At 43.4% G+C, this 143,402-nt stretch overlaps 5 protein-coding genes across 18 annotated transcripts in view; 4 read left to right on the top strand and 1 right to left on the bottom strand.

Moving 5' to 3' along the window:
* Nucleotides 1-12,823: 12,823 nt before the first annotated feature.
* Nucleotides 12,824-21,041, top strand: ripk4 (receptor-interacting serine-threonine kinase 4). Its single transcript, XM_026182616.2, has 8 exons — nt 12,824-13,119; nt 15,355-15,646; nt 16,386-16,534; nt 16,865-16,914; nt 18,030-18,188; nt 18,390-18,505; nt 19,000-19,240; nt 19,333-21,041. Exons 1-8 carry the CDS (start codon nt 12,932-12,934, stop codon nt 20,580-20,582), a joined length of 2,445 nt encoding a protein of 814 aa, XP_026038401.1. The 5' UTR covers nt 12,824-12,931; the 3' UTR covers nt 20,583-21,041.
* A 19,487-nt stretch (nt 21,042-40,528) lies between these two features.
* Nucleotides 40,529-59,326, top strand: c10h21orf91 (chromosome 10 C21orf91 homolog). The gene is made up of 5 exons (XM_026181797.2): nt 40,529-40,666; nt 43,662-43,795; nt 56,983-57,480; nt 58,151-58,213; nt 59,014-59,326. The coding sequence occupies exons 2-5, from the start codon at nt 43,669-43,671 to the stop codon at nt 59,181-59,183; spliced, it is 858 nt and encodes a 285-aa protein (XP_026037582.1). The 5' UTR covers nt 40,529-40,666; nt 43,662-43,668; the 3' UTR covers nt 59,184-59,326.
* Nucleotides 59,327-62,715: 3,389 nt separating this feature from the next.
* Nucleotides 62,716-65,772, top strand: btg3 (B-cell translocation gene 3). Its single transcript, XM_026181799.2, has 5 exons — nt 62,716-62,828; nt 63,556-63,762; nt 63,858-63,995; nt 64,485-64,677; nt 65,208-65,772. Exons 2-5 carry the CDS (start codon nt 63,590-63,592, stop codon nt 65,409-65,411), a joined length of 708 nt encoding a protein of 235 aa, XP_026037584.1. The 5' UTR covers nt 62,716-62,828; nt 63,556-63,589; the 3' UTR covers nt 65,412-65,772.
* Nucleotides 65,773-69,879: 4,107 nt separating this feature from the next.
* Nucleotides 69,880-106,099, top strand: cxadr (CXADR Ig-like cell adhesion molecule). Its single transcript, XM_026181672.2, has 7 exons — nt 69,880-70,120; nt 95,801-95,973; nt 99,242-99,446; nt 102,585-102,740; nt 102,831-102,953; nt 104,373-104,511; nt 105,510-106,099. Exons 1-7 carry the CDS (start codon nt 70,069-70,071, stop codon nt 105,790-105,792), a joined length of 1,131 nt encoding a protein of 376 aa, XP_026037457.1. The 5' UTR covers nt 69,880-70,068; the 3' UTR covers nt 105,793-106,099.
* A 14,395-nt stretch (nt 106,100-120,494) lies between these two features.
* The window catches only part of auts2a (activator of transcription and developmental regulator AUTS2 a), a 356,706-nt gene continuing 333,798 nt past the window's right edge, over nt 120,495-143,402 (bottom strand). For 5 of the 14 annotated variants that reach the window (XM_026183217.2, XM_026183216.2, XM_026183219.2 and 2 more), the window contains 13 exons: nt 138,402-138,966; nt 136,905-137,197; nt 135,565-135,797; nt 134,548-134,592; nt 133,365-133,460; nt 133,202-133,273; nt 132,748-132,777; nt 132,307-132,378; nt 130,551-130,692; nt 128,417-128,497; nt 128,248-128,331; nt 127,775-128,027; nt 120,495-123,062 (listed from right to left, as the gene is read on the bottom strand). In XM_026183217.2, coding sequence (XP_026039002.1) covers nt 121,814-123,062; nt 127,775-128,027; nt 128,248-128,331; nt 128,417-128,497; nt 130,551-130,692; nt 132,307-132,378; nt 132,748-132,777; nt 133,202-133,273; nt 133,365-133,460; nt 134,548-134,592; nt 135,565-135,797; nt 136,905-137,197; nt 138,402-138,966 — 3,215 coding nt within the window. In that variant the 3' untranslated portion in view covers nt 120,495-121,813. The remainder of the gene's footprint in view (nt 123,063-127,774; nt 128,028-128,247; nt 128,332-128,416; nt 128,498-130,550; nt 130,693-132,306; nt 132,379-132,747; nt 132,778-133,201; nt 133,274-133,364; nt 133,461-134,547; nt 134,593-135,564; nt 135,798-136,904; nt 137,198-138,401; nt 138,967-143,402) is intronic. The other 9 variants (XM_026183221.2, XM_026183222.2, XM_026183223.2 and 6 more) reach the window with 7 other exon arrangements.

The raw sequence follows: 143,402 nt of genomic DNA, 5'->3' as shown, positions 1-143,402 counted from the left end.
AAACATCCAAACAAGAGTTCATCCCAATTAAAGGGAAGTTGCATACTAAGAATAGTCTGTAACTCAGAATGAATCGAAACCCAAAAAGTGTTTATCAATGGACAGGACCAAAACAAGTGGAGGTGCTTTACTCCTTGGGCCCCACAGTTTCTCCTGCTGCTGGAGGAGTTGGAATAATGTTTACTTTGCGCAGGTGTAATAAAAGATCGGCAAAGACTCTTCCAGCCAAAACGTCTCCATATATTAGAGCTAGAGATTCTCCACTATAAAGCACATTGCTGATACCAAATGTCATTTGAGATTACCATATTTGTTTCCCTTTCCCATTTTTGTTTGATGTAAATTGTATTCAAATTCCTAACCTCCTGTAAACCCTTGCACAGTCTAGAAATCATTTTGAGACCAGGATCCACATGGTATGCCTTAACAAATATATTCAGAACAGGAAGAGAGAAAAGATCTGTTCTCTTGGGTATAAAGTTATGTAAATGATGCGGGATTTGGAGAAACCTGAAAAAAATCAGTCTTGCTTAACTGGTAAGGCAAGGCAAGGCAAGGCAAATTTATTTGTATAGCACAATTCAACAACAAGGTGATTCAAAGTGCTTTACAGAGACATTAGAAACAAAAACAAATAAAAAGCATGATTTAAAATGAATTAAAACAAGCAAGCAAACAAACTAACTAAACACACACATTTCACACCTGTTCGCGCGATCTGAACCCTTATCGTAAGGGGAGCTACCAGTCCTTCTGTGGACGAGCTACTTTCTATTTTAAATTCCCTGAATTTAAAATACTCTCTAGACCCAGTCTAGACCCAGCTGGGGAGCTACCCAGAGCTCTAAACCCACTTAACAAACAAACAAACAAACAAAACAGTATATAAAATCAAAACAGATAAAATCAGAACAGTAGATAAAATCAGTAGTTAATGTAAGTTTTGAAATTTAAGCTTAACAAACAAACAAAACAGTATATAAAACCAAAACAGATAAAATCAGAAATAGATAAGATCAGTAGTTAAATGTAAGTTTTGAAATTTAAGCTTAAAAGTGTGGATTTGGTGCTTTATTCAAATGCAGCTGAGAACAGGTGAGTCTTCAACCTGGATTTAAATAAACTGAGTGTTTCAGCTGATCTGAGGCTTTCTGGGAGTTTGTTCCAGATATAAGGAGCATAAAAGCTGAATGCAGCTTCTCCTTGTCTGGTTCTGACTCTGGGAACTGATAAAAGACCGGATCCAGATGACCTGAGGGATCTGGATGGTTCATACTGGGTCAGGAGGTCATTGATGTATTTTGGTCCTAAACCATTCAGAGCTTTATAGACCAGCATCAGAACTTTAAAGTCTATCCTCTGACGGACAGGCAGCCAGTGTAAGGACCTCAGAGCTGGACTGATGTGGTCCACTGTTTTGGTCTTAGTGAGGACTCGAGCAGCAGAGTTCTGAATGAGCTGTAGTTGTCTGACTGATTTTTTAGGTAGACCTGTAAAGATGCTGTTACAGTAATCAAGCCTACTAAAGATGAATGCATGGACTAGTTTTTCCAGGTCCTGTTGAGACATCAGATCTTTTATCCTTGATATATTCTTGAGGTGATAGTAAGCTGACTTTGTTATTGTCTTAATGTGTTTTTCTAAGTTTAGGTCTGCATCCATCACTACACCCAAATTTCTCGCCTGGTTTGTGGTTTTTAGATGTATAGATTGAAGTTCTCTGGTGACCTGTAATCGTTTTTCTTTGGCGCCAAAGACTATTACCTCAGTTTTGTTTTTGTTTAGCTGGAGAAAATTGTGGCACAACCAGTCATTAATTTCCTCAATGCATTTACCAAGAGCCTGTACAGGGCCTCGGTCTCCTGGTGACATTGTGATATATATTTGTGTGTCATCTGCATAGCTGTGGTAGTTCATTTTGTTGTTCTTTATAATCTGTGCCAGTGGGAGCATGTAGATGTTAAACAGAAGGGGTCCCAAGATGGAACCTTGGGGAACTCCACATGTGATACTTGTCTGCTCAGATGTGAAGTTACCTATTGATACAAAGTATTTCCTGTTTTCTACGTATGTTTTGAACCAGTTTAGTACAGTTCCTGAAAGACCTGTCCAGTTCTCCAGTCGTTTGAGTAATATGTTGTGGTCAACTGTATCAAATGCTGCACTGAGATCCAGTAAAACTAGGACTGACATTTTTCCACTGTCTGTATTCAGACATATGTCATTAAACACTTTGGTCAGAGCGGTTTCAGTGCTGTGGTTCTGTCTAAAACCTGACTGGAAGGCATCGTAGCAATTATTCTGTTTTAAGAAGTAACTGAGCTGTTGAGAAACTGCTTTTTCAATGATCCTTCTTAAAAACGGGAGATTTGAGATCGGCCTGTAGTTGTTCATTTGTGTCTTGTCAAGATTGTCCTTTTTCAGTATAGGTTTGATTACAGCAGTTTTTAGTGATTCTGGAAACACACCTGATAATAAAGAAAAGTTGACGATCTGTAACAGGTCTGACTCTAAAGTCTTTGAGACCTTTTTGAAAAAACTTGTTGGCAGGACATCTAAACAGCAGGAGGAGGAGTTCAGTTGACCTAAGATGTCCTCCAGGTCTTTGCTGTTAATAGGTTGAAACTGTTTCATGGTGTTTAAACAGTTTTTTGGTGGACACAGTACATATCCTGGATCTGCTGTTGATGTACCAATTGCTTGTCTAATTTTTTGGATTTTGTCTGTGAAGAATTTGGCAAAGTCATTGCAGGCCATGGTCGAATGAAGTTCAGCTGCCACTGACACAGGAGGGTTTGTTAGCCTGTCAACTGTAGAAAATAAGACCCGAGCATTATGGCTGTTTTTAGTGATGATGTCAGAGAAGTAGGACCTCCTTGCATTCCTCAGTTGTAAATTATAATTGTGAAGTTTCTCTTTATAGATGTCATAATGAACCTGGAGGTTTGTTTTTCTCCATCTGCGCTCAGCTTTCCTACACTCTCTTTTTTCATTTTTCACCAGTGTGGAGTTTCTCCATGGAGACTTTTTCCTTCCAGAGATAACCTTCACCTTAATGGGGGCAATAGTGTCCATTACATTTAACATTTTTGCATTAAAGCTATTGACGAGCTCATTGACTGAACCTTTGGACAGGTCAGGTGTTAATGGGAAGACCTGGTTAAAGATCTCACTACTGTGTTCAGTTATACACCGTTTTGTGATCACTGCTGTTGATATATTTGTGTGGGCTGAGATTTTACTTTCAAAGAAAACACAGTAATGATCAGATAAGCCCACATCAGACACAGTAATGTTTGAAATGCTGGTATTGATCTTTTATTGACTGGAAGTCCCTAAGAGTTCCCTTATCATAAAACATACAGTATGCTGTTAAGCCTTGTCCTGCCCAGTTCTTCTATCTCACATCTAACTTATTGGGTAAAAAAATCAAGATCATAAGCGCACCATCTTAAGATCCTGGCCTCTTCATTCCAATCATTCTTGTAAAGAAACTGTAACCAGAGTTTTAAAGCCAGGTTAATCCATTGGTTTCCTTGATTAATTTGTTTTTTAATAAGTGTCACGTCCCCTAAGCTTGCCTGAATTGGAAAATCTCTTGAGGCATCTCTTTTTTTTCTATCCATCTTGCTTGGTAATCTACATTACACCAGCACACTAGGGTCCTCGGTTGAGCTGAAACATAATAATCTTTCATACATGGTGTAACAGCAGTCTGGCGAGGAAGGAGTGGCTAGCAGGTCCAGCGTGCGTGTGGTGTGGGGGTTAGCCGAATAACCCGAAGCCAGTCGGTTAAATCCAATAACAGACCTTTACTCGCTGTCAGCAACATTACACCTTATGAGCCAGGTCTCCACAGCTGTACTCGTCCGTGCATACATGCGCGGAGATCGTTACAACAGTACGGTTTTCTTTGAGCATGGAATGGCTGCCGCTAACAACACACACCCACTAGGAGACTCCCACAGCAATAGTACAATAGCAGGGGGTGACTCAAAATTTAGGATTGGTATTAAGTTCCATCTTTTAATACATTAATAGCCATGCCATATGTTAAAACAAGAGCTAGAGTGTGATTAAAGTGGTGGGTTGGTTCTTTTACATTTTGAGAGAAGCCTGTTGAGTCTAATAACAGATTGTTGGGTTTATCTAGGCACAAACCCCGCTGGAACACAAGACACTCAATAACTGCACGACAAAACAAGACAAGGCAGAGCTTGTGGCTCGCAAGGGAAGTCAGCTCAGGCCTTCACCTGTCCTTAGCCAACTTCAACTGATTCCTTCGCTACAGCCCTTTTTACTGTCAGCAAGCAATCATTCATGAATATGCAATTACAAATACACGTGACATTCTTAGACAGGCATCAGTGTCTGTATTCTGTGTGCGTGTGTGTGTGTGTGTGTGTGTGTGCGTGTGTGTGTGTGTGTGTGTGTGTGTGTGTGTGTGTGTGTGTGTGTGTGTGTGTGTGTGTGTGCGCTTCCAGCCATACTTTACATAGACGTATGACCTTTCAATGAACTTAAACTGTATGCAGAAAAGCAGAAGTAAGCGTCTTGCTAAACTATAAAAACAGGTTCTTGCAATAGGTCATATCTCAAATGCACATTTGAAGGTATGAACTCTGGCACTTTTAAGAAAACAGAACAGGACAGTCTGGTTTCTAAAGCTATAATGGAAATTATAACATCGAGGCCACTTCCTCTCATCTCATGGTACACAAGTGCAAACAGATTTTTATCAGACCTAATAAGGATAAGATACTTTATCAACATACAAATGATTGTGTATTTCTAAGCACAAATGACTATATAAAAAATATCCAACAGATTAAATGCCGTGTTGAGGCTGCCATTTTTAGCATCTACATGGATGTTAAAATCACCCACAATAATTTTTTTATCTGAGCTGATAAAAAGTCTGAGTCCAGCTACCCAATTTTGCTGTGCAAGAAACTGCACAATGACAATAAAAGCTCTAAAGTGTAGTAAAGAACAAGTCAACAAAGTCGCCAATTTAATGTAGGTGTGCAAAAACATGTGCTTTACAGTTAATGGCACAAAGTGTGTTTGAATAGAATGAATGACAAAGTGATGTGTGTATTAAACACATTCAATATTAAACTGTAAATCTGTCCTCAGTAGTTTTCTTCTGTCATTGTTGCACAAACTTGTCAGCAGGTGGAATATTGAACCTGTTTGGAGGCGGAGCCGGGCCTTTATATGGACGTTTCTCTACACAACAAAACATACAAATACAAACATCCATCCATTTTCTTCCACTTATCCGGGGCAGGGTCATGGGGGCAGCAGCCCAAGCAGAGAAGCCCAGACCTCCCCAGCCACCTCCTCCAGCTTATCCGGGGGAACACCAAGGCATTCCCGGCTCTCGGCTGGCCTGGGTCTGCCCTGGGGCCTCCTCCCGGTGGTACATGCCCGGAACACCTCACCCAGGAGGCGCCCAGGAGGCATCTTTGTCAGATGCCCCAACCACCTCAGCTGGCTCCTTTCAATGTGGAGGAGCAGCGGCTCTACTCTGAGCCCCTCCCGCATGGCCTGTCTCACCCTGTCTCTATGGGAGAGGCCAGCCACCCTTCGGAGGAAGCTCATTTCCACAAATACAAACAGCAAAAGCCAAACTGCTGCTGTAGACTCTCATGGAGCTGAAAAGCTTCTTAGAATGATTTACCTGCTGAAATAAAATAGTCATAAATAAAACATAATGTTAAATACTTTGTGTTTTTGTGCCACGGTGCTTTGTTCGCCTGAGCATAGCAGCCATAGATCTTCTTTTCTTTCCTGTTCAACATGCCGTCAAGATCCTCATCGTCATGGTGACGTGCCCGTGGCTTCTGGGCTTGGCGCGCCGCGTCCTCAAGTTTCTGCTGATGCATCAGGCTCTGTGCTCACCTGAACCTGCACCTGTGGAGTTTTAGAACTCCATTAAAGGCTGAGCGACACGAGCTTGTTAACGCTCAGATTTTTAGTAAATACAGCTCAGCTGCAAGGATTAAACAATCTGCCCTGTGTGTGTGTGTGTGTGTGTGTGTGTGTGTGTGTGTGTGTGTGTGTGTGTGTGTGTGTGTGTGTGTGTGTGTGTGTGTGTGTGTGTTACACTGCTAAGGAACTGGTGGTTGCAGCAAAAGACTATCATTCAAATATTTTGTCTTTTATTAGCTGCAGAAAATGTTTCCATCAAAATCACTCCAACCCAGAGCCTTTGGTTGTTCACTGGTGCCTCACAGACGTGATTCTTTAGACTTGTGTGTGCGACTGTTTACTAAAATGAAAGAAGGCATGACAGCAGGGAAATGCAGCCTGTTCTCTTCCTTCTTCTTAATACTCAAAAGACATTTTAAGCAACAACTTAACTGACTTCAAACTTGGATTACTTTCTGTTCAAGGGCCAAAAGTCACGACTTTTTAAAAATGTCATCTAGAAACAAATATCTGCATCTGAATATGCATGAAGCTGCAGGCAATCGACACATTTGTGCTTACACCTAACTACACATGAAGTCAAGTTTGTCCTCGCTGCTCAAGTTGCTTTGGGTTTGTGAGGAGCCCTGTGAGAGCTGCGGTGTGAGGACAGGATACCAGAGCTCGGCTCCGGATCGGCAGCCTCCATCCCATCATCCGGAGCCGAGGCTGGGCTCTGTGCTGTCGCATGTCAACAATCACCAAGCAATATTTTTACCTTCACATAGTATTTTTTCTTATTTGCATTTAGTGTGACTTGATAATTAATTAAATGAATTAAATTCATTTCATTCGAAACATTTAATAAATTATTCATTTATTTAATTCATTTTGTCACTCCTGGCCCTCTGCAGGCCTGCACCGTTAATATTGCACTGACAATGGTTCATCGTTTATTTACCTTCTACATCCTCTGCAAAGGATTACGTTATTTGCTGCTAAGAGACCGTAAAACTTTTTCTTGAGTGAGAGATTAACAGTAAAACGGTTCAGCTTCAACATTTGTTTGAGGTTGATGTTTCTTTTCTTTAAATCACATTAAGCCAAATTCTTTGGGATTAAAATAAATTAGAGCAACATTCCCCTTCTCTTGAGGACAAAGCCTCCATGCAGCAGTGTAGCCTACTGTACTGGAAACACCAGGACATTTCTGGTAGTCTGAAAGTGGTTTTGGCCTGATGAGAACAGGCAGCTTGATCATGATAAGTACTTATTATCAAACCCAGGGATACACGAATGCTCCAGATCTGGTTCAAGGGGAACCAATAAAGCTCACTTCACACTAAACCGACTTCTGCCAGTTAAGGCAGTTTTTGAAGGTAAGACCATTTAAATCGATTGTTGTTGTTGTTGTTTTATCTTTGTGGCGCCAGCTTAAAGTTAGTGCGCAAAGGTTAGCTTACACTGTATGAAGTGATTACGAGTTACCATATCATGACAAAGATATTAGCTACCGTATTTTTGCAACTATAAGGCGCACATAAAAGCCTTAGATTTTCTTTAAAAAGTGCGGCGCGCCCTATAGCGCGGTGCGCCCTGTGTGTTGTAAGGAGGACGTAGTAGAGAACACCATGAGAACGCTAAAGGGTGAAGTGTGGGCGTTGATCGTATATACTGGACAATCGCACATACCTGTATAAAAGGTCAGGTTTGTGCGATTATGTGGAACATCGTTGTTTTAACAACCCTGAAAATGGCAAAGAGACACGCTTATGAAGCACAGTTTAAACTGAAGGCCATCAGCTACGCGGAGGAACATGGAAATCGAGCAGCCGCGCGAGAATTTAAGATTAATGAATCGATGGTTCGCAAGTGGAGGAAGCTGGAAAACAAGCTCCGACAGGTCAAGAAGACGCAGCTGAGTTTCCGCGGACATAAGGCGAGGTGGCCCGAGTTGGAGGAAAGACTCGAGCGGTGGATCATCGAGCAAAGAACGAGCGGGAGAAGCGTTTCGACGGTCACCATTCGACTAAAAGCAGTTTCGCTAGCAGAAGAAATGAAAATTGAACATTTCCGAGGAGGTCCGTCTTGGTGCTTTCGTTTTATGAAACGGTGCCATTTTTCCATCCGGACCAGGACTACGGTAGCGCAGCAACTTCCAGCGGATTATACCGGTAATGAAAAGCTGGCCATCTTCCGCTCCTACTGCAGCAAACACATCGCCGACAAAAACATCCAGCCCAGCCACATCACAAACATGGACGAGGTCCCGCTCACTTTTGACATCCCGGTGAGTCACACTGTGGAGAAGAAGGGGACCAGCACACTAGCGATACGCACAACGGGGCACGAAAAGTCTTCTTTTACTGTTGTGCTTGGCTGCCATGCTAATGGACAGAAACTGCCGCCTATGGTGATTTTTAAGAGAAAGACTTTGCCTAAAGAGAAGTTTCCAGCAGAAATCATCATTAAGGCAAATGAAAAGGGCTGGATGGATGAGGAAATGATGAAAGAGTGGCTGAGGGAGGTGTATGTAAGGAGACCAGGTGGTTTTTTCCACGCATCACCATCGCTGTTGATCTGTGACTCTATGCGTACCCATCTCACAGCCAATGTGAAAAAGCTAGTGAAACAAATGAACTGTGAGCTTGCTGTCATTCCGGGAGGCCTGACAAAGGAACTCCAGCCGCTGGACATCGGTGTGAACCGCCCGTTCAAAGTAAGGCTGCGAGCGGCGTGGGAGCGATGGATGACCGATGGAGACCACAGTTTCACCAAGAGTGGAAGGCAGCGCCGGGCGATTTACGCCACAATTTGCCAATGGATTGTAGATGCTTGGGCTAACATGTCTGCTGGCACTGTTGTTCGAGCTTTCGCAAAAGCCGGCATCATTTCCGAGGAGCCGCACGGCACGGAAAGTGACTCTGACGGTGAAGAAAGTGAACCTGGAATGTTTGATGGAGATTTAGCACAGCTGTTCAATTCAGACACAGAGGATGAGGACTTCGATGGGTTTGATTGATGACAATTACCGGTAATAAAAATGTGAGTACCTAACTCAGTTTTGCTCCCGCTTTATTTTTAAACACGCATACTTGTATGCGCCCTATAATCAGGTGCGCCTTATGTGTGTGTTAAATACAGTAATGGCACACATAACTGAGACTGCGCCTTTTAGTACGGTGAGTCTTATGGTCGTGAAAATACGGTAATTGGTAAATAAAGGTACTTATTGAGAATATTTGTGTTTTTAGTTTCAGGAGAGTCGAGGAGACAAGTACACAGAAAGTGAACGAGCATCTCTGAACCGAGGAGGGGACCTAAGGAGACATCGTTCATCCTCTTGCAATGCTGTGATTGCAGCCGTTGATCAATTGTCATGACAATTTGCATCAATTTACATCTTGTCATGAAACTGACCTCGAGGCCCATTGTTAGTCAGTGGTGCTAGTTTCAATCATTAGGCAAATGTACTGTTTTTAACACTGGAGAGGCTGAAGAAGTCCCTTGGATAAGTGATGAAACATTTCTCCTGCTGAATATTCAACAGAATCTTCCTGGGAACACCCGGTGAGATCCATGTTACTTATACGAGTTACAGAATTATGTGATACAGAACTATGTTAAGTTTAAATGTACTCGAGAGCCACCGGAACCAAATTCCTTGTATGTGTCTGCACATATACTTGGCCAATAAACACGATTCTGATTCTGAAATGTTCTTTTTAAAATAAATACCACACTCGGTCTTATGTTAAGGGTTAGTCAGGTTAGTTTTAGCTTTTCTGACTCTTGATTTACAGACTAACTCACTGTTATTTAGAAACTGAGAGTCAGTGGAATATGAATGTTTTGTCAGTAGTTAGTAGATCAATCAAGCACTCACTCATGTTACTGGCTCAGTGTTTACACACTTTCCAGCCTCTCAGTCTAAGCAACAATCTGAGGAGAGGCAGCCGCCTGGGACTGAAGGAGTGTAGAGACCTCAAACAGGACAAAACTACAGGAGACAAAGGCTAATGACATGCAGAGTGGCTTATGGAACCAGCCCTAACTACAAGCTTTATCAAAAGAAACGCTAAAAGCTTCATCTTAAAAGAGCATGTCTGTCAGCAGACTCTCCTTCCATTCTACTTCTCCGAATTGGGTGGCTGTGTCTCGGGAGGTGGAGCAGTCCAGTCAGAAAGTTGGCGGTTTGATCCTTGGCTCTTCCAGTCGGCACGTCGAAGTATCCTTGGGCAAGATACTGAACCGTGAATTGGCCCCGATTCCACTCGCACTCAAGAGTACGAGTTTCACGTGGTTGTAAGACAAGATGTTTAGATACAGAAGGAAGCACGTGTGTGTGTGATTAGTTGGATGAGGGTTAGAGGGGAAGGTTATAATTTACAGGCTATAGTATGTAAACTTTAATAAACCTGGATCACGAGCACATAGATGTTTAATGTTGTTTAAACATGGCTGACGTGGGTACAGGATTATTGACCTGCTTCTAGAAAAAAAACCCAGATTCTCCAGTATTTAGAAAGGTCGAATCAGCTTTGCTTTCTATTGTTTTGTTCTATTTACATGAGGTCTCATATCTCATCCCCAAGCTCAATGAGTTCATATGAAACTACCTCCAGTAGATGGCGATAAAGTTCCACTGACAACTACTTGATGTTGATTTCCTGCTCACGACTTTGAATTCCATTGTGTTCACTCATTAAAACATTCATAAACACGCCACCACCTTCTGCATCTATGGTAATATGTGTGCCCACGCACAGCCCGAGGGGACAAAGTGCATGATGGGAAGAACAAAGCATACTGGAAAGATGTCAGAAGCAAACACGATGCCAACACACACAGGCTGTCGCAGGCTGACACTTCCTCTGTGGCATTCTTAAACCATTAGACTGCAGTCATTTATATGTTTTAATATCAATTAGACAATCATTTATATTTCTACACCGTTGGCGCTACCTCGCGCTCCCTGTTGCAGATCGTTTAGGTTTAGTTGTGTTTGTGATTAACAGAAGACGGTCCTGATTGGTTTGGTTTTAATCAGATAAATAAAAGCAGGTAAAAAGACACGTTTAATACCATTTCATACATGTTTGTTTTTGATTCTAATGACCAAGAGAGAGTGCACACACACTCAAAAGGCCCTGCAGCTTTCCCCTTCTACAGTAACCGCTCCCCCGGTCTTTCTGCAGAGCCTCAGGGAGCTGAACACTGATAACTGCTGCAGTGATGGGAGCCAGCAGGCCGCCTGGCTCCTCACATACCACTAAGATCTGCTCATTGTCCCAGCATCCTCCCAGATAACATATTTATACCTCCTACCTGGTCATTCCAGTTTTCTCATTAACTCTGGGGTGCAGGGAGGTGATATCACATCTTAAGCAGAGGTAAACAGAGAGGTTGGTTTGTCAGACACTAGCAAACGGCAACACAGAACAAATTCACACGTTTGGAGAAATCATGCTTTTACAGTCGCGTACCGTTGCCCACACAAGCTGAAGAACACCAGAAGAGCACTGTTTTGGTAAAGTCCAAGAGAGGGAATTTTGGAATAGTTCAACTACAACAATCATTTTCATATTTAACTTAAAAGCTTAATCATGTTTATTATCTAATAGTTTAGGTAATAATTTGAGGAAGGGGCTCGTTATGTTTATTCTGTTTAGTTTTCCACAACAACAGTTGCCTCAAGGTGCTCTATATAGTAAAGTAAAGAAGCTACTATATCAGAGAGAGAGAGCAATCAGATGTCACCTATGAGGATGCACTTGGTGACAGCGGTGAGGAAGAACTCCCTTTAAACAGGAAGAGTCATTCTGCAGAATGAGGCTGAGGAACGACACTCGTCTGCTGTGAGAGGTGGGAGGGCAGAGAATGGGGACGAGGGCAAAAAGGTCTTAATCCGAGAGACGTTATAATCCGGTGTTTGGGATTCGAGGCAAAATGTCTCCCTGAACCAACCTCGCAGAAAATAATCCCATGATTTCAAAAACCCAAAGTCAGTCTAAGAACGTTTCTAAAACAGAGCAGTCGCAGATAACAGGCTAATCTTCTTTTTATGATAGCACAAAAATAAATAATTTACCAGCTGGTGCCTGCGTGCAGGAGGTGTCCTTGAATAGATATGCTGTAGCTCTATCAGCTCCACAGCTGATATTTTATTTCTGACCTTGACCTTAAAAAGTATCCAACACACACCTGTAGGACAGGTGCACACAGGAAAAAGTGTCACACTCATTAACTGGCAACCCAAATGAATACAATTTGAATTTAAGCACACAACAGATATGAAACAGAACTCCTGTGTGCGTGCGTCCTTAGATCGATGCGGTGTATCTGCAGAAGGCATTTAATGAACATATGAATTATTGAAAGCATATGTATGGAGTAGCAGAGAATGTGGAGATTAAAGGCCTGCATGGAAATGAAATATGTTAAATAACACAGATCTTTGTCACTGGTAGTAACTGTAACAGCTGTAACAGAAGACATTGTTCCCTCAGCTGAGCAAAAGATGAGTCCACACATTCTGTAACCGCTGGGTCAATATCACGTAACCCACCTCAGGCGGCTTTAGCAGTAAAATGGACCATGGTGGGACAAAGGTGTGTTTATGAAATAGCTTCCTGACTTCATGGCTTTGTTGCAGAGACCGTTCTCCTGCTTTCTCGGAGCATATATGAGACAGCGTGGGACTTCAGGACATTTGGAAAGCACATGTGTAAAGCCTTTCGGTGGCAGTGTGGTGTGGCTTGTCAAGTTCCTCCAGTGAACTTTTCCATCTCTGCTCTGTGTTTCAAAACCAGGGTATGATGTCACAGTGCAGCAACACAGGCCCAGCCCCTCCTTTTCACCTGAATAGAGGGAGGAGCTGTGCTGAGCTAGACGAGGGGAAAAACAAGGAAGAGCCCACAAGTAGGTAGGTGGTGTGTGAGTGTACACTTCCTCTGATTTTGTGGTTGGAGTCAAAGAAGAAAAAGGAGTTTACCCTGCTTGCGGGTTTCTCAACATGGATATGGATATCCCGGATTCTCCACACGGGAATATGGGGCTGTTAAGGACCTTTGATTCCTCTGAGTTTGGAAGCTGGGAGAAAATAGGCTCAGGTGGATTTGGACAAGTATACAAAGTCCGGCATGTACAGTGGAAAACATGGCTGGCTATCAAGTGCCCTCCCTGCCTTCATGTGGATGATAAGTAAGTCACAGCTGTTTAGTGTTCATCTTTTCCTGGTGTTGATGAAAAAAGTAGTATTGTCCTCTGGCATAGTTCAGATGCTTCCTGTGTTTTTGGTCTTTCTAAGTTCCGGATGTAGAAATCAGTCTGAACCAGGTCCTTTTATGTCAGCGTGATCGTTTGAAGAAATCTCTGGGCAAATGCTAGACGCAGGCATGAGAAAGTGAACACCAGATAATGTGTGACTCATCCTCTGCCAGCCTAGAAACACTGTGGGGGCTGTAAAGGTGCCTCAACGCTAAGCAAGAGGGCATGTTTGGATATTTCGACACTGCTGAGTTGTGTTGGAGGGAGCACTGACATGCAGGTTGATCTCTGGGGCAGCTCCACAGTGCTGAGAGCTGTTTGCTTTTCCTGCTATGAAAGCTTAACTGCTGATCTCCCCAATAAACAGTGTTGTGGACATTTCAATAGGTGGGCAGAATGGTCTACAAGTTACATCACCATCTAGAATTCTCTTTCATACTTCAGACTGATAAATCCCTCGTTTGCTCTGCCGGGATCTCACAAATGAAAGGAAAATTAGTGAGCTGTACATTTCTCGAGTGTCTTTGAGGCTGACCTGCCTCAAACCAGCTTTGGAAGAAGAGAAGTTTCCATTTCCATGTAACTCTGCGTACACAAACTGACTTCATCAGCCACACATTAGAAATATTAACTGACAAGATCCATTCATCCATTTTCTTCCCCTTATCCACTTCAGGGTCACAGGGGGGCTGGAGCCTAGCCCAGCTGCTGATTGGTGATAAGACCTCTTCATTTAAAAAAAAAAAAAAGTTGGTTTATTGATATAAATCATCACTGACATCAATCTTCAGCTACACTGATGCAACAAAGACAGTCCGATTTTCTTATCTAGTCACTGTGACCAAAACAGGAACTTTGACGACGTGACGACTTCCCCCCAAACCTGCGGTGCGACTTATAGCATCCGATGAGGCTGAACCAAAGATACTATCACCCTCAAACATCTGCAGAGCACATAAACAGTCATTTGACTGCGACCGTCGTTCAGCCACACATAACATCCAGGACTCAAAGCCACCTTTGTGTGCCTGTGTCGCAGGCTGCCACTGTGTGGCACAGACAATACGGGAAGCCGCAGAACCGGTCTTACCGGGCCTCTCTGTTAAAACAGGGACATTGTTTGGTTCAGCAGAGCCGCTGAGCAGCACTTTGGATTAGATGAAGTACTTCGCAAACAAGCGCTAGCCCGTTCTTCCATGACATGTTTGATTATTCCTACCAGGCAGATTCGGGGAGATCCGTACCTCCTTCACTTGTACTGCCACAAAGAACTATTATAACCAGACACACACTTCTTTATATATATTTTTTAATTAATGACAAACTATGTTTCGAACTTTCTTATGTTCGTCTAATTTCTTTTCGTTGATGATAGAAAAACAGAAGCCCTACTCCAGCTCTGCCTCTGGAGCACATTCCTACAAATAAACTCATGAACAGTGATTTATCTCTCTCTCATCAAGAGGCTCCATTTTAAAAGCAACCTTTGCTTAAGGCATGCAGTGAGGTCATGAATGGCCCACACAATTGTGTTTGAGGTATGTCAGCAGGCCCGGCAGACTGATAAGGGGCACTGTGCACAAAGGTTGAGCGGCAGAGAACAAGAGCTGGGTTTGAGCTCCACATGCTCTGCAGACCAAGGTGGACTGTCTTGAGCAGAACCACCAGCCGGGGAAGACCTGGATTATAGTTGTATACAGAGGTCACGCCTCTACACCCTTCAAGGTTAATGTTCATAAATATTTGGCATAGCTAAGAGCTCAGTAAGGATGATGTGTGATGTGCAGGAATTTTGGTTAGGACAAAAAGTTATACCAACTATTGCAGCTTAATGAGCAAAGCGTGACTTCAAAGTCATCATGTTAATGTTTTATGGGAGGGCAGGTTTGATAGATAAGCATGAGTCGAGGAATGTGTGAGCCTTTGTTTTAAAAAAGCGATCACCCAAATAACTTCAAAACAGATTTCAGCTGCGGCACCCCCACCCTCCCCCAAACCCCCAGGATGAGTGGATGAGTGGAAAAGCAGCAGTAAACTGGTGGATGTTTTTTTGCACTGTTAAGAACTGCTGGGTCACCCTCAGCGACAGAGCCTGGTTCAGGAAACGCAATAAAATGCAGTGTTGTGTAGTCCGTGATCTTTTATTTTTATTTTCCTCCTTGAACACAGGGATCGTTCCGAGCTGCTCGAGGAAGCTAAAAAGATGGAGGCAGCCAAGTTCCGATACATCCTGCCTGTGTACGGGATCTGTGAAGACCCCCAGGGGCTGGTCATGGAGTACATGGAGACCGGCTCACTGGAGACCCTGCTGGCCAATGAGCCACTGCCCTGGGAGCTCCGCTTTCGCATCATCCACGAGACTGCGGTGGGAATGAACTTCCTGCACTGCATGAACCCACCGCTGCTCCATCTGGACCTGAAGCCGGCCAACATCCTGCTGGATGCTCACTATCACGTCAAGGTAGAGAGTTTGTGATGAAGCTTAGAAGGGAGGAAACACACACACATAGTTTGTTGTGATCTGTAGTTTTGACCCAGGTGTGTGTTTGTTGTTGTTTGCACGATCCTTTTGCTTTCTGTAATTTGTAATGGAATAAGCAACTATGGAAATCTACAGTATGTTTATGGAAATGTGATGATGTCATGTTTTAATGCTAGAAGAAAGCTCAGACATGAAGTGAAACCACAGCCCTCTTTGTTTTAAAACTGTTTGTTTGGCACTTTCAGGAGAAATCCCAGTCATGAGGTGCTTTTCTGCTCCCCTTCATCATTCTTAAATTAGTCCTGCACATGTTTTTTGTCTACAGGTGTCTCCTAGCCTCTGTCCAACCAAAACAGCAAAGCTGTACTAAGAGTAATGGGTGGGAACCGTCATTTCTAGTGTTTAATACCTGGATGTAAACACCTCACCTGGGCTTGTCCCAACAGGATTAATTTAGCTCCTATTAAATCTCTTTGTCTGTGTGTGTGTATGTGTGTGTGGGTGTGCACTCCCCAACACAAATCTGAAGGGCCTCTCCTCTCCTGCAGGCTGGGACATGGCTGGGTTGCCCTCATCATACCGCTGAGTGCACATAATAAGAGCTTAGCAGCCTGTCATAGTCAGCGGGCAAAGTTAGTCATCACTGCCGTGGTGTTTCATGAGAAAGGCAGAGGGGTTGCTCTGTTGGAGGGTCTTATCTGATCTCTTTCTGTCTCAGATATCTGATTTTGGGCTGGCCCGCTGGAACGGCTTGTCACGGGCTGATGACATCAGTAGAGATGGCTTCTGCGGCACTATTGCCTACCTTCCTCCTGAGAGCATCATAGAGAAGGACAGAGTGTCGGACACCAAGCACGATGTTTACAGGTTGGGCTTTTTTTTCATGCACTTTGCATGCAAGCTTTTTGTGTGAACGCAGGGGTTTTTTGTTGTTGTTGGGACATTTTGTGTGTTCAGTTAAGCTCTGACTCACACTAAGATTAATCACATGGATTTGGTATGATACTTTGTCTGTTAAGGGAAATAAGTAACTTATTCCTACAGTGGAAATGGAAATTTCATTCCCTAAAGTAGAACTTGTAGAGTAGGGTAAATGTACTTTATTTACACAGTCTTCTGCTGCACAACCTGACATCTCAGACCTATTCCATGAAAGATTTATATATATTTATATGTATATTTTTGCCTGTTTTCCAGTTTCTCCATCGTGATCTGGGGGATTCTCACACAGAAGAAACCCTATCAAGGTGAGCCATCCAACAAGATGTCCATCCAACCGTGTCTTTTATGATCACCAATGTCAGTCTGATAGTTTAGCTAGAACAGCAGGTCTAGTAGTTCGTGTGGCATGCCTCCCCTACCTCTGTAACATCTGTAAACAATCAGTAACAAATAAAAGGTCCATGATGAGTTTGAGAAAACAGGTCAGCGTTGTTATCATCAGAAAACCTTTTTTTAAAATTTCCCCTCAACTTAGTGTCTCCCCATTTTCCACTGGAGTGGCTCTGCTTGACAGATGGACCATAAATGTACTCAATAGAAATACTTTTTTCTCTAGTTTGGCCACAAGAGATGGCTGAACTGGCTAAATAAGTTATTAACAAGTTTGCTTATTTATAACAGAAGCTCTAAACTCCAATTCTACACAATCTTCTACTTAATAAATCGACTTTCAATCTAGTTGTATCATTTTACTTGCTGGAATCGACTCTCTAAATTTCCAGTTAACACAAGGTAAAAATAGTTGCACCTTTCAAGGTGTGTGTGTGTGTGTGTGTGTGTGGCTCTGCACACAGAAGCTGTAGTTCGTGTTTACTCTGTAAATTCCAGAGGAGGCAGGTGGACAGGGCCAGACTGGCAAGCACGATGTTTTTTCCCAGGCGTATCAGGTAGCAGTTCACTTTCTGAAGCCCGGTGCCAAGGTGAGGTAGCTGGGTTGGCACTGGCACCGCCTCTGTTGATCCAGATATAATTAAAAAGTGATAAGTGGCCTGGTTACCATCCCTTCCCGTTTTCCTCCTCCACCTGCAAAGGGTATTACGGCTACAATAGGAGGTGAAGTAGCTGTAAAGCCTCCACCTGTTTGTTCTGAATCACTGACTTGGCTGATCCCACATTCAGATAGAATTGGCTAGACGAGGAGCTCGGAGTGCTTCCGTGGGAAACAACAGACCACGCACTTCTCTTTCTGAGGACGATGGCGACGATAAAGAAGCGATGATGGCATAACGATAGACGCTGGTTCTATGTGTCATTACCAGAAAAAGCATTATAGCAGACTCAGACCACGTGACCACGTGCTTTTTGAGTGAAACAAAAAGGACTTTTAGAAACTGAAGTACTGCATGATTTTGCCCCTCAGGAGAGAACAATATCCTGCAGATCATGGTGAAGGTGGTGAAAGGGGTGCGTCCAGACCTGGGAGCGGTGCCACGATGTCGACCTTCAGCCTGCACAGGCTTCCTGACCCTCATGCAGCGATGCTGGGCCACAAAGCCCGAAGCCAGACCCAGCTTCCAGGGTAGGTTGTGCCTCTACCTGCTAACAAACAGTGGTCAACCCTCGTTAGCACTATAGGAATGAGCTTGTCCCTTGAACTGCACACTCTGTTCCCTCACTGGCTGTGTGAAAGGCAGTGCTATGGCGCTCTTCTTCCTTTTTGTATTGCATAATCCCATCCCTGCTGTTAATGCAACCTGACCTTGAGACGTTGTTGTTCCAGAAATCACATCTGAAGCCGAGGAGCTCTGCTCTAAACCTCAGGAGGAACCCAAATCACCCAGGTTATCAACATCTGACCCAGAGCCCATGACCCCTAAAGCACTCACGGGTGACCAGGTACGATACGACGGCGAAGCTTTTACTGCTTTTACATGACGAAGCTACATGTCAATGTTCTTTTTGTTTTTTCTAAGACATAGCCATGTACTCTCTTACACATTTTAGCCTGAATTTAAAACGTGACCCCTCTCAGTGGTTCTATACTTCAGTCTCTCTCAGCTGATGTGTTCTGCCATTAATATTTAACTACTCATCCAGACAACGAGAGGCTTATCTTTACAGAGCTCCAGACATAATTCTTATGTTTGATCCTGACCAATCATTGCATCACATACGAGGAATGTAGACTGATGGCATTGTTAAAACTCTGTGTGCTGTTGTGTACGTGACTGGAAACAAACATCCTGTTCACAGGAACTGATGGCTCCTATCAGTAGTGTTTAGATAAATCAGCTGTGTGAACTTTCACACCCATTTCGTATGTGTTACACACTGTATACTGTAACATTGTGTCAAACCGCACTACCCTACCTGCCTTTTTTGCTCTACAGGTTAATGACAACAAGCCAGTGCGTCCGAAGTCAGCCATGTTACCCGAGAAGGATTACAGCCTGTCTGAGCTTCTGAGCCAGGTGGATTCTGGGATCTCTAGGAGCTTTGATCGCGTGAAAGAGGACAGCTGTCACAGCAAAGAGAGCACCTGCAAGAGACTGTCTGGGATTTCCTCTGCAGATTCTGCCTTCTCATCCCAAGACTCTATCACGCTGTCTTTTGAGAAAGAAGGCACATACGGTAAGCGTGCATCAAAGACCTCTCCTGTGAATTATATAAAGTAACACGAAAAGATTTATCATTATTTATCACTTTTCCTCCTTACTGCTCAGATTCTGCTGAGGTCCAGAAACGAAAACTGTGTGAGGCCATCAGGAACAAAGACACTGCCAAGCTGATGAAGATCCTCCAGCCTCAGGATGTCGACCTTCTCCTTGACGGAGGAGACAGTCTGCTCCACCATGCCATCAACTTGGGTAACGAGGAGGCTGTCAAATTCCTCCTCCTGAACAACGCAAATCCTAACCTCGCCAACGGCCGCGGCTCCACACCCCTTCACCTGGCCACAGAGAAGCACCTGAAGTCACTGGCAGAGCTTCTGCTCGGCCGGCGCAGCACCAATGTGAATGCCAAAGACGAGGACCAGTACACAGCTTTGCACTGGGCAGCCCAAAATGGCGACGAGGCTATCACGCGCCTGTTGCTCGACCGGGCGGCGGCCATCAACGAGACCGACGGACAGGGACGCACGCCAGCTCACGTGGCCTGCCAGCATGGCCAGGAAAATGTGTTCAGGGTGCTGCTGAGCCGTGGTGCTGATGTTCAGATCAAGGGCAAGGACAACTGGACGCCGCTCCACTATGCTGCCTGGCAAGGGCATCTGGGCATCGTCAAACTGCTGGTTAAGCAAGCCGGCGCCGACGTAGATGGTCAAACGACAGATGGGCGCACGCCGCTGCACCTGGCTTCTCAGAGGGGGCAGTATCGAGTGGCACGGATCCTGATTGAGCTGGGAGCCGACGTCCACATGACATCAGTTGGATCAAAGACGCCGCTACATGTGGCGGCTGAAACAGGTCACACCAGCACCTCTCGGCTCTTGATCAAACACCAGGCAGATATCAATGCTCAGAGCGCCCACGGACTCACTCCCCTCCACCTAGCCTCCCAGCGGGGCCACCTGCCCACAGTCAAGATGCTGATAGAAGAAGGGGCAGACCCCTACAAAGCTAACAGCGCCCTACGCACGCCCTGCCACATGGCGGCAGAGGGTGGACACTGTGAAGTCCTGAAAGAGCTGCTCAATCACTGTCCAGACGGTGGCAGCCTGTCAGATGAGCAGGGCCTCAGCCCTTTACACCTGGCGGTGCAGGGCGGACACTCGAACATCATTACTATGCTGCTGCCGCAGGACTGCCAGGACTTAGTTACAGAGAGCTCTGTGCAACCAGCAGCCGAAGAGCCCGCACCAGCAGAAGCTAGGCACCTCCAGAGGAAAGTTGTCATTCTCAAACTGACGGAGCACGGTGACAAAGACTGCCCACAATCCATCAGTGCACACTGTGCCTCCGCTCCCTGCTAACAGGAGCAAAAACACTGTACAGGACTGTTTTGGTTTGGTGTTTTTCCATGCTAATCCTCTGCTGCCTCACAAATAGGCATGGGATAGTATTCCAGTCTTTTAATTTTTTTAATTGTGCCCTACAAGCACTGTAATATTGTTGTAAATACATACTGTAAATAGAAAGTATTAATACCATTTTGTGTTTGAATTAAAAATGTTGTTTACTTTTTTTTTTTTTTTACCTAACAAACACATTTTGGTTTCTTTTGTTTTCTTTGTACGTAACAAGCATGTGTCCCGTGTCCTCTTGGAATCCTTTTACACGATCATTACTGCAGCTGGCATGCCTGTAAGTTATTTTTAATAGATTCACAAAAACTGACTCATCGAGCGTTTTAGGAAAAAAGCATTCAGTGTTCTTCAACTTGTTACATATCAGTGCAACATCCATTAAACATCTGAAAATCTTTTGTTGGACCCTGGTGTTTGTTTCCTTTTTGCATTTTGTAAGAAAGAAGATCAAATAAAAACGACATGCATGAAAAGTCAGACGTGGTAAGATCAAACTAACTATAGTTCCTCGTGCTTTAATGGTTAGCTAAATTGTGCATAATTTTCAAGGTAATGTTTGTGCAATAGCCCAATTTATCTCCATGTTCTTAAATCTTTTGCAGCGAGAGAAAGCACAGATTTAACTCGTTCACTCAAAATGGGAACGAAACTTTGATAGCATCAACACGAGTGTTTGTGCAACAAAGTCATTCCACTCTCCTCCACAACATATCTTTTGTGCAGTCTTGTTCCTCTAAAGCAAAATTCAAGAAGTGCTTTCTGAGAAGGTTCTCTCGACAGCTCGTGTCGTGTTTCGCAGTCGGCGGGTCTCTGCCGACTGCTCCAGCTGCACGTGTGCAGGCATTATAAGCCTTATGTCAGGCGCAGTTGGCGTGTCTGCATCTGCAGCCTCACCTGGAGTGTTATTATTATTTTTATGCCTCAGCTCTGCTGAGGAGCATATTCAGCTTGGCGCAGACCATGGGAACTGCCCCTGAGGGGGATCACAGGCTCCAAGATGATGAATGAGCGAGAAGGGGCGCTGATGTGCTACCTGCAATTCCAGCCTGTTGGCTAATTCCTCAGACCACTTTAACTTTTCATCGTACTCTAAAGCTAACATGCCACTGCTGATGCCTCAAGGGCTCAGCTTTTTGTAACCAGAGAAACATTGCGGCTGGCTGATATAATTGTTCTGGGTTTTTTTAAGCTCATGTTTGCAGAGACCCAGAAAATGAGCCTGTTAAATATCTGCAACGTGATGTCTCTGCTTTGTGTACATAGCACTCTGTCTTATGCGTTGCTTGGTGATGCGTCTCATCTTCAGATAATCTTCTCTTGTTGCCCAATCGCAGCATCCAGTTAAGTTTGTGTTGGACAATAACTTACAGTATTGCTTTTTCACCCACTCTGGAGTTTCAGAATAAAACACTCAAAATAACTATTAGCAATGACCGGATATTTTTAGCTGAGTTTGTTTTGTAGGTGTTCTCTGTTGGCCCATGTATTAAGCAGCGTGTGTAGTTATGTGAAGAATGCAACGCATATAACTCGCTGAGCTCAGCTTTGTGGCTGTCAGCGTGTTCAACTTGTTCAAACCAGAAGTGACCCCGAGTAGGTTTGCAGAAATTTCATAAGGGGATATCAAACGTGAGGAAAGCCAGCTTCAAATGTTTGGACGAGGAATAATATTACACTACCCAAAACTGTCTGACCTGTAAGCATCTACGGCACTAAAACATATGTTATTGTGTTCATTCAGAACAAATTCAGATTAGAGAAAGATGTCTAGCCATCCACTTTATTCTGCTCATCCAATTCAGGGTTGCAGGGGAGCTTAAGCCTATACCAGCTGCCAAAGGGCAAGAGGCAGGGGACGCCCTTCTGTGTGAAACCATTCACACCTATGTGACCTATCTACTTAGAATCACCAGTTAACCTAACCCCACTAACTGCATGTCATTGGACAGTGGGAAGAAGCCAGAGTACGTGGAGAGAACACACAAAACTCCTCACAGAAAGGCCCTGGTCAGACAGCAGATTCAAACTAGGACCTTCTTGCTATGAGGCAATGGCAGTAACCTTCATGCTGCCCAAGCAATGTGTGTTTAATCTAAATTAGTTCATCTTCAGTTACTTAACAGCAATAAGCTTTCTATTCTTGTTGGTGTTACTGAATGCTGACCAGGCAATTAGACCGTACGGACTGACTCCAGGTTAAAGAGCGAGCAATAAAGAAAGAAGCAGCATTCTGCAAATAACAACACCAACAAATTCCTAACATAAGGCAAGGCAAGGCAAGTTTATTTGTATAGCACAATTCAACAACAAGGTGATTCAAAGTGCTTTACAGAGACATTAGAAACAAGAACAAATAAAAAGCATGATTTAAAATTGATTAAAACAAGCAAATAAACTAACTAACTAATTAGCAAACAAACAAACAAACAACAGTATATAAAATCAAAACAGATAAAATCAGAAATAGATAAGATCAGTAGTTAAATGTAAGTTTTGAAATTTAAGCTTAAAGTGTGGATTTGGTGTTTTATTCAAATGCAGCTGAGAACAGGTGAGTCTTCAACCTGGATTTAAATAAACTGAGTGTTTCAGCTGATCTGAGGCTTTCTGGGAGTTTGTTCCAGATATAAGGAGCATAAAAGCTGAATGCAGCTTCTCCATGTCTGGTTCTGACTCTGGGAACTGATAAAAGACCGGATCCAGATGACCTGAGGGATCTGGAAGGTTCATACTGGGTCAGGAGGTCATTGATGTATTTTGGTCCTAAACCATTCAGAGCTTTATAGGCCAGCATCAGAACTTTAAAGTCTATCCTCTGACGGACAGGCAGCCAGTGTAAGGACCTCAGAGCTGGACTGATGTGGTCCACTTTTTTGGTCTTAGTGAGGACTCGAGCAGCAGAGTTCTGAATGAGCTGTAGTTGTCTGACTGATTTTTTAGGTAGACCTGTAAAGATGCTGTTACAGTAATCAAGCCTACTAAAGATGAATGCATGGACTAGTTTTTCCAGGTCCTGTTGAGACATCAGATCTTTTATCCTTGATATATTCTTGAGGTGATGGTAAGCTGACTTTGTTATTGTCTTAATGTGTTTTTCTAAGTTTAGGTCTGCATCCATCACTACACCCAAATTTCTCGCCTGGTTTGTGGTTTTTAGATGTATAGATTGAAGTTCTCTGGTGACCTGTAATCGTTTTTCTTTGGCGCCAAAGACTATTACCTCAGTTTTGTTTTTGTCTAGCTGGAGAAAATTGTGGCACAACCAGTCATTGATTTCCTCAATGCATTTACCAAGAGCCTGTACAGGGCCTCGGTCTCCTGGTGACATTGTGATATATATTTGTGTGTCATCTGCATAGCTGTGATAGTTTTTGTTGTTGTTTATAATCTGTGCCAGTGGGAGCATGTAGATGTTAAACAGAAGGGGTCCCAAGATGGAACCTTGGGGAACTCCACATGTGATACTTGTCTGCTCAGATGTGAAGTTACCTATTGATACAAAGTATTTCCTGTTTTCTACGTATGTTTTGAACCAGTTTAGTACAGTTCCTGAAAGACCTGTCCAGTTCTCCAGTCGTTTGAGTAATATGTTGTGGTCAACTGTATCAAATGCTGCACTGAGATCCAGTAAAACTAGGACTGACATTTTTCCACTGTCTGTATTCAGACATATGTCATTAAACACTTTGGTCAGAGCGGTTTCAGTGCTGTGGTTCTGTCTAAAACCTGACTGGAAGGCATCGTAGCAATTATTCTGTTTTAAGAAGTAACTGAGCTGTTGAGAAACTGCTTTTTCAATGATCTTACTTAAAAACGGGAGATTTGAGATCGGCCTGTAGTTGTTCATTTGTGTCTTGTCAAGATTGTCCTTTTTCAGCATAGGTTTGATTACAGCAGTTTTTAGTGATTCTGGGAACACACCTGATAATAAAGAAAAGTTGACGATCTGTAACAGGTCTGACTCTAAAGTCTTTGAGACCTTTTTGAAAAAACTTGCAATATATATATATATATATATATATATATATATATATATATGCAGATACACAGCGATCATTTACATTCAAAGGAGAGCCCTCGATTTGTTTTTATTTAACCTTAAATCTTGTTCCAGTGAACCCTCCAGTCTCAAGTCCTCAAAACGCTGGAGTCGAGCCCAGAGAAGAGGAACTAACGGCCTGACTGATTAAATGCCTCCCCTCAAATATCCCCTGACCAGTCTGACACACCCGTTTCCACACAATGCAAAGGACCCTATCTGAAATACTAGGAAAAAAAAGACACTAAAATCCAAAGATTAGAACGTTATCTGGCCCTAAACTGAGATTATGAACTGGCAGGATGCCGCTTAACTGTCAGAGACAGAGCGCCGAGATAGATCGTAACCAAATACAGTCTCAGTGATGACAAACTTGCAGTCAAACAAGGAAGACTGAGAGGAAGATTGATATGTATCCATCTTTGTGTTACTTTATTGTGATACTTGGCTGAACTGTGAATTTTGATTCTTCTGCATTATTGGTTTTTGGGAATTTTTTATGCCTCTGAATTTAAGTTGAATTGCTCAAACAGGAGACGATCAGAGCTCTGAGGAGAGTTGTGCTCAACCTCTTCCTGTTCACAGGCCTGGACAGGAAACTCACAGGCAAAGAGCTTTGACCGTGTTTTTTTAGAAGCAGTCTCTGAAGAAGAAGTCTGACTCATCGTTGTATTCTTTATGAACCGGTGGGACAGCCTTCACAGCACCAGTATAATATTACTGGGTACACCAGTTTAGATATCGCTAAATATAGATATGAGGTTTAATTATGAACATGTTAAAACACCAAAACCAAAGCAAAGCCTGTATTTACAGATATACACACAGGTAGTGTGTAAGTAGTGGGTCAAAGGTCATTCTACGTTGCAAAAAGAAAAATTTGTGCTGCTTTTAAACTGGGTCATGCTTGGACACGCTTCAGTTTATCACTCAATCCGGTCCACAGCTTCACTCCTCACACAGAGATGCAAAATCTTTTAGTGAAGTAAGGACACGCTTCCCCTCTCAAACTGTCATCTGCTTTAAAAGAGTTTAGAAAATGATGAGGAAATAGATAAAAATACACAATAATTCAAGCAGTCAAACCGGTAAACAGAAAACGTGAGTGATTTGTGCTCCAGAATGTGTTTAGCTTTAGTCAGTAACTTGATATTAAAATGCCTTTTGGAACTTTATGGATGTTTTATGAAACTTCAGGCTTATTTTATGCCACTGTTCCGGCGTCCCCGTCATCTATATGTATCTGAACTTGTGTTACAATTAGAGAATCGCATAATTGTAGTTTTACTTTGATTTAATGATTCTGATGATGAATGTAATGCATTTCTTTTCCCAACAAAGCAGAGTGGCTGGACAAGGTGGGAACTAATACTACCGCATAGAACAAACAGAACTTGTTTGTCAGTAGTGTAAAGCATGCACGGGTGTATGACGGAGCCTTAAAAACGTCTCCTTTTTCTTATGCATCCTGTAGCTAAGCGCTAATTCAGGAATCTGGTATATAAATCCGGGCAGTGAGCAAAAGATAACAGGTTTTAGCAGACAGGAGGAAGCTTTGATAACCCAGCTCACAGGCCCAGGTGTAGGTCATGCAGCCAATAGCTCCTTTAATCAGCTCCTGTAAAACAGAGCACAACCCGCAACACAAAAACCAAAACAGACACTTTGTCCTTACGGGTTGTGTGACAACCTGTAGGAACAAAGTGTCTGAGGCGGGATTCCCATCGGGAACCTGGACAGCACCTGAATCAAACATCCTTAACCTTGTCCCCCCTTATTTATACTAGTAAATTCAAAATATTTACTCGTTACAATTTTATCATACTCACCAAATTTACAGCAGCAACAACCCAGCCAGCATGTCCCACTCGGTGACTCAGCAACTCCAGTGCCTGGAGAAGCACTTTTAAAGTTAGTTTGCTGACGCAGAATACCACACATACTTCGTCTTAGCCTTTAAAAGTAAAGTCAGAGCAAACACAGATGAAACATTCTTACAAAATCTATAACTGCAGTGACCCATGGAGCCCAGAAGAAGCACAAACCTCTTCCTGGTTGCCAAAAATGGATTTTGTTCAGTAGCAGAGTCCCGCAGAATGCCGACAGGTAGAAACTTATACACAACCAGACCAGCAAATGAGGAAGGTTTCGCCCATCAGCACAGCTGAAACATGCAGTTGCACCATTTCCTGTGTTTCAAAGACCTGTGAAACCCTGGTGTAAAATAATTTACCCAGATTGAAATGACAGAAGTGCATTTCTCTCCAAACTCTGGAAATGGGTAATGCCTGGGGTAGGTCAGGTGCCTCACCCGTCTTAGTTGTAAGTGTTATGGAAATCCAAATACCAAAATACCCCATGTCACACATCACTTCTATAACTTCAGGGACATCAGGTATCTCTGCATCTGTGCTAAATGCCACAGTCTGAGTTGGTCTTCCAAGCTATCAGCTAAATGAGCATCAGACGGTTTGCTTTATGCTTACAGGGCGAATCCTACCCTGGGGCACTAAATGCAGATTACTCATGCAATGAGGAGAAAGCCAAGGCCCAGGAGAGACACAGGCCAGACCGTCAGCATTTATGTTACTCATACTGAGCCTAAACCTTTCCAGTTAATTTCAATGATATTTTAGTTTTTGTTTTTCAGTTTAATTTCTCATTGCTGCTCAGAAGCCAACCCAGCTGCAGGGTCAGATGATTCAGCGGTGCCCAATGAGCCTGCAGAATGCAGCTTTTTTTGATCAGTTTTTTGATCATGAATATGCAAATTCTCATGACCAACTGGCCTCCCAGCCCATTTTTCCTTCAGTGGGCTGGTTTCAGTCATTATGCAAATGTCCTGTTTATAAGATTGGCGAAACCTGCAGTCAGCTGAGACTGAAGACGTCACCTGGATGAGTGACGAAACGTTTCTCCCACTGAAAACGTCCGGATGAACAGAATCAACCTTTGGGGATTTCCTTACCTGGATGATTGAGCGTGCATCAAGACAGAACAATGGATGGAAAACAGCTGGAACCTCACACAACCAAACAGCAGCACTGACATTTTAACTGCCTAAAAGAGAATAAACGGCTCGTAGGCCTAACAGGGACAGAACAGTAGCAACCTCATACAAACAGGTGTAGGCACAACCAAGCTCCAAACACACAAAGCACAAGGCAAAGACAGCTCGGTGACCATAACTTCTTACAAAACGGTGTTTTACGAGTCACTACAGCTACTCCAATAAACTCATAACTCTCTGCTCACCACCTGTCAGGGTCTCCAGGAGAACCAGATTATACCCTTGTAAGTCCAAGCTGGTCAACAGCAGATTGCCAGACCACAGCGACACTATCACCAGCACTGTTAACCATTTCAAAACAAAAAGTCAGAGTTTGCCTGTTGAGCAAAGTAGATGTGAAGCCAATTGTTCCACAAAGCTAATTGTGTCACAGTACGGCAAAACAGAGGCAGACAGGATGATGTAGAACCGGGTGGAGAAAAATGTGTTTGTCAGTAGCAAACAGCAGGCACGACCTGCTACAACACAAACTTAGCTGAGTTGCTTTAACCAAGGAAACCAAATCAAAGCAGTGAGCAAAGAAGGGAGCCTTTATAACCAAGCTCACTGGCCCCAGGTGTAGCACATGCAGCCAATCAGCCCCGGCAGAACGACACAAACCACAACAGAGACGCGTAGTTTCTAGGCAGCTGTCACAGTTGTTAACATCACTTTTATGTCATCACATACTTTAGCAAACAATGTGAGATCTTTGTAAAAGACACTAAGGGTAATTCTACTAACAGGCATATATCAGTATTCTGACATATTACAAGCACTGTAACAGTGCATGGTTTGATATTTTAGATTTAATAGATGAACTTTGTACGGGGCAAGGCCGTGCATCATGATGTTTGTGGGAGCATGCCTCTTTGAACTGTCAAAAGTGAAGCAAAGAGATAGATGTAGTCTGTGCCCATCACTCATTCATGCTTATAGTCAAAATATTGGAGATAGGGATCTTTCTGGCATGCTGACATGCACAAGGCCCCAGCAAGGTCAAGGCTGTTTGCATATATCTCTGACCTTTGCGTCTCAGACTGCTGGGTCGTCTGTAAGAGAGCCTGTGCACTACTGAAAAGAGAAAAGGATCTCTTAAAGGATTTTGCCTGCTCTTGCCCGCAGTTTGAAGGAAGTCATCATGCCGGTAAAGCTAAAGCTGACCAACCAGTGCTAATCCCCAGAACTTTGATTAATGTGAGGGATTTGTATTGTTTGTCGTGGTTTAAGATGGACCTAAATTAGTTAACTTTACTGTCTTTGCACAGAGCACGTGTAAAAAGTCTCCTGTGACTCCTTTGAACAGGCACACCACACGCTAGTATTTATTAAACGTCTTATATACTGGTGATGTTAACTAATTCTAGGATTGCGGGAGCTGATTTGTACCTGCTTTGATTTGTATCCACCTTTTCCTTTTTTAAACAAAAGTTCTTCTGCAGCAGTTTTGAATCATGATCAAAACAAATGTTCGCTTCAGTGGCCACTGGAACATAAAACACTGCATGCATATAATCACCAGTTCAATCAGATTTTTTTTTTAACTATGAAAACGTTTGCTTTCTTTCTCCTTTTGCTTCCCTTGGAAATGATAAATCTCCCACCATCTTTGGTGTTGTGGAATTCTCCAGTAGCTTTCAGGACTGTTCCTGATTTACAAAATCACAAAAGTTATTTGTTTTTCTTCCTGTTGGTTTGTCATGTCTTCTGTTAAGCCTTGAGTCTGTTCTGGTACCTCACGCCCTGATGGATAAAGGATTAAGTCATTCTCTGCCATCACATTAGTCATGTAGCCCGGGGCAAAGGAAACCTCCCTAGGGCTCACACTCCATTATGCTAAGGTACAGCCAAACGGTTACAATAAAATGAAGGCATTAGTCGTCCTTTTTAGTGACAGGATGTTGCACAAGCTATTGTCCATAATATCTGCTAGGCCAAATTGTGTCCTTACGCCTGTATACAGCCTGCTTGCCAAAGTTCAGCCACAGCTGCAGAAAGCACACTTTAGCCATTTCCACAGGCAAAACTCAAAAATCAGGGATTCAAGTATACTGAGCAAAGAGGGAAAAGCTCGCTAGTTTCTCTGTGACATGGAGTTACAGCCCCGTAATATCGAGATGCTGAGTAGCAGGTGTAACGTAAATAAAACCAGAATGCAATGAAGTGCAAACCCCATAAAACTTTATTTTATTTACAACAGAACATAGAAGACATATCAAAAGTTTAAAGTGAGAAAATGTATGATTTTATTTTGAATTAAATAGAAGCAAAGTGTCTCAAAAAAGTTGGGACAGGTTTGTGTTAAACAGCGTGGAGCATCCCAAACAAAGGATTGCAGGAAGGCCAGTTCAGCACACAGTCTGCTGTAAAAGATGCAGCGAGCTTTTTAGCACTGTCCTCCTAAAATATGTACAAAAAATAAAAAATAAAAAAACATCACCTGGATGGGAGTATATGTTACACCTGTATAGACCTTAAAGTGCTGATGGCGGCTTTCCGGATGTGAAAACCGTTGATTCAATAAGCACAAATGCACCACCATGCAGTCAGAGATGCAGGCATTTGAACAAGGCTTTTTTTTTTTAGCACAAAAGACTTCAGTTTGAATGAGCTTTGAGTCAGAGTGGCATTTCTGCATCGTGTTCATATATGGCTTCTTCCTTACATGTCCTTGCAGGCTGGCTGTAGCCTGCATCTGTGAATGGCACTGCTTTGTTGAAATGTTCCTGAGCCCGTGCAGAGATTCCCACAGCAGTGCTACCTGAGGGCCGAACATCACGGGCATCCAGTATTGATTGTTGGCCTTTCCCTTGCACACAGACATTTCTCCAGACTCCCAGGACATTTTGATCATGTTATGTACTGCAGATGATCAGATATACATAATCTTTACAATTTTGCTTTAAGATACATTTTTCTGAAACGGTTCCACAATTTGTAAATGAAGTGGTGTTTTTTTCAGGCTTCTGCACATCTTTACTTTTGAGCAAACATCTGAGAGATTCAGTCATCCTACTGACCTGCTGCCAGTTCACTTAATTAGTTGCAAAATGTTCCTCCTACTGTGGCTTTTTAGGACCACTTACCTTTACAGCCACCTTTCTGTTTCTGATAATTCAAAATTGATAAACCTGCAGATTGTCATCCGTTCTGTTTTTGTTTGGGTTTTACTCAGCGTCCTTCTTGGAACTGGGGTTGTAAAAATGATGCCATCATGGGTGACAGGGTTATGTGTTAGGCTTTTATTATAAATGTATTAAGATTAAGAACATTGAAGTGATTAAATGACTTTGACAGATTTCCATAAACATACCAGATGCCACTAACGCAGCCCAGAAAGTCTACAGAATCACAGCTGCCCGCACAGACTAGTACGTTTGATCAGCGAGTGCCTGAAAGACTGCAAGACTTCCTTCTTGTCAGGTGTGTGGCTGCTCCTTTGTTTGACGATGACAGGGACTTTTTGGATTGGCTGAGTCACAGCTCATTGCACTGTCTGATCAACAGATCAGCAACAAAGCCCTCATAAAGCACAGAACATTTACTGTGATGCAAGTGATGCAAGCCCTTTATCCACACACTGGCAAATAAAAAGTGGACAAAGACTGTAAACACTACAAAGGGAACAGCATTTTTTTAAGCAGAATTATTCTGCTAGGTCTATTAAACTGTTGGCTGTTAGCAGGCAAACATCTGTTATTTGCTGCACGACTGGCTGCTGAGAGCATGACGCTCACACTGTGTGCTAAAGACTGTTTTCTCCCCCGCACTACTTTTTTTCTTCCATCTGTCCCCTTATTCTAACCTCACAGAACTCGCCGAACAAGCTCAGCCATCACGTCTCTTGAGAAGTGAGGCAAGCTGCAACATGTGGATGTAGCCTCTGGTAAATGTGGGCTCGCTCAGCACTGACGAATAAGATTTATGGTTAACCAGGCGATGAATGTACCACTAAAATGTCACGAAACCACTCAAAGATGCAGAGGAGACCATTTTTATATGTTTATTATATTACTTAGCTGAGTTGTAGTGAAATTATCTGTCTGATAAAAGCATACTGTCAGGGAAAAGCAGTTTCCTGGAAAACATGAGACTGAGGGCGCTGAATGCAGCAAGGTTAAAGTCCACACTGGGGGGGGGGGCATATGTGAAACAGAAAACATGCCCATGTCGCCACAGAGTAACCCACGTACTGCCACTGTGTCAACACATCTCCCTCCTGTTTGCTAATGGAGCAGCTTGGGGACATGTCAGGATTTGCTCCTTGATGACATCAGTCTTACTTGACTCTGCCTTTGCAATGCACTGACGTGTTTCATTACAAATGGAGTCTGAACTGCAGAAGCACCGCTGATGATCTTAGGTCTGGTGTGACTCGTGACTCCTGACAGAGCATGTGAACGCTGCACTACAGCAAGTGCAGCGTTCACATGCTCCCTCACACACAATTGCATATATAAAAGCTGTGAGTGACTTAACTAGACAGTAAAGTGGCTTCACAGATGACTGTGCTGAGGGGTGCCAGGCGCACTCAAACTTCAGCTGGACTGAATGTATACAGCGTTAAGACAGAGCGTGCTTGGTGGCTGTATATGTCTGCGCAGTCTGAGGAACACGTAGGAGCCACATTTGGTGTGCAACATAATATAGTATATGTGCTACTGTGTTTATTCTGTCCTTTAACTTCCTTGTTATTATATTATGTTAGACAGGCAGAGTTATTTCATTTTATACCTGCTTTACTGGCATTAATGCAAAAAAACAAGGAAGAGCAGTTTTGAGACGGTTGTAATACCGTCTCTTTGGCCAGGAGATGGTGCAAACTCTTTGTCAGAGGTGACTCTTGCAGGATTATTACAACATTCCAGCAGTCTCCAGCACTATCTGTCAAACTTCACTCAACTGTTTTCTTTTTGTTTGTTTTATAGCAGTATTGTGTAAAAGTCTTCAGCCAACTCTTATTTCTTAATGTTTTGCTTGGAGTGAGACAGACTTTGTTTTTCTCCAGGTTTTCTAACATCTTTCTTTGGAAGTTGGCTGTTTTTTTTAATAACAACAACAACAACAATAATAATAATGTATACTTTATGTTAACTTAAGCAAGTTAACACAGACCTGTGAATCATTCTAGCAAAAAGATGCACCTGACTGCACCATCTACTGTTTGCTGACACGTCATCAGAAATGCAAGTTTCAGTCTTAAAGAATCAAACAGCGAGAAAAAGCTGAGTTATGCAAGATTACAGAACTGGACTGAAAATCAGTGGCAAGAGGTCTGTTGTGGAAATTTTGGTCAGTATGTCCGGAGGAAGTCAGGAGAGAGTTTCAAGTTTATATAGCACTTTTAAAAACAACAGTTATTGACCAAAGTACTGTACAATAACACAGTCAAGGCAGAAGACGAAGAAGAAGATCAGCAAGATATATAGGGGCTTGGCCATGTAACGTCTTAAAAACAAGTGTTAAAATGTTTAAATCAATTGGAAAGCTGACTGGCAGCCAATGTAATGATGCAAGTATGGGAGATATGTGATCCCACTTGCACGTCCCAGTTAGGAGCCCCGCTGCAGCGTTTTGGAATAGCTGCAGTCGGCCAATTAATGTAGCGGTAATACCAGAATAGAGGCTATCACAGAAGTCGAGACGAGATGAGGGCAAGGATCGCTTTCTCAAAATCTCTGAAGCAGAGAAAAGGCTTAACTTTAAGATGAAACAAGCTAGTCTTGATTACGTTATTTATCTGTTTGTCAAATTGCTGTCAAAGATCACTCCTAAATTTGTTGCAGATGATTTTTTATAGATCTCTAGATGGCCAAGGTCAAGATGGTCACAAGCACCGAAAACAATGACCTCAGTTTTCTGCTCATTTAGGTTGAGAAAATGTAGCACCATCCATGCCTTAATGTCTTCCAGACAATCAAACAGACCCTTCAGAGGATTCACAGATTTTCGTCACAGGGGAACGTAAATCTGAGTCATCTGCGTAGCAATGGAACGAGATATCATATTTTTTTTAAATTGAGCCCATCGGAAGCATGTAGATTGAAAAACCGGCTGGGCCAAGGCTAGAGCCCACAAGAAAGCACGGTCTTTGGGTATAATGAGTCTCTGAGTTTAACAGAGAAGGTTCGATTAGATAGGTAGGATTTAAACCATTCCAAAACAATCCCTTTTATTCCAATATGTTGTTCCAGTCTAGAGATGAGAAGGCTGCGATCTACTGTATCAAAAGCAGCACTGAGATCTAATAATATTAGGATGGCAGGGTCTCCTGAGTCAGTAAAAGTTAAAAGCTCATTAAAACTCTGTAAAAGAGCAGTTTCAGTGCTGTGGTGAGTTTTAAAACCAGACTGGAACACTTCGCCAATGTTGTGTTGATCTAAAAAGGCCTGGAGCTGGATAAGGACGATTTTCTACAGAACTTTTGACAAAAAGGGCAATTTAGAAATTGGTCTGTAATTTGATAAAATTGTTGCGCCCAGATTCTGCATTTTAAGGATGGGTTCCACCACAGCATGTTTAAAATCAGAGGGGACGGACCCAGACTGCTATTAACAATAGAAAGCAAACATGTGTCAAAAACTTCTTTCAGTAAGCTAGGTGGAATAATATCCAAAATACATTTTGAGGGCTTCAGGTTCAGAATCAGAATCGTGTTTATTGGCCAAGTATATGTGCAGACACATACAAGGAATTTGGTTCCGGTATGGTGGCTCTCAAGCACAGCAATGTAACACACACACACACACACACACACACACACACACACACACACACACACGTGTCTATATACACATTACACATACATACACAAGCTGTGTAAACCAACTATAAATAACGAATCTAAACTTGTATACATGAAATACAGAAATCAATGAGGTGGAATGAATACTACACAATGTACATAAGGTGCAGCTGCAGTCTGGCAGTGGGAGCAGTGTGACAGGTCAACTGTTTAGGAGGGAGATGGCGAGGGGAAAGAAACTGTTCCTGTGTCGGGTGGTCCTGGTCTGCAGGCTTCTGTACCGTCTGCCAGAGGGCAGCAGATCAAAAAGTCTGTGTGCAGGGTGTGAGGGGTCTGTGATGATTTTCTCTGCCCGTTTCCTGGTTCTTGAGAGGTACAGATCCTGGATGGAGGGCAGGGGGGCGCCGATGATCCTTTCTGCTGCCCGTACAGTCCGCTGCAGGCTGCTCCTGTCCTGTTTAGTGGCTGCTCCATACCAGACTGTGATGGAGGAGCACAGGACAGACTCAATGACCGCAGTGTAGAACTGGATCAGCAGCTCCTGTGGGAGACTGTACTTCCACAGTTGTCTCAGGAAGTACATCCTCTGCTGGGTCTTTTTGAGGATGGAGTTGATGTTGGTCTCCCACTTCAGGTCCTGGGAGATGGTTGTACCCAGGAACTTGAAGATCTTCACAGTCGACACAGGGCTGTCTGATATGGTGAGGGGGAGCAGAGTTGAGGGATGTCTCCTGAAGTCCACTGTCATCTCTACAGTCTTAAGAGTGTTCAGCTCCAGATTGTGCTGACTGCACCAGAGTACCAGCCGCTCAACTTCCTGCCGGTATGCAGACTCATCACCATCCTGAATGAGGCCGATGACGGTGGGGTCATCTGCAAACTTTAGGAGTTTGACAGCCGAGTTCTTGGAGGTGCAGTCGTTAGTGTAGAGGGAGAACAGTAGGGGTGAGAGGACACATCCTTGAGGGACCGGGTTTCAGAGGTGATCTCCCCCAGCCTCACTTGTTGCTTTCTGTCTGTCAGGAAGCTGGTGATCCACTGACAGGTAGCTGGTGACACGCTGAGCTGGGAGAGTTTGGAGGAGAGAAGTTCAGGCACAATGGTGTTAAAAGCCGAACTAAAGTCCACAAACGGGACCCTGGCATAAGTTCCCGGGCGGTTGAGGGTCCAGCTGGTGGCCTGTAATGTCTTTCAGATGGGCTAACACCAGTCGTTCGAAGGATTTCATGACCACAGACGTCAAGGCGACAGGTCTGTAGTCATTCAGTCCTGTTATGGGGATCTGTTGAAGATGCGAGTAAAGATGGGAGCCAGCTGTTCAGCACAGGTTTTGAGGCAGGAGGGTGAGACAACGTCTGGTCCGGGGGCTTTCCTGGGCTTCTGTTTCTGGAATAGTCGGCTCACATCCTCAGTGTGTATTCTGAGTTTCAGTGAGGAGGAAAGGGGGGTGAGAGGTGTGGTGGAGGTCGTTGAGTGTTGATTGGGGAGGGCGGTGGTGGTCGTTGAGTCTGGATTGGGGAGGGTGGGGGTGGTCGTTGAGTCTGGATTGGGGAGGGTGGTCGTTGAGACTGGATTGGGGAGGGGGAGGGTGAAGGGGGGAGAGGTGGAAGGTGTGTTGGGGGTCAATGTCTGAAGCAATGTCCCTGGGGAGGGGAGGGTGGGGCGTGGGAGTCTGTCTGTCTCAAACCTGCAGTAGAAAGTGTTTAACTCGTTGGCCAGGTCTTTGTTTGCTTCAATAGTGGGTGGGGGCGTCTGTAGCTGGTGATTTCCTGCAGGCCCCTCCACACTGACGCAGGGTCGTTGGCTGGGAGCCGTTCTTCCAGCTTCTGGGAGTAGATGCTTTTAGCTGCTTTGATCTCCTGTGTGTTCCTGGCTTGCTTGTACAGGGCCCTGTCACCACTTCTGTAGGCGTCCTCCTTGGCCTTACGAAGATGTTGGAGTTTAGGAGTGAACCATGGGTCATTGTTGTTGTATGTGCAAAAGGTCTTTGTTGGTACACACACGTCTTCACAGAAACTGATGTATGATGTCACAGTGTCCGTCAGCTCATCCAGCATCTCAGATGCAGCATCAAAAACAGTCCAATCAGTGGAGTCAAAACAGTCCTGCAGTTCCTGCTTTGCTGCGTTAGTCCACTTCTTCACAGTTTTGACTACAGGCTTCGCACGTTTGAGTTTTTGCCTATAAACTGGAATAAGATGGACCATGCAGTGATCAGAATGTCCCAAAGCTGCCCGGGGCACAGAGCGATAGGCATCTTTTAGAGTGGTGTAACAGTGATCCAGTATGATGTTGTCCCTGGTGGGGCAGTCTATATGCTGTCTGTATTTAGGGAGTTCGTGGTTTAGGTTTGCTCTGTTAAAATCCCCAAGAATAATTATAAAGGAGTCCGGGAATTTCCTCTCCAGGGTAGTAATCTGGTCAGCCAGCTCGCACAGTGCGTTGTTTGCGTTGGCCTGTGGAGGGATGTAAACTCCAACCAGCATGAAGGAAGAAAACTCCTGCGGTGAATAAAACGGTTTACAATTGATGAAAAAACTTTCAAGTTGCTGACTACTTCATTAAGTAATGCAGGGGACACTGGCTCGAAGTAGACGGCTGAGGTCCAAAATGGGAGGGATGATGTGAGACGTAATGTCTACAATTTTATTAATAAAGAATCTCATTAGATTCTCAGATGTTATGTTCGCTGCTATATGAAAATCACTGGGAGGATTAAGAACAAAATTTATAATACCAAATAAAATACGAGGTTTATGATAGTTGTTGAGAGGTACAACAGTGAGTGTCTACAACAATTTGTAAAATATGGTGGAGGCTCTGTGATAGTCTGGGGCTGCATTTCAGCCAGTGGTGATGGGGGTCTCTTCAAAACTGATAGAACTGTGAACACGTAAAGGTAGCATCCAGTACTAACCAACCACACAAAACTATCCTGATTGGCAATGAAGAAGTACTTTACTGTGTATAGCAGCCAAAGAGAAAAAACAACTTCAGTCAAGAAAATAAATACATCACATAACAAAATAGAAAATGACACTAAAGAATGAGTTCAACGTAAACAGATTTTTTAAATTAATGATCTGCATGGTTGGGTTTTTTTTTTTATGGTAAAGGTCTTCCATTAGTTACCCTTCCTGATACAACCATCCAAATTTATCCAGGCTTGGTACTGACACTAGGAGCACACTGGCTTATCACTTCTACCTCTTCTTAAAGTCAATAAAGAGTTCTTTTACTGATGGCATGAAGTTGGCTTTAATGTTAGTTGTAAGATCTTGGGGTTGTTACAGCTTCACCTTGATCACAAACTACGCCACCATCGAACTAAAACATAACATAAAATCCAATGAGATAGTAAGACGAGTGAATTAAAGACATAAAATGATCTATATAACATACAAACATACCTCGCTGGCTGACCCATGCTTTGAGGCAGAAATGAGCACTTTACAGATACTTTTAAGAAACAACTTTCTCTGAATTAAATTGGCTTCTCTTGCTTCAACTTGCCATGCTCACACATCAACATGGGCGTGCATCTCCCTCAGGTGCACCAGTGGAACCAAAATGCAGTACAATAGTTCCTACATGAGAGTTTTCACAATAAATGACCTAATGGCATATAAAATATGCATAGTGCAAAACAAAATACATTAACTGAAAGTAAGGCAGTAAAACTCCCACCAAATCACAAAACTATTGTGATTTCTACATAAACATTATAATAGGAACATGTTTACAATTTAACATTCATTCTGCTTCTAGCAATAACACAGTTTTGTGTACTGGCCTATCAAGGTACACTGGTTTGACAGTCCTTTTCCTCTAGTTAAGTCCTTGATTTCTTTGCTGAATGTGTTTTCTTGTGCAAGTTTTATTATGAACAGTTCTGCCCTTTGTCTGTCTTCAACACTTGTGTTTTCACCTTTTGTTTGGGTGAGTCCTTTAAAATCCTTCACAAATTTCTGTAGACGAGCAATAGCTTTAACCGCTCTTCTCCAGTCTGAGAATTTGGTGAGACGGTCTAGTATTGTTCTCCTTTCTTCTACTTTGGTGTTGAACACATGTACTGTTTTTAGCTCTGGATCATTGGGCTTGACTTCCGTAAACTTGCCATTTTCAACAGGTAGCTCGCTCGTACAATAGTTCCTACATGAGAATTTTCACAATAAATGACCTAATGGCATATAAAATATGCATAGTGCAAAACAAAATACATTAACTGAAAGTAAGGCAGTAAAACTGGCTTGTGGCACCCATGGTTGAGAAAAGTCCCAAACATAAATCCACCGCCAGCAGCAGCCTGAACTGTTGATAGAGGGCAGGATGGATCCTTTCATGCTGTTTACACCAAATTCTAACCCTACCCTCTAAATGTCACATAAAAAATTAAGATTAATCAGAACAGGCGATGTTTTTCTTTTCTTCTATTGTCCAATTTTGGTGCAGTATATAGCCTCAATTTCCCATGCTTAGCTGCCAGGAGTGGCACACAGTGTGACCTTTCAAGATTTGATATGTTGTGCATTCAGAGATGCTCTTCTGCACACTTTAGTTGAAACGGGTGGTTTCTTTAGTTACTGTACTTTACTGACAAGGTATTTCTGCTCAGAGAACTGCTGCTTACTGGTTATTTTTCAGACCATTCCTGGTGAGCCACGAGATTGCTGCGCGGGAAAATCCCAGCAGTAGTTCCTTAAATACTCACACCCACCAGTCTAACACATAAATGCATAAACAACCATGCCACATTCAAAGTCTCATTAACCACCTTTCTTGCCCATTCTAAAGCCTGATTTGAACTTAGACAGCTAGTCTTGACCACACCAACATGCCCAAAAGCACTGCAATGAGACTGGTTGATTAGATATTTCTGTTAAAAGAGCAGCCTTATTTCATGTTATTATCAAAATGTCACGAAACAAAGTGAACAGGATGAGTGAAAACGTAATACCAGTGACATGTGAAGCCTACAGCAGCTTGCCATTATAGCAGTTTTTATAGTGATACAGTCACAGTTCCTTGAGAACATACAGAAGGGCTGAAAAGGGGATCACAGCCTTTCAATTAACAGTAACTGAAAAAACGAACCGAAAGCATCAGTGATGATACATAAATATATTCAGGGTCTAATCACACTGTCCTTTCATTTCTGCTTCAGAGAAAAGAAAAGTTATTTTTGTGGAGCAGGTAAATCAAAGCTCAAAACACTATTAAATGCTTTCATGTAGACCTGGAAGCAGAAACTCATTATGTTCTCATTGGATAAATGACATTACAAGGTCCTATGCTTTAACTTTGGCTAGGAGTTTATCTCCTACTGAAATGGGTTTGTTTTGGCATAATTATAGATGATCAGTGTTAGACTGACATGAACAGTTTCCATCAAAGGCATTGGGGTGTACAGTAAGGTTTATCGGCTGACATTACTGTGCCTATTAACTGTTTTTAAAACAAAGTACAAATACAGAGGCACAGACCCAGCGTTCTGCATGTCAAAGCCAAGACTGTTTTCTTTAGCGTTTCCATTTTCTGTCATATATTTTGGGGGAAGTGAGACCAGAGTTGCCCTCGCAGTGCTATAAATGGCTGTTCCACTAGGTCTTCACGCTGGAATTTCCCGCGTGTGACTTCACGTGAAGGAGAATAAAAACAGAAACTAGCAAACAACGCGAGAGTCGCCTAAAACAAAAGTATATAGACTCGGACAAACCGTTAAACGAAGACAAAATGCTTTTCTGTTCCCTTTTTATAGTTATCCCTGTGTTTATCTAGAAAAATCACGTCTTCTACCTAACGCTGAACTGTTTTGATGACGCAAGAAAGGCGTAGATATACTTTGATCATAGGGGTGCATGTATGATATTATTGCAATACGCCATTTGTGTAATAAGACTATTGTACTTATGGGCGTTAGTTATGTTTTTAATATTATAGAGTATCAGTATTTTTTTGTCTGTGTTAATACTAGAGCCAGAACACTTAATCCTTGAACTCTAAGTTATTCATTTCACCCCTCGTATAAACTAGTGGTTCGTTCCGCGGAGGGGGGGTTTAGAGGTTCCTGTAGCTTCTCTGGATTTGCCGTGACGCGCAGCCTCGTCCTGTGTTTGGGTGCTTTACTCGGGTATAGGAGAACCGTGGAGTACACATAAACTAGGACTAGCTGTCCGGAGCGGATCTCGAAGATCAAGGTGAGTTTCACAAAAGTGGAGTCCTAAAATAGTGGCGGTGTTGTCGTTAAAATGAGTCCATCGGTGTTTAACAACGCCAAATAACGGTCACGAATCAGCCAGACTGAAGTACTCGGAGGATGCCAGTGTGCTGCTAGCTTAACTTCTTGTTAGCAGGAATTTGTTAAACGGTACTTAAAAGGTCGCTCGGGTTACTTTGAGCTGCCAGCATTTGAGGTAGCATTCTGCAGGCCGTTTAAACTACCGACGGAAAGAAAAATGGGCATTGGTGAAGGTTAACTGTGCTTCCAACAGACTGGAAAGTTCAGGTAGAAAACCATTGGCTATTCTGTTGATTCACAGCTGAAGGTCTGCTAATGGTCTTAATCCTGTGTTAGCGTTAGAAATTTAACGTAGTGAACTGGGAGTGCTTGTAGATGTACGTATAATTTTTTGGTTATATGACATGTTAATTATAAAACTCAAAGTTTTAGATGTTTTTGTGTGTGTTGTCTACTGGGATTGGTGTTGTTAACGTTGCTTAGCTTGTTTTCTGTCCTTGATTAATATTTACGTCGTGTTACGACACACGGAGACAAATAGAACAAACAATAGGGTTTCTTTTAGGTTATTTACAAAACATTTTAAATGATTCCAGCTCTACTGGATGATCATATATGTTGTTGCATGTTCTCAGATCAGTTGTTGAGTGAATCCCGCTATCTCGTCCAGTTGTAAAAGGTATTTACTGTGTGGAGACAAACCCCATAATAACTAAAATATTCAGTGCAGAGATCCAAAGGCACAGTAATAATCATTCACTCTTTTTGTCTGATGTTGTGCCAAAAAGTAATTGCCAGTATTTAAACCGAGTATATCACCTACAACAACATAGGTTATTGAATAATGTCCTCGAACAACATTCCTGTCAGAAGGTAGAAGCTGCGATCAGTTTTTGGTGAAAGGACTTTTAACAGCTCTATAAATCAATTTTAAATGGCAAAAAAGGGGACTGGATTCATTGTCAAAGGAGCTTGCAAAGAAAAGCGTCTGGACTTCTTTAAGTTGCTTGAAAACGTTTCACCTCTAATCCGAGAAGCTTCTTCAGTTCTAAGGTCAAATGGTGGAGAGTCCCAGATATAAACCTAGTGGGAGTGACCCCCCACAGAGGGACAAAAGGACCCCCTGATGATCCTCTAATCGCCTGAGCCAAGGTGTGAAATTGGGTGTGGGACCCAATCACATCCTGGGCCATCTGACCTCAGGAATTCGCATGATAAGGTGGGGCCAGGTTTCACAATGAACATACCCGAAACTCTGGCTGATTGGGACCCACACCCAGTTTCACACCTTGGCTCAGGCGATTAGAGGATCATCAGGGGGTCCTTTTGTCCCTCTGTGGGGGGTCACTCCCACTAGGTTTATATCTGGGACTCTCCACCATTTGACCTTAGAACTGAAGAAGCTTCTCGGATTAGAGGTGAAACGTCTTCAAGCAACTTAAAGAAGTCCAGACGCTTTTCTTTGCAAGCTCCTTTGACTACGATGACCTGGATGACTGAGAACCTTCACAGAAAGACTGGATTCATTGTAATGTAGCGCACAGAGTAGGTACAACAATGCAGATCCAATACAGGTACGAAAGACACCCCCCCCCCCCCCCCCCCCCCACATGCATACATCATTATTAGCTTTTTTCACAGACTTATTGTAATGTTCGTTGAGCTATGCTTGTTATATCTTCAGACAGAGAATCCACAAATTCTTTGAATTCTGAAGCTGAAATTAGTGGCTACAACTCAGACAATAGAAGAAATATGAAAAAGAGCCTTTGTTTTTGTCTTGAGTTTTGTTGGATTTCTTATGAAATCAAACCTGCCAGTGGGAGAAGTTTTCTTCCACTCTGTCACTGTATTCATGATGTCCTGATTACATGATCCAGAACGTAATCATTGTTGTTATTACTTCTGTCCAGCAGAGGTTTTAAATAGAGCTTATAGTGCAGTCAGAAATCCTCTCCTTTAAAAGGAGCTGAGAAAGCTCAGCATAAGATTGCGCAGTCTTGGCAAAGGCCTTGACTTTCCATGCTCTGGCTAAATGTTACTAGGTGTGGAGGCCTTAGTCTTGGGGCATTGCAGAGCTGAAAGCTGAAAGCTCTCTGCCTGGAGTTTTCCCGTTGAGACCTACAGACAAGAAGGGGTGAAACACGTCTGGTGGCCAGAGCTCTGTCAGCATTGTTTGTTGGGGCTCTTTTTTTTTTTTTCAATCAAACCAAGTGAACTAATCTAAGAGAGCCAGGTCCCTCCTCTGGTAGCAGCTGACAAACGAGCGTACCAACAAGACCAAACAAACTGTGACCAATGAGACTAAAGTTAATTTAGATAATGTTACAAAATAACTGTGCAAAAAATGCCCGGTGGTGTTTCAAGATGGTTACTAATTGGCAAGTTTGTTGTTTTGCTTCTGTTCTTTGTTTTTTTCCCAAGAGGAAGTTTTCAGTCACCTAATGGAGTACTTGTAATTTTGAGTAAAGTTACTGAACATCAGTCTAAACAACTGCAAAGAAAGGATTGGGTAGTGTACATTACTTGCTTGTGTTCATTGTTATATGTGTTTCTAGAGTGTCCTGACATATTTCCCACTGAGACAACAGTTGTTTTAAGACCGGGCCATTAATGTTTGTATTGTTGGTTCAGTGTGGAGGGGTTGGAGCATGTTCACACAGTGTTAAGAGAGTGACTGGCATTTTTAATCTAGCACTTCAGTGATCACATGACCATTTTATCATTTTGGGTCATCATTTTTCTATCATCAACTAAAGATGTATTAAAAAGGACACTGTCCCTTTTACTGTATCTGCACCAAAAATAGTTTAGACCCCCAAAAAAACCGTTCCTCCCGACCAAAAAGTACATTTTTAATAAGTTTATATGAAAGTGTGACCTAATTACTAAGAAATACACTTAGAGGTTGTGCATGCTAACCGTGTTATCTGTCACTGATTGTTTGAACACAGGCACACTATGGATGAAGAGGAACAGTTTGTTAACATTGATCTGAATGATGACAATATCTGCAGCGTCTGTAAGCTAGAGACAGAAACGGGGACCTTGTCTTTCTGCCACGTCTGCTTTGAACTCAGCATTGAAGGTAAGGCTGTGGGCTGCTTGCGTGTTCACCAACAAAGTGCTATGGGGGGAAAAGAAAAGAGCTGCCTGCTTTTTTCAAAAAAACATTTTTAAGTGTGACCTTTTCTTAATTGCCACACACTGTCTGTCTGATGGGATTCTGAATTTGCCTTTGTCTTAATGTCCAGCAATTTCAGAGCTTTTATCAACAGGCATGAATATATCAGTGCTGCTCTTAGTTTCGGATTTGGATTATGTAGAATCATCCAGATTCTTCTGCGGTCATCACTTCCCATCATGGCAAATATGCCTGCACCAGTTGTTGCGATAAAGTCTGAGAGCCTTTCAGTTTTTCATCGGTTTGATGTCTTATAGGATTGCCTGTCACAGTCGCTTCTTTTATCCTCTCTAGAAACAATGTATAAGCTACATGTGCAGGGTAATGGGACTGCACGACCGAAGCCCTAAGTATGGCAGGCTGCCGTGATTCTCCCGTTTGATGTGCCACTCCAACTCAAGAGCATGTGTTTGAAGTTTTTTCATGTCTTAATTAATGAGTGGCCTATTTGAGGAAGAATAGGGAATCAAAAGGGATTGGACATGCCTCTCATTTGGCACTCGTCTCACAGATGCACAAAGGCTCTTGTTGAAGTGTGTGTATATTTTTTATCTACATATATTGTGATTGTGTATGATGTGTTAAACAGCTATAGAGGATTCTGGGAACTGCCCGAGTGCTTCTAGGATGGTATATCATTTTGAGATGGGCTGGATTGTTTTGCTCACTTAGGCTGTCTTTGCATATTCTATTTCAGGATGTTGAGTCCAAGTACTAAAAGTCTATCCCCAAATCTGAGGTGTCCTTTGGCACTGGATGTGTCAGAAAAAACCCCTCTCAGATTCAGTTTTTTGGGGTGCAAGTTTTGACATCAGCATGTGTAGCATTGAAATGGCTGTTATGTAACTGTCGGATATGCTGGGAGAAAAGGTAGAGTTTGCAGACAAGCACGTGTTTCTGGTGCAGCTAAGCATATCATTGGTCAGAGAAAAGCCTGCCAAGCTTCATGTGGCCACTTTCGGCATGGCTGATTGGAAACTAAAGCCTAGCCATGTGCTCGCTGACTGCTCATGTAGACTTAATAGCCATAGCTCCCATTCATCCTGCGCCACTGTTTGTTAAAAGAGAAGAAGCAAGGCTACAATTTACTCAACGGCAAATCTGTTAACTCTGATAAACATGAGTCTATATACACCTTCATAGTGGTGTTTATCTCTTTTATACACACACACACACACACACACGCACACACACACACACGCACACACACACCCCAGAGCCCTTGTGTCCCAGGTCACATCAGGTCACATCAGGTCACATCATGCTATCACCATCATTCATTGGCTCATTCATGTTGGCTCTGAATATTCAATAAACAGCAGAGTCAGAATTATTTGTTTTTGTTTGTTTATTTATTTACTTTTTTGTGTTAGATAGAGGCCACTTTGTATGTATTACTTTCTACATGAACAGAATATTAACAGAATTATCAAGTAAATTTATTGGTGTGGTTCAAGAAAATGCCATCACCCCAAAGAGCTTTTTTTTTAAATTTTTTTTATTTTATGAACAAAGATAAGTGTTTTCTACAGGCCACACAGCAGGCAGACTTGTAGCTGGCTGAAACTAAATGGTGACAAATGCTGGTTTCAGATGTAGATGGATAGAGATCAAGTCTTTCTGTGTCAAAAATGATATTTTTAGACCAGGTGATTGTGTGAAGATGAGCCACCACATGCACAGTCCAATTGCATCTAAGGAGAAGGGTTTATTTTTTACTTAAACGCACCACATTTGGAGAAGACTGATTTGGTACTGCACTTTTGCAAAGCTGAGTGACCATTAGGGTACACGTGACCCGAAGAATGCTGAAATTTTTCCACAATATTCTATTTTTTTTTTTTTTAACATTTTGACCACAGCTGAACATTTTTGTAAAATCAATCAAGTTGCCCTTTTTTTCTGCAGATGTTTTTATTTAAAAAAAAAAAATGTTTCACTGCACAGTGTGGTGGTGACACTCACCACAACTTGACACTGCCACATTGTAGCTAAGCAGTAGCAAAAGAATCCACTATGAGTTACACTCAAGTATTCTTTTCAGTCCACATCCTCCCACAGATGTGATTACAGATACGCATGAAGTGGTGTTGTTCAGACATGTCCGGCAGCTGCTGACATGCAGAGTATTCATGACTGTTGTTGGATAGTGTGCACCAACAAGTCAGTAATGTTGAAACTTTGTCATTTCCAGGTGTCAGTATATTGTGTTCCCTATTTAAAGGCACTTTTGTGCGGCGTTGTTTATCACCAAAATCGCCAACGGTAGCAGCGGGTGCAGATATAAATGTAAATCCTGTTTGTGGCTAAGACTTTGTTCACAGTTTAAAGTCAAATGAATGGACAGGAAGTGCAGTCTTTGTATCTCCAAGTAGCTGTTTCCTGAGGAAATCACTTTGGCCTGCATCTGCTTGTTCTATGAGAAAGCATCAAACAAAATTTTGTACGTATTTATATACTGCTCAACCTGTACTTAGGTTAACACGTCTTATTTACAGTGTTTCCTTTCCTTTTTCTTACTATACCATCTGAGCGGTATTCTAGCCCTGAGCGTCAACACGTTGCAGCAGAGAACAAGGGGGTGACTGCAGTCCCACACCCAGAGCCAGCCAATTACTACTTATGTTCTGTGGAAGAGCTGTTTCATGTTAAAAGAGTGTGCATATTTCAGAGGAAGTTTTATAATTAGGACATCTTTATAACCGCTCAGACTAACCTGTCAATAACCAAACCCAGAAATGCCAGTGATACCAAAGATTATAAGATGACTAAGAGAGCCAGAGGGAGGGCTGGGCCATATTATAGTGTTCACGATAATACCGGTACAATGTTAGGCAACGATAAGAAAATGAAATATCGGGATAAAATATGGGTAAAACGCACATGTGCAGTGCCTTTGTTTTCATACGCACATGGCCGATTGTTGAGTGAAACGGATGAACCAGAATTGGTTTGTAAAAATGGTGCAACTTCAGTGATGTGGAACTGGTTTGGTGTTTGTCCGTCAGATACACAACAAAGCACTTTTCTTTTTTTTTTTTTTTTATTTATTTATTTTTGTACAACATGCAAGCAGGCCATCGTTATTGCCGTATTTGTTGGACTAAGGTGCTCGTAAATCTGGGAGTAATCTGGGTCCTAAACTCCGTTCTCTTAGGGTCCCAAAGTCAAACGAGCATCACTGAGAGTTAAAAACTGTCTAAATCCAATTCATCTTTAATAAAACGATCAGCATTGCTGCTTTACCAGGTGAAACTATGAAGTTTAACATCCAGGCATCCATGAAAACAGAATTTATTACATTTAACGGAGTTAGAAGTTAGCAGGAAGCTAGCGGAAGTTAGCTCGCTAGTTTCGCTAGTTACCTAAGCATGATATAGCATGTTCTGAGAGATTTCTGAAAACATTCAAACGTACAGCTCTGCTATCCCTTCCAACATAAATGAAGACAGGAAACTAAACAGCAGTGGCGTTTGTAGGGTTACTGAAGTTGGGCTAGCTGGTATATAATGATGTTCTACGTGATCGCTAGCTACACAGCTATGTTAGCATAACATAAACAGTGAAGCTGCAGGATGAACGCCAACCTTTTTCCCCTCGAAAAAAGTTAACGTGAGGGTTCCTGGTGGTTAGGGACAAATGCAATCGCATGGCAGGATGCTGTAAACGGACCAAACTTCAGTCAGGAGAACAACTGAGATAATCCATCCACAATGCGAGGTTAGTCATTAATATACTGCAACAACATGGGAATAGAGCCGCTGCCAGAGAATTCAACATTAATGAATCAATGGTACAGAAGTGGAGGAAGCAAGAAGAATGAGTTGAGGAAAGTTTGATTTATCTGACTGTTTTGCTTAATGTGCCTTATAATCCTGTGCACCTTATGGTCCGAAAAATATATATTATCGTCAGTTATATGTTATCGCAAATTTTCAAATATATATTGTGATAAATATTTTTGGCCATATCGCCCTGCTCGAGCCAGAGGTCCCTTTCAGTTGTGGCATACTGGTATAAATGTTGGTTTGGTCGTCAGATGTCTATTCTAATTTTAATTACACAACTAATTATTATCACATGTGATCTCTAAAGGACCACATTAAAGGAGCAGAGTACCTTTGGCTGTTATGGTATCGCACACTTTCTATTAATATATTGTGCAAGCTGTGATCTGTAAATACCTGAGAGAACTGACAAAAGGTGGATAGGTGAATATTTTCTATCCAGCCCCCATCACAGACGGTTTCTTGTTATTGGACTCCTGTGGCTCCGTGTCAGACGATCAGTCTGCTGAACCGTCACGTTCAGCTGGAACCCAGAACCATTTCTTTATTTTTTCTTATATAATTCTGAGTGTATTCAAGTCGGGTGTTATTATTATACCAGACTTTATTAGGGCTTGGAATGAATAAAGATCAAATTCCTACACCGAAAGGCTGGAATATATTAGACGGTGCTGATTCTGACTGCAGCATGCTTCTATAAACGGCTCATTTATTGTGGGTGAACTCTTCACCCTGGGGTGTATTGAGAGGCCCAATTATGTTGCAGCCTGTGGTAGCTGTTTGATTGAACACAGCTGGGGTCCAGATATTTGCTGAACCCACGGCGTGGTCTACTAGTTTTGTACTAATACATGGGTTTGAATGAACAGGCTCTTTTTAAATCAGAATCAGAATGGGTTTTATTGCCAAATGTTGATCGGGTTTACAACATTAGGAAATTGCTGCGGTGCTTCAGTGCAAACATACTGTTATAAATACTGTTATAAATTAAGCTTAAATAGACATGAAAATAAAAATGAGAATAAGAATTAAAAGTGCTAAGTAGATAGATAGATAGATATATACATATCTATCTATCTGAGTGCAGGTGGTGATCAGTGCCAAACATGGAATGATGCAGTGAACACAGCGTAGGGTCATGTGTTAGTGGTGGGAACAGTCATACGGTTATTGTTCATGTGTCCAACAGCAGAGGGGAAGAAACTGTTCTTATGGCGAGAGGTTCTGGTGCGAATGGACCGGAGCCTCCTGCCTGAGGGGAGCAGGTCAAACAGACTGTGTCCAGGGTGAGAAGGGTCAGCTGAGATCCGAGCTGCACGCCGCAGTGTCCTGGAGGTGTACAGGTCCTGCAGAGATGGGAGTCTGCAGCCAATCACCTTCTCAGCAGAGCGCACAACACGCTGCAGTCTCTGTTTGTCCCTGATAGTGGCTCCAGCGTACCACACGGTGATGGAGGAGGTGAGGATGGACTCGATGATTGCAGTGTAGAACTGCATCATCGTCCGTGTTGGCAGGTTGAATTTCTTCAGCTGCCTCAGGAAGTACATCCTCTGCTGGGCTTTCTTAATGACGGAGGTGATGGTGGGCTCCCACTTCAGGTCCTGGGTGATGGTGGTACCCAGGAAGCGGAATGAGTCCACAGAGGTGATGGGGGTGTCAGTCAGGATGATGGGGGGGAGTGGGGCTGTGTGCTTCCTGAAGGCCACAATAATCTCCACTGTCTTCTGGGCATTCAGCACCAGGTTGTTGTGGCTGCACCAGGACACCAGACGTTCAACCTCTCTCCTGTAGGCAGACTCATCCCCGTCCGAGATGAGTCCGATAACGGTGGTGTCATCTGCAAACTTGATTAGCTTGACAGACTGGTGGGTGGAGGTGCAGCAGTTAGTATACAGGGAGAAGAGCAGGGGAGAAAGAACACAGCCCTGAGGGGAGCCGGTGCTGATGGTCCGGGAGTCCGAGACATTCTTTCCCAGCCTCACATGCTGCTTCCTGTCTGTCAGGAAGTCAGTGATCCACCGGCAGATGGGATCAGGCACATTCATCTGGGAAAGCTTGCCTCGGAGATGGTCTGGAAGGATGGTGTTGAAGGCAGAGCTGAAGTCCACAAACAGGATCCTGGCGTAGGTTCCTGGGGAGTCCAGATGCTGCAGGATGAAGTGTAGGGCCATGTTGATGGCGTCATCTACAGACCTGTTGGCTCTGTATGCAAACTGCAGGGGGTCCAGGAGGGGGGCCGTGAGGGTCTTGAGATAGGAGAGAACCAGGCGCTCAAAAGACTTCATGACCACAGATGTCAGAGCCACGGGTCTGTAGTCATTTAGTCCAGTGATCCTAGGTTTCTTGGGGACAGGGATTATGGTAGAGGACTTGAAGCAGGCAGGCACATGACATGCCTGCAGTGAGGAGTTGAAAATGCCAGAAAACACTGGGGCCAGCTCGTTTGCACAGTGTCTGAGGGTGGCAGGAGACACACCGTCTGGGCCGGGAGCTTTCCGAGCATTCAGACTCTTAAACTGCTTCCTCACACCTTCTTCATGAATATGAAGAGTTGTGGTGGGAGGAGGTGGTGTGAAATCCTCTTTTGTGTGGGGTGAGGAGGGGGGTGTTGTAGGTGAAGTGTTTGAAGGTGGTGATGGCTCTGTGGAGGGGGGAGAGGTGGGGGAATGAGTGTCCAAAGTGTCTCTATTGTTGGGGCCGTTGGAGGTGTGAAGGCTACTTGATGGCTCGTCAAAACGGCAGTAAAAGTCGTTAAGGGTGTTGGCCAAGAGCAAGTCATCAGTGGAGTGGGGGGTTTTAGGCTTGTAGTTTGTGATATTCCTAAAACCTTTCCACACAGAGGCCGAGTCATTCTCTGAGATCTGCTGCTGCATCTTCTCAGAGTGCTGATGTTTAGCAATGTCCACTTCTTTAGTGAACCTGTACTTGGCCTCTCTGTAGCAGTCCCTGTCTCCGCTTCTGAACGCCTTTCTCTTTTCCAGCCACAGCTTTTTGAGTTTAGGAGTAAACCAGGGTTTGTCATTGTTATAACTCACCCTGGTGCGTGATGGCACGATGCTGTCCTCACAGAAGTGGATATAGGAGGTGACAGTGTCCGTAAACTCGTCCAAGCTGTTAGAAGCAGCCTTCATTGTGTCCCAGTCTGTAGACTCCAAACACGTGCGAAGCTCCTCCACAGCCTCGTTGCTCCACAGTTTTTTGGTCCTCACGACAGGTTTGGAGAGCTTCAGCCTCTGTCTGTACGCAGGGATTAGGTGGCCTTAAGTCTCCTTTAGCCTGACATAAATTGCCTCATGGTGTTTAAACCAGCACATTTCTGTAGTATGAATAAGTAACTCTGATCTTTCTCCACCTTGTGTGGTGTGCATGTAAGGTATAATCCTCGTTTCAGCCACAGTTAACAGACAGTGCTTTAAAAATGATAGAAAATAGTGTACATGGGCCATTATTAGGGCTGCCACAAACGATTATTTTGATAGTCGACTAGTCACCGATTATTTTTGCGATTAGTCGACTAATCAGATCATCATCCATTGGACGTAAAACGTACAGCTTATTGCACCAGCAGCATCTGCTCTTATATAACTATCATTAGCTTACAGCTTTAAGTGTTTAAGGTCTGTGCTAACTAAAAATAAAGACAAGATGAGAGTTTATTAAATTTTAATGAAATTTGCAGATTGTTTCGGTGAAGTTTAATAAACTCCTTGCTATCTAAAATATAACAGGACACCGGAGTAAATTCTCGAGCATCTCACACTTCTGATGATCAGCTGTCTGCTTGACGTTTATTCAGCTGTGTAAAAACTATAACTTTAATCTCAGCCAAACCGATTTACTCAGGAACAAATAAAATACAAAAAAAGCCAAACAATAACATTTTTAAGTTATCTAAGTGACTCATATATATTTAACCTGAGTAGCGAAAGACGGCGGTGGGTTTGAAAACGATTTGCCGGGAGTCCGGTGTTCTCACGGCTCTAGTGAGCGTTAAACCCCGGCTAGCTATCGAGCTAGTGGGTAACAGACGTCTCCGAAAATGTCGGAGCGCTTTTGAAAATATGCGGTGTCTTGATAAACTGAGCAGATATTTGAGGTTTACACAGCTACATTCTCGCCTAAAAATATGTTAGCCATTATGCTTATGTTGTTAAACAAATTAATCAGCATTTGTCATGCATCAATATCCTTTTCCATGAACAGTTTGTTCTTTATTTTCTGGAATCCGAGTACTTGTTAAACGTGGAGTTTGTGTTTGAATGTATGATTGTTAGTTCACAACAGTGTCTGCATAAACATAGTTTAGGCATAAGAAATGTTGCTCTCCCTGCCACTCACTGTACTGTGTGCACAGTGTGACTGTAAGCCTCAGGGTAAAAGAGACACGCCTTGAACAGAAGCATTCCTGATCTATATTTAGTTGATTTATATTAATAATAATAATAATAATAACGGTAATGAACAAGGTCACATTGTGCTGTAGTCTGTTTTTCAACGTTGGCAACAAAACACACACAAAATAAATAAGTATTTTAAACATGTTTGGATCATGTGCATCTTCCTTACTGTTTTGTTTTTCTGAGCAAATTCTAAGTTTGTTTGTTGTTGGTTTTTTTTGGGTTTTTTTAATGGCCGCCATACTTGTGGAAATAGAGTTGTGCGCATGAGTGCTTGTAGGTTTCTGTAATTGTATCTGTGTCTTCCAGGCTGAAACAGTTGCTGTTGTTTCGGTTAGATGGGGTTTCCTGCACCTGTGATGGCAGCTAGTCTGTAGGAAGCACTGCAGGACATCTGTAGTGGTTAACATGTAGTCTGAGTTCACGAGTCATTGAGTTCGTTGTTGTTGCCGTGTGCAGCTGCTGACAACACGTTCTCCTAAGCAGTGGCATGCAGCTCTTATTGACACCTCACCATCAGTGACCTGTGTGCCGCTGTCTCCATGCCAACTCCCAACACGTTATTAAAGTGTGTCAAGGATTGAGTGGGCAGGCGGCTCAGAAGTTTGATGAAACAGACATTACTAATATATCACATACTATCCGTATAATGTTCTGCAAACATGTATCATTGAGTTTTCTTTCCCTGATGGAAACCACAAGAACAAATCTGTAAGTGCAGGTCAGAGTTCAGTTTGGCCAAAACGTTTGCCGCTAAAAGAAGCTGGCCTGTCAAACAGAGGAGGTAATATCTCTGTGGTTTTGTCTTGTTCCCCAACTTTTCTGAATGCTTGTTTTCCTTGTGACTAAAACCTTGTGATTTAGTTGTAAAGTGTTTGAGTTCTACTGAAACGTAATCCTTGTCTTAAAGGAAACTCTTTCCCACCTGCCTGAAGTCTGATTATTTGATTTTAATGAAACAAGCTACCTGAGTTCTGATTCGGGTGTGGGTCTGAATTGCCTGATTCTACTTTTGTATAATTATTTGTAGGCAGGGATTACTGATTACAGGCCTGGATTTGTTCATTAAACTTCAGCTTGCGTTTGTGCTTTTGTCTACGACAGTTTAACTTCACCCCTTCCCAGACGAGCAGACCAAAACAAGTCCATTGGTCATCAGTGTGACTAATGTCTCTGGATGTCACAGCCTAACAATGTTGAATCACCTCCAGTGAATAGTCTGTGTGTGCCTGTGGCTGTGTGTGCAGCCATGAAAGACAGTAGCGCTAAGCTGCTTAGCTGGTGTGAGGTCTTTTGCTGGTGGTGCACGGCCCTGGTTGTGTGCCAATGATTTTTCTGCTGGCAAGTGGTAGTCACTGTTTTTGTGGACATCCAAAGGCTAAGACTGATCAGATAAATCCATGGCTGTGTGACTGGCACAAAGTTCTGTGTCTGAAGAGTCATTGACTATTTGTTAGACAATTATTCACGCACTCGCACGACTCAAAACTCTGATAATATTTGGTTCCCTCATAAGACTAATCCATTGCAAACATCTGACTTTTTAGGCACTCGGTGTCAAAACCGAACTACGCTGAAGCTAAGAATAGATTTGTGCCACACAGTTGTGTAATGGTCTAAAACCTTCCTATGTGCTAAGGCATTTAAGGTCTATTAATGCAGTCTGTCCCAAATTAGGGATGAACTATTTGATGCGATTCCACAAGGTTACAAAACAGAAGCTTTCAAAAGATACCAAAAGCACTGCCTACAAACAAATTTGTGCAGAAAAATATTTTTGTCTTCCTTTTCATGTGAGCTGCTTCTATTTTATATAACTCTAGGCAGAAAACTGACTTTTACAATTCATACAACATGCAGCCTCAAACCACTAAAACCAAAATTCTCTTGGTAAATTTTCAGCCAGCATGCTTTATGTCTGTCTTTGCACAACTTTGCTTACTGTCTCTGCTTTTATACATAAAGTTTCCTTTTCTCATGTTAGTTTTGCTAGTTGTTGTTGTTGTTGTTCTCAAAGCCAGTTTTTACAATGACAATTAACTCAACTCTCTGTGTTGACTTCATTAATATTTTCTCTCCATTTCAGTCATTAACATCAGTATGGGTTCTCTTCTTACTTAGACTAAGTGGAATTTGTTGAACCAGCATCTCCGTGTGTGTGTGTGTGTTGCCTTACGTTGTTTTGCATGTGTGTAACTTTAGAGCAGCCCTGCACTACAAACGCCAAACATGAGGCTTATGAGTGAGTGTGTCTGCTGTGGTCGTGTCGTGTAGTGAAAACAGTGACCTGGCTGCTGGTAAAGTGCAGAGAGGCGCTTGTGAGGTAAATGTCTCTGTGTGAGCTTCTAAATCGAGATGAACAACAGTGACTAATCTCCTCACCTCAGACTCCAGCACATATGCCTGTCTACTGAGAAATAGAGGCTGTAAGAAGAAGGTCACCTCTCCATCTCTCTAAAACACACACACACACACACACACACACACACACACACACACACACACACACACACACACACACTGTGTTAACGCTTTCTCTTTCACCGTCAGCCTCCCATTGTTTATAAAGCCACACTCAGAGGTTATTACAGTTGTGTTCTACTTACCGTAATTGTCGGGCTATAAGCCGCTACTTTTTGCACAAGCTTTGAACCCTGCGGCTTTTAGTCAGGTGCGGCTTTTCTATGGATTGTCCGTGATTTTTGTCATATCGTAAGACGATTTGTTTTGTGTGTTCCGCTGTTGTACGGCACTACGTTGCCTGGCGGAAGGATCGGGGTTCAAGAGTGGTATGTTAGTCACATGTCCGTCCGCCAGGCAACGTAGTGCCGTACGAAGTAGCGCGAAAAACAAACTTCAAAGTAGCGCTACGCATTCAGCGGGAGGCGTGGATGATCAGCGGCGATAAACTTGCAAGTTATGCCCAACTCCACCGGTGGATTCTGACAGCGTGGAAAAGTGTGAAAACATCCACGATCACCAACGGATTTTGAAGGGCTGGACTGTTGCATGATGGAGAGGAGGACACCGCCACGGCCCTTCTGAGGGTGTTCGACTCTGACACTGACAATGAGGATTTCTTTGGTTTTGTAAGTGACAACGAAGGAGAGAAGAAGAGTGGATGACGAAGCCATCCTGAGCCTGTTTGTGTCCGACACTGGAGAAGAGGACTTTGGTGGTTTTAGTGCGCAGGAAGAAGAGAAAGATGGTGGTGAATGACTGACTTTTCTTCTTGTTAAAGCTGTGTCACTGCACCTCAGCCTAAAAGGTAGTCCGAATCTATTTTTCTGGTGTGCTGTAGGCTACTGTTATGTACTACATGTGCAAATATGTACCCATAACTTGTTTTTCAAAATATTAATAAAAGGGGTGTTTCTCCAAACAGCCATCTCTTTCCTGACAATTCCCTTTGTGCATATTCTCTTACATATGATAAGTCAACATTGAAACACCTGCGGCTTTTGGTCAGGTGCGGCTAATGTATGTACAAAACAGGATTTTCCCCTGACTTTAGCTTGTGCGGCTAATATTCAGGTGCGCTTTGTAGTCCGGGAAATACGGTATTTGGAGTAATTTCCTGTTACACGCAAAACTGAGCACAGTGTGACCCTCTTTTAATTTTTGGATCCATGAAACATTACATTTTATGTGTAAAGGTAACCACAAGGAATGCAGAATTAATTATTTTACACCAGGGAATGCATCTTTTTAGTCTCTTTTTCAACAAGTGCTGTATTGTGCAGTTTTTCAAGCTAAAATGGGTTAAAGAAGCTAAAATGTAGTCACTGCTGGGTAGTGAAGTCATAAAAATATTGTTTGACAGAAGCAGGCACAGGTAAGTCTCATGAATTAATGTAAATGAAGTGCTGCTTCATATGGACAGAGAGACCAATTTCCTCTCATGAATCCTCCGGCTTTAAAAAAAATGCTTTATATTTGCATTGAGACTGAGTTAATCTATTATCCCTCCCATCTCGAGCTCTACTGGCTAATCCACTGAGCACTAAGCAGCTTTTACTGAGAGATTGTGGCAGGTCAGTCTGTCAGTTTTAGCTTGCTTTCATACTAGTTTACTTCTTACTTTTATTTGCTGTGGCAAGTTCAGTAGGTTATTAATCCAACAGAATATGGTATACATGCAACATGATTTAAGGCATAAGCTAAAATAGCAGTTACTCTGTCTTCTTGCATTAGCAGGAGGCAGAAAGAGCTTTCTGACAGTATTGTTTCTACTGCATGTGGTAGATTTGGTGTGTGTGTCTGTGTGTCTGTAAGCTTTTGAAGCAGTATGCGGTGGCTGCAATGAAGAAAAGCTGGCATGCTAACATTCTCAGAACTGAGGTTTTCACTGCAGCGTTTCCTGCTGCAGACAACGGACACTCTGCAGATGTTACTTATTAATGTTAATAATTTAGCGTCCAGCCTAGCAGCCCCAGATCAGTGGCGTTTTACTGGCCTTCAGGGGGAAAAAGTCTCTTTATCTTTATAATTATTTTATATCTATAATAGTCTAAATCTGCAAAATAATGTGACTGAAGCCTTGAAATAAACACGATTCAGTACACATGCATGGGGTGGTTGGCTCACAGCAATAGAAAGTGGGACGGCTGCTGCAACACATTATATCAGACTAGTTAACAGTTCATGTTTCTTTTTTTCTTTTTTCTGTAGCTCTACTGTAAGTTTATTTAAGGGCAGCTTTTTCCCACTAAAGGTTTTTATGGTGGTTACAAGAACAAGCACTGCTGTTTCACATGCTAGGAAAACAGGTTTGTCTCCACTTCACCTGAGCTCACTCAATAACGGCTCTTCTTACAATAGAAGCTTTAGCTGACTGTCGTTTTGCACTGTGTCATTGCGTTTGTCGTCGTCTTATTGACTCCCTGCTTTGTCCGTGTGAATGCAGGTGTCTCCTCTGCTACCTTGTTGCACTCCAAGTCCCTGCGAGGCCACAGAGACTGCTTTGAGAAATGTCATCTCATCGCCAACCAGAAGCTGTCACGATCCAAGGTCTCCCGGAGTGCCTACGAGGGCATGAAGCTGGCCCTCAGCCAGAAACTGAACCGCATCATTCAGTACGCCCAGAACAAAGACTCTGTCTCCTCCAGTGGCCCGAACAGACGGGGGGCTAAGCTTCTGTGTTACGGCCAGCAAAATGACCGCAAGCTGCTCCCCCAGTCAGACGCCCAGGTGCCCCGCTACACGCCCTGCTGGGACACGGGCAAATCAACAGGGCCGGCTGACTACACGATGGGTATGCTGGAGCGCCACACAGCCGAGGAGCTAGGACTGCTGCAGGAGTCGCATTCTGACGTTTGGTCCAACGACAGCAGGAGAGGTCTTCACAGCCGGAAGCCATCAGGAGGACAGCAGCGCGCGCACCAGGGTCACAGCAGAGAAGAGTGTAAGCACATTTCTTCTTTTCACAAACAAACTTTAGCAGACTTTGGTTTTATCAAATTGGAGTTGAAGCAGTGGAACGTTTATGCTTTTCTTCTTCTTCTTCTTCTTCTTTTAAAAAAGAAAAATACATCTGTCAGCAGACAAGTAAAGCTGCTCTCGCCTCTCACATTATTCAGTTTTATCTTCAAAAACCTCAGCGTGTACAACAGCAGAACGTTTTTACTGTCCTTCATCTTCCTCTTAGCTGTGATCTCTCCAGAGAGAGGTTAATTTTCCTCTAACCTCGAGATAGGCTGTGTCCTTGGCTGCTTCACGTCTCATCTCCAGTAAAGCTGTTTATAACTACAGATCCTGCAGGATGTGACTGAGCCTGTTAGAGGCCAGCAGTTTTCAAATTCTCTGCTTATAAGTGAAAGATGACAGGCAGTTCACAGGTACACTGTTTAAACTGTGGATATTTCCACAGGAGAACAGCATCACCCTCTGACACTTGAGATGGCACAGACCTTTGCAGTTATTTAAACAGAGCAAATGAAGTTTTAGTGCGTATTATTTACAATTTCTGACATCGACAAGTAGCACAAGTGTTGCAGCATGTTTAAAGTCTATTCTTATTCTAAATGACATCCACTGTGCTCACACACCATTAAACGTGATCTCTTTTCTTTTAGTGACTGAAATGAGTGTGGATGAGCTCCATCAGCTAAATGCCCAGCTACTCCTGCAGATTCAGAGTAAGTGGTTTTTACTGATATCCTGATTGAACAGCTCCTTTCACAGAAGGCTCAGCAGTCATAGTCATCTATATTTTAAGCATTTTTAAAAACCTTTGCTTCAGTGTGAAATCCTCCTCTCTGATAAATCCCCACATGAGATTTTTGGTGCCCTCAGGAAAAAAGCTGCTCTAGTGAAAGGGTCTTTTTAATTCCCAGTCTGACTTTTAGCTCCCCGATTCAGAACATAATACTCAATAAATTAGTGCCTGAAATAGACTAAAAGGCTTCTGGTCAACACATCATCTCCTTGAATCCACTGCCGGCTCTGTTAGAGCCATTGTTTGCTGCTTATCTCAGCTTTCTTATCTCAAGAGGTCCAGCGCACCATGTGACCTCTGAGTGACCTATCACACAGCTGCTTAAATGAGCAGCTTAATCATTATTAAACTGTCATGTTATTTTTTTTCTTGATTCTTTTGGATGAGTAAAATTATCATTCTTCTTGCTGCCAAGAGGCAAATTACCTGAGCTAATGTGAGATATTGTCCTCCCAACGTCCTAGTGGGAGCGTGTCCTGCACATTTTTGTTCACCCTTTAAGAGCAGTCACTTCCACAAATGTACCCACAGCAGATGGGGATGTTAATTGCTCATGTTTAATAATTTGAAAGACTACATAAGCCCGCCCGCGACTTAATGATCTGCAGTGTGTGTGTGTGTGTGTGTGTGTGTGTGTGTGTGTGTGTGTGTGTGCGTGCGTGCGCCTTGTGAATAAAAATGCTGATCCCCTCTATCCACCCCTCCTCTCTCTCTTCACAGAGGTCTTTGAGGAGTTGACAGTTGCCGTGCAGGAGAAAGACTCGCTGGCATCTGAGCTGCACGTGCGTCACATTGCCATCGAACAGCTCTTTAAAAATTGCGCCAAGCTGCCCTGGCTGCACATTAGCAGGGCCGGGGTCAAGGCCAGCAGCAGCAGCACTGTGGAGTGAGGTGCTGGGAGGTGGCTTTTGATTGGCTGCTGGGAGGAAACAGACGAACACTTCAGACTGCAGAATGCAGAACGTGTAACCTGGAGGACACTAGAGCAACATTAAGGGCTGGACTGACATGGTGTTTGTTTTCATGGTTGGAGTGATGATGCGAGGTTTAAAGGTGATTTTCTGCTCTGAATTCCAGCCGAACCGAGTTCACATGAGATGTTAGCAGCAGGTAAAAAGCAGCACAGAGGTTCCTGGGACTGGATGAGGCTGTTTTTAATGGACAAGATCACGTTTTTAATTTCAAATATGTTATTCTTTTCAAAGACTGAAAAACAGTTTTAAAATGTTCCAAACACATTTGTTATCATCGTACTTTTGTTTTAGTTTTCTGACACATTTCAGTTTTACAGTGGATTTTCCTTTCTTTTGTTTTGGATTCTGAGAGTTTGATTCTGTTTTTTGTTTGTTTGTATTTTTGGATGATTTCAAATGAACAGTGACCGTCCCAATCATACTATAAGCCACTGCCAGCAGTTTGATTATTAATGTCATGGAAAGCCCCAACAAGTTAGCATCTACTGACAGTATTATGGGTTGAAATGTCTATTGTAAAGTTGACTACAGACTACGACCGTAACTGGCAAAGTTTCAAATAGTTATACGTGTCACTACAAGCAGTGGCAAGTACTTATATGTGTCTGCTTGCCACACTTATTCCAAATAAGACATTATGAAAAATGGCTACGGGTCATTTCTCATCTGGAAATGTGCACGATGACACCAAGAGCATCAGTTTGTAAAAGACAAATCAGAGTATCTGAAATCCTAAAAGTGAAAACTTTTGATTTAATTCAGCTTCTGGGTTTATTGGAACTATTCTTGCTGACAGGATTTGCTCACTGTATAATACAAAGCTGTGTTTTTTGTTTTTTAACCATTGTGTATGAGAGGCTATGCACTGAATGGAAGTGAACAGGCTGCCAAACCAAAGTTTCTATTTGTTCTGTTTTGTGTGTGAATTACAAACGTTTGATTTTTGAACAGCTTTTGAAACAATTCGTTCCTGTGTGTATTCAGCGTATGTGTTCTTATTTATCTTCACTGTTACGTTGGCTTGCCCTCTCATGTGTTAAAGAGCTAAGTTGATGTCATAGCAACACATATGGGATAGTCTGCTGTACCCTGTGTCTCTGCAGGTCCCTAAACAAGTCAACGAGAGATGTAGAGACAGTTTTTGATTTAGTATGTTCTTCAGGACCCTATGCAAAGAAGGAGACAAATAAATGAGAAGCCTTATAAATATGAAATATATATTGATTATAGGTGTTTCAGGGCTCACAGAGCTACTCAAAATATAATAAGCTGGGAAAGGACAAGGTTAGAGTGATGTTTAGAAAAACTCAGCATTGTAAGTGTTGTGCGTTCTCTTTGTAAGAGATTAAATGTTTTTAGCCCATTTTGGGGTTTAAAAGACTTTATCTCCATTTTAAATTGTAGTCTTGGTTTTAGTTGGATACCTGTGTTCAGTGCTTGAGAGAGTGAATATTTAGATTCCTGGTCCTAAAGCTCAGTCCTTAAGTCTTTGGTTTTTGGGGTTTTTGTTATGTGTGTTTTGCTTGTGAATGCTGTGTTTTTGCGTGCTACAGAAACATGCCTGGGCTCGTGCCCCTGCTCAGCAGGAAACTCTAGCTGCCTGATTTTGATCTCTTGTTCTTTTTTTTTGGTGGTTTTATGATCTTCTACTGTTACCATACCTGAAATACTTCCACTCTCTTTATTTAGACTGGACTGTTGATTTGTTCTCTGATTTTGAAAATCTCTGCATTTGTGGTATTTTTGTGATTTTTCTCTTTTATTTATTGTGTGCATTTTATGGATCTTACACAGATTAAGTGGTTTGTGCTTAAGTGACCATTTGTATATTTTGTTTTTGCAAAATAAAATAAAAACTATTTTTATTACATGCTAGAACATGGTATTGTTTTCTTCATTGTAGCCACTGCAGCATGGACAAAGAAAAGTTACGGCTGGGTTAATGATGGCTAGAGACTAATATATACACATAAGCTCTTAATGGCATTGAGTGAGAGATGAAGATGGATTTCCTCCGTTACTTAAAATGTAAATGATTCAGTCAAATAAGGAATGCTAACTTCTTTTTTCATTTATTTCACTAGATCGTTTATTTTGAGCATATGCATACAGATTTATACAGGAAGGAAAATAGTGTCCCGTAGTACAACAGGTGCTCAAAAAGTCGTGGGAAGAAGTAACACTTGTGTAGTCCCTTCGCTCAGTCATATGGTTGTGCAGCTGCTTCCTGAGTATATTTAATACATGGTTTAACAATAACTTGTCACATTGGAAATATCTATATTGAAAATGCATCTTGTATACAGGAATATAGGATATAAATGCATTGAGAGAACTGGAAACCATTGTTCCCACTGAACAGTGACCACAAGACATTCTAGGTGATATTGATTCAGACAGCAGCTTTTTCAATCATCAAGACTATTTTTATTTGTTACCAGGATAAGCAACTAAATGAAATTACAAATACAGATCAGATGTTAATAAGTCATACTAATAGCAGAAATCTTTATGCCATTTTTAAAACACAATGCATCACAAAACCCACAAGAATAACTTCTTACTGTGCAACATTTTATTTTATTTTACATAACCAATTCAGTTGTCTTATTTCAAATTTTAGTGAGCTGAGCAAAAATTATAAATACTCCTGTGTGAAGCAGTCAGGGCAAATGTGGCTGTCCTGTATATATGAACATGCTGGAGGACAGTTAATAACATGGGCGTGCACACGTCTGCATGCGATGTACAGTTTGAGAATATTGAAGTGAAATGTTCATTTATTTTATTTTGTGTTATTTTATAACATTCTGGGAATCTAATTTTCATAAACAGCCATGCCACCAAAAGCACCTTTGGATTTGAAGCTGATGAATGCATAGACAACGTGAGACAAAGTGCTGGTTCCAGTCTGGGGTTCTGTAGAGGTCTAGCGCACTCAAGTGGGCGAATGGGCGTATTACGTCAAGCAATGCCGCTAAAAAGGGTTATTTCCAGGAAATGGATGCGACAATCCCTGACTCAGCGTTGTGTTAAAAAGTAAATTTACAAACAAACAAACCCCAGAACTTTAAACTTTTAAAGTCTTTAAAAATAAAAACTATCAAATTGTTATTGTTACTCATTATCACACGTTGTATCATACATAGTTGGTGTATCATAAACTGCAGCTTTTACTAACTTTAATAGCTTCCCATGGCAACCCGCAGTTAAACTATAAATTAATCTTTTGCTTCTGAGCCACACGAAGAACTACTTTCTCTTTCTTCAGTGTTAAGATGAAATTACATCAGAGGATGTAACCACAGTAATAATAAGCAACAAACACATACCTCACCATGAGTCATAACAATCACGTGAATGACTCATTATGTAAGACGGGCATACACTCGACCAATGAACGCGCTATATTGAGTTGGATGGAACCAATAAAAATTATCCGTGGGCGGGGATTGGGTTGTAAAGGGCGGAGTTAATAACAAAAACTGACGGGTTCTTCTGTTGCTTCCTCCTGTTAAGCATCCGTTTTAGTCCGCATGTCGGTGTAGACCACAAGGAGAGGTTAGTGAAACGTTTTACATATTTAGTCTATATTCGAACCTATTAATATAAGCGTTTTTAGGATACAAATATATTTTTTGTAGGATACAAATATATTTTTTGAGTTTGTAGATTTCATCGCCAAATTTATAATGCTGTTGTTAGCAGCATGACCACGTTAGCAGTGTTGCTAATGCTAACAGGTCCACAACGTCTTGAAGGAATAATATCCTTACGCTTTTATTAACAGGCTGTAATTACCAGTGGGGATATAGTTATCATAACGATAACTTAAACCTCAGCTGAAGTTAACTTAAACGCTACTTGGGCCTTATCGTGTTCCGTTTCCGTAAATAGCGCATTTAGAGCAGTAGCTCGTGTTATGGAACGAGGCAAGTGCGTGGCTAAATGGAACCTGTGCGTCTCAGCCCGCCTTTCTCTGGTTCGAACCGTTAACCGAAGGCAGCAGGGCATAAACAAAAGGATGTCCACATTTTAAACTAAAGATGTTTCCTACAACAGCAGGTGTTGCCACGTGAACACAGGCGTATTGTTGATACCGAGGGAGTTTTGGCATTGGATATACAGAATAGTTAAAACGGTCAAACCACCTAAAATAGTGCAGTGATAGACTGTAAAGTGGAATTAGTTTTTTCCAATTTGGGCATCAGAAAACATTTTGTAGGTAGGATCTACACCTGTATATCTATTTTGTTTTACATGATCTGTCACATGCCTTTCATTACAGAAGCTGTCCATACGTGATGAAACACTTGTAAAATATGAGGAGAGAGATTGCAGCTGTGGTGTTCTTTCTGAAGAGGCTTGTGAAAAAGGGGGAGAAGTTGGAAGCGGAGATGGTCGAGCTGTTTGTTGAGAGGCTGGCTGTGGCACTGCAGGAGAAGTTTAAGGGGCACTGGTATCCTGAAAACCCCAGCAAGGGACAAGCATACAGGTGGGGCTGCTCTGGGATGCAAATGAGTAAAATTCGGATTGTTCTGGTGGCACGTTTAAGCTGAAGGCAGTTTATGTTGTGTGTGTGCTTTGAAGGTGCATCCGAGTGAACAGATTTCACAAGCAGGATCCAGAGCTCCTTCGGGCCTGTCGTGAGAGTGGTATCCAGTACAGTGACCTGGGACTTCCTCGTGAACTCACATTGTGGGCGGACCCTGGGGAGGTTTGTTGCAGGTGAGATTAAGAGTTTGTAAATCTTGTACGCTTAAATGTGCTTCGGTTGATTGCTTTCTCATTAATCTAAACCTGGTATCACTCAATAATTAAGGCAAACTGGTTTTTAATGTGAGATGACCCATTCACGTTAATCTTCCTCACATGCTTCATGCGCAGTGGTGAAAGAGGCTGTAAATACAGTTTCATTAACCCCAAGGCTTTCCTGTGATTTCAAACGAGACTACTGGCAACAAGAAAACACTATCTTTATGAAACAGCAGTTAAACATTTTGTTGAAACTTGGATATAAACTGGTGGCTTTGTTTAATTTAAAAAAAAATCTTTTACCTGCATTTATCGTTATTAGATGCTTGTGAACAAAGACGGCGCTTCTTGTTTTGTAATATGCTTTCCCTAAACTCTTCTAAAGAAAACCGTTCTTAAACAAATTTCCTACTAAGTGTTTAATTAAAGGTAATAATTATTGATGTCTCTCCTAATTATTAGGTATGGTGAGCAAAATCCTTGCTTCTCGGTTGCCACTTTCTCAAGTGACGATGAGGATGGCAAAGATGTTTCAAAGAAGGTGACCAGTGCACTGGAGAGGGTGACATCAGACTACCACTCTGGTTCCTCTTCAGATGAGGAGAGTGCCCGCACTTCTCCCCTCACTATCCCCAGCAGATGCTCTGCTTCCCAGGTATTCTGTCATGAAATGAGGGCTGCCTACATTCACATATATTCTGTCTTTTATGAGAGGAAACATTTTGCTGCTGTCAATGAATATTTGAGTGCACACACAAAGCAAGACTCCTGATAACACAGGCTAATGATTCTGAACAGGAGACACTGCAGTAAGCACTCTGGCTAAATGGTTAGCCAAGGCCTGGATGAATTGTTTTAAAGAATATTTCATGCATGAAGTTGGTGAATGATGGTGTATGTTTGCATGCCAAATTTGCACCTATGCTTCTTGGGTTCAGCTTCAGCCCATAAATGATCAAAATTATACTTGATCAACTGAGTGAAGGAGCCAGGTGATAATGATAAATGATAACCATTTCAACAATGAAAACTTGGTCAACTAATAGTCCTCTTACACTAGTACCTACTTGACTTGGTCAAGCTTGATCTAGCTACAGTATTATGACTGTTTTTTGGTTTGTCCACTATAATTGGCAGCTTATATATATGTAACTTATTTATTTTTCCTCTTTTTATTCGTTTAAGAAAATGAATCCATGTGCTCCTATATGGCATCCCAAAAAGATGGTACCAGGAAAAGGTCATATCCCTCCACAGCCCCACTACAGCTACAGGCCTCGGAATAGAGCCCCACACAGTTTGAGGAACAACCTGTGGGTCCCTCCTGTGTACAGGAGAGGGCCTGGATATTGGGAAACACACAAAAATCTGGCACATTGTTACAGTTAGGAATCATGGTGCTTATTGTTCACACTGGACATTAAACCTGAAGGCAACTTTAATATGACTGACCATTTGTTGTTGTTTCTTTTTAAACATGAACTTTTTATAAATGTTTTTTTGACAAAGTCTGTTTTGCACTTTAGACTATTTGTTATAGTTGGAGGAAATCACTTGTATTAAATTAGATATTGATATTGGAATACTACACGTATAGTCTTGAAGTACTGTATTTTTACTAAGGGAAATGTTTATGTTTGCCACTGACTGTCCTTTGTGATAAAGTGTTTTATTTATTCATAGTGAAGAGTTGTGTCAGAAGTAAAGGCTTAAATTTATGGAGTTTTATTAAATACTTCTAGCATCACAACACACACTTTGATTTTCTCCCCTATACTGTGTTACCTTCTGTTTGTCTTTGTGTTGCCACCTATCAACTTGCTACCAATCAGTGCAAATATCACACTTTCTTTTAACTCTATTGATTTTTAAAAAAATTATTATTATTGTTCCCTCTGTATGTTTTGGTGTCAACTAGAAAATACTCAAACCCGCACACACAGTGTCTCGCCCTGGTGTTGTGTGTATGAGGTCCAATATCAGGACAGAAATTCTGGCTTTTCGGGCAAAGAGCTGTTGCTCAGTTCCTAACTGATCTCAACTAAATGTTGCGTGACTCTTCAGTCACATTCAATAACAGACCTGAGACATACATATTAAAATGGTCACAGATGTGGGGGATGTGACGAAATCTTTTGAGCATCAGCTAACCTGCTGGATGGGGCTCCTACACCAGCGGCAGACTGAAACATTGCACAGCACAGTTTGACAGCTGCTCTCTTATTTGCAAGGGGATTCCACAGTGGGCCCTCTCCTTGCTTGATTTGGTGGATTTTTCACACAGGCTGCCTGCAAAAAAATCAAGATATTTGTCTCTGCAGGGGATCAAACCTGTGATCTTTTACTTAATAGGCAAATGTGTAAACTAGATAAACATTTTTCAGAGGATGTGATGTAATAGTAATCATATCAGGGTAAATATTTTGGTAAACACACCTTTGTGGTACAGGTTTAATTGTTTTTACTGGCACAGCCAGGGTGACGGTCACACACAGGGATAGTTCCTCTGGCCTGAAAAGAAAAAGATGTTTCCACAAGTCATTGCATGTTAGTTATGTTTATAGTTTCCTAATGATGAAGTTACTTAAAACTGCAGGCACTCTGGCTGATAACCTGCCATTAGCTCTACAGTCAATTTCTATATATAATTAATAATTGTCATATTCTGCTGTGCACTTATTTAATTTTAGAAGATTCAATGTCAGGACAGATGTGAAACTGAAAATAAGCTTTTAATGCTGATAGTTCAGTGCAAAAAAGATAAAGGAACAGAGCGAGGAGACAAAACTACATGGATGACGTGACAATGACAGAACAGAGGCAGAGGGTTTTATTTTAGTTGATTCTATGCTGTTTTATCTTGTTTTGGGTTGTTTTGGGGGGTTTTTTAATATAGGGCTGTTTTAATTTTTATGTATTTTGTGTTTTATTTATTTATTTTTGCTGTTTTGTGTTATTCTTTTTAACTTATTTTCTGTACAGCACTTTGGTCCTGTGCTGGGGATTTTAAAGTGCTTTATGAATAAAATTGGATTGGAGAGGGAACAGAAAAACAAAGGACCTAAATAACCTTCAGAGCCATCACTATCAAGAACTGAAGACTCATCATACGGGACTTCTAAATACAATGAACTAAACTAAAGCAACAACACTACAAATAGTAAGAAGAGTAAGTGAATATCAACGGCAGCAAAGACAACTAATGAACCAAACCCAAAAACTCAAAACCACGATCCAGGGACCATGACAATGACCAACACAAAGTAACACATCACTGATCGATGTGCAAAGCTGGGAGAGACTCACTCCAAAAGACTTGCAGCTGTAAGTGCTGATGGTTGGACAGAATATTGGTTCTTCATGTTTGATGTGCAAATATCGATTAACACATTTATTAATTTTTTCTCTAATTTAGTACATTTAAAACACAAGAGTGTGATACATTTTTACAATGAAAATTAATTACAAAGCCAACAGCCTTTCCAGAGAGACCCACTGATGTAACGTCACCTTCCTCTGCTGTAAAACCTCACATCAAAACTGCTTTCTGTAAGAATATGTAGAACATCAGAGCTCAGAAGCCCAACCTGTAGGAGGACTCCAGGGCTGCCACAATACAACAGGGCTCCTTTTAGCCCTCCTCCTGCACCAGTTATCATTATTACAGAGTACCCGAAGACCTTAAGGGGAAGAAGAAGGAGTCTTCTGAAAACTTAGTAAAACTCAATGTAAAGCCCACAGAAACCGATCCCGTGTTTCAGAACAAATACCTAATAACTTCTGACAAAGAAGACCTGAATAATTTAGCAATAATTCTAAATATAAAAACAAAAAACCCTACGTGTATTTCAGCTGTTTATTTCTGCCACCTGGAAACATCTGAAGCTGTGGTGGGGAGGAGGTCAGTAAACAAACAGCAACTCTTAACACACACTGATCTACTTCGGTGTGCACCTCTGTCCTATCTGGCACAGGTTCCCAGTCTGTCACAGGCCTAACACAGAAAGATCACCATTCACAGTCATGGCCAAATTAGAACGACAAGCTAACCTAATGTGCATGATTTGAACTGTGTGAGGAAGCTGGAGCATCCAGACACAACCAGTGCAGGCACAAGGAGAACAGGAAGCAGGAACCCGCTTCCTGTGAGGTGACAGTGCTAACCACTGCCCCACTGTTTCATGTTATACACAACATTATTTTTAATTGAAATTGTACAGTACTGTGTCTCTTTTTAAAGTGATCTTGAGCAATACTGTTCCAGATTCCCTGGAGGTCTTTCAAAGTTTACTTTGGACATTGGCTATTTTTTCGCTTATTTTCAGTCCAGTCGTTGTGCCTGACCATTTTCAGAGGAAGGTTAACAAACAATTTAAAATTGTATCTTTAGGAACTCTATTACTACCAGCCACGTGAGATATGCAAAATTACACAAGACCTGGACTAAAAATCAGTGGCGACGACGATGTTATGGGGAGATTAATCCACACTTGAAATTTTAGTTTAAACTGTGTTTAATATGTTTGAAGCTCAGGAGAGAAGTACAACAGTGAGTCTACAGAAATCTGTAAAACACGGTAGAGATCAAAGCCTGGAGAACTATTTCTGAACACTACTTAAAGAAGTTACAGGAAAGCTTGTCTGGGAGAGTTAAGTCTGTGTTGAAAAATAAAGGTTGTCAAACATTGACTTTCAAGCTTTTCAGAAACTCTCTTGTTAGCTTACATACTGTATTTTCTATTTATTTGTGCACTTGTTTCAAAGCTGCTGCAGTGCAGTGTAAAGAAATGACAGTGGTTCATGACATGTGGTATTTCTTTTGATTTCAGATTAGTTTGGATCTTATTAACATATTTGCTTTTTCTTATTCAATCAATTTGCTACACGTTTGCTGTGTTTAACTTATTTTTTAACTGTGGTCACAAATATATTTCCCAGTTTGTGTATTCCTCACACATGTGAGGCTTTTGCTCAAGTTTTGTCTGGTTGTCTCTTATAGTGTGTCTTTTGCCTCCTCTCCTTCTTCTCTTCCCTTTCATCCCAAATTGGTCACGGCGGACGGCTGCCCCTGTTCAAAGGGAGTTTTTCCTCCCCACTTTCACCAAGTGCTTGCTCATCATGATCATCTGATTGTTGGTTTCAACATAAAGCACCTTGAGGCAACAGTTTACCTGATGCTATATAAATATAATCACGGTCATTCCAGCTGGATGGCAGGGAGTCAAGTTGTGGAATGTAGCTGAGAACTGTTACTCAAATGTTTTACAGTACAAAATGTGTCATCGTACTTCTGCTCTACTACATTTCCCGATCATTTATTAACAGCTTTAGTTGCTTACTTATTTTGCAGATTATTAAAGATTATATTCTACATAAAACTGCCCAGCTCAATATAAGTAATTAAAATAATTTTCAGCTGAACAATACAATCAAGAATTCACTGCCATCATCCTTACTTGAGTATGTCTTGAGGCTAAATTTCTTGTACTGTTACTTAAGTAGTCTTGTGATTTATTTATTTCGTTTATTTTTATTTTTAACTAAAGTAATGTTGTACGATTGTCAATTGTTGGACTCTGTATCCAATATTTTATATGTCAGTTCTCTTCCAGCACATCGTCTTGTGGTTTCACAAAATAAACTTCCGTGAAGAAAAGTTCCCTGATTGACTGAAGCGGAATCTTTAGAGAACCATTGAAGGAAAGGTCCGTGAGGGCCTCTGGCTGGGACACACACAGAGTAGTGCCGTTGTACCGTAAATCATTCTTCAAAGATCCAGCGGATAAGAAGACACGGGCAGGTTGAGCGAACCGTAGCATGGGCACCGGCAGGGGGCGTCGCTGGTCGTGGGATGGATAGGCCAAGCGGCGGTCACGTGACGCAGTGCGGCGCGCTTCGCTGTGCACCTGCACAGAGTGGAGGACAAGGAGGAGGCGGTGTGGAGTTTGGATGCTGTGTCGGGGCTGAGCTGCCGAGTCTCACTTCAAATTCAGCACAAGTTCTTCACCAAGTTTCACTGAACAAGCAGCGGAATAGTTGAGCAGGAATGGAGCTTTCAGCGGCCCGGTTGTGTGTCTCACTGTTGAGCCTCTTCGCAGGTAAGTTTGTCGACTGAGCTGAAGCTGAGCTACTTTGACTCTAATGAATATTTCTGTGAACCGGGCTCGGAGCGGTCAGACGTGTACAACAACGCTAGCCGTTGACGTGGACACCGAAACTCGTGTTTTTTCGACGAGTTGAAAGGCGCATGATTTTTAAAAGTCGTGTTTTTCAGTGGTTCGACTTGATGACGAAGCTGTAACTTTAGCGGTTAAACACAAAGCACTTCCCAACAGAGCTAGCTGTGACCCAAGGTCAGTTTAGTTGTGTTACAAGCAGAACAAACGAACTGCGAAAGCAGGTTTAAAGTGAAACAGTTAAGTAATCAAACTGAAGTAACTGTGAAAAACATGTCTGTTTTCTGACGAACAGCATTTCAGTCGTTTGTGGTCATATCTCATCTCAGTGACCAGTAAGAGACAGTGGTTTAGTTCACACTTTTAATCAGCCTTACCCAGTGGCTGTGTTTTGTACCTGAGCTGAATGCTCTTTAAAAAAATGTGCTGAACTGGGATTTTAAATGCTCCCGTTAACGAGCGGGGGGATTATTTTATATGAAAAAAAGGACATTTCCCCGGTGCCAAAAATCAGTGTATTTCCCTCCGTGCGTCCATTTCTTGTGGGTTATCGTCGCGTGGCTAACACAATAGCTTGATCCGCTTTTAAACCTGTGGCTGCAGGACTTCAAAGTGCTGCCCCCCCCCCCCCGTCTGCCATCTGCCCTTACCCCCCAGCCCCAAATCCGGTATCACGCCAACTTGAGCGCATGTTTGCTGCTGCTGTGACGGCTTCCTTCACGTCTGTATCATTTATTTATGGTTTTTAACGCCTCACTGCCAGGACTGCTTTGTTGGCCGTTTAGTCCTAGTGACCCTCAGCTCAAAGGGTTTATGTTGTTCTGTTGACAGTGTGTGTGAAACCTCTGATTAGTGTCAATGGTCAACAGTGGACTCCAGTTTTTCTTCACCTTGTTACATTTTAACCAGCTTGGGCTGTTTCCTCTTAAGGCTTTGTGCATTTGAAATAATGTATCTGGCTGTGCATGATTTCATTTCTAAAACATTTTGTGATGTTATTTGGGTTGCTAGTTGTTACCATCAAAACGAAACCAAATGATACACGAGAATTCATGAGAATTCATCTCATATCTGCATTAGAACGAGTTTCCGTGTTATTTAGGCTCATGGTGTGGGTATAGCTGTTTAGTGTGCTGGAATTTACACTGAAACTAACAAGTGGCTCCACCTACTCTAAACAATAATGTGAAACTTGAGTTCAATATGCTGTGGTACTTAGTGAAAACATTTCTGATCTTTTGATGGGAAGCCACAGAGTCTTGGTCAAGGCATTGCAATCCAGTTGGCTTGTTAGTGAGAGAATTAAATTGTAATAAAGCAATCCTTTATTTAGGATTTCCTAGTCTCTCTCTCCGTATAAAAGCTGTGAGAGTCACAGTGTAATATTAAGGTTTGCATAGTGTGCTGTTTAGCCTTTTGTCTCATCATTCAGTCTTGTGTCTACACCAGTTTGGCTCATTAACATCTTAATGGCACCATAGTCTCGTTATGGGGTCGCTGTTCCACTTCATCAGACAAGAACAGTATCCGGCGGGCTCAAAACATTCTTTGATTGGCTTAGAAATCCACCATAAATGTGCTCACCTCACTTTAATGGCAAAAATAACAAGTGGGGTCTTTCTGCTCCATTTTCTCTGTCCTATTTATATGTGGCTCTTCGTGAGCTATAAAGGGTTGACAAAAGTAATGCGTTTGTAATAGGAAGTCTAAGTCATTTAAATTGTACCATTTATCATCAGGGAATAAGAAGAATCCAAACTTTGGTATCAGATTTTATAATGGCATTAAATGTGGACATGTTTTTCTATTTTTCAAGGTGTATATGTGAGCTATATACACAATATGATCATAAATAAATCAGATAAATATTAGGGTTGTGGTAGTGCTCTTGAATGAAAAAGAATACATCTTTTCTAGATAAATTCTAGATAAATCTATGGGGAAAAGAAATCAGAGATCAAATAAATGAAAATGACACTTTGAACTTGGCTCAGATGATTGTAGGATTATACATATTATATAATGAGGAAACGGTCAGTATTTGGAACCAATACACATTTCCAGTAAAAATGATGGTGTCAAATTTGAATGTAATACTATTTAAATCATTTTAATGTTGTGTATTAACATAGCAGAGAACCTGTCATTTAAAACCAGGCTGGTGCTTATTACCTAAATGGTTGAATATATATGCTGTCATAAACTGGGATAGTAGCTGTGCTGTAATATTTGTTTATAGTGTTGTCAGCGTTTATACTCCCAAACATGATTATGTCATTGTTTCTTGGTCAACATCTCAGGGTCTGCCAATGAAACTGAATCTGGTACATTTGATAGTTGGATGCAAGAGTTCATATTAATTCATGTTTTCTACCTTCTAAACCAAAATTTAAAAAAACAAACAAAAAGTCAATGGCAATAAAAGTGATGGCGTCATAATGTCAGATTGACCAGTTTGTCTGTTCTGCTGTTGTTACGTCTGTTACCCTCCTTCGTTTTCTTTAATTCGCTGTTCTAGTACTTTCAGTTTTAACTTTAATTTAGCTGCTTGCTAACTGAAGTGTAATTTTATGGTCCTGCAAATTGTCCGTGTGCTTGCATGTTTCCGTTTGGATGGGATGTGCTCACACGGAGTCCTCCAAGGATTCGCTGGAAGCGTGTGATGTATGCATCTGCCAAATGCTGATTGGTTGAGAAGTGGGCCAGAATACGAAAAGGGAGTATTTGCTGGGAGTCGTGGGGGGAAAAATAAAAATCGAAGATCATTAAAATACAACATGGAGAGCACAGACAGTGGCTGCAGTGGACAGTTTTCATTGTTTTTAATACTCGCTTTCACTTTCAGCTTTTTGTTTTAACTTTGCTGTTCTCTGTGGCTGACTGACAGACCGACAACAGTACAAGCAAGAGTAACCACAGACCACTTAGACCACATACTTTCTACACTGCCTCCATCTGACAGCAGCGCTCTCTGCAGGGAAACACTCCATCACCTGGACTGCAAGCGGACAGCGAATGCACAAATCCTGCTGGACTGCTAGCTATGGCTGGGCCATATTATACTGTTCACGGTAATACCGGTACAATGTTAGGCAACGATAAGAAAATAAAACATCGCGATAGAATATGGGTAAATGCGCAGTGCCTTTGTTTTCATACACACATGGCCGAAAAAGCAACGGAGAATGAGAAGGGAGAAAGTGGATCGTTGAGTGAAACGGATGAAATAGAATTGGTTTGTAAAAATGGTGCAACTTCAGTGATGTGGAACTGGCTTGGTGTTTGTCCATCAGATACACAACAAAGCACTTTTTTTTTGTACAATATGCAAGCAGGCCATCGTTATTGCTGTATTTGTCGGACTAAGGTGCTCGTAAATCTGGGAGTAATCTGGGTCCTAAACGCCGTCTCCTTCAGGTCTCAAAGTCAAACGAACACTGCAGCATCACTGAGAGTTAAAAACTGTCTAAATTCTTTCATCTTTAATAAAACGATCAGCATTGCTGCTTTACCAGGTGAAACTATGAAGTTTAACATCCAGGCATCCATGAAAACAGAATTTATTACATTTAACGGAGTTAGAAGTTAGCAGGGAGTTAGCGGAAGTTAGCTCGCTAGTTTCGCTAGTTACCTAAGCATGATATAGCATGTTCTGACTGAGAGATTTCTGAAACAAATTCAAACGTACAGCTCTGCTGTCACTTCCAACATAAATGAAGACAGGAAACTAAACAGCAGTGACGTTTGTAGGGTTACTGAAGTTGGGCTAGCTGGTATATAATGATGTGCTACGTGATCGCTAGCGACACAGCTATGTTAGCATAACATAAACAGTGAAGCTGGAGGATGAACGCTAACACTTTTCCACTCGATAAAAGTTAACATGAAGGTTCCCGATGGTTAGAGACAAATGCAATCGCATGGCAGGATGCTGTAAACGGACCAAACTTCAGTCAGGAGAACAACTGAGATAATCCATCCACAAGCGAGGTTAGAAGAAGAATGAGTTGAATAAAGTTTGATTTATCTGACTGCTTTGTTTCACTTAATGTGTCTTATAATCTCGTGCACCTTATGGTCCGAAAAATACGTATTTGACTTTTCTATTTGGCACACTGCAGTTTAATGTAGCAAAGCACCTCTTTTTAACTTCAGTAGATATTATACATGGTTATGCTCAGGATATGTCAGCCCATTTCTACTGGAAATGCCTTTTGGTTAAACTTTCAGCGAGGAATTTGCATTTGCACTGTTAAATTTTTATATGGCTTTAATGCACATAAAAAAACAGCTGCTTGTTTAAGTGAAAATAAATGGATGTTTTTTTTTGTGCTTGTAAAGTTGTGGAGTTGTATTTTGTCGTGTCTCGCATCAATTATATACCAGTTATATCGTTATTGCAAATTTTCAAATGTATATCGTGATAAATATTTTTGGCCATATCGCCCTGCTCTACTGCTAGCATAACCAAATACTCTGATTTGTGGTGATGGCTTGTGCTTTTTGTTTACAAGCAGGATGCTTCGACTAGAGAGGCAGTTTATTAGTTACAGCACGATGTTAGATTCACTTTAGATGTTACTGCCGTTACAAGTGGCCTGACAGCAAGCCTGTTAATCATGTTTTAAGGCCTCCGTCATGCTGCATTGGCAGTCTGCAGGTGTTGCCCAGAGTTTTGCGCATCTACCGTTGTTGGTGTCGATATCTACTGCTCACTGTGGGCATTTTTTGTTTTTGTGAAACTTCTGGTAATGCAGGCTACTCTTTTCATGCTGTCAACGTTTCTGTCAGCACCGTCAGTCAGCTGTAACACAAATGTTTTGGACTTGTGTTCTCATTTTGAAACAGAAAAAATAGATTAATGTTTGGTTCCGAGAAAACTGAAGCCTAATTTAAGGTGATTTTGTTGGTTGTAAAGTCCTCAAACTGCTTGACAACGAGTTCAAAACGAAACTGAAGCCAATCGGCAGCGAGGGAAGCGTCTGTGCAGGTTGTCCAGAAATTTCTTGGCAATCACAGAGCACAGAATTATGCTGAGCTCGTGTGCAATGCTGAGAGCATAGCACCGAACTGAAGATGCAGTTTTTACATTCTGATCGCAACTTTGTCCACCAAACCTAGGCGATGTCGGTGACGAGCATGGGGAGTGATTCTAATTAAGATGTACAAGGTTGGCTTTTGTAGTTGGTGTTGGTACAAGCAAGTGCTTTAGACGTTTCTGCATAAAGTGACAGATACATGTTACCATGTCTCTGGTATCACCCACTGCTTTGTTTTCAGAATGAACCACATTAAAACAATTTAACTGGAAATGGTTAAAATTCCAGTTATTATGTTGATATATTGCCATATTCAAAAGTGACAAAACAACAACAGTGTGTGTCTCTAATTCCTGACACGCACAAGCTTAAATTGAATGTGTTCCCTGTAGCAAACAAATATTTTTTGCAGTGTGCACTACAAAGTAAGCAGCATTGGTTTGTTTGGCAGACGGCACTCCAGACGTTTTTCTGAAGTGTGTTTGTATTTTGGATTTATGCAGAAATCACCATTAATCTCTTAGTGTTGTCTGTGCCTGTTTCTGTCTGTTGGTGTAATGATAGGACTGAATGAATGTATGTTTGTATGTTCCCCATCTCCTCCAAGACGAATTTGTACATATTTAAAGTACGCATGGGTTTGCTACTGTGTATAATATAAGCACGTGTCCTACTGTGCTTCAGCCATGAGATCTTAAAATGATTTAATGCAAAGTGTTTGTAAAAATTAAGTACAAATGAGAAATACTCATGGGTAAATCACAGGATAAGATAACAATTATATTTGAAACGCTAAGTGTTGTGAGGCTCGGAGGTTTCATACTGAAGACACAGTTTGCATGCCGTTAGCACCCAGTGGAGCTCAAATCACATCTCTAAAATCACCATAAGCCTTTCATGTGTGTGAGGTTTTCCATTTACATCTCTGTGACAGATCAGACGAATAAGTCTGAGGAGGAATGATGTTATCAGTGTCCTGGAGTTTAGTTTGTGGCTGCCAGCTGTTTCTCGGGGTCTTGTGTGTTTATCCTGTTCCTGCAGCACCAGGTAACAGCGTGCTCCATCCATAAGCCGTGTGAGTTGGACACATTTGGACATACAGCAGAACAGCAATACCTTCATTATTTATTTAGAATAAATGAAGTCATGGATTGAACAGGAGCTGATGCTGTGTACTGTACTTTAGACAGGTGCGCTAGCACATACTAAGTCTTGGTGCATAAACTACAGTTTAATACTCTTAATTCTCATGACTGAAGGAAGGAAAAGAAGGAAAACAGTATTTAGAAAATAAATAAAAATAAACGATGGCGCTCAGGGAGATTGGCTCACTGATTGGCTGGTTGCAGTTGGAAATAAGCCATTAGTGTCAATGCTGCAGAGAAGAAAATAGCTTGTTTCTTAGCTCATCAGGGAAACAGTTTTTGTCATAGGTGAAAACAGTGTCCTTAGCTCTCTCTGACAATGGTCATTTATTTGCTTTGGTTACATAACCTGTTGATTTGGATTTGGCAGTCTACACTCTGCATGTCTCGCACAGTCCGAGTAGTCATTCTTCCAGGAAAGGTATTAGAAGCCTTCCCTGGTACTCTCTCAACCCCCTCCACTCCTCGCTTGACCCAGACAAAAGTGGCTTTACTCTTGTTTGGGTCAAGAGTGAGGCCACTGCCATAAAACAGAATAAAGCACAAAGCAACCTTGTAAAAATGTGAGCGGGACGGGCACAGAAGGGAGTTACCTGATAAGCCTATAACCAAAGGCCGAGACAAGAGCCTGGTTGCTTGGTTACCTTTTGAAAACAGACACTGTGTGTGTGTGTGTGTGTGTGTGTGTGTGTGTGTGCGCCTAAATCCAGCCTCCCTCTTCTGTATATGGATCCTCTTTTATAGCAGATCGAAACTCCTATTTCAGATTCATCTAAATGTCTTGAAACGTTCACTGTTATTAGGATAATATCTGTTGTCACTTTTACGTAAAGCTATGACAGTGGCAGCACAACCTGATCCATTATCAGCTCACACAGACAGCAATGACTGGAGGTCAACCTCGTCGTGACCCGTCAGTCTAACGCCACTCCCTGCCTCCCATTGGCTGAAACGTGTTGCAGTCGCCGTTTTTCTATTCAGCCGAGTGCCTTCCCCACCCAAAGCCCCTTGTCCTTGGAAATGAAGCAGGGGCACGTAGAATCGGATTACACTCCAGGGACACTGGTGTGTCCTCCACAATCTCACGATGGGGATGGCCGCGCATGAATATTCACAGCCCACACGTTAATATTTTAGCATGCCAGCCCTGTGCAGGCTCCCGCTCACCTACGTAGAAGTGTGAAATACTGAGCCCACCTTTACCTCGCCACATTACCTCTCTTCTAGCTTCCATTTCGTATCTGAATTATTAAATGAACAAATTATTGCCGGCTAGAGAATAAATGAAAATGATTAATAGTGGTGCCTGTTTGAGAGTCCTGTTAATGGGTGTGAGAGCACTTTGTATTCAGAGCTCATTGCTTTTTCACAGGGTTGAGAGTGAAGCTGCGTTCTGGGGCTGCTGCCAAAGCATTCTTGTAGGAAGATATATTGGCAAGGTTTATCTTGAACCCTTGGTCATAAAGTCAGTATTACACTGACGGATCATCGTCATCTTGTGTAGCCTCTGTCCAGCTTCTATAACACTTTGGCGTGTCAGTGTTGACATGGCATCATCAGCTGCATTACTTCAGTTCTATTATTCATTGTCCAATAATTGATTTGCTGGACTATGTTGTTCAGCTAATTCATTTGAAAAGCTGAGGGTGAATGTTTAATATTTTTGCTCAGTAAATTGTAACGTTGCGTACCCTGTAAGCTCTTAGAAAAAAACTGCAATGAATTGTATACATGTTATAAATAAAGAATAGGGGTTTGAAGGCTAAGGATGATAGGAGAGAGGGCAAGTAATCGAATGATCCAAGCTTGGCTAAACCTGAATACTTCAAATGTCAGCGCTAATTAGCTCCATGAGATGAGATGAGCATGTGGATGCTGACGTTTGTCTCAGACTTATAACATTAGCAAATGTTTTAGTGCAGTTTCTTTGTCTTATGTGGGATGCTCTCATTTTTACAGCAAGTTAGCTGGAACTATGAATCACCATCAATTCATGGCACTAACTATAGCAAAGTAAAATGTCCAAGATAAAGACAATGTTGGACAATACCTCCCACCCACTCCATGACATGCTGGCCAATCACAGGAGCACGCTCAGTGAGAGACTGAGATTACCCATAATGCTCCACTGAACGACACAGGAAGTCATTCCTGCCCGTGGCCACCTCCCTGTACAACTCCTCCATCTAACACACTGTAAACACTGGAATAGTTACAGCCTTTTTGCACACGCTCGTTTCTACTCAGTAATGTTGCTGTCGACATTCTTGATCATTATTTATAATCACTTCTGTCAATCTTTGATATTTATTAGGAATTATTATTAAATCTGTAACATATTGTATTGAATAGTCTAGTCCAGGGGTCCCTGAGGGCCGGTGTCCTGCAGGTTTTAGATCTCACCCTGGGTCAACACACCTGAATCACATGATTAGTTCATTACCAGGCCTCTGGAGAACTTCAAGGCATGTTGAGGAGGTCATTTATCCATTTAAATCAGCTGTGTTGGATCAAGGACACGTCTAAAACCTGCAGGACACCGGCCCTCGTGGGCTGGGATTGGGGACCCCTGGTCTAGTCTGTTACTGTACTGGAGCAACTGTAACCCACATAATGTCCTTAGGGATTAATAAAGTATGCTGATTCTGAAATTGGTCTTCTTTAATCATTTAGTGCGAGTGCATCTCTTAGAAGAAAAATATAAATAAAAATTGGGCCAAAATTAAATCAGCAGGGCAGTGGTTTCACTTTTACACCGTGTATATATTTCTGTTCATTAAAACTTCTTTGGAGTAAAATGATATCTTTATTCATCTGGCCTAAGTGCATTTCCTGAGTAGTTAAATTTCCACGTCCTGTCATGATCCCTGGAGTCTTTAGAAAGTCTTTTGGCTCGTTGCACCGTTTGAAATATCATTGTCTGCCCTTTGTGTCTACCTGTTGTCAGCACACAGCCTCTTGCTGTCCATGTAACCTGTTAGTTAAAACAAGGTCACAGTAGTGCCGATACTCTCCGCTCCGAGTCCATCGGTCATCATCGCCGTGTCGCACCGTTAGGGGGATAACCCTTAAAGCACATTTATGACTTTGCTGCTCAATGCCCAGCTTTGTGGTGCAAACAAGGCCCGGTGCTCCTAATGAGGAATAATGGGCTCTGTGACAAAAAAGATGTTCGCTGAGACGATAATAAGGGTTTTCATGTGCCTCGTATCTCAAATGAACACGTCCAGAATAAAATTTTTCTGTAGATAAATTGCACCGAAGCAAAGACGCTACAGCGCAGCAAGCAGTGAAGGAGACTTGAAGGATTTCTGTATAATCATTTCTAGGGAAGGGGGGGGCAAATCTTATATAAACAAATGCAATTTGTTTATATCATAACTAGTGTAGCATTTAAATACAAATAACTAATAAATCAAGCATGAAGAGTTACCCGCTGTTAAATAAAGAGTTTTTAAGTTGTTTCTAATTTTCTATTGAATTTCATGCATCTTTTGCTTTATTGTTCCAAAAGAATGGAATTGCCTGTAGAGACCATCCACGACCGAAAGCACTAGTCCTATTTTTCTCCCCACATTACAGGTTCATATCCTTTTTGTTTTTGCATAACACTTTGAGCTAGACGTCTCATTGAGGGTACACAGTGTGGCAGACAGACCCCCAGGGTGCTGCAGGTAGTGGTGTGCAGCTTGTTCTAGCTTGCTTGCTAGGTAGATGTCAGCTCGACTCTACGTGTGCTTGAACCTCTGACAGATTCTGTGTGCGGTGGTAAAATAACAGGCCTATTGTGGTGTACTACTATATATTAAAAAAGTCTCCTTATCTTGTAAAGCAGACTTGGAAATTCACTACGGCGATACATTTTCCTCCTCAGCTGTGGTTTACAGTAGATGTATCATTTCCGAGATTAACATTGTGTATTGTTTTGTGTATGTCACATTATTATCAGCTAATGTGCAGGCATTGTCTTACACAGAGCTGGGTTGTGGGGCGATGATTATATTTTGTCCTCCAGCAGCGTTGCCCTCCCCCTCTTCTCCTCTAAGAACATTAGAGTTAATTGTGTGTCTAATCTTGAAAAATATTATGGCTCAGGAAAAAAGCTCCATAAGCAGAAGGTGGGGTGATTTTTGAGAGGTGGGAGAGGGGGTGAAGCAGCTGTTGAAGGAGCCATTTTTAGCACCTCGTCTCATTGAAAAACATTACGCATTGCCAGCTGCAGGTACGGTGAAAAAGGCAAATAAGTGGTGTCTGGAGAGAGAGCCTCTTTCTTCATTCGCTCCCACTTTTTTTTGCTCCCTGTGGTGCTGATTTCCAAGTGTGTCTTTGTCTGGCATTTAATCATCTTGTCAAATTATATACTTATGCTAATAACTCCAGTCCATGGAAAAAATTGATTTGTAATAAAAGCAAATGCGTGTTATCCTGATCGAAGCAGTTGTTACAGTGCTGCGATGGCTTGTATTTGACATTTGTGAATAATATTGAAGCAGTCGTGTGGTGAAATTTTATGACAAAGTCCCAATCTTGTTACGAGCGTTAAAGGAGAATTGATACAAAGAGGCACAGAATTAGATCCAGGAAATAAATCCAATTTGTTGTGACATTCGTTGCCTCATTATCGAGCTGGTGCTAAACCGAAGCCAAAGACTGTAATGAAAAATGTCAGAATCTCTAAAGAGGCCAAGTATTAAATGTAGCTTTAAATATCAGGACGCTGTGTTTTATGGCATCAAATGAACGTCACCCCTTCAGACCCAGCTGAGATTATATCTCTCGGCTGGCCTGGGAACGCCTTGTTGTTCCCCCGGACGAGCTGGAGGAGGAGCTGGAGGAGGAGCTGGAGGAGGAGCTGGGCTTCTCTGCTTAGGCTGCTGCCCCCGTGACCCAGCCCTGGATAAGCGGAAGAAGATGGATGGATGTAATGTTTGGGTCGAAGAGATAATTAATATTAGATCAGACTAATCGAGTTCATCTTTGGATAAGGATCAGATAATGATAATGCAGTTTGATCTTCCCATGTAGGTGTGATTGACCTTTTCTTTATCTCGAGGGGCATTGTGTTATATAAAGGAAAAGAGGGCTGGTTTCAACTGGTGTGTTTCTGTTACGGTAGGGAAGTTGTGAATGTTGTGATTGTTTTATGAATTCAACAGGTCTTCATCGCATTTAAATAGGGATGGGTATCGAAAACCGGTTCTTGTTGAGAACCGGTTCCCACTGTTTCAATTCCTTGGAATCGTTTGCCACTTTTATAAACGATTCCCTTATCGATTCCAGTCGCCCCGAATGACGTCATCACGTTGAGTAGCGTCTTTTACCCAGTAGGAAACACGGCGCCTGAGCGGCACAAACGCTCAAAAGTTTGGTTACACTTTATGAGAAAGGATGACAACAGGGCAACGTGCAATACTTGCAAAGTAGAGATTTCATCAAAGGGAGGAAACACTACGAACATGCAAAAGCATTTGCTCAAAAAACACGCGATTGCGTTCAACGAATGTCGTGTTTTTGATCCGCTCCGGACTAGCGAAGCTCAACCCAGCAGCAGCGGTAGCGTTTCCACGTCCTCTCCCGTTAATACTGCAGGTAACTAATCAATTAGCATTGCACATTATGTTAGCGTGATTTACCTTATTACAAAACCTGCTATTACTGTGCGTTGCGTTTAGATAACCATGATGAGACAGACAGAGTCTGGCTCAGATGCTGGCAGTTCTCGCTGCAGTCTACCGGTAGCGTCTCCTTTCAGGCCAGGATAGACGAATGTCACCGAGCAGTGTCTAAGTTTGTGGTCAAAGGCTTGCACCCATTTGCCACAGCAGATGCCCCTGATTTCACTTTGGTAAGTGAATGTGTTTAATTGTAGGCAGGGACATTACTGGATATTCTTGTGTAATTGCTACAGAATAATTTATGTTAAACTTTGTTATTGCTACAGAAGAATATTTATTTTATTATTTTACATTTACAATTTTTTTTCCTGGGGACCCTGTGACACCCCATTGAAGAGCCGTAGGCTGTGGATCTCTTAAGATCTCACTGTTGGGTTTGTAAGGCCATGTTACTCCTAAATTTCTATCTTGTTCAAAGAGAAGATATAAAACACAGTTCTAAGCTAATCGACCTTAGTGTTCTCCTTTTTTAAAAAAAAGAATCGATAAGAGAATCGATAAGGAATCGAATCGTTAAACAGAATCGAAAATGGAATTGGAATCGTTAAAATCTTATCAATACCCATCCCTACATTTAAATGACATTCATTTGCTTGCTATGGTTTTATAACCAGGTGTCCAGAACGAGTGTGGCTGTCTGCCATCTCCTCTCTCTCCCAGTAATATTCATTAAAACTGTCTGCTCAACCTCTTCTTCCTCTCAAGTCATTACTTCTGGCTCTTTGTTGGATGTACAGGTATGATGACCAGGACATCTGTTACAGTTGGAATAGAAAAGGCTAAGTGTCCGAACCACAGCAAGGTCAGCGAGCCACAACAGACATTTAATTCCTGCGTTGCATCTTACCGCCATGCCAGGAAATCGACAGCTTGCCCAGCTGCCCTCTGGAGAGATGAGACTGAACTGACATTGGCTCTGTGACTGGCTGGTTTATGATGGTCAGAACTCACATTACTGCACAACCTTAATTAAATGCTGCTGTTTTAATAAGCAGTCACAAAGGGGCAGCCCGGCTGCAGTTGTTGCTGGTAAGTTCCTGAGAAACCAGCTGTTAAGTGTCTTAATGGAGCCCATGTATAATTCATAGGCACATGCAGAGGTGCGTAGCTGGCTGGCCTGCTATGAGTGGCTGATAATTGCAAGAAGAAAAGACCCATCACCAAATCTCCAGTCACACCGGCACACACGGCACCCAGCTCCTTTAAAAAGTGGCAGGGGAGCATCACCTCCACATTTATTTCATTTGAGACAAGATTTATAAATGACAGCTGAAGCTATAACACAACTCAGCAGCTAGACCTGTAGATTAATGACCTGTGAACACATAAAATAGATCCTCTGTCTGCCTTCAATGTCACCCAACATTTTGTCAACTAATACAGCCTTTAGACAGCAGTCCTATGGTGTTCAGCCCACGTTGGTTCCTTACAGCTCTGAAGCTGTGGGACATCGATCCAGCAAGGAAAACTCATACTTGTGTTAGGTGTGTTTCCTTATACATCGCTGCCCAGCTGGGCCTCCCAGATGGATGTGTCTGAACTGTAGAGCTTTGCTTGTACCAGAAAACTTCTACAGTTTGCTAGTTTAAACTTTTCCACACCAAGGTAGGTAAACAGTTGTGTAGGTTGTTCTTCACTGACATAATCTACTGTAGCTGTAAGCCTGTTCGAGATGCCCTTATAAGCAGTGTTTGGCTGCAAGTACAGTCTACTCAGGGTTCAGACCTCTTTAGATGTCATCAGGAGCCATCGGGGAGTTTGCTTCTGAGGCAGGTTTCAGGCGGAAACACTCTGCTGCACTCACTGCACACTGAGCTGACCTTGACAAATCTTCTGCAGGTGGAAGCTTGTTTGTAGCATTTTTTCCCTTTTTCCACACAAGTCAGAGGCATGGAAACAGTTACAACTTGGAAATCAAAACAAAAACTTTGAGATGCTGTACTCCTTAGTTTCTTATCAACAACTGACCTTTTAAAATAAGACAACTAGTAAATCATCCATGCAAGAGAAAAATGAAGATATGGTGGAAAATATACCTGAGTATATGTGTGGGACACACTGCACTTGGTTAGCAATCGCTGCAAATGGAAATCAGGAATGTGCAACAAAATTCCATTCATGTTTTTAAAGCGGGTGATGGAAAGTTAAGAAACAACCACAGTGGCCTGTGGGCTGTCGGCACATGGTTTGGCGTGTTTAATGACTTGTTTATTAAAAATAGCGCTGTAAAGAAACATATCTGAGGGGTGCACTGTGGAGCGCGTTCGACAAAGCCAGGCTTTCTTTGCATCAGCTGGCTTATCAAAAGCTAAACTCCAGCCAGAGATGAGTGGTTGTTATCAACTTTCAGTGTTAGCCCAGGCTTTCTGCTTCCAGCTCAGATAAAAGGAACATCTACTTCTGCACAAAATAAACAGATTGAGACAGACAAGACTCGCTCATGAAGAATATAAAACATTCTTGCAAAAATCTCCCCGGGGTAAAAGATGCTAACGCATTCCTCTCATTTTATATTATACCACTGAGTTGCTTTATTTTGGACAAATGACAGTAAATGTTCCTTCCTTGTTTAAAAAAAACAGTTATCAAGGAAAATGCAGCTGTTCCCAAATCAAAATGAAGTGAATTCCTGAGGATTCCAGCTTTGAGTCAGTTGTCTTCTCTTTTTAAAGCCCTCTGGGTGGAGAATATTACAGTAAATTAGAAGCAGAAATACAGCATTTGTTACAAATAACGTATGTTAATTTATTTGTTGCTTTTTCATTGTAATCTTGCAGAGATAAGAGAGGTGTGTGCAGTCTCTGCTTCATGCTGTGAAGTCCAGTTTAATGTGGGCTCAACAAATATCGATAGAAAATGTGCCTGATGTTTTCTAAAGAAGTTTCTATTTATTTTATTTCTAATTAGCTGCCAAATTACATAACTGCAGCTCGTAGCGTTCCTCCTGGAACATTAGATGTGCTCAAATCTGAGCTCTGCTTCTTTGAATGGGTTTATCTCGACTGTCCAGACTCTCTGCTTCTCTTTGAGTTTGACGGGGTTATCTCACGCCTGCGTAAAGAACTCAACATGGAGAGTAAATGTCTTCATGCTATGTCATAACAACATTTGTAGGCTTTCCTCTTTTGTACTGGATCGCTGAACTAGTGCTGTGAGTTATTTTTAACATTCCCAGTTGTGTCCTGTCACTTAACGATGTATGTCAACAGGAGCGGTCGTTTGGAGCTCTCTCCTCATGTCGAGGCTGAGAGTGTGAGCTCTGGGCATGAATAAACCCAGCAGTCGTGGTTAAGCTGTAACAACTGACAGTGTTTGCCTGCAGCTTCCTACAGGGCCCACCACTCAGGTGCCTCGACTACACCTGCCTTCAAAACCTCACACTGAAGAAGACACTACAGCATTGAAGTATCAGGTCTGTTTTTATTTCCTGCGCTGAGCAAAAACTGAGAAAAGAAGGAGGATTATCTGTCTTATCTTTTAACAGCAGCCTTATCTGGATGTCCTGCAGCGCAGTTTCCCCCACACAGAGGACAGGAAGGGACTGTCTGTGTTGTTACACTTTCACAAAGACCTCATTCTGCCTGGTCAGGGCTGCTTTGGACAGGATGAGAGGGTTTAGTCAGAAGGGAAGTTAAAACTGCATTTGAAAAGGAATTGATGTTTTAGCAGTTATTACAAAGTACCTTTTTTCATGTGCTTTTTGCGCCGGAGTCCTCGGGCAACTTTCAACACCAATCAAATATGCTTTGAATAGATTGCACTGCAGTTGGCCCCGTTGCCTGTTAACAGCCCAGTGTGGGCTGGATATGCAACACATTTGAAACTGTGTACTTGTTCAGTGTCCAGAAGACCACCATCGTGTAATGTCCTTCAGGCAGGAGACCTAATTTTAGACCAGAACCTGGAGGAAATGGCATGAGCGTACCCAATGACAGCCTCCAGAAACAGCCATACGTTTCTCTGCGCTGCACTGAAAATAACTCGATACTTTAATCTAACATAGCAGAGGACAAATGTGATGCAATCAAAATGTCAGCTGAAATTCTGGTCTTTTACATCGCTGGTATATCAGCTTTCTGAGGAGACTGTGGTCAGATTTAAAGTTTTAAAACATGCTGCACTCCTCCTTGGATGAACAAGGGAGGAATCCAGGAATTCATTTGAAGTCATTTCTGTTTGAATTCTTGTTGTTTTTTAGCCGTTTCTGCACCGTCTGCAGTCTGGACCGACACCTTAATCCTTTTAATGGTTTAGGAGTGCACCGTAGGAGTCTTTAAGTCTCAGTAGGTCTTTACTTAACATACATGTTGTTTATGTGTGGCTGATTTATCCAAGCAGCTTTAAGTTGAGCAAAAACGGCATCTCTGCATTGAAGCCGGTACGGTGGGAATTGTTCTCAGAAGAATGAGGAAATATTTCAAGTCAGACTGAAGTTCTTCTTACTCTTTGTTATTACTCCCACTGAGCATGTTACAGTCATCCACCTCACCTCAGACTGAGCGATGAAACTGCTGATCTCTGAATTTTCCCACCTGGAGTTTTTTGGTGGAATTCCATCACTAATGATTGTGAAAGCAGGCTGGTTGTAATCCCTAATTTAGCTCAGTGTTTCAGGAGAAATGTTCTAGCGCGATGTTCACGCTCTGTTGCTTTAAGCTGACTTCTTGAGTGTTCACCTCTCTCACATAATGAATCACACCCATGAGAAAACCTTTGTTTCGTTCACGCGCATATTTTTGTCGTTTTCTGCATTGCAAGTGCTCGTGCGTGCGTTTGCGTGTTCTATAAGCCATCGAATCTGAATTGGCTTTTAAAGCTGTCTGCCCATCAACAGTCTGAATGTAGTAGTTGCATCTGCTGCGATTGTGTCTCAGTGTTTGATCAGCAGCGCTGCCTCCTGATCGCAGCTGGCTTTGTGCCCTGGGGCCCGGACAAAGGCGGGGGTGCCGGCAGAGGCCTGGTCTCTATCAGACATTTTATTTGTTTAGGGGGTCGAATAGGCAGCAGCATGGCCGTCCCCCGCTCGCATTCATAGAAACTCCTGTGTCAGGAGAGAGACACCCCATCAGTATATCCCACTGAGACATGTGGTTTTCATTTTGTTGTTCATAGTAAGCTGCTGGAAGCTTAGAAGACAAATACCTCCCTTCTATAAACATTGGCGTTTTTCCCCCAGCAGCCTCACCCAACCCTCATTTGTTATGTATTGCATTAAAAAGGTTTTGCTTCACATTCTTAACTGAACGTGTCAGTAAAGAGTATTGTGAAAATCAATGAAACACTGCGGCCATATTTGTATCCGGGCTGTACAGTAGACAAACGACGCATATTTTAACACGTGCAGCAGATGCAGGTTTGATGTTGTTGTTTAGCAACACGTACCTAACACACATGCCATCATTAACCACGGGCTCATGATTGATTTAAATCCTTCAGCTGATCCGCGGCATCTCTTCCTCCACTAATGGGAAGTAAATGTCAGCAGAAACGCATGAATGCGCGTGTGCTGTCATGAGGCATATTTCTGTTTTGCACCCTTTCTCAAGTCATGCAAAATGCTTTCATGTGTTAACTAATTGCTTGCAGAGATTGTTTTTTTGCCCCTTGCAAAATTAGTGGTACATGATTTTGTAATTATCCCTCTGGCTTCTGCGACTGGGAAAAAGTGTTCCTGCTGTTTCAGTGCAACAGCTATGTTTGCATCCAGGTGAAGGGTTTTTATTTTGTTGTTTTTATACCAAGACCCACCAAATGCGCTTGAAGCAGCTTTTATTATTTAGCTCCACTGTGTTTTGCCTCTTTAATGTTTTACTTTCCTCCTCACATGGCTACTCTGGCACATTTGTTAATGTTTCCCACGAGGATGTTATCAGTGGGTTATCTGTGTGCTGCTCCTTGGACTGGCGTATTGCCTATCAGCTTTATGGCATAGCCAGGCCCCACACTGTCACCACCTCACTCTGTCACTGGGCTTCGACAAATCCTGAAGGACACAGGCCTTTTATGTGTGTCCCTGTATGTGCCTGAGTCGGTTTCTACAGGTCTCAGAGATGGTGGAGATGATGGGCACTGTTATCTGACTCTTCAGACTGCTTGAGTTAATTTGCTCTCTTCTCACATGGGGTGTAGGGAGGAGGGGATTTGGAATGGGCCAGTATTGCTTTTAAAGCTTCGCATGTAGCTTTGCAGCAGTTCAGGATTGCAGAGAGTTAAGAAAATCCCCCATCCTGAACTTTGGAAAGGGGATTTTGGTGTCCACACATGCTTAGGAATTCTATGAGTGGTTCCAAGCCTGTGATGACAACTTAATTGTCCGTTAAGGACAGAGCTAACGGAAATTGTCCTTTGTGGTCCCTTTCTTCTTTTGTTGCTTCCTTCCCATAGTTCCTTTATTCCCTCAGTAATTTAACATCGGTAATGGTGAGAGTCCAAATGAACTTAAATGTACGTGAAAAATAAAATCATTATTAGGGCTGCCACAAACGATTATTTTGATAGTCGACTAGTCACCAATTATTTTTGCGATTAGTCGACTAATCAGATCCATTGGACGTCAAACGTACAGCTTATTGCACCAGCAGCATCTGCTCTTATATAACTATCATTAGCTTACAGCTTTAAGCTTTTAAGGTGCTAACTAAAAATAAAGACAAGATGATAGTTTATTAAATTTTAATGAAATTTGCAGATTGTTTCAGTGAAGTTTAATAAACTCCTTGCTTTCTAAAATATAACAGGACACCGGAGTATATTCTGGAGCATCTCACACTTCTGATAATCAGCTGTCTGCTTGACGTTTATTCAGCTGTGTAAAAACTATAACTTTAATCTCAGCCAAACCGATTTACTCAGGAACAAATAAAATACTGAAAAAGCCAAACAATAACATTGTTAAGTTATCTAAGTGACTTATATATATTTAACCTGAGTAGCGAAAGACGGCGGTGGGTTTGAAAACGATTTGTCGGGAGTCCGGTGTTCTCACGGCGCTAGTGACCTTGCCCCCGGCTAGCTATCGAGCTAGTGGGTAACAGACGTCTCCGAAAACGTCGGAGCGCTTTTGAAAATATGCGGTGTCCTGATAAACTGAGCAGATATTTGAGGTTTCCACAGCTACATTCTCGCCTAAAAATATGTTAAACGTGTATTTTGTGACCCAGAAAGAATAATAAGAGTAACATTAAAACTAACTAGCTGCCGCCATTGTTGGAAACTGAGCAGGGCCGCGCTATGAATTCTGGGACACAGCTTCTTCTTCTTTGGGGTTTAACGGCAGCTGGCATCGTTGTACATGCAGTGCTGCCATCTTCTGTTTCAGTCCGTTATTACACTCTTAAATCCTGCTACTTATTCCTGCGTCTTTTGGGATCTTACAAAGCTTCAAACGACGCGTCGACTATTTTGATAGTCGACGTAATCGTGACTAGTCGACTAATCGTGGCAGCCCTAGTCATCATCCTTAATCTGTTTTGAGCGGTTGAGTGATGTCATAAAATACCAGGATTGTTGGTCAGCCTCGCTTTTATAATTGCAGTAATTAAGAATTAGCGCCACATTAAATGCGCATAGACGGGTCACTAAATGGAAGCTTCACAGATACTGTATTAACCGCATCCCCCATAGGCTTGTGTAAAAGCTGTCAGACGACTGAGTAAAGTGCCTGTCATTCGTCACCCCTTCATCATTTAATGTCCAATTATGTCAAAACAGCCTTTAGGTCTTCCGCAATGGGGATTGATGCCTACTCTGTGTGGCAAGTGGAGCTTTCAGGCTGCATTACGGCACAATCAGTATGGTTCAACAGTCCCAGCCCTCTGCAACACTACATAAACTCCTGCCAAGCTCGCTCTCAGGGCACCCACATTGCTTCAAATTGAATAGCTCCAGCGGGAATACTAGGGCGAGCATTCAGAGCCGCCTTTTTTGAGCTGCAACCAAGTTATGAAGTTATCCTCTGCCATTCCCAACATAATTGATGTTCGTCAGCATTGTCACAGGGGATCGGCTTGCCTGTTTATGATGGGTAAAGCGTCTGTGCGGTTTAATGTGCTCATTCCAGAGCCCCACAGACTGCAAATGTACTGTAATGAATTGCTAATGTTCATCCCACCGTCATTGCCTCGCTGGAAAAATGTGCCACGTTTTTCAAAAGCTCTGTCGCCGCTGTTTGTTTGTTCTTGCGCATGAGATTATTTTCCTTTCACTCGGTTGGAAATAATACTTTTTAAGATTGTTTTAATGTTTGTTTTTGTGGTTTCCAATGAGCTCGACATATTCCACCCACAGTGCTGCTTATGAGGAAAAAATGTAAATTCATACATGCATGTCTTATTTGTCAGATTGTTTCCTCTGCCATGCACTCTTATATGTGTGTTTTAGCAGCAGGCTGCAATACATCAGACTTGATTGAAATATCAAAACACTTTAAGCTTACGTCAAACCAAATGATAGTGTAACTGCATTAAGGATATGCAAACCTTAAAGAAAGTAAATCTCACTGCAGCGTCATTCACCTCCTTCGTCTAGCCAGGCTTTATTTGTAGCTGTAGTGACTGAAATAGTTGCTGCCTTTATCTCTCAGACTTCACAAGAAGCTTATGGTGCACTCTGACCTGTGCCAAGACTGAGGGTCTTTAGTTTGGGTCAGGAGATGTTAGCTTAGCAAATGGCGGAGCTGCTCTTTGCACCACATGTTGTCTAGAAGAGGGGAAGAAAGAAAAAACTATAAAAGTGATAGTCATGCTTTGAAATTATGCACATGAGAAGCTAATCTGTTCTGACTTCAGATTAGGTTAGTAGTGGACGTTGCTGAGATTTATTATCTTAGAATTATCTTGAATTATATAGTTTAAAATAGAGAAATTAAGTTGAAATGTGTAAATATAAAAAATTAGCCTTTTTCCATTTCTTTAAAAACATGTCTTTCATTTCTTTTGTGCATTTGAGTCTGAAAGTATATCATTCGAGGATACATTCACAGTCCTGAGTCACGGCGTTGGTGAGAGGTTACAGCTGTGGGTCGTCTGCTAATCGGAAGTTTTGCGGTTCAATCCCTGCTCCTCTAATCTGCGTTTAGAAGTATCCCCGGGGAAGATACTGAAGTAAGAAAGCGCTTTGAGTGCTCAAATGAGTGAGTGTTGAGTGTTCCGCTGGAGGTTTCTTCCTGTTAAAAGGGAGTTTTTCCTTCCCACTGTCGCCAAAGTGCTTGCTCATAGGGGTCATATGATTGTTGGGTTTTTCTCTGTATGTATTATGGTAGGGTCTACCTTACAATATAAAGCGCCTTGAGGCGACTGCTGTTGTGATTTGGTGCTGTGTAATTAAAATTGAATTGAATTCAAGTAGAGTAGAAAACCGTTGTATAAATATCAGTCTATTCAAATATATACTGAGCTACTTCAGGTCGAAGGACTTCTGTGATTGTCACACGTTGGTTGGTGAAGTCCATTTAAAAACTGGATGTGAAGTAAGCAGCTGTTCTGCTGAGAATCCAAGAGACACATTTCCATCACACGATGGGCCCATCCTAAAACCTGCTTTATCGTTTTATTTTATTTTCACACTAATGAGAAGCATTAAAGCAAAAAAAAATCTAGAAAGCTTGTCTTGTCTTTTGCCTGTAGACTCAGTGTAATCATAACCAGAGACGTGTTTGTAGAGATGAAGAGTACAGAGTCCGAGACTCCTCCTGTTAAAGGGGACACTGATGGACAGCTGCTAATGTTGAGTTAGCGAGTGGGTGAATGAGGAAGCGCTGTATGGCCTGGCAAACTGACTGAAGTCTGTACTATGAGCCGGTGTCTGCACTGCTACTTTGTAATGAAACCACGTGGATGTCTGAGTCGGTTCGAGCCGCATAAACACTTTCAAATGCTGAAGTAACATCAACTTCTTTTTATGAATCTTCCTGCCGTGTCCTCCTACTTAACCTCTTTCTACCTCTCTTTACCACACTCGCTGGCTCGCTCACTTTCCCCCTCGCTTCCTCCCATGCAGTCTTTTAAGCACCACGGCAACCTTCTCGGAGGGATTGGTTGCCAGGAGACAGGATTCGCTCCCCATTGTATGCTGACAAAGGTGGCGGTGAGGTGGGGGGGTTACAATCAGCAGGACTGTGGCGAGTTGGAGGCCTGTGGGACTGGCGCTTTACAATTACGGGTGTGTTGGAGACAGAGGCTGGGAGGGACAGAGAGGGGGATGAGTGAGTGAGATAGTGGTAGTGGGGGGGTACAGGGTGGAGCACGCTGACACCCTAAATTCCTTCTGCTCATTCATTCCTGGTCTCCCAGTAACCATGCTGGGTGTGCTGCGTCAGACAGTGAGTCGCTCACAGAGACGCAGACAGCCACGAATAGTTATTAGGATAGACTTTAATTAGCCAGCATGCACTCCCTCATTGCTCAGCTCTCCTCCTACATGCACACACAGCACACATCTTACTACAATGGCAGACTGAGCTCAAGGAAATAAATCTGTGGCTGGAGTCTTTGCATGACTGCGTTTACAACCAGCCCATTTTTCATAGTTTTCCTTGGAATTTAATGATGGCCTTCCTTATCACTCGATTATATTACCCTCAGGGAAGAAGGCCTGTTTACTTTTGCTCTGCTGCTGTTTCTCTTAATAAACACTGAAGCTCATCCTATATAAGCCGATGATTGTATACAGCACCGCTGCAGACTTTGACCTCAGTGAGATCATATCTGTTCTGATTGTGGTGTTTCACATCCTGAATACAGTATATGTTGCTCAACACTGTGTGAGCTGCAAACAGTGTGGTGTGTCTTGTGACATAAGGCATTTTTTTTCCTGTTGGTAATGTTGAAATCATAACAATGAGCTCAACTGAGATGTCCTAGTGTATTTCTAATACACCCAGTGGGTAAATATTATTGATTTGTGGTCTTAAAGGCCCTGAAAACATCTTTTCACACTCACGGCTCAGTTAAAGTTTTTATGTATGGGGCAGATTCTTGTCAGTGATTGAAAGAAGATGGGGCCCAGCTAACGTGATGCCATATGCTGTGTGCTGTCGCACTCACAAGTCCTGATGTAGCAGATTGTCTGATTTTAAAGATGTTTCAGAGCTTTATTTTCAGCACATGCTTTGATCTAATTTGTTTTGTCATTTTTGGGCCGCATCAAACAACATGTTAGCATGCGGCCGTGAGTATGTGCATGAGCTGCACTGTTGTGTGCATGTTGTGTGTACACGGAAACACGGCTTTAATCAGACACAGGTGAAGCCAGTAAACTGCTGCATCCCTACTTGTGACATTCATCATCATCTATCACTTTTAGAAAGGTAGAAATCTCCCGTGCATGCTGCCTCTTACATCAAATCCAGTCTGTTTTTTGCTTTCATTAAGTCTAAAACTGTCATTTACCCGCGAGAGATCTCTGCTGGCGACCTGAGCGGCGCCGCTTCTACATACGCAGACTCTGCTGTTAGCTACAATAGCAGGAGGAAATAAAAGCTCAAATTCACTGCTGCTCATGGCAACTAGACCAACAAGTCTATTGCAATATGGCAAAACTCATGGGCACACCCCGGCTCTCTCCATTGTTTTATGTCTAAATGAAGCTTTGGAAAACAGTGACATGGAAGAGACGCTTGGATGACACTCTGGCGCTTCAACAGATCATTAAAGCTAGTTACGTTACACATTTAATGTCTGAAAAGGGCTTATGAATACTCAGATTACCTTATTTGCATTGCACTTCCTCTACTGGAGTTTATACTTCCTGAAGCAGGATTAAATGGATTTATATCATTGTTGGGGGGGGAAGCTGTGTCTGCATGTTGGGCTTGATGAAGAATTAAGAATACACTACCTGTGTTTTCTTTATCATAACATATTCTGTAGCCTATCACAGAATATGTTGTCATGGAGGTGTACAGGCAATCAAATGTGTCTGCCCGTTGAAGGTAAAATATCCTGAAATGGCATTTTTTCTCATTTGTGTGGTGCGTAATGAAAAAGGCCTCTAGCTGCACTGTAATTGAAACAAATGCTACCCAAGGCTCCAGATAGCTGCCATCGATTCAACAGGTGCATCATTACTCATCAGAGAAAGCAGTCGCTGCGATAAACCATTCCAGCTGATTGTTTTTCTCTCCTCTCTAAGCAACTTTAAAATGTGCTGCAGCTTCTTTAAGTGTTTGATGAATCGACACGGCGTTCCTTAATGCAGATGCCAGGCTGAGTATCCGCTTTGACAGTGACAGACACATATCTAGCTTTTCTCTATTTTGCTTCCCATTTCTCGTGCTTCTGCTGAAGGCGGCGGATCGTTCCCATCAAGGGCATCTGTCAAAATCTGTGGGCCGAAACAACCAGCTGCAGCCCCGGTGGCCATGGGAATAAAACTGAGCTTGTGCTATCATATCAAGTGCTCACATTCTCTGAGCTTCAGCAGTAGTGGGTTGGAGTCAGATTGTGACACTCTGTATGTGTTTAAGTTTCATTCTTTCGTCTGCCACAGGGGCATGAAGCCACTGAGGGACGGGGACTTGACTTGTAGCTAACGCTTTCTTTACCTTGAGAGCCTGGAAAACATATTTCCCCTGCAGTGAGCTGTCTCGATGTTAGAATTGCCACAATAGATATCCTGGTTAACCCTACTGTATGATGACATTGAAACGTCGGGGTTAGGCATCCGCGATCAGCTGGTTTGGATAACAGAATACTTTGAAGGTTAAACGATGAATTGTAGTGGTCGTAGTAACATCTACACCTTGGAAGCTGATTTTTTTTCCTTCCTTTGATTTTAATTTTTGCTGTTAATGTGTGTAAACAGTTGCCAGGTTTGGCTGCTGTTCCACCAAATACGTGTGCAGATTAGTCCGCTCCATCTGTCAGTTAGTATATGAAAGGAGCTAAAATGAGATGCAGATGTCGCTATGGACCCAGCAGATACATTTAGTTACATGTGTTTGATGCTATTTTGCAGTATTTTTAAGTGTAACACGTTTAAAGCACTTTTTCGCAGCAACATATTGAGATAATTTTTTTTTTTTTTAAGAAGTTCTCCCCCTGCTCGTTGGTTGGACGGTGGCAAGCTGTCAGAAGGATTTTAATACATTGAGGCGGCATGTGACAACTCCAGTCTCTATGGGCTGTGCTCCTGCTGGAGCTTAAATCTCTTATTGAATAAAAAATCTTAACCCAGATGATGTCGCCCTGGAAATTATGTTTATTCATTCTAAGAATAAATGCTTAAGAGGCTGCTTCAGTTTGTCGTTATTATTATTATCACCATTCGTTCAGCTAAGCTACGATCTGCTGCGTTAGTCTTGCTTTACATTGTGCAGATGTAAAGAATATATATATCTGAGACAAAGAAAGATACAAACATGACATGAGTTGTAAAGAACAGAAAAGCAAAAATAATTTCTTTTGCTGTTTTATATTTATTTTTTGTTTTTCTGTCAGTAAATTTAAACCCTTTATGCTGTGATGCAGTGTTTTTAGCACAAGGCTTGCTCTCTTTACTGAAGCTTAGTGCAGTCACCCTTATCACAGACTCTAAGCTCTTTGGTCTCAGAATAAAAACTCCTGTCCTAATTATGAAAAACATGCTTTATTCTCATTTTTTCTTTCAGATGATGTTAAACAGAATATAAAGTCACCTCCAAAACTGTCAGTAAGCTCACAGTTAACAGCTCTTGCAAACGTAGTTGTCCTTGTGTTATTGTATATGTTGCCGTTTGTGACTTTAATTAATGTTCTTTGCTTCCAGGGTTGACCTCAGGTCTAGAGATCACATCATCTTCAGCGTCTACGCCCACAGAGGTGGCCAGCGGACAGAGCGTGAAGCTGGATTGCCAGTTCACTCTGGCTTCTGAAGATTCTGGACCGCTGGATATTGAATGGAGCTTGGTGGCGTCTGACAACCAGAAAGACGACCAAGTGGTAAGTGTTTTAAAATGAAAATATGTGTGTGCTGTCCTTAATTCACGACGGTCTCTGGGCTATGAAAAGAGCTTGGGAAGCTTGAAGCCCTGACAGCACGTGGAGATCCTCCATTTAATGGCAGCCTCGTTCAGTGTTTAAATGTGAAGCCATGAGGAATATTAACTATGTCTGAATGAAAGAATGCCATCACTTTAACAGATGAAGCCAGCGGAGTGCCTGAAACAGCCTTTAGAGATGGTTTCTACTGTGGGACGGTCCTCTCCCGTGGCTCTCTGCTCTGCCACCTGTCACAAAGCTTTTTCATCCCTCTCTCCTTTTTTTCCTCCTTCCCTTGCGTTCTATGGCTTTTTTGTGAGCCAAATGTTATAAATGGGTCACAGCCTCATCATTAGGCATCTCTGTCCTCCACCCACTGTTGTTTCTGTCTGCAGTCCCAACCAGCCCCCCTCTCAGTCAGGTAGAACTGACTGTCTGCACAGTTTTGCCTTTAACTCTGTTTCTTTTTGCTGTGGCTCATTAGCTGGAGTGTGGGAGGAAATACACGTTCCTAGTATATTTGTGATTGTCATGATGAAAGCTCATTGCGAGCACTTTCAGCATGTCTCGTTTTTGTATGAACTGGCCTCTTCCTTGTGTCTGAATACAGCTGCAGAAATATATCAAATATCCCCAAAAAGCCTTTGATTCCACAGTTTATTGTCTTTATTACGTGCCATTTTGCTGGCTCCAGTGTCCACATGTGTTAATGTTTCCAAACCTTTGGAGGGATTTGGACAAGTCGGACGTCTCTCTCTGAACATATTTGTTCTCCTTGACCTATCAGATTTTTCTCGCTACATACGCACGCTCAGATTTGTGTAGCCGTTAACCAACGTGAAGTCGTGCGCACAGTAAATTCTTTGTAATTAGTGGCGTGTTAACTCCAAATTGCCATTTTTAATATATGTGACAGTGTTGAATAGAATTAGGCCAACCTGCTAAGAGCAAAGCTGCCGGGCCAGTCGGAGCAATGAAAGTTTTTAGCCAGAGGCTCAGAACCTTTGCTCACCTGAGCTGTGGAAATCCAAACAAAGGGAAAGGCTGCTGTCAGATAATATTTTTAAATGGAGAACTAGTCTGTAAGATCAGGACACAAGGCCGGGGTTGTATGGCATGTGTGGCATATGCCAGTGACCTCATTTGAAGCTTTTGTTCACATTAATGTGCTTTATGTTTGAGCTTTTCTCAGCATCGATGTAGTGGCAGCGCCTTTTATTTGACACATCCTACATATCGTCAGGATCTTTTTCAGGGTGGTGAAGCATAGCTAATGCATCCTGCTTTGTTAGGCCTCAGTGTGAGATGCCAGACATGCCTACAGTATCAGTCATTTGCATTTGGCTCTCATTGCCTGGCTACAGAGCTGCTGAAGGGAGGGCGTGCCCTGACTGAGTATTCACCACCAACGTGAAAACAACAGCAACAGAAAACAATTACGAAACCTGATGTCAGCAGAGAAAGAGCACGCAGCTCTATCACACAACCTGCTTCCTTTATCTTTGAGTGTAACAGCAGAGCCTTTTGTTTGTTGACGTTATTGAAACGGGAATTTCTGTATATTGAAGGATTTGTGTGTAAAAATGTGACAAGGTTTGGTGAAAGTTGAATCGTTTCTATTCAGAAGCTCATGGACGTGTTTTGTTGGACATCTTCAGGTAGAGGTTGAGCGCTAACCTCGTGAATCGGTTTGAGCTCGTCCCCTGAAAGGTGGCGGCGGCAGCACGTTGAGCCATCCGAGCCAGCAGCCTCAGTAGGAGCGCAGAGACAGAAGGGTGCTCCCCTTCAGCTATGCAGGTTGTTTAGATCATACAGGTATTGCTGCTGTGTGCTTTGCCTCTCAAATGAGCTGCAGCTTTTCCTCTTTCACTCCCCGAGTAACAGCGTCACATGACGATGATGTCATCTCAACGTGTGCTCCGTGAAACTGGCCAGTAGAGCTCTTCTTACCTCTGCAGCGGCCTACCGTTCAGTCACATTGAATGGTAGGCCAGCTGGCGCTTGCATCGTTACACAGCCTACCTGTTGTGAGATGCAGCACTTCTGTCCTTCTCCAGCTGGTCTAGTCATTTGCCCTTTATGGTTTCATGATCTTTTTTTTTTTTTATTATTCTCAAGGTTATTGTGCAGTTTATTTCTTTATTATTTTAGCTGGAGGTGTGCATGTGCATAAGTACTCCCATCTGTGAAGTAGTTGAGCCCAAGTGAGAGCTCTTGTCTGGCTGAGCTCGGGGCAATTTAATTTCCTCTTCACCGTGGTCTCATCTCGCCCATCTCTGTTATTGCTGCTGATGTTGTGATCCCCAGTGAAGTCAGAAGGATAGGTTTTCCTCCCCTGAGAGCCAAGAGGAATTTTACCACAATTACCTGTTTACATGGCTAATACGTACAAGATGAACACAGCGGGCACTGCGAGTTCGCCTGTCTCGAGAAGCCAGGCGTCCAGTTGGGAATTGAGAGGCAGGGCGAGTCGGCGTAGGCACATTAGAAGCTCGCTGACTCGTTCCCTTTGTTTTGTGCCTTGTGCTTCCTTTCAGTGCTCTGCTTCCTCTGATAGGTTCATTATTCCTCCTCTCCTCCTGCCGCCTTAACTTTCTCTCTGCTCGTCTCCACTCTGGGGTATTGCTGTGTCTGCTGTTGATCATGGCACAGAAAAGCCTGCTGATGACTGTCTCCATGGAAATGTGTAGAAGATGCCAGCGTCTGTGAAAGAGACTGAAAATTCTTTTCATTGTTTGTGTTTCTTGTAGCCTCTGTTCTTTTTCTGTGTTTCTGTTCCCCCCTCCACTATCTGCCCACTTCTAGCTACAAAGCCTCTCATTAGCTCCACCTGGCCTTTATTTCTAGGCATTTCCTTGCTGCTTTCAAGACCCAGACAGTTGTGTGCGTGTGTGTGGTGAAGTGGTTGGATAGAATTGGGAGCTTTGTTGACACAGCAGGTGTTGATTTAGCTCCACAGTGCTGGCTTTGTTTGTTCCACCTTCATTCTTCTTACGCACAGAAAGGGCAAAACAGCAGAGGCTGGCAGGCTGAAGGGCAGCCAGAGATAAGAGACTGTCCTTTATTGCTTCTGTGCATTTCAGCTGGTTCAGTAAACAAAGCCAATGCTTGCAGGAAGTAAACAACTTTCGTCTCAGCGGCTTTGTTCACTTTCTTTTTCTAGCAGAGTCTGTTTTATGTTTTCTTTGGTTTAAATGTGAATCTTTCCTTTGCTTTATTTCCAAAACAGATCATTTTGTACTCTGGCGACAGAGCCTACGAGGACTACGATACACCCGTCAAAGGTCGGGTCCACTTCAATTCGCCCGATCCGAAGAATGGCGACGCCTCAATCAACGTTCTAACGGTGAAGTCAACGGACACCGGCACCTACCAGTGCAAAGTGAAGAAGGCCCCTGGTGTCCGCAACAAGAAAATGCAGCTGCTTGTTATGGGTATGTAGGACGCTCACATTAGCATCAGGCTAGCAGTGTCCTAGCACTGTTTTTCCCTCACAGGGTCAATTCTCTCTGCCTCTGCTGTGGAAACGCAGCAGATCATACGCCCTTTGTCCACTTTGGCTGTTTTGATGTAATCCTTCCTAAGACAGCATGACCTTCCCTGTGGCTGTAGAGCATTGCCCCTACGCTCGCCGCGATGGTGTCTAAAAGGATTATTCAGACATTCGAAAATATTTTTTTCTGTATTTTACCCATTTTAATACCTGCTTTGTACAATTATAACGTCAGTCAGGAAAAGTTATGCTTTTCCACTTAGAAACCTTAATTAACGGCTGAGCTAGCGACTGCATTGCTAATTAATGAAAAATTCCACTGTTACAAATCAGGCTGAAAGGAAGTGAATGCGCTCAGCTGTTGTTTTTATTGCACAGAGTGAGATGGGTGACACATCATAGTTGTATAAGTCAGACGCTTCAGTCCCGAGGCAAACACACTCACAGTGGCCTCACTGGTCAGTCAGGCAGCTAAATGATGTTGAAAGTGAATCGCCTCCCGAAACCAGCTCGCTATTTGCATGTGGGGAAAAACAGCCTACACGTGTAACACTAGTGTGTGTGTGTGTGTGTGTGTGTGTGTGTGTGTGTGTGTGTGTGTGTGTGTGTGTGTGTGTGTGTGTGTGTGTGTGTGTGTGTGTGTGTGTGTGTGTGTGTGTGTGTGTGTGTGTGTGTGTGTGTGTGTGTGTGTGTGTGTGTGTGTGTGTGGTGGGATAAGCTGTGTATTTAGCTGCTGTGGAAGCTCTGTTATCAGCACAGTTTCTGTTCTAAAGATAGGACGAGCTCCAGAAATGGCTGCCTCTCCCGCTGACGCGATATCGTGAAGAAAAGCGAGCGCACCGCACCGACTAGCTCAACCAGAAAAACACGAGTTGGTGAGAAGCAAACTTGTGATGCTGCAGCACAAAGCAGTTCTCTAATAAAGGGTGAATGCTGCAGATAATTTGGCCAAAAAATGTGGCAGCATCTGACTCGAGAGGCATCGACGAGGCCTTCGGGGGGGCAAACAGAAAAACTTAGTCACTGCTTGAGTCGTCGCTAATACGTTTGACTGCGCATATGCTGTGATAGCTTCTCCTGCCAGCTATGCTTCTACATTTTTCACCAGTGAGGGAGATTTTTAAATTCTCATTTATTTGAAATTTTGGTTAGTGTTTGAAAAAAACAGCCTAGTGTCGTATGAAACAGGCTGCATGCAGCACAGGCAGTGGTTGATCTTATGATGCATGAACCTGCTGTGTTTTATCCACCTGTTTCTACAGATCTGTTACAGTTACACTGCCTCCTGTTAAAGTATTAACGGAACGTACGCTGCTGTTCTAGCTATCCTCCTTATTTTAATCATTTGACTCGTTCATTCTGAGCTGCTGTGGATAAGGGCATCGGCTAATGAATAAACATGTAGTGAGGCTGAAATCCAGATAGCTTTAGCTGCGAGTGTTTGTGTGTGTTTGAGAGACCGCTCGAGGCTACAGGAGCTGACAGGCTGCTAGTTGTTGACCCCAGGGGTAGAGGATGTTAAAAGGAGAGGTGAGGACATCTTGCCTGCTCTGCATTTTACCTTGAGGTTGATGTTGTCACGAGGTGGATGGTCCCCAAGAGCAGGGCAGACGTGCACATGTGTGTCTGTGTGCATGAACATAAGCCGACCTGAGTATATCTACTGGGTTTTTGCCGTGGTTTGTCACGATCGCTGCCATGCGCGCACACATGCTCACACCTGCAGTGTACATGGTGTCCAGGTGCTGTGCACAGGGTAGCATGCCTCGTTGTGTATTCTCCTCCGGTTGCAGCAGGACATTGAAGTTAACAGGAGGAGAGTACCCACCTGCAGTTCAGCGCTGCACGTCAGCATCTCTAACAACTGTTTCTGACTAGGCCCCGCCTATGCTCTCGGCAGCCAATCACTCGGCCCTGCCCGTGTTCAGACAATCCTCATCACATCCAGCTCAAAGCTCAACAGCCGATCTCATTAATTCAGTCTGCCTGGCCCGCGAGTCGCTTATATTTCACTTTACTGTTCCACATTTAGCAAAGTTATTTGTGAAGCGGTGCATCTCCTGTCTGTAATGCATACCAAGATCTGTTTTTCTCTTTTCCACACACCTTGTGCACATAATAAATCTGTTCATTTAACGCAGTAGGGCTGCCTGTATCGCGTTGTCTCTGTGCTCTTCCAGCCTCCTTTTGACCTCATCATTCAGGAGAATGAAATCGGCTCAAAGGACAGAAGCCCTAAAAAAAGAGGAGCTGTGCGTTTCAACGCTCAGATGTGTTGACTTGACTTTCACCTTTAAAAGACGCTTTTAAAAATGTCATAACTCACTGACATTTACTGTGTGTGTGTGTGTGTGTGTGTGTGTGTGTGTGTGTGTGTGTGTGTGTGAGCGAGCGAATGTGTGTCTGCAGCAAAGTGCAGGCCAGAGACTTGGGAGCCACGCAGCCTTGGCGTCCATCACTCTACCATCTGTCCATTAGCACCTGCTTCATGTGTGCTCTCCTGCTTTCTGTTTTACCCCCTCTAACCTCGCCCTGTCTGTTTATTAGATCGGGAGGGGCACTCAGTGCTGTCAGTGTACTGTTAATCCTTATGGTTATGCCTGCTAAGCTCCTCCCTTCCCGCCTGGCACCTGGTTCAGATCTGTAGAGCCCCGCTCCAGACGCCATTACAGCACCGTGAAGTCGGCGTCCTGACAGTGAACACAGAGCACAGTCTGTGGCCTTAGATTTCCTCTGTCCAAACATTACCCGTCACTTTCTCTCCCTCCTCTCACTCACCGCGTGTCTGGGCTTGTTTTCGAATCAGTCTCATCTCTTACCAACACCCCGACTGAACGACAGCACACGTGTGCTTGCGTGTCCACTGACGCAGCGCCTTTCTTCCACATGATTATCCTGAGTGACAGCTCTTAATAACTACAGATGTATCAATTACTCTGATTACTGCTCTAATTTGTCAGATGGGCGCTGCTTTGAGTGAGGGAGGAAACTCAACTTTAGAGCTACACAATACACAGACGCACACTGTAAGATTGGAAAATCACTGGGTTGGCTTCCTCTGCCTCTTTGCTCTCCACAGAGAAGCCGTCCAAGCCCAGGTGCTACACTGAGGGCTCCACACATGAAGGCAAAGACGTTGTGCTGAGGTGCACATCTGATGCAGGAAGCAAACCCATGAAATACAGCTGGGAGAAGACTACTGGCAGCAAAGTGCTGCCCGCCTCCTCAGTGCTGGGTAATGCAGCTTTTTACAAGGTCAAACCGTTTAAAGGTCCTGCACATAACTGTTTGTGTTTAACTCTGTCATTTTTCACTGTTTGTTTAGATCCTGTGTCAGGCACAGTCAACGTGAAGAATGCATCTGCCAGTGCATCTGGCACGTATCGCTGCACCGCTACCAATCGCGTTGGCGCCGAGCAGTGCGTGCTCGATCTCAGCGTGACAGCTAGTGAGTACCCAACCGTCTTAATTAGTGTCTATTCAGTCCATTTCACATGTAGAGCTCCCTGTATTCTGGTGTTTAATGATCAGGTTTGGAATAGTCGGAGCAGAAGTTTAAAAGGTTTTCCCAAGGTTATACCCCGTGAGCTGCTCTCGCTTTTAGGACAGCGTTTATACCTACATCAAGGGTGGGGAACTCGAGGGCCGGTGTCCTGCAGGTTTTAGACGTGTCCTTGATCCAACACAGCTGATTTAAACGGCTATACAACCTACTCAACATGTCTCGAAGGTCTCCAGAGGCCTGGTAATGAAAACAGTTGATTCAGGTGTGCTGACTCAGGGTGAGATCTAAAACCTGCAGGACGCCGAGTTCCCCACCCTGACCTATGTTAACAGTATAAACTGTTAAAAAAGGAGGAAAAATCAACACCGACCATCTTGTTGGAATCTTTAGGATGGTGAATATGACGACGTGCTATTTGTTCAAGACAAAAACAGGTCACCATGGCATTAAAATGTATTTATAACATAATTATAGATCGATGTCATTCTTCCTCTTATCAAGTTGTAGAATAGTCTGTAAATCTTTAAAACACGGGGGAGGACGTCAGTGATGTAAATCCTATATATAAACACTTTGCACCTTAATTTCTGTGCTTATTTGCTTTGTTGATATTCAGTAAAAGTTGATGATTTTATTACTGATCAAATAATCTTCTTGCTTACAGGACAACTGTTACTTATTCTACTGACTCTGTCCTGTTTTGCAGTTGAGTCGGGCTTTGTTTGTTGTCTTGTTTTTATTGGTTTGTTCTTTTTAAATGTTAGTGTAAAAAGTGTTTGTGGGAAAATTGCTGTTGCTGTAGCGTGTGTCACTAGATTATGAAAAGTTTTCCTCAACATACAAAGTAAAGGTGAGTGCATGAAAAGCCTCCAAGGTTATTATAACAGGAAACGGATTGCCAGGTCAGCAGGTCAACCATCAGTCAAGTGCAAAGTCTGATGAATTCTGCCTTTGAAAGACGGAGTATTAGAGCGACGTGTTGCTGCCGTGCAGGAACGTGGAGCCTTCATTTATGATGTTATTAGATTTCTCCATCGCAGCTTTTGTTAAATCTCACTGAGCCACAGTGTGTGTCTGTGTGTGTGCGTGTGTGTGTGTTAATGAGAGTGTGTATGAAGTACTCGTTCTGATCGTCAAACACCACGCTATGGTTTTGTTTACATTTCACTGGAAACCCAGATGTGCTGTCAGCAAACACAGTTTCCATCACATGGATGCCAACAAGGATATTTTGTTCAGTTCAGCACGTTTCGTGTGTTTCATGTGCTTTATGTGCCTGATTAGGATGACATGCTTGTTATGACTCACGAGTACTCTGCTACACCCAGCACCTTAACCCTCTCCCTTCTTTGTGTCGTCCAGTCCCGAATACTGCCGGCATCGTCGCGGGATCCATAATCGCTGTCCTGTTGATCCTCCTCATCATCGCCATTATCCTGTTCTGCTTCTGCCGTGCCCGTAACAGGAAAAAGTACGAGAAGGAAATCTGCAACGAGATAAGGTACTCGATGAGATTTGGCCCTCAGATGCACACAGCTCCAATCTGATGGATTAATATTTTGTATTACTGTCTAGTGTTTGGTGTGAGAGGTGGAGCGTGTCAAGGTTACGTAATGTTGGATTACAGGGGGCGCCAAAAATGCCATAGGTAACCTGTGATTATTGGTGTCGGCTCAGCGTGTAGCATGATTGGTAGTCACACACACACACACACACACACACACACACACACACAACGACCGTGGAAATGGTTTTTATCTCTCAGCGTTTTTATTTTTTTTACCCCTCCTCAAATAAACAGCTGTGGTAATCAGTTTGAAAGCTTTGTTCGTTCTGTGCGTCCTGCTTCGTGTTGCTGCCGGCTGCCCTCCCCCTCAGCCCCCCCCTCCGCCACAGCCACCTACTCTAACTCCCCTCGACGTCCGACTCTTCGTCCGGCCTGTGGGCTCTGCACCATCGCTCTGCCGTGGACTGAATCTGTCTTACACCACAATGTGACACCGCTCGCGCTGTAGGACACAAAGGATTAGACCAACAGTCCTGTCTCGCGCACGCAGACACACATTTGCTGAAACGCCACAGCATGAAAGTACGGACTAAACAAGCGCCGGCCCCTCAGGCTCAGTTTGATTGAGCATTTAACTGGATTATTGCTGCTTATTAGCTGTTAATGTGGTGGCAGAGGGAGTCGAGGGCATGGCTGTGTTTGGATGCTCGGCTCAGTCTCTCCAGGCTTTCGCAGTCGGCGTGACTGAGCTGCGGAGACGATGCCTGACCAGCTGACTTCAATTATTTGCCCTTATTATCGAGTCAAGTCATGTTTCATTTTTAAATGACTCGCAGTCGATTCGTTATGTTCCTCGCTGTTCCTACCTGTGGACTTTCTCTTGATTTGCAGGGCATCACAAAATCATTCTCAGTGTATTTGACACCAAGTCCACGATGACGAGTTTCCAGGTTTGTTGTCTAAACGTGCTGCTGTCTGTTTCCCCCCCTCAGAGAGGATGTGCCCCCTCCCAAGAGTCGCGCTTCAACTGCTCGAAGCTTCACTGTGGCCAGCCAGCGCTCCTCACTGGGCTCCATGTCGCCTTCCAACCTGCACGAGTATGCCCTGAAGCCTCAGTACGACAAGATTCCCTCATCAGAGGAGTACGACAGGCCTCCGAGCCAGGCTCCGGTGCTGCCGCCCTCGGCCGGCAAGATGGCCGGCTACAACCTGAGTCGCATGGGGGGCATCCCTGTCATGGTTCCTGCCCAGACGAGGGACGGTTCAATCGTCTAGCAGATCGTCTTCACGGGAAAGGACTGTGCAAAGAGAGGATGGAACGGAAGGAAGCGGGACAAAAGCTGGGATGGATGCACTCGCCTGATTTTTAGCTCTTTATTATTTACATACGGGAATATTCTCTGCTTATGGAGACCCGGCTCTGCTGTGGTGCTGAGAAGAGAATTTGAGTTGTGCACAACAGAGTAAATGAAGTTTTTATCAAATGCAAAAACATACAAAAAAACTTTTATGAATTTTGTCTCCTGGACGTAAAGTTAGCGTGGGTATAAAGCAGACGGGCAAAGTAAATATCTATTGTATATATGCATGTTTTTTTGTTTAGTTTCTGTTTCCTGTCTGTTTTTTAAACATACATGGCCCCTGCTGTAGAGTCGTACTGTATGTTTAAAACAGATCCAGGCCCCTGAGTGGCCTGCTGTACAGCTGTATGCATGCATGTATAAAATTACAGCTGTGTGTGCGTGAGCGTGTGTCTGTGAGGCAGTATAAGTTTCTCTTTCATTTGCTTTCTTTAAAATACTAAATAACTGTTTGATCCAGTCTTCACTCCTCAGAGAGGCTCGTTAGGAGGAAAGTCACAGATCTGGTTTAATCCCTGCACCGAGTGCACCGACTGCTTATGTGGGTCAGCCGTTTTCTTTCCAACGCTTCTTCTGTTGTTTGAATTGTCCACTGTGGGGTTGGCCGGGGATTTGAGGGTGGACAGGATTGGCTGGCGGCGAGGGGGAGGTTCAGCCGAGCAGATCTTGTGATTGGGTGTATTATTGCTTCTTGAGTGAGCTTGAAAAGGAGCAGTGTCCATCCCCCAACTCTTCTCCAGAAAACTTTGAAGAGGTGTAGAGAAATAACGGAGGCCGCTGGACAACAAGGTTCACCGAGCACTCGGCGCTGATTATGTTTGGCTGTCCGCAGGCCTTTAACCACCCAAAGGACGTGTAGGCGTCCTGAACGGGTTAAACACCAAGTTTGAATTCATTGGTAGTAGCTCACCCCCCTCAGAGCTGCCACGTATGCAGTCCTCTGTATCTGAGGTGCATTACAAGGAGCCTGTATCTTAATTAACCTTCTCTGTGTGGTTAATGTGAAACCTTTTGTGGCTTAATTAAGATGTTTTTTAATGATGTAAAGCAGGATGAAGACAGTTCCCACACAGAGAAACAAATGGTGAATATTCTGTGTGTCTACGTTATAACCAGTCCAAGTTTATCTTGCTCTCAGATCCTGTGAACGTTGGTGCAGTCGGTCGGTTTAAGTTGCCACAGTGACGTCGGTTATTTAATTCCCATTCTTCCAAAAATCTCATCTTCTATTTTCTAAGAAAAATAAAGGCAGTAATTTAGCAGGAAAAGCGTTTCTTTTCACTCTGACGCCTTATTGTACTCCTCGTTTTAGCCTTACAACTTCTCCTCCGTTCACTTCCTCACAGCTCAGTTATGATGACTTCTATCGTGCCTTGTTTTCCCAGTTGAGTTGCGTTGTAGCGCGTCTGCCACTGGTGCAGTAACATCGCCCTGCATGGCCGCCAGTGCCACGACATCAGAAGAACAATAATCTATACGCAGCCTGTTTTGTACCTTCTGTTGTCCCACTCCCACTTACCTCGTACGATTTTTCCCACGGCTTGCAAAACCTTTACGACTGTCTTAAACCTATTTTTTTATTCCAAAAACATGATTTTGTTCTTCTTCTTTTTTAAACTTCATTTTAAACCTCAGTAATTGATGTGCTTTTTAAGAAAAGAGACAAAACAGCTAAATGGCTCTGGCTGTACGTATAAATATTTTGTCAAAGTAACCCTATCTAATCGCAACAAAACGAAAGATGTAAAGACGACACTGTCTATATGGATGTTTGTGATGCTCTGCTGTGCTTGACAAATCTATATCTAGGAGGGGGTTAGTGCAGAGAGCGTGTGCGTCAGGTTTTCGTGTGTGAATCCCAGTATCTAAGAGGAGGTGACAGCTGTAGAAAAGTCTTGGCCCCTGGACTGCAGATTTGATGTAACACCAAGAAAAGTGAGATGTGGGCCTGTCTAGACAAAGAATTACATCTGTCAGATCTACTTAAACACTCTTCTGTGTGCAGGTTTGTGTGTGCAAGAGAGAACTGGCTGATGTGTTGCTGAGGGGAGTTTGTTGTGGGCCCTTGTAGGATTCTCTTTAGACCCTTCACCTGCTGGCAAAGTGTACAGAGCTCACAGAGGGGCTCCTGCTACTGTCCCCCTCTGTGCTCACATTAATAACTAATATTACTAACCGTACTAACAGTAGCTTTGAAATCAACCTGCTAATACTATATGAAGATCTACTTTTGAGGTTTGCACATGCGTGGAAACCACTTTTCTTTTGTGTGTGTATCATTTGTGCTTTATTTTTGAATAATAAAAGTCCATGAAATAAGGAAACGCTTGGCTGTTGTCGTTTTTTGTTTCTCTGAGCACTAAAACGTTTATCTCCCGTCCAGCAGCGCGCTCACTGGGGACCTGGTCTCCTGTCCAGCTGATTGTGATTAATTTCAGGCAGTCGCTGAGTTCCACCCCTTACACCAGGTGAGGTGACTTTCTAACCGCTTAATGACCGCCATTAGTCAAAGAAGCAGGCAGGCGGCGATTGCGCCTGCCATTTCCACTCCACGCCGTTCGAGCTCAGAATAAACACGCAGAGGTTTGAGCCCACCTATTCTGTGCGCCGCTTACATCGACTCATCGTCACTCCCTGGTTGCGCCGTTCGGTCTCTGGCATCTTTGCCATTTGTTTCCGTGTTTGCTTAGCTTTTTCAATTACAGCCAATTTCCTCCCTTAGTTAATGTGGTGGGTAATTACGTTTACTGCAAGCCTGCACTAATCAAACTTGTGCAAAATTTGCTTCCTAATTAAGTATGCTGAATGATGTGAAACGCCTGGGTAACAGCTGAGGCACACATGTTGGTGTCGCGTCTTTCTATTGCAATCACTGTCCTCAGCCTCTTTATACACTTAACATGCTGGTGATCTTGACATGCGGATGGATCAATAGATGATTATTAGCCAAAGGCTACACCGCGTGCAGGCTGTGGGCAGGCAGTCAATAACCAGACTAAAGCACTTAGCAGCACTGCTAAGTGGACGTCCATCGCTGTAATTGGATGTCAGTAACAGATAGGGCCACGGAGCATTGATCTGTGGCGAGTCCGAGTCTCCCGTGGAACCTAATAGCTCCCCAGCAGTTGTGCACATCGGGGTGTGTGCAGCTGCACTGATACCAGCGCAATCTCAGCCACCTTTACAAATGGACGTGACTGGATGTAATGGCACTTTTATGGCTGCGCATTCCAAACATTCATTAAAAGGACATTAGTGATGTGTGCTAGTGCACGTGTAGAGATGAGATTTATGGAATAAGCGCTGTTCTCTCATTGAATTAATGTACAAAGAGTCATACATCATCAGTCTCCTCCAGCCCAATATCCATTTGTAGCATTTTTTACCTCTTGTCCTCATTCACATAGCTGAGGGGAGAGAGTGGTGGTGCACTGAGCACCTGGGGATTTGTGCCTGCCTCCCACTTCCCCGGCCCTCCCCCCACCTTCTGCCTGGCTAAGGTATTAATTGTTTGTACAGATAAAGGAGGCTGGTACAGCAGAAAAAAAACACCAAAAAAACCCTCATTGGTTCTCCAGGAGGGTTTCCTTGGCAACCTTATCTGGTTGTATACAGTCTAAGCTGGCTGCTAGAGGGATGATTTATCTGCCTGCTAACAAAAGAGGCCTCTAAAAGCACAGGTCTCATCAAAGTCGCTATCCTCCCGCGTGATGTCTCCTGTCACAGACGCTAAGCTTTCTGCCATTTTTAGAAACCTCCCTCAGGTTGGGAGAGGGTTGCAGGGGGAATTCTGGGCAGGATGGTGGAATATGCATAATGTGAAGAGTCGGCTCCATCGGCACAGCAGTACATTAAGTTTTTGGCTCGGCGCTCTTAGCACTTTGGATGCAAAAATGGCACACAGATTATGATGTGAAAGTAAGCTTTTACAGCCACGTCGGATGAATGACTGAGGAGTTCAGCCCTTTTTGGACGTGGCCCCTCTCGCGTTTTGGTCTCTATAGTATTCTGATGGATACAGAATCTGGATTCTCCCTGATGTCAAAACGGGAAGCTTTAAGTCGTACGTGCAATGCTGCAGCACTCTTCAGAAGCTTTTAGCTTCACGCTCTAAATCCAGCACCTTCTCATACTTTAATGGTCATAATATTAATGTCACACATGTGGGATACTGGATGTGAAAATACACCTAAAGCTGACAGCCTGAACTTTAAATGCATGTCACCGTGCCATGTCAGAGGAACGGGAATGGGAAAAGGAGGCGCAACATCAATTTGTCACCATGCAAACAGCCACAGCTCTCAGCCATATGTCGCCTTGAACAACCCGCACGCCGAGGCTGGAGACCACGGAGGATGCTCTGTGAAGAGGGAGTTGAGTCGCAACCTGAGCCAGTCATCCCGCCCTGTCTGCTGTGCCCACCGACAGCCTGGATCTCTCGTGGGGCCCACCCAGCTGGCATGTACTCATTTGTCAGACTTGGAGGAAGAGACCGCTGGTACACCAACCATTGCCCCCTCCCACATCCTCCACGCATCCGTGCCTCGCCATTTGGTCGATACGGAGTCATCCGTTTAAAGGTTGACGTCTGCACACGCTGCATCTCAGCGTCATCTTGGGTCACTATTTTCGACCGCATGCCGCTCACATTTGGATGACTAATATGTGACTTTTGATGAATGACCTTCCCCTCTGTGCTCAAGGGAGGAAAGGGGAGCAGAGGCGGATTCACGCTGAGATTGCACTCAGTCCAACAACATGTTTTTTCCCTCAAGATCCTGTTCTCTCTGCTCTCTCTGGACTGATTTTGGTGAGCTTCATGGATCGGTAAAGTGATGCTCATCTGCACATGTGACATTTTTACTGGCAGGGAGATCACTGTGTGTGGCAAGAACAAAAACGAAGTTCCTTAACCGCACAATGCATTGGAAAATAACCATGTTCAGAGTTGGTCCTCATCACTGAAGCATATGGCAGTGGAGGACAAAGGAACAGTGAGAGCGCCAGATCAAACGGCGTGCTCAGAGAAACGACTCCTGGTTTAATATCCTCCCTGAATACTGTACTAGATCTTCAGTCACCCAGTACCTCTGATCTTTTGTCCCAGCCCTGTGCCGTTATCTCCTATCTCCCTTGGCTGAAGCTGAGAGATTGGAATCGGGAGCACTGCAGTTAAAACCTCACACGGCAAGATGGAGGTTACAGCTCGCCGCAGTCGTTTACAATGTGATTTGTACTTTTAATCTGAACCTCGGCCGGACTCTATTATAGGTGATCAAGCTCCAATGCCGTGTCATCGGGAGGGCACAATCGAGGCCAACAATAAAATGTAGCCTCGGGCCACAGTTTCCCTTCTTTTCTCCTTCTGATGATTGGGGTCATCTTTGTTATTACCACAGTGATGTCAGTGATATATTACGTGTGTGAGTCTCTCAGTGCCTGTCCATGTGTGAGTTCATATATATCAATGCTGGCGTGTGCTTCCATGTTTCCTGTGTGGCCACAGTCAGGGCAAAGGTCAGGTTACTGATTTAAGGAGATGGGGCGATCCCAGTTCCCTCTGCACCAGCACAGCTAACACTTACACCACCTCAGGCTGTTCCAGCTGAGAAATTAAGACGCATGAAGTCGCAGTATATACATGCTTTCTCTCAGCCGCATCACTCAGCTATGCAGATGACACACAGCTTTATGTCCCTATGACAGCAGTTAAACATAATGCTTTAATACAGCAATTAGAGCACGCTGTAGGCATTAAAGGTACTGCGCTCAGTGGTTTGAATTATATCTGTCTAATAGACTGCAGCTTGTTCACAAACTAAGGTTAATAATGGAGTTCCATAGGGTTCAGTGTTAGGACTAGAGATGGCACGATACCACTTTTTTATGTCCGATACCGATATCATAAATTTGGATATCTGCCGATACCGATATGAATCCGATATAGTGTTTTTTAATCAACAAAACTGTTTTTTAAATATCTTGCTGCATTTTGTATAAGTTCATACTCAAGTTTAAAACAACAACTACACTAAAGCTATTCTGTTATACCTGTATACAAAAAAAAATATTTCATAGTTCAGCAATACTGATCAATCTAATAAACTTAGACCTACACCATCCTCCCTATTCTGGTATTTTAAAGAGTACTTAGCATAAATATTAAGCAACCTAACTAATAGAGTTCCAACTCCCAGCAACAACAAAAATAAATAAATAAAAAATAGGGAACCACCCCTCACGCTCCACCTCATGATGCTTAATCGACGTAATCAACCTTAATTTGATGCAGTGTGAAAAAAAATGCACAGAAATCAATTATTTTTCAAGAAATATTAAATAGATTCAACATCTTTCTTCAACAAAATTGCAGACTGCACAGATGGTACCTTCCCAAAGGAAAAAGTACTATAGCTTACTAGGGTATATATATATATATATTAGACTTAATAGTTACTATATACAGTAATTGACTTCTATTCATTTTACATCAAATTAAAACTTTGGGTGTCAGATAATTATTTATTAAAAGCTAGACATTTTAAATGAGAATAAGAAAGAAAAGTATGTCTTTGTGCCCCTTTTCCCTGTTAATGCCCTATCGGCCCCCCTGGCTAAACTTTGCTAGATCCGCCCCTGCACAGTTACCAGCGTCAGCTACGTAGAAAAAGATCCTCGAGTAGAAAGTAATATTAAATACATTCTAACAACAGCTGATCAAGCTTAAACGTGCTTCTGTTGTTCAGCCGCTGGTTTCCTCTTTCTGGTGCAAAGTGGGCCAAAGGCAAACTAGAGAGAGACAAGCCGATCAGCTGATCGTTAAGCAGTTTCATGATTGAAGTAGCAGCAGGAGAGGCAGTCGCTCCATATATCGTTTGTTAAGCTTAACGCAGGAATGCTTTACAAACATTCAGAGATGAACTTACACACTTGCTTTACTTCTCTCGGGATAACTTTGTCGGAGATGAAATGCCGGGTTGCTAGCGAAGCTCCACATGCTATCCAGACCACCGACAGGTCCCGCATGCCACAGCCGCTCTATCACGTGATGCACACTGCTCCGACGTGCTAACGTTCTGAGGTGAGTTACGGCGTGTGGCAAGTTTTGTGAGGTGCTTTCGTGATATTTAATGGATCGGATTACATTTTAAATTTTTCTCCGATATCCGATCCAGTAATTTAGGTCAGTATCGGACCGATACCGATACGTAATATCAGATCGGTCCATCTCTAGTTAGGACCAATATAAGGCAGTGTTCTTCAGGTGCAGAGCATAAATTTTCACTGCATCATAAGCCAAACGATGCACCAGTTAGTTGCATAAACAACCTCTAATTTTCTGCTTCTGAGTTCAGATCAAAGGTCGTTGTACTCAGCCCTAAGAATCGTAGAAACATGGAGTCTAACCAGATACCTCCCCTGGGTGGAACGACCTTTGACTCCAGTAACACTGATGAATCTGGGAGTCGGTTTTGACCAGGATATGTCCTTCACTGTGCACGTTAGACAAATATGTTGGACTGCTTTCTTGCATTTGCAATATCTCTAAAATTAGAAACACCCTGTCTCAGCGTGATGCTGAGAAACTACTTATTACTTGTAGGTTTAACTATTATAATTCATTATCATCATGAAGTCCTAAAACTCACTGATAAGCCTTTAGTTGGTCCAAAATGCTGCAGTGAGAGTGATGACAAACGTCTTCCATCTCAGCTTCTCTTCATAGTTGAACTGAATTTAAAATTCTTCAGCTGACACAGCTGAAATCAGGCCTCATCTCATTTTGAAAACAACATTTTTATTAATCACTCTGCATTGACTCATCAGTTATTATTCATCTCTGGCTCTCCTTCACAGGGCCTCTTCTGTCCCGCCCCTCGCTGAGCCCAGTTCTGCTGAAGGTTTCTTCCTGTTAAAAGCGGGTTTTTCGTTCCCACCGTCACCAAACGCCTGCTCATAGAGGGTCGTCTGATTGTTGTGGTTTTCTGTGTTATTGTACGGTGTTTACCATAAACAGTGCACTGGGGCAGCTGTTGTGATTTAAAACAAATGTAGTATAGTCATCAAACTGGCACTGGGACGCCAGTGGTGCATCTTGTGGGTTATTCTGCAGGTGTTTTACCAGTTCATAAACTTGTGAGTTTGGATGTTGGGTGATTGCCTCAGGTGTTACTCACTGAGTGTAATTTAGTCAGGATATTAAACATTAAGTGATAATTATTTTCACTTCTGTCGCTGTAAAGGTAACAGATGTTTTTGGACCACTGCTAAATTAACTGAACTTCAGGAGGTCTTATTTCCAAAGTGTCCACCTGTTTCTGATTCTAAAATTCCTGCATCTTAGATACTCTTTCTCATTTCGAGGTTGCTAACATCTGCTGTCTTACTGGTGTTAGTTAAGCTTGCAGGGCCGTGTAGATGCTACCTGTTGGCACAGTGTAGCAGGCTGAACTGTCTGTGTATGGGCTGACAGGAGCTTTGAGATGTGTTGGTGCTGCAGAACAGAAACACAACGTGGATCTTTGCCAAACTTTTGCTGTTGTTTGAGGAAATTTCTGTTGACTCTGTGCTTGCACATTGACTCTAAGGCTAACGTCTGTTTGCTCACTGGGTTTTTACCGCAGTCTTGTTGACATGTCATAGCAGGAAACTCACAAAGGTTCATAGTAAAATTTGTAATGGCTGCCCATTAGTCTCTTTTAGGATAGTTTACATGCTGCCTCAATGGGATTACATATGAAGTTAATGAATGGAAAAAGTAATTAAGTTATTATTATGAACTTATTTCAGTCTGAGTTTCTGTCTCTTCTGTATCGGCACCACTGTGAATGCACAATGAGACACAATTTACACATTGAAAACAAAGTGTTGCACATGCCACACGTGTATATTCACTGTTTTTCTGCTCAGTATGAGAGAAACTAAAAATTCACATGTAGCTGTTTTCCCTTTTGAAACCTGAGCTTTTGCCTTACAGTGGATTAAAACGTTTCCATGATTAATTTGAGCTTTCACTATAACAGTAACAACAGAATAGAATAGAATGCCTTTGTACATCTGTATAGTGACAATAATGAGATACAGAGCAGAACAAATATATAAAATGCCCAAATATACAATCTGATAAAAAATATATATCTATACACAGAAAATAAGGAAGCGTGTGACAGTTGCCCTTTAAACCAGTTTGTGATAATTAGCATGGAAGATAATCACTATTTTAGCAACAGCTGCTGAGGCTAACTCCTCCTCTGTGGTTTATCCGATGCTCCTGGAATTATTCAAGGTTAAGAATAATACACTCTCCATACTGAACTAAACTTGGAAAAAATTAGTTACGTGAGAAAAAGACCCACTTTTGTGGCTGACTTTGTGAAACTTGCTTCCATCTTTTCTTATGTGAATATTTTGTGTCTGTAATGTGTTGCATAATATTTTGGATGTAACGGTTCTGATCAGAAATGGGAAAATGTAATTAGGAGCTCTTTCATAATGTTGTCTGTAAATATCAGACTGTTATAAAATCATTTACGTTTCTTTTCCCACACTGATGTTCAGTTTACCAGTAATAGAAGACAAAAAGTCTGGGAGGGAAAATGAACCATTAATCTTAGCTGATTGTTTTTCTGTTTGCTAGTTAAAGTCATTATTTCTGCTAGTTACACGCCTGTTTTTTAACATGTACACACTGTGAGTTTGGTTATGTACTATATGTACAGGAGTAGGTGTGACCCTTCTTTCCTCCACTTCCTCTCCAGGTCACTGTTAAAATGAGATGTCAGTGGATGGTGCATGCCCCCAGCAGGCCACTTGTTGTCTTCTTCTTATCCTATAGTAGGTTTCACACTGCAGATGGTGTTCAGCTCTCTCTATTATGACCAGAACTGTTCAGTGTCTGCTCTGCTCGAAGAAGGTCAGAGTCCAGACACCAAATATCAGCTCTGTACATCCTCTGCATTCAGTCGGGATGTTCCACACGAGCTGGCCGAACCGTTGGTGTGCAGCTGAAGCAGCTCCTGCAGTAATTAAAGTTCATCAGTCTGCACTGGCAGATCTGAATCTCACTGCTAATGAGGCCCCGCCGCATCAAACCCATGAAGGTCATCCGAACCTGTCTTTGTTGAAATCAGACGAAAAGAGCGGCAGGATTAGGGCGGGTCATATGATATCTAGGTCAGCGTGAAGAAAGAATACAGAGCAGGTAGGAGTAATAAAACACAGTGTGTCTGAGAGTGCTGCTAAAGCGGCTATCTGGTTGCGTCAGTTGTGACAAAGACTTTTTCCTCTGTTTTCTTCTGCCACACTGCAGCTGTGTGTGTTTCCTTTTGAAGGTCACTGCTGTGTAAAAACACTCCTGTTTTCATTGCCGCCCACAGAAAGCCTGAAATACCCTCCATAAGCCCAAAAACACATTGAAAGACAACTTGAGTATTTCTGCTGGTCTTACTATAGCAGGAACTCTGACAATATTATATAGCATTTTCCCACCATTGCAGCAAACTGTCATTCAGCTATTCAAACCTCTTATGTCCAACATGATGATGCTGGGAATCTATTAATCTATCTGCTATGACCAGGCTGTGCATCCTCCTCTGACTCCTCCTCTTCTCCTCACTATAAACAGAAGCTCTAACCGGCTCCACTGATTGTGTGTAAGATCACATATGTCTGAAGAATTATGGTCATTTCCTCGGGTTCAGTGGAGGGCTGTGTGCACTCTGCTCCAGTTCAGCATGTATATATATGAGAGCAGCTCTTCCTCTTTTCATCTCAGGCTTTCCAGATTTGTAATATTACCCCACCAAGCAGCTGTGTTACCATGAAACGACTCACAGTGACAAACGAATGAACTCCTTTTTGAACAGGCTGAGCATTAAGTTAATCCTGAACAGACAGCTTCACTGGTAGGCTCGTGTTTATAGGCTTTCTCTTCTTTTTTCTAAGCAGAGGAGTGGAAAATCTAGGGGAACATTACCACTGAGAGTGGGATGCCTTTCCTTTTTTACAAACAGGAAAATATTTTTAGGAGCAACCGAGCCAAGTTTGTTTGGAGGTGATTAGAAGTGTTGTCAGCGGGGAGAAAATACTGAACCTTCCTCTTTTTTGTAGGGGAATAGGGTGGCGTGTTAGCCAGAGCCAGTGTGTGGTGCTACATGAGATTAAGACGATGTGGAGCTTGTATGATCAGGTGATGGGCAATGTGTGGTTCTCGGATCGCTTTATTATTCTTATGAAATATGATCTTATTTCCCAGAGACTGGCTTTGTTTGCAGTAACACTGAGATATAGCACCGAGGCGTCAGATTCCTGTTTGCTGTGGGTTCAGGTACAAATACAGGTGTGCCTCCAGTTACGACACAGACAACTCTTAAGTGCAGGCTGACGATCGAGGACCGTCAGCCTGCTTAGTTTCTGTCATGTGTTTAAGCTCACAAAGGATATAAATGTCAATCAAGGAGCGTCTGGCACGCAATGCTGTTCTTCAGGTTTGACAGCATGCGTGATTGTCAGTGTTGAAGCAAATCGCATTTGTGCATTGGTCAGAGGAAGTTGACCTCGGCAAACTGGTTCTCTGCTCGTGAGATGACAGGCACAGTGTGTGCTATCTGCTGTGGATGAGCCCTTTGTTGCTCCCTTTGTTTCACTTTGCAGTCCATCAGTGTGCACTGATGCCACCTTGTGTCGAAAAGGTGAATTACATAAGCAGAGTTTTGTGGCCATCAGTGCAGAGGCGGGGACATACAGGTCATACCTGAGGCTTGTTTCAGTGCAGGTTCCAGCATTTACTCAGTGTTAAAGGAAGCGTCCTTTCTAAACTCTATTTGAATATTTGCAGATTGTTACTCAAAAAAGCAAAAGTGTTAGACGTCACTTGTTACTTGTTGTAATGCGTTACTTTACTCAACCCCAAAGGTTGATGCTGTTCATCTGGATGTTTCAGTGGGAAAAACATTTCACCATCATCCAGGTGACGTCTTCAGTCTCAGCTGACTGCAGGTTTCAACCTTATAAACAGGACATTTGCATAAAGACTGAAACCAGCACCACTGAAAACGCTGCGTCCAGATGAACAGAATCAACTTTTGGGGGATTTACTTACCTGGATGACTGAGCGTGCATCAAGACGTCACTTTACCTAATTACTCCCTACTCGTTACTTTTCTTCTGCGTTACTCCATGGACCCGAAACACCTTCCTGTAACAATATGAACCTACAGACACACACACACACACACACACACACACAAATCCCTATCCTAACTAGAAGTTTTGGTCAACACCAGCCTTACATTTACAGTACCACTGCTCTACTGGATGCCAAATATTATAATATTTTCACTATGTTGAAGTCACGTTTCTATCTTGTGAGCCAAAGTCTTCAATTTTTATGCAGTTTTCATTTCCATATGAATTTGATTGTGTAACCTAATTACTAAGACATTTTACACTCTACTAAATAAAATAGGCCCACTTTTTGAGTTTTGATGGTCGAGCTGCATGCTGGTAGAAAACATTACCAGCAACTCTGCTGATGCCAGCTTCATATTTGGAATTTGTTTTTCGGGAGTCTTAGTGAGGCAGCACGTCAGCATTTTAAATTGAGCAGTTTTAGCAAACAAAGCGAAAGAGCAGCGCTTGAAGGAGGAAGGTGGGAGCAGAGCAGTGTTGGGGTTTGTTCTCTAGCATTGTTAGTCTGTACCTGCAGCTGTGATTTGGTGCTATGTAAATAAAACTGAGTTGAAGTGTAACTCCTTATTTTGGAACTACACTAACACCGGTCGTATGTAGAGACAACATTGGTTCACAGTTTTGTGTTCAGAGGCTAAAAACGAGGCCTTTAGAGACCTTCAAGACCAGACTCTGTCTCCTTGGAAGCAAAATATAAAGAAATGAGGTGTCCAAGACTTTTGGATGGCACTATATTTGACACAGCAACGTGTAGTTTATATATAAATGTTAAACTTCATTGGCTCCACATTTCCAAATACCAGAATTGCCTGTTTGAACTTTAGTGATTGAAAACTGAAGACTGGGTCCTGAAAGAGTCCAGATCAAACATTTTCTTCTTTTTAACTTTTGAAATCTACCGTTTTGTGCGTACTGGTCTAGACGGGCAGGATTAATGAGCACCTTCTGTTGGAAACCATAAAAATCACAGTGAGCTTATTAGCAGCCAGGTTTGCACAAAAACACTGTCGTGAATTGATGTAAATGTAGTTCAGACTGCAGGAGGTCGTTGGAGAGAAGTGTTCTCAGCTGTTTTTCACTTTAACGAGCAAAGTAAGAGATTAATGTTGAGTCACTGTCAGGATTTCATCACATAAAACCTCTACGTACTCTGTACACCGCCGGAGCAGGTTTATTATGTCTTTGTTATCAGTCTGATAAAGAAATCACACCACAGGATCCCATTTATCAGACCCCCTGCTGTCACACATCATTAATCACGAGCTTGAGCCTAACAGCGTCTCATTAAAAGCTTTTCTGACTCTTGATAACAAAATCTGGCCATGGAAGATGTGACGTATACTACTATTCTATCTATGATATAGATGATATTCAAAGTCTTCACAATTTCATGTTGGGAAACATAATTCTGAAATTGTTCTAAAATGTGTAGACTTTTTAGCAGATTGGTGAAAATCTGCCCATTTTTGCTGATGCGACGCCAGGTAACCTAATTAGTTGCTAAATGTTCCTCCAGCTGTTTCTTTTGTGCTGCTTAATTTTCTCCATCCAAACGTTTTTGAGACACGACGCTGTCATCAAATTCAAAATTTAAGTGGTCTCTAAAAACAGTCTCTTTTTAAATATTCGACGTGGTTTCTTATGTTCTGTTGTGAATATGAGGTTTGCAAGCCGCTGCCTTCTGCTTTTGTTCTGAAGCTTCTTAAATGTGAAGTTTTGCTTCTTTGATTTCTCTAAACTCCCCTGCTGCATGTCTCCTTTTCACCTCACGATTTTTAATCAAATGACTTGAAAGATTCATTCTTGTTCTTGTTCTCTATGGGGGCTCTGGCTTCCTTCAACAGTCCAAAGACATCCATGTTAATTGGCTTCAGTAGATGTACGTGTGAGTGTGAATGTGTTGGTCCTGAGATATGGTTCAGGCTGGTTTATAGGCCAACCTTGCGTTTCTTTGACAGTAGTTGTCAAACGGTAGCTCTTACGCAGAGTAATGGTTTGTCTAAAGAGTTTCATCCACGCCATAAGACTTCTTATAGTTTGGCGCCCTCTGCTGGTCCAAAGGCTGAATTACCCCCATGCTGTAGCCCTATATCATTTCATACGTGCAGGTCTGAGAGGAAAAGCAGCGGTGACTGACGCACCCACGCGCCTCAGTCAGAGGCGGCGGCACGAACCTGTAGTTACTCAGTGTAATGCCAATAACTCTTGCATCTGCTCATGATTCACAATTCTGGGGTAACCATCAAGTTTTCTCCTACATCAGCAGGGATGTGACACGCTGTACGTGACAGAGGATTAAAAAAAGAAGTATTAATGGCACACACAACCTGTAGCGCTATAAAAACACTGGTGGGTGAGAAGTGGGGCCAGGACACATCACATATGGCGTCTGTGCAAAGGCGGAGAAATAAACACCCAAACACAGGGTTAGTACACATTTTTTAATAACATGGCACAATTTACATAACACAAGTTTAAATGAGGAGCATGCTGAAGATTCAGTCGCTTCATTTTTTCTCATTGTACACGATCTAGAAAGACTTCGTTTTTTCCCCTGTACACGGTAAACAGCAAAAGGTTTCTCGTTGAACAATCTTTTTGCGATACGTATCGACTAACCACTATGGCTCGGGTGGACAATTTCATGTTGGATTAAAAAACACTGCACGACATGATATCACAGAGTTTGAAGCGCACAACTAAACCTTCAGTGGACTACTAAAATAGATCTCTGCTTGTTAGAAACAAACCGTCCATGGTTGAGACTTGCTTTTTTTGTATTTTGATTTTGTAGGTACAACAACTTAGGAAAGCACTTTAATACACTGTTTGACCAACAGAAACATGTACTTTACACTCCTCCGCTAGGGCTAATGTGCCGTCATGGTGTTTAATGCGCTGCATTCTCCCCAGAACAAGACTGGTGTTAACCAAGAGGACAACAAAAAAATCCATCCACACATTTGTGCTGCTGGCTTTTTACATCACAATTTAATATTCAGTTCAATGGGATTGTCACCACAGATTATTATAAGACAAAAATCATTTTGTTTTTTGTTAAATCTGAAACCCTGTGCAGATCAGTTAAAGCTGCATCTGTCAGCACGGACGCAAAGTTAATGTCAAGTCTGCGTTGTGGAGAGAATACAGTCCTTGAATGGTACACAGTGGCACGCAGTCAGTAGTGTTGAAGGCCAGCTTTCAGAAAGGGAACCGAGACATTTGTTGCATAGTTGAATCTGGGGATCTGGTACAATGCGAATCACCTGCGTCAACCAAACGATAAAGAAATTGCAAAAAGCACGTTCTGAATCATACTCCTGTATTTACATCTGTCAAAGTAAAGCTTTCGAAACACTCTTTTGCATATTTGTACCATGAATTTGAATCCGTACAGGGCGAGCACAGCGACTGTACACATTATCTACACACTCAGTGCTAAAGTACCTGTACAATCCAAAGTTGCTCATTCTGACTCCACATCACTTTTCTATACAAGAGAAAGAATGCACACGGAAAGCTGGAGCAAAACGGGAAAACAAAATCTCTGAAAAAAAGCTTTTTTTGTTCCATGATTATTGTCTCTTTGTAGTTTTATACAAAAACGATTCATTGCATGGGCATCTGTGTGCCCACATAAATTATTCACAGCTATGTTACAGTCTTGCTTTGCCAAAGCTAAGTGCTTGGTTGTGAGTTCAGTGTTGGTGAGGCACAGGGCTGCAGGGCCACCGCGTCTGCTCGCCTCACCGCGCCTCGATGTCTTTGTGAGCCGGTCTGTCTCTGATATCTGTGCCCAGGGGAGTAGTCCGTCTGGGCGAGCCGGGCCGGGCGCCCAGTGTGGGAATGAGTGGGGGCGGTGCACTCAGAGACGCGGTGGGTGGCGTTTTGTTCAGAATACCATTCTGATGGGCGGTGGCTGCGGCGGCGGCGGCGGCTGCTGCCGCTGCGGCTGAGGGACTCACCCTGGAGTAGTGCATGCCAGCGAGTCCGGGGGCCATGAGGCCCGGGGCAGGGTGGGGGAGGTGTCCGTCGAGGGCGGGATGGTGCACCGCGGGGTGGAGGCGCCCGTGCTCGTAGTCCTCTCGGAGCATGTTGAGGCGATCGCGCTCCTCCAGTTGGGCGCGCTCCTGTTCCCTCCTCTGCTCCAGGGCCAGGGGGTGGGCGTGGTCGCGATTAAAGTCGTGAGGCTCGCGGTCCCTGTAGGAGCGCTCTGCCTCGTACAGGCGCGGCCCTGCCAACCGGTGCAGAGGATCGTTCCTCAGCAGCAGGTCCCTGGCCAAAGGGTCTCGCCTGTGAATGTCCAGGCCCCTGTAGGGGTCTCTCATTGGGTCCCAGTGGAAGGGAGGGTAGGGGAATCTGTCAGCTCCTGGGATGGGACTGATACCCATAAAGGGCGCCACGACTCGAGTTCTCTCTAGGCTGCTGATGCTGTTGATGGGGTGGACAACGGGCATGCCCATGGACACAGGCACTGAGGAGGGAGGGTGGAGATTAGGGGTGGAGGACGCCTGTTGCAGGTGCTCACTGGCCCTCTCTGCGCCTCCATCCTGCTCCTCCTTCCTCTCCTCCTTTACTTTCACCTCACTGCTCTTCTTCTGGTGCTCGTATGGCAGCTCCGCCTTCTTCTCCAGGACATCCCTCGTCAGGCCACCGTTGGGACGTTCCAAGCTGGTCTGCCGGACATAGGGTGACGCCGATCCTCTGTTTGACATTTTGTCCTCCGACGCTCGGCCGTCATGGATGACAGGCGTGTCCTTGTCACTGTGCTGGCTGTCTTTGAGCTTGTGGTCGTCTGTGCCGTTGTCTTTCCATGAATCCGAGTGCTCCCTTTCCCTCTCTTTGGCCTTGTTCTCCTTCTCCCTCTGAGGCTCTCCAGAAGCAGGTGGCAGGTGGTTCCTGTGGTGCTCAGGAGGTCGGCTGTGGCTAAGAAGGCTGATTGGATTGACGGGGACCGGGGACGGATGGCTGGGATGACGCTTTTCAACAGAGTCCCTACAGGCACAAACAAGGTTATGAGAGTTTTACGTTTGGAGTTAAATAACTGTACAGAGAAAAAAACATTTTATGGAAAATTATGATTATGTAAAACATACAGGAAACATCTTTAATTTAAGCCTTTGCCAATCTGCTTATCACCACCTGACTGATGCTGCTGCTGACTTGTCTACATGACTCTGACTCAACTAAATTCAATGCTGCTGCTAATTAAGGAGCTGTTATCAAATATGGGCGATGCTAACCTTTTCCTCTCTCCTCCCCCCAGCAGGAGCACGAGCTCGCTGATCATAATTCACGTCGGCAGTAATGACACTCGGTTACGCCAATCGGAGGTCACTAAAATCAATATTGAATCGGTGTGTAACTTTGCCAAAACAATGTGGGACTCTGTAGTTTTCTCTGGTCCCCTCCCCAATCAGACCAGGAGTGACATGTTTAGCTGCATGTTCTCCTTAAATTGCTGGCTGTCTGAGTGGTGTCCCAGAAACGATGTGGGCTTCATAGATAATTGGCAAACCTTCTGGAGGAAACCTGGTCTTGTTAGGAGAGACGGCATCCATCCCACTTTGGATGGAGCAGCTCTCATTTCTAGAAATATGGACAAAAATGGATTGGGGCTGCAGCTGCAGTAATGCAGACACTGCACCGGTCCGTCGTGGTGAAGAGGGAGCTGAGTGTAAAAGCGAAGCTCTCAATTTACCGGTCGATCTACGTCCCTACCCTCACCTATGGCCACGAGCTGTGGGTAGTGACCGAAAGAACGAGATCGCGGATACAAGCGGCAGAAATGAGCTTCCTCCGAAGGGTGGCTGGCCTCTCCCTTAGAGATGGGGTGAGAAGTTCGGCCATCCGGGAGGGGCTCAGAGTAGAGCAGCTGCTGCTCCACATCGAAAGGAGCCAGCTGAGGTGGTTCGGGCATCTGACAAGGATGCCCCCTGGGCGCCTCCTGGGTGAGGTTTTCTGGGCATGTCCCACCGGGAGGAGGCCCCGGGGCAGACCCAGGACACGCTGGAGAGATTATATCTCTCGGCTGGCCTGGGAACGCCTTGGTGTTCCCCCGGATAAGCTGGAGGAGGTGGCTGGGGAGAGGGAGGTCTGGGCCTCTTTGCTTAGGCTGCTGCCCCCGCGACCCGGCCCCGGACAAAGCGGATGAAGATGGATGGATGGATGGACAAAAATATGACTATCCAGAGTTGGGACCAGGAAGCAGAGTTGCAGTCTTACACGCCTCTCTGCAGCTTCTCTCCTCCTGCTACCCCCCCCAAAAACCCATCTCCATAGAGACTGTGTCAGCTTCCAAAAAGACAAAAAACAAACTAAAAACCAGCAACAAACAACTTAAACATAAACAATTACAAAGAAAGAACAATACAGTATCCACATCTGAACCAAAGAGTAAAACAGTGAAATGTGGATTATTAAATATTAGGTCTCTCTCCTCCAAGTCTCTGTTAGTACATGACTTAATAATTGATCAACAAATCAATTTACTCTGCCTTACAGAAACCTGGTTGCAGCAGGATGATTGTGTTAGTTTAAATGAATCAACACCCCCGAGTCATTCTAACTACCAGAAACCTCGAAGCACAGGCCGAGGGGGAGGTGTGGCAGCAATTTTTCACACAAGCCTATTAATTAATAAAAGACCCAGACAGACTTTTAATTCATTTGAAAGCCTGATGCTTAGCCTCGTCCACCCCAGCTGTAAAACTCAGAAACCAGTCTTACTTGTTATCATCTATCGTCCACCTGGGCCTTACACAGAGTTTCTGTCTGATTTCTCAGACTTTATATCTAATTTAGTTCTGAGCTCAGATAAAATAATTATTGTGGGTGATTTTAACATCCATGTAGATGCTAAAAATGACAGCCTCAACATGGCATTTAGTCTGTTATTAGACTCAATCGGCTTCTGTCAAAATGTAAAAGAACCCACCCACCACTTTAATCACACTCTAGATCTTGTTTTAACATATGGCGTAGAAACTGAACATTTAACAGTGTTTCCTGAAAACCCTCTCCTGTCTGATCATTTCCTGATAACATTTACATTTACAATAATTGATTACACAGCGGTGGAGAGTAGACTTTATCAAAGTAGATGTCTTTCTGAAAGCGCTGCAACTAAGTTTAAGAATATAATCCACCCACTGTTATCATCTTCAATGCCCTGTACCAACATAGAGCAGAGCAGCTATCTGAACGCTACCCCAACAGAGGTCGATTATCTTGTTAATAATTTCACCTCCTCACTACGTACGACTCTGGATACTGTAGCTCCAGTGAAAACTAAGGTCTCTAATCAGAAGTACCTGACTCCGTGGTATAATTCTCAAACACGTACCCTAAAGCAGATGACTCGTAATCTGGAGAGGAAATGGCGTGTCACAAATTTAGAGGATCATCATTTAGTCTGGAGAAATAGTTTGCTGCTTTATAAGAAAGCCCTCCGCAAAGCCAGAACATCTTACTATTCATCACTGATTGAAGAAAATAAGAACAACCCCAGGTTTCTCTTCAGCACTGTAGCCAGGCTGACAAAAAGTCAGAGCTCTTTTGAGCCAACCATCCCTTTAACGTTAACTAGTAATGACTTCATGAACTTCTTCACGAATAAAATTTTTATCATTAGAGAAAAAATTACCAGTAATCATCCCACAGATGTAATATTATCTACAGCTACTCTTAGTACCATTGATGTTAAGTTAGACTCTTTTTCTCCAGTTGATCTTTCTGAGTTAACTTCAATAATTACTTCCTCCAAGACATCAACGTGTCTTTTAGACCCCATTCCTACAAAACTGCTCAAAGAAGTCCTGCCATTAATTAATTCTTCGATCTTAAATATGATCAACCTATCTCTAATAATCGGCTATGTACCACAGGCCTTCAAGCTGGCTGTAGTTAAACCTTTACTCAAAAAGCCATCTCTAGACCCAGCAGTCTTAGCTAATTATAGGCCAATCTCCAACCTGCAGAGGAATGGCTTATTTGAAGAGTTTCAGTCAGGTTTCAGAGCTCAGCACAGCACAGAAACAGCTTTAGTGAAGGTTACAAATGATCTTCTTATGGCCTCTGACAGTGGACTCATCTCTCTGCTTGTCCTGCTAGACCTCAGTGCAGCGTTCGATACTGTCGACCATAATATCCTATTAGAGCGATTAGAACATGCTGTAGGTATTACAGGTACTGTGCTGCAGTGGTTTGTATCATATCTATCTAATAGACTCCAGTTTGTGCATGTAAATGGAGAGTCCTCTTCACACACTGAGGTTAATTATGGAGTTCCACAGGGTTCAGTGCTAGGACCAATTCTGTTTACATTATACATGCTTCCCTTAGGCAGCATCATTAGAAGACATAGCATACATTTACACTGATATGCTGATGACACCCAGCTCTATCTGTCCATGAAGCCAGATAACACACACCAATGAGTTAAACTGCAGGAATGTCTTAAAGACATAAAGACCTGGATGGCCGCTAACTTTCTGCTTCTTAATTCAGATCAAACTGAGGTTATTGTACTCGGCCCTGAAAAGCTTAGAAATATGGTATCTAAGCAGATTCTTACTCTGGATGGCATTACCTTGGCCTCCAGTAACACTGTGAGGAACCTTGGAGTCATTTTTGACCAGGACATGTCCTTCAAAGCACATATTAAACAAATATGTAAGACTGCTTTCTTCCATTTGTGCAACATCTCTAATATTAGAAATATCCTGTCTCAGAGTGACGCTGAAAAACTAGTTCATGCATTTATTACTTCCAGGCTGGACGACTGTAATTCATTATTATCAGGATGTCCAAAAAACTCACTGAAAAGCCTTCAGCTGATCCAAAATGCTGCAGCAAGAGTCCTGACAGGGACTAGAAAGAGAGAGCAGATTTCTCCTGTTTTGGCTTCCTGTTAAATCCAGAATTGAATTCAAAATCCTGCTCCTCACATACAAGGTCTTAAATAATCAGGCCCCATCTTATCTTAATGACCTTGTAGTACCATATCACCCTATTAGAGCGCTTCGCTCTCGCTCTGCAGGCCTACTTGTTGTTCCTAGAGTATTTAAAAGTAGAATGGGAGGCAGAGCCTTCAGTTTTCAGGCCCCTCTTCTGTGGAACCAGCTTCCAGTTTGGATTCAGGAGACAGACACTATCTCTACTTTCAAGATTAGGCTTCAAACTTTCCTTTTTGCTAAAGCATATAGTTAGGGCTGGACCAGGTGACCTGAATCCTCCCTTAGTTATGCTGCAATAGACGTAGGCTGCCGGGGGATTCCCATGATGCATTGAGTTTTTCCTTTCCAGTCACCTTTCTCACTCACTATGTATTAACAGACCTCTCTGCATTGAATCATATCTGTTATTAACCTCTGTCTCTCTTCCACAGCATGTCTTTATCCTGTCTTCCTTCTCTCACCCCAACCGGTCGCAGCAGATGGCCCCGCCCCTCCCTGAGCCTGGTTCTGTCGGAGGTTTCTTCCTGTTAAAAGGAAGTTTTTCCTTCCCACTGTCGCCAAAGTGCTGCTGATAGGGGGTCATATGATGTATTATTGTGCGATCTACTGTACTGTACTGTGCTGTTGTGATTTGGCGCTGTGTAAATAAAATTGAATTGAATGGAATCTTTTGTTCATTAAACTGTCACTTTGTTGCACTCACACACTGACCACATTACTCATGTAGTTGTTACATTGTTCACCACCCACCTGTCCTTGTCCTCTTTACTGACCAACGAGTCCCGTTTGTCAGAGTCTCGGTCCCTCTCGTGTGAGCTCACCGACGCGCTCCTCTCAGACTCTCCGGGTTTCAGCCAGGGTGGCGGCGTGGGGAACGAAGGTGGCGTGCGATGCAGGCGGTTCCACGGCTCCTGGTGGCTGTTGTTACTGCTGCTGTTGAAGTGCTGTGGCGCGTTTGGGCCATCTTTGTGGCCAAACACCGAGTTGGCCCCTGTTAGGGATTCAACACGTGGAAAAACATGGAACGCAAGTTAAATGCGTAGCTCTGCTGATCCTCATATGCAGGCAGCATTACAAACAGTGAGAGGATTACTCCACCTAAACTACAGGTAGGCGACTGATTTTCCCGAGGGACCGCACGAGAAACTGTGACCCTCCACAACAGTCACGGTTTCTCATGTGGCCACTCCCAAGCAAGTGTCTTTCTTGAGGCTGAAACTCACTTAGTGCTGGATTGCCCAATCCCCCGAAGGCCGACGAGCTGAGAGATCCCAGTCCTCCAAACGATGGAGGCCTACTGAAAGGCTCTGGGAGAAGACACAGCATGTTAGCGCTGATGCAATCAACACCCTCGTTTTGGATCGGTCAGACTGAGATGAAGCGTGCTGTTACCTAAATGAGATGCTGGAGGAAGAAAGTTTCCAGGATGGTGCGGTGGATGGCCAAAGGGAGCTGCAGATGGGTGCGTAGGACCTGAGGAGGAGGATAACCACAGACTGTAACATCAGCAAAAGTAAGTGTTAACTGGTCAACTGGTGAAGTCTTTCTGGAGCTGTCAGTAAGAGCTAATCGATAAGTAATTCGTATTTTAAAAACTTTAACTGTAAAGTTAAAGTTCAGTAAAAGACTTCAGAAAAATGTCCTTCAGTATTTTTGTGCAGACAAAAGCATCTGTAAATAAACAGCCACGAACTTATCAGTCGACTGTAGATTACAGGCACAGCCATTAAAGCAGCAATTCGTTTACACGCGTGTTCCTCTTCAAAGTCAACTCTTACATAAGTCCCATCATCACGTCAAAAGAGAAACAACGATGCTCCTGTTAATACGAGATTAATTGCATTTAATGATACTGCGCATAGCAAACAAGGAGAATCAGCTGCAAGCTCCAGAAAGATTTAAGACTTTCCTTGTACGACTTTGGCCCTGAGAGCTTCACACAAAGACCAACAGCACAGGCTCAGGACAGATGTTGTGGGGACAATGGCTACGATCTAAGTTGTTATATATCGCTGCAGAAATCTGCTGCCCAGATGATTTACTGTGCAGCCTGATCATGCTCTCCCAGATGATCAGCTTTAGCTCAGCTGTTGGTGTAACTAATGAGGATAAAGCCAGCTAGTTATCCCAAGATTATCTGCACTAGAAAGCTAATAGTAAGCAAGCAGAAAGCTGCACTGCTTACAGCTTTACAACTTTTGGGATTAATAAAAGATTGAAGTGTAAAAAAAGTTTTCTCAGGGCTCTATGCAGTGAGTACACCGAGTACCTCCCGTACTTCTAAAGGAATTAACAGCAGCCAGGTGCCGATAATCAAATTCACTTTAATAACTGATCATCGGTTTGTGTTAGCACTCAGGTGTGTGGTAATAAAACGCCACAATCTTCCCAGGAGATGACACAAAGCTGCAGGCCTCTGTTAGCGTGCTAAATGTTCCACAGTATTACAGTGTAGTTAGAAAGGCAGGGAACAAGTGTATTTGGAAAGAGTGCAAGGAGACGGCTTGTCCTCTTTAAAGTGAACATGGCAGAACGGCAAATGTTTGAAATGACGTCCGAGTCCTTCAGACAGACGAGACTAAAACAGCCGTTTGGCCATAAAGCGCAGCACCAAACACTGCAGAGAGTCCCGTGAAAACGGTGCTTTTTTTCCTGCTGTTTTGTCGTATCTCATCTTTAGTAAAGATATTTTCTTCATTTGTTGGCGTTTTGTCCAGTTGCAGCATCGGACATTATGACAACCTGACATTTTGGGACACTGACGCAGAGCCAAATAAGTAATAGTAGCAGAGGGGGGCCTTGTGGTAGTTTGATGACCTAATCTTGGGATAGTTAAGCTAAACTCAGGAATTCCACACACTGCCTGGAAAACTGTCGTTGTTATGTCTTGATGATACCTGGCTAGTTACAGGCTGAACGAAGCAAACCCAGCACTGCTGCGGCTTGAAGTTTAATAACCAGATCCAACATAGAGGGAAAAAGGCTGACTCACATCTGCAGTCTGTGGATACTTAAACTACACCAGGAGCACCAGAGACGACTGTACTAACCCAAAGTGCGACTTCAAGGTCTGCCTGTATTTAACAGCAAGCAGGGACCTTGTTGACATCACTAAAACCCATTTCATGGACTAATCGAATATCCTCTGCTTTATCCAGTATTCCTTTAAGAGGCACGTTGGATGATCTGTTCTTTCACTCTGATTTGTGCGTGTTGTTGTCACATGCTCATGGCTGTTTTAAACATGAACGTTTCATATACAGGAGCCAAGCGTGGCGCAGTATGAGTGAACTGTAGAGCTGCGACAGTGTCCAAGAACAGAAACAGGAAGTCAGAGATTGACCCAACAGCTCCAACCTAAAGAAAGGTGAGATATATCTCTGATGGTCACTCTGGTGGAGATCATTCTGTCGGGTTTGCTGATTTCACTCATTCACCACACACGATGCTAGCTCTGCACAGCAGGACCGACTGCTGCTGAATATGAGAGGCGGCCACTGATCAATCGGACAGCTGATGCACTCACCTGCAGCGGAGAAAAGCGTGGCGGGCCGCGCCAAGTCGCCGGGGTGGTGGATAGCACCAAAGAGGCTGGGGCCCGGGGGTCGACTCAGAAACTCGGGCTTGAGGCCGAAGTCTAGCTTGTGAGGGTCGACCTGCATCTGCTGCTGAAAGACGCCAAAGGTACAGAGAGAAACACATGTAAAACCTGAGCTATCAGAGGCTCCTTTTGACCCAGCATTTGGTGTTTCTTGTGTTTTTATGACCTTTTGTGTGATGGTTTATTATTCTTAGTGGTAATCCTGAGTTTCTTCTACGCTAACCTTTGCCCTCTGCGTCCCCTTTTGTGCGTCTGTGTTTGTAAAGTTGTGTGAGTTCTTGTGCCGTGTTTTCCCTCCTTGTGTTTTATTCCATCACGTTTATCTGTGTTTGCCCAAGTCCGTCTCGTCTGCCTCTCCTCCTCCCGCATCATCTTCCTGTTTTATTGTGAAGGTCTCGTGTTTCCGTGTTCGTCCTGTTCAGTTTTGTGTCCCCCGTCCTGCTCTCCGTGTGTCCTCACTTCCCTCGTTATCCTTCTGTATATTTACGTCAGCGTCTCCCTCATGGCTGTCTGTCTCTCCCTGTGTTTCCCCCCGTGTATTTGGATTCTTTGGTTTTTCCAGGTTAGTTTTGTATTGTAAAGCTGTGGTTTGTGAGTTCACGTCCTGCCTCTGAGTCTGCATTTGGGTCCTACTCCTGCTGCACACAGAGACGCTGGTTTTAGGCGTGTTGGGAAGGAAAAATAGTTAAAGCCATCAAGGGAGGTGACTGACTGCTAAGTTCCAGTGAGGTGTCACAATCAAAGCATTACACTAACCTCCAGAAGCAAAAGGAGGATGCAAACCATACAATTTAAATGTCAATTTATTATCAACGGTGTGTGAAGCGACTTCTACTGAGTACAACGGTGAAATCAGCTGATCACAGAAGACACGGAACAATTCTGTGGTTTAACTGATGAAGTGATTTTTCCAGAAGAGAAACTAGAGCCAGATCCACAGAGCGAACCATCAGGAGTTTGGGTTTATTTTGCAGTTCAATTAATACAAATGAGTTAACAGTGTCTATAGAGGGTGGAAGTGTTTGTTATTAATCTCTGTCTCTCTTCCACAGCATGTCTTTATCCTGTCTTCCTTCTCTCACTCCAACCAATCACAGCAGATGGCCCCGCCCCTCCCTGAGCCTGGTTCTGCTGGAGGTTTCTTCCTGTTAAAAGGGAGTTTTTCCTTCCCACTGTCGCCAAAGTGCTTGCTCATAGGGGGTCATATGATTGTTGGGTTTTTCTCTGTATGTATTATTGTAGCGTCTACCTTACAATATAAAGCGCCTTGAGGTGACTGTTGTTGTGATTTGGTGCTTTATAAATAAAACTGAATTGAAAATTGGACTTTGCTAAACTGACCCAGTATTAGCCTCCTAAGACCTGAACTCTTTCATGCATTTTTAATTTCTCTTTGCTATTTGGGCTGATTGGGACCTGATGAATGTAAAAACAAAGAATTACTGTATTTTTTTTTTACCTGATTTTTGTTTCTGAGAAAAATGAGATCCACATACAAGGACATTCGTTTTAAATTTCGATAGGACAGTGGCAGTATAGTGTCCTCGTTAGTGGATATCAGGCCCTTGTAGAGCAAAATTTAGTATTGTGGTCTAGACAACCCAAAATGTGACGCCAGGTCCTAGGAGGTTAAATCCAGCCTTGGCCACACTGTGTTAGGAGGGGTTAGACGAGTCCTCACCTTTACTTTCTGTTGGTGGTGGTATATCTGCCAGGCAATATGGACATGCATGGCACACCACTTCCCCGGTTTCTGTAAGAACAAGAAAATTTATTTAATTAAGAACAAGAAAGAAAATGGTGTGACCAAAAAACACAGTGTCATCTAATCAATACGGTACTATGACTACTAATCACATATTAAAAGGCTAAGAAATGTAGGTGTGCTGAATGAACCATGCACACGCTGGCGTGTGACAGCGAGGCGTCACTGTCGGCCATCTGACAAGGTTTCATAACACACGCGCTGCAGCGTTCTTCAAAATGAGCCCCGTAAACGAGTACACTCAGCCCCCATTTAATTAAAGACACTATCAACTCCATTAGCAAAGACCTTCAAGGCATCACAGTGATTATTGCGAGGGAGCAGGAGACGGAGACACTGCAGGGAGTGAGCACTCACCCTGAGAATCGGCCGAAACGGATCCGTTAGCTTCAGGAAGGACGGAGAGAGAGAACATGAATTATTCTGCTGTCAGTCAAATCATTTCTAATTAGTCCTTGTGTGTAGCATTCATTAGGAACCAAATTAAAATGTCAAACTGTTCACTTTAAAATTAAGCGTTTCAGGGGTAATTAACACGCGGGTGTTTAAACGGGTTCCTCCTGCGTGGCCTTCTGCAAACAAACACGCTGACACGTCTGTCAATCTACGACTCACCGCTGATCAATAGATCAGAAATAGACTCTATGTGGTAAATTATTCATATGTATTTTAATGCATTTTTAACACTTCCTGTATGAGAACAGCTTGCTTGCTGAGGCTGCTGCTAATGTGGATCCTAATAAAGCAAACCTATGGAGCCTGTACAGTCCGGACTCCTGGTGCACGGTGGGTGGCGTGTACGTGCTCTTACCCTGGGGTCCTTCTGTAAGAACGTGTGTGGGACGGCTCCGGGTCTTGCGGAAACATCCAGTGGATTAGAGGTCTGGAGAGCAGCAGACGATCGAAAATTATTCTCTGAATATAACTCGCCCCCTCCCGGCTAGTCTGTCTGTGGGTGTGTGGTGGTGTCTCACCTTGGGCTGAAAGGCCCCCTGCAGCGAGCTGAAGGGCCCGGTTGGGGGGATGACAGGGGGAAGGCCAGACATGGCTGGAGGGTAGGAGTGGAAGAGCTGGAAGAAGAAAAGAGCGAGAGGAGGCGTGAGGACGATTCGGTCTATCGGTGAAATGCGGCTTTATGAGTCAGTCTAAACAGAGCAGGCAGTTTGTGGTGGTGTTTAAACCTCGCAGTTTAATCGCAGTGACTGCTTAGTTACAAATGATTGCCTACGTGTTACACAAACGGCTTGTTTATCAAATATTCACTGCTTGTTCCCGCTGGATTTAAATCAGGAGAAAAAACCTCCTTTGATATGAAAAGCAGAATGTTGTAATACACGCAAAACACAAGTAAGTCAAACAAGCGCTCAAGGCTTTCATAAACGTATCTGTATGTAGAGAAACAGATATGCAATCATCTGCTTTGCATAATTGTCCCTAACAGTCATATTAGCCAAAGTAACGAGTGCGTGTTTGGCAAACGTGCTTGCATTGCTGCAGTCGCGCATTGGAATTCTTTAAAGCTGGACTCGAGGGTGTGCTGCAAGCTTTTTAAATGCAACTCCACTCCTCTTGTGCACCAAGTATTAAGATGCCACTATGTTTTATAGAGAAGGAATGCTTTCAGCGTGTTTGCCGGGACCATTATACCAGCGGGGGAAAAAACAAAAAAAGATGAAGCACTTAAAAACAAACTAGGAAGCGGGTCGATCTGAATACAAATAGGTTTTTATGATAGTAAAATCTGCCTCCTAGCTATCGAGGACAAATCAGTTTAATAGTCTGTAGAAAAAGCACACTAGGCAGAAGCACGCTCTGAAAATTTCAGCAAAACGGTAGGACAGCGAGTCCAGTGTTTGAAATCATTTGCTTTTATTGAATAATAATTTTGAGGACGCCACTGCTGGTGACTGGAAAAAAGGAAATAAGCGAGACAGAGAGGTAACGTAGCAACTGTGTTTATCATCACATGCACACAGTAACTGTTAAACTCCAGGATTTAAGAATCCCGATCTGTTGCATCACATCATTAGCTACGGCCGAAGGGTGACATGGAGCAGTAACCGTTAGGAAGCAGATGTACAGTGCATGGGCTGAAATGGCAAAATGGGCAAGCAACAAATCTGAAGCTGGAAGCTAGTACGCAGTAGAGAAACTCACACTGTGTCTGTAGAAGGGGTCGACTTTTGTTGGATATTTGTCAAACTGTAGGAGAAATGAAACAGAGCTAAGTACAAAGATTGGCCTCTTTTGTTTCAGGCCAACACACAAAAAAACATCACAAACTGCATTTAAAACCGAAAATACGATTATAGATGAAGATCTAAGACGTCTACCGAGCGGGATCCAAGTTCAACCACTCCCCGCGCCACAATGTTTTCATCCTCCCCCGTTTCCTGATCATCTGAAGACCTTGTAAACTAGCATGAGCTGGCTCTCATTTGGTTGGCTTTTAGTGGTGCGGCGCAGGCTCAGGGCGAACATTTCCACAGTCAAGACTAAACACTGCAGCCATAAAGAGCCTTTTTATGGCCTCATTAGCTGTCAGAGGCCTCGCTATGCTGCCTTTGAGGTATCATCATAGCCAAGCAAACCTCTGTGGGTCAGGCAGTTACAAATGTGTATGTGTTTGTGAGAGTTTAGGTTCAGGCACCCATTGCCTGTGGTTCTCTCCCAAACTGCGCGGCTCTTAATGCAATACATTTGCCAGTAATGAAAACCCCCAAATGGGACCAAATGATGTCATTAAAATCAGAATGAATTAAGTGTATTATGTTCTGAAAGCTGGCTCTGAAGTTAACATGCTCCAGGGCAAGTTATTGCCAATTTAGAAAATAACAGCGTTCAAGTCTGGAGTCTCAGCGTATGCCAGAGAAAACACTAGAAAGGCTTTGTGGGAGAATAAAGGCATCGCTGTGGCGTGGACGGACGCGCACGGTCATCGTTGAACGGCTGCCACAGAAACCCGCAGGTCCCCACGGCGTGCCGCTCTCACACATGTCAGAGTATTTAAAAAATAAAATACGAAGTCTTCGCGCTCCCAAACCGCAACGCGAAAACACTTTTTGGTGCCATAGCCGCCCACCGCTCCGCACATGTAGAAGTCATTACGAGAACGTAGACCCCTGCCCCGCCCACCGCCCCAACCCAACACAGGTGTGTTCTACTTATCCTCACATTTCTGGCAGGGGTACGCACCATGGGCGGTGCTGGGGTGGGCATGATGGCGTGTGGGAAGGGCGTGAAGGTGTGCTGGTGGGTGTGCTGGTGGGTGTGTTGGTGCTGATGCTGGTGCTGATGCTGGTGGAACTCAGTGCGCAGGTAGGGCGGGGGGCCAAGCGAGGCACCGCGGTCGGCGCTCTGGGACGCCAGGAAACGGGTGTTGAGCTCTTGGCGCAGAAGGTCTTGCTCTGTAGAGAAGAGGGCGGAGCATTAGGACAGCAGAGCGCTATTAGCAATTAGAGCTGCAGACTCAAATAACCCTCATCTGAGAACTTTAAATACATTTCTCTTTAATTAAGACCCCCTACAGTCCGCCCAGCTGTAGGTCACACGCAGACCCCTGGAGGACCTCGCGCTCCCGTGTGACAGCTCTGTACGTCATCAAAATAAGAAGCCAAGCTGTCAAAAAAGGAAACAAGCAGGAAATGGTTGTGATTACCAGCGTGTCATTTTCCCTCGAAGCGAAGCTCGACATGATTAGAACAGTCTGACTGCTGGAACTGTCAAAATGTGGCGATTTGATACACTCGAGCCCCTCTGAGAGCGCGGATCGGCTTTTTCTAATAACCTTTGTGAAGAATGGATTTCAAGTAATCATTGGCTTTTCTTCTAAATTCAACAAACCCAGCCTTGAGAGATTATATCTCCTCCAGAGTAACCTTATCCTTCCTATTCCACAGTGGCTCGCTACAATATCTTCTGCATTCGTTTCAGGCTTTATTGGGCTGGGAGCGCGGCTGGAATTTTCTCTTCATAAAAATTTCATTAGTATCTTTGGAAAACATCCAGCTCGCTCCGTCCCGTATTGACCAAATTGATTTGTTGCACATGATCGCCGTTCCAGGTGAAATGGACGTTCTGGGAATGTTGCTAGAGCCCCTCCCCGCACTGACCCTGACATTTAGCTTGACAGCACCGCGCAGAAATGTGCACAGGCTCTGTGATCGCTTTTGTAATGCGTGCAGACCGAGAGTGTGAACTTGAACTGTCCACACAACTATAAACACACAAAGCGATGGCATGACGTGCACGTGGATCATCTTGGACGTGGCTGCTTATTTCTTTAAATAATTACCAGGGCAGCATGTGCATCGTCTCTGCGTATCGAATGCTTCAAAATGAAATGCCGCTCTGCGTCCATCATTCATTATGTACTTGTCATGTGTCTCGAGCTTCCCGGCAACAACTGGTTTAAATAAGAACCTGCTGATTGCTTTTGCAGTCAAATGTGCAGTCCTCTGTCAAACCACTTGGGGGCGATGTGGAGACATCTGCGAGCTGCTTGTGCTGTTTACCTGAGTAGGCACTCCCAGCAGCAGGATGTCCGGGTACTGGCAGGGTGCTAGACGTCAATGGTGGCGGTGGAGGCAAGGCTGCTGGAGGAGCAAACATATTGGGGTGGTGTGGGTGTGGAGACGACTGCAAGGCAGACGGGAAGCTGTGGGGGTTATTCTGGTTAGTGGGCAAGGCCAAGGGAAAAGTGGAGGCTGCCGCGGCTGCCGGAGGAGGCGGTGGGTGGTGGGGGAGGTGCAGGGAGGGCGTAGGGGGTCCGTGGGGCTTGGTGCCTGGGGTGCTGCTCCTGCTACTGCTGTAAAGATTAAGACAGAGAGAGAGAAAAAGGCAGATAAGTGGTTAAGCCAAAATTAACACTTGTTCCTCCACATCCCCTCGTCTCCATCTGCTCTGACGTTCAGTTCCTAGCACGCCGTTTTCACGCCTCAGCTGCCTCCCATTTACAAATGCCTCCCCGTCTCTGTCTCGTGCTTCACAGAATCCAGGGCAAACACGATCTGCGAAAACCCCGTTCGCAGCAGCCTCGGATGCAAATAAACCGCCGCTGGCAAACATAACAGAACGAGCATCTGTCTTTGAACAGCTTCTGCTAAGGCACTTCCTCCACAGCCAGGTACAGAACATGTGCATCGGAAATGGGATGAGAGGGCGAGAGGGCGAGAGTGAGCAAACAGTCTTTTGTAGTGTGTGTGGGTTTCCCCCGGGGCAGTCACGGAGCTAGCGTCTCCACAGCTCCACGCACTAAGCCTAAAAGCTCATTTGCAGCGCTCGCTCGTCGCTGTGGGCCCCAGCCGTGATTATTCACATGCGGGTGCCAGGCCCTGTTGGCACGCTGGCAGACTGGCAGAGCTGGCGCAGAGTCAGGCAGAGAAAGCCAAGTCCTGAGAGCCTGCTAGGCAGAGCTGTTGTTGGGACCGAGTGGCTTCTGAAGGAGCTATCTCAAGGTCTAACATTAATGGAGAGGCTCACAGGGTTCGGTGCTTCTCAACTGATACGATAGAATAAGCTTAGCTGCTATTGTTTTCAATGAAATAAACTACATATTTGAATACACAGAAGATCCTTTTAAATTAGGAAAATGTCTCCTGAGCCACTTTTCCTTCTGTTTTCATCCAAAACAGCCTTAAATCCACGAAGCATGAACAATATGGTGATTCAAGGTTACACCAAACTACTGGGAGTCCGAGCTCAGATGTGTGGGTGGATTAAAAAAAAGCCCAGCACTCAGGGTGCAGTGAGGCCCTTTTATTCCGCTGTTAATAATCAGCGCTACAGTTTGGCTGGGGGACTTCCTGATGGCAATTTACATACTGATCGGGCCGTATATGCACTTCCAGCTCAAGAGATATTCTTGAATTTTCAAGTGTGTGTGAATATGGAGGTGTTGCCTGAACAGCTCTGCATGAATTTTCTGCATTAGAGCATGTGAGAACATGAGAGCTGTGGGTGTGTGGAGCTTTTTTCCCCATGCACTTCGAGGCTGTCTGACAGTAGCTTACCTGTGGCCGTTGAGGCTGAGGCTGTTGTAGGCAGAAAGGGGTCGGGGGTGGCAGCGCGATGGGGGCCGGTGAGACCCTGACTGGATGGGGTGCTGCTGGTGAGAGTGGTGGTTCGGAAGGGCGGGAGATGGTGGGTGTGGGTGAAGGCTAGGTGTAGGTGGAGGCCTCGGGTGGGATAGCACTTCAGGCTGGTGCTGGTGCCGGGGAGGGGGGGTTGGTGAGGGCTCTTGGCCCTGGGCAAGAGGCAGGGCTGCGGGTGACTGAGGCCTGGGAAGAGCCTCTGAGCGTGGGGGCAGGTGGTTTAAAGGCTGAGTGGGCCCGTTTGGCTGGGTTCGAAGAGGGGACGGGGTCTGGGGGATGGATGGCTGGGGCTGGGGCAGTGACACGGGGAGGGTTGGGGGGGACAAAGGTGGATTGGGGGTGCTGGGTACAGGCAGCTGGCTGTCTCTGCAACTCTCCTGGCTCCTCTCCTGACTGCGTTCTAGGCCTGACACCTTGAGGAGGCCTGGGCCGTGAGGCTCCTGGCTGCCATTGGTGGAGAGCACATCGATGCCAAAATCTGGAACTGCACAAAAACAAGTGTTAAAAACAGATAAAAGGTGCAGATTAACCGTGACGTGCCACAATGAATGTATCGATGATGTCATTTTAACATGCAACGATATCCTGAGGTGGACCCGAGGAACCAAAGACCGAAGCTTCCAAACAACACACGACCTGCTGTACCTGCAGAGCCACAGCCCCCTACTGCAGACACTACAGTGAGTGAGCTGTGAGTGTGAGCAGCTCCTGTCCTTGTTAGTGACATCTCCTCTGTCATGTTTGGTGTGTGAGCTTATCAGCTGACAGCTCCACAAACAGACACAGTTTTTCCTTCTTCCTCCTCATACTGACACACCTTCCTTAGGCTCTGCCAGCACAAACACCACTGCAGCCTTTAACACCGTCCCCGGGGGGAACGACACGAACCAAAAAGTGTTCTGCTTGTTCAGAGTGAACCAGTAGTGCATTGTACTCAAGACCTTCATTTTAAGAGCATTCTCGTTTTCTGTGCTTTCACTTGTAGGCCACATTACATTTTTAATGAGGCACTTTTCCATGCACCTTGCACAAACTGAGATCTGTTCCATACCAGAGGCAAACTGGAGCTGAATAATAGTGACAGCGTACAGATGTGTGTGCATAGTTTTTGCCGTTTATCAGGTTTCTGCTGCCTTTCACCTTTTCATCGCTTCTACAGTTGAAAAATTAGCTTATTCAAATAGTACGTGCAGTTGTGCTAATCTTCTCTGGAAACACCGATGCATGTTCTTTACCACATGCAAACTAGCTCAACTGATGATATGCATAAAAAGAGCACTGTGTGGGGTAAAAACATTTCAGGGAATGAATTCAGCTTTGCATGTAGTGTGATAGCCATCTGACATGTAATTGCTAAGCAACAGCAATTACATGTCATTTAAACGGCCTGTTTGGACTCCATTAGTCCAAAATGACTGCATCTAAAGAATGACTAAGCGCTGTGCAATGCTGAACTAAAAAAAAAAAGGATAATAAGCTCTGTCCAGGGTATTTCTCTGCAGGGACCTCCTCCTACAGAACAAAGTGCTCAGACATCAGCCACCAGCTTGACTCCTCCAGAGGCAGAGAGGCTCATGGGAGATGACAGTGCATACATAAACTGTAATTAGCTCTCTCTGGGCCTCAGGGGGGTTTAGAGCTGGGGCAAGGGCTCCTCCTCCCCCTTGGTGAAGCAGCTAAATCCTTTACCTGCCAAAGAGGTGTAGATGGGAACCAGTTCCCCTGGGCTGAGGCAGCAACCCGCACTGCAGAGCAGCCGCCTGTCACTGGTGGCTTCCATCTCCCTGACACTACCCCCCTGAGACACTCCAATGGGAGCAGGCTGAGCTAACAGAGCTCTAACATTCAGCATTGAAATGCTAAGCGAGGTATTAGCAGCCCCAGGTGCACGTAATATTACAGATAAGGTCAGGGGAGGTCAATTCTGATGCGAGATCAAAATAACGGCTATTGACTCCCGCTCGACACGGAAGAGCTTCCCGGGACATCTGCCAGCCTGTCAGGAGACAAAAGGACACTTTGCAAGCCTGCCATGTGTTTGTGTTGAATGGTCTCTGTCTCTTTAACGCAGTCCAGAAAGAGAAAAATGTTGCAAAATAGACGAGGGTCTCGTTAAAGCTAGCCAACCACTCCTGTGTGCCGCTTCCACATCTCCGATCTACCCTCATGTGCATCAATGAAGAAAACCCAGCAGCGCTTATATCCATCACCCTAATCTATGTCAATCTTCTCCACTTACTGATGCTATTACCAGTCAAGAGAGGCTGCTGCTGGCAAACAGCTTCACCACAGCAGACAGGGAGAGAAGAAATTCCCAATTCTCAAGGCTCCTGTTGCACCTCTGGGTCCCTGCGGTCCAAGGCTTGTTTTGAGAATGTGCTAACACGCTAAAAAGAAGGTGTCTATTCTGGTCATAATGAATACTCTAGGGCCGTGTGAGGCAGGAAGAAGAGAATATGCCAGCTTCCCTCCCGCGAGGGTTCATTTGTCAGTCTTCTTCATCCCTGGAAACAAATAAGTGCAATTCCCACTTGGGGCTCTGAAAATGTAGAGCCCTGCTGTTTTCTCACTATTGCAGTTTTTTAAGCAGCATGTTGCACTTGTAGGTGCAAGTAAAAAACTGAAGCCTGCGAGTGCGTTGCTTAGCAGGTGAGCCAAAGGCTGGAGGGGCATCGAAGGGCTGTGTGTGTCTGTGTGTGTGTGGAGGAAAGCCATTCATTAGGTGCAGCTGTCAGGAGTCGCAATGAGAGACTTAGAGGGATAAGTCACTATCCAGGGAAGAGCCAGCTTCTATTGTTCACAGAGCATTAGCTGCACAGCACCACGTCTGATTTCTATCCATCTACCTGGTTAAAATGACATGCTGCCTCGCAACGATTAGATTACAGCTGTGATTTGGGTGAAATGAATAAACTGTATTAACATTAAGATACAACATGATGAGCATGGATCAGGAGCCTGTGGCCCTTTTAGGTGTTATTAGAAGCAGAAGTTCAGTTGTACTGCTCTGCTTTTCATCTACCTCGGCTGTAAATGTTCTGCCGTACAGTTTTAATGCAACCCTAATATCACGTTGCTTAATAGAGCGCTGTATTGTTTGGGTCACAGTCCTGCAGGAAGGTGTTTGGTTTGGTGCAGAGAGAGAAACCGATCTACTGCAGCGCAATGCTCCACAGAGGGAGCGACAGCAGGCCTGACAAAGTGAGCTGCACAACATTAGGTAGTTTAATATAGTGTCAGGTCATTACTGCAGCACACAAGGGGATTAATTTAGCATATTATATTTCAATGTCGTTGCTGAATACAGCCTGGCACATGGAAGTGATTAACAACAAGTGGCAACAACATCGCGGTTTAAAAGTGCAACTGGCAGGTCAGCACCTGTCCTTCTGAAAAATACATTACTGCCCAACTCCAGCCAAAGCAGATCCGTCTCTTTCATGTGCGAGTGACAGCTACACCCAGGTCGGGAGGCATCCTGACAAAGCGATGTCTGTAGAGACCTGCGTGACATCCCAGGCTTCTGTTCGTTGCCGTCACCTCTTCCGTCTCACCCTCCTCAAAATAGCCGCTAGATACATTTGAAACCCTCATACTCGTTTATGGGATTTCAACCTGCCAGGGATCTCAGGGCTCCAATCACACAAAACCAACAACCTGACACATAGCAGGAGCCACGGGACTGGCAGCTGAGCCGTGACCGCTGTGTGTACAGTTATGTAGAGAGCAGAGGTGAAATTCAGAGAGACCTGAACCTGCTGTGCTATGCTAGCAGAGGACGACAGCTTTGATGGTCTCATGTGCCAATGAGTACGATAAGAATGCAATAAGAAGTATAATCTACACAATTACTTATTAACAAAATTCTTAAAACTCACTTTGAAAAATTGTCATCTACAAATAAAATAGTGCAGTTTATAGATAATGTAAAAAAAGTTTAAGAAATGTCACAGAAACTGTAATTAAATTTTTCTAGAAATCCCTGCTTTGGTTGATTTTGACTAAGGACAGCACAAGTTGCAATAAACAACATCTCAATCATCACGGCACATGTTGAGAACATCTAGGAAACAGGTGCTAACAGCAGAGGGGGGGTCTGCAGGGACACGCTGCTGCACATTAGATACTAACACGACAGCAGATGATGCAACAGCAGGTAACCTCTGGCAGTGACTGCGAGTTTGTCCTGTACAGAGGTCTTCTGTCGGAAAGGAAGACAGGCACATACTGTTGATGTTTCAGATCATTAAAAAATTTAACACTAGACAAAGATAACCCAGGTAAATATATAATAATGTTTTTAAATGATGGCTTAATTTATTAGGGGGGGGGGAAGCTATCCAAACCCATCTAGTCCCACTTGAAAAAGTAACTGCTCCCACATCAATTATCAGCGATTAACCACGTTTTTTGGACAGCTGAGCTCAATTTCACCAGCCAAAGCCCGGCCTGTTCACCCAAGAAAGCACTTAAATAGAACCTGACAATATGAAGCAGGCTAAAAGAGCTCTGAAAGCAACACATCGGGCTATGATTTAAATAAGCTCAGCAACAAATAAGAAACAGTCAGTCTCGAAAATGTTACAAAGCTAAAACTTTAGGAGTCCAGTGAACCGCTGAGAGAGCCACTTTCCACAAACGGAGGAACCGTGGTGAAGTGGCAGCGTTAGAGTGGCAGCTGAAGGCTAATGTCACCACACCTACATGCTGACATTGAGCTGGTATGATGAATATTTTTAAGTAGCACTAAAATAAAGAAAAACTGAGAGTGATGGGACTGAAATGTTTTTGACAGCTTTCATAAACAATCATCCGAAATCACTGTAATCCACCCGACACCATAAATATTCTTTATGTTAATCTATCTAATGTTGAAGTGCCAAAAGCCTAAAATATCAAATCAGAGAGAAGATTATTAGA

Source organism: Astatotilapia calliptera, chromosome 10 (assembly GCF_964374335.1).
Source record: "Astatotilapia calliptera chromosome 10, fAstCal68.1, whole genome shotgun sequence".
NCBI classification, from domain to species: Eukaryota; Metazoa; Chordata; class Actinopteri; order Cichliformes; family Cichlidae; genus Astatotilapia; species Astatotilapia calliptera.
This window is presented reverse-complemented; position numbering and strand designations above follow the sequence as displayed.

What these genes read in the sequence shown, in the direction of transcription:
- btg3 (XM_026181799.2), top strand. Translation starts at nt 63,590, where the DNA reads ATGAGGAGAGAGATTGCAGCTGTGGTGTTCTTTCTGAAGAGGCTTGTG. An exon ending in AGCAAGGGACAAGCATACAG is followed by an intron (nt 63,763 to 63,857) that starts GTGGGGCTGCTC and finishes TGTGCTTTGAAG; the next exon opens with GTGCATCCGAGTGAACAGAT. An exon ending in GCAGATGCTCTGCTTCCCAG is followed by an intron (nt 64,678 to 65,207) that starts GTATTCTGTCAT and finishes TATTCGTTTAAG; the next exon opens with AAAATGAATCCATGTGCTCC.
- ripk4 (XM_026182616.2), top strand. Translation starts at nt 12,932, where the DNA reads ATGGATATGGATATCCCGGATTCTCCACACGGGAATATGGGGCTGTTA. An exon ending in AGCCAGACCCAGCTTCCAGG is followed by an intron (nt 18,189 to 18,389) that starts GTAGGTTGTGCC and finishes TTGTTGTTCCAG; the next exon opens with AAATCACATCTGAAGCCGAG. An exon ending in TGAGAAAGAAGGCACATACG is followed by an intron (nt 19,241 to 19,332) that starts GTAAGCGTGCAT and finishes CTTACTGCTCAG; the next exon opens with ATTCTGCTGAGGTCCAGAAA.
- cxadr (XM_026181672.2), top strand. Translation starts at nt 70,069, where the DNA reads ATGGAGCTTTCAGCGGCCCGGTTGTGTGTCTCACTGTTGAGCCTCTTC. An exon ending in AATGCAGCTGCTTGTTATGG is followed by an intron (nt 99,447 to 102,584) that starts GTATGTAGGACG and finishes TGCTCTCCACAG; the next exon opens with AGAAGCCGTCCAAGCCCAGG. An exon ending in GCCCGCCTCCTCAGTGCTGG is followed by an intron (nt 102,741 to 102,830) that starts GTAATGCAGCTT and finishes CTGTTTGTTTAG; the next exon opens with ATCCTGTGTCAGGCACAGTC.
- c10h21orf91 (XM_026181797.2), top strand. Translation starts at nt 43,669, where the DNA reads ATGGATGAAGAGGAACAGTTTGTTAACATTGATCTGAATGATGACAAT. An exon ending in CTTTGAACTCAGCATTGAAG is followed by an intron (nt 43,796 to 56,982) that starts GTAAGGCTGTGG and finishes GTGTGAATGCAG; the next exon opens with GTGTCTCCTCTGCTACCTTG. An exon ending in GGGTCACAGCAGAGAAGAGT is followed by an intron (nt 57,481 to 58,150) that starts GTAAGCACATTT and finishes CTTTTCTTTTAG; the next exon opens with TGACTGAAATGAGTGTGGAT.